Source organism: Palaemon carinicauda, chromosome 31 (genome assembly GCF_036898095.1).
Source record: "Palaemon carinicauda isolate YSFRI2023 chromosome 31, ASM3689809v2, whole genome shotgun sequence".
NCBI lineage: Eukaryota > Metazoa > Arthropoda > Malacostraca > Decapoda > Palaemonidae > Palaemon > Palaemon carinicauda.
Genome location: NC_090755.1, coordinates 78,166,086 through 78,284,643, shown reverse-complemented (window position 1 = coordinate 78,284,643; position 118,558 = coordinate 78,166,086). Strand labels below are relative to the sequence as shown.

The window sequence follows — 118,558 nt, the reverse complement described above, 5'->3', positions numbered from 1 at the left end:
CTCTTATTCATCAAATGAATCATTACAATGAGGAGTGCCTCAGGGGAGAGTACTAGGCCTAATCTTATGCTGTATTGGTCTGTGCAAAATATTGAAAAGGCATGGAGTGAAATCCAAACTATTTGCAGATGATACACAATTTTACTTCTCAATGAATGAAATAAATGACACTACTGAAACTCTAAACTGAATCCTTAATAGTGTTATGGAATAGATGACAATCAATCACCAAGTTTTAAATGAAAATAAAACAGAGTTTATGGTGGTTGGAAAGAAAAACAACCTAAGAAACTTGGTCGATATCCAAATAAACTGTCCAGATATCTAGTAAAGTTCGTGATCTAGGAGTATCTCTTGATTGTAACTTGGCTTTTAATGCCCCAATAAATAATGAAGTAAAAACTTTCGGATATCATCTAAGAAACATTGTTTTTTTTATAAAGAAGTACCTGAACGAACATTCTGTGAAGAAACTTGCGATAAACTTTGTTATTACCAGGACTGACTACTGCAACTCTATCTACTACAAATTACCAAAAGTTCAGCTAAAGCAATTACAAAACATGATAAGTCGAGGAGCAAGACTGATAGAAGGTTTCCCACCCGAGAAAGAATTCATCATCATTGTCAGCCGTTATTAGTTCACTGTAGGACAAAGGCCTCGGACATGTTCTTACACTCTTGTCTATGCCAGTCCATACTCGCAAACCTTCCCAGCTCGTCAATCCATTGTCTTCTCTTCTTTTCCATGCCTTTTTTAAATCTCTAGGGACATTCAGTTATTCTTAATGTCCATCTTTTATCCGTCATTCTCATTATATGTCCTGCCCATGGCAATTTCTTTTTACTTGCACGTTGTTAAAATAACCTCTACTTTACTTTGCTCTTGCGTCTATATTACTTTTTTCTGTCTCTTAGTATTATTCCCATGGTTACTCTTTCCATAGATCTTTGCATTGTGACTAGCTTATGTTTTAAGGTTTCACCTAGGCTCCAAATTTCTTATGCATAAGTTAACACTGGTAGATCCATCTGATTGAATACTTTTATTTTTTTTTTTAGAGGAAGTGGCATTTTGTTTTCATAATGTCATTTTGTTTACCAAAATATCTCCATCCTATGCGAATCATTCTTTCAATTTCGATCTTATGTCCTGGGAAAACACTTATTGTTTGTCTTAAGGACGTAACCTATACTCTAGAGGTTTGTCTATAACCCTTATTTGTTGTTTCTCTTCCATCTCATTGAATATTATCTTAGTTTTACTCCGACATTTCTGTTTTCTCTATGAAAATCTTACATCATCTTTTACATTTCCTCCGATGATTCACTAATCAGAACTATATCATCTGCAGATATTAAGTTGTTAAGGTATTCCCCAATTATGTTAATGTGTACATTTTCCCAATCTAATTTCTTAAAAACGTCTTCCAGGCACGTGAATATGGGGTCTCCCTGTCGAATTCCATTTTTAATCGAAATTTTTCTCCCTATCTTTATATAGTTTCAATATTGCTGTAGGCTTACACCCTGCAGATATTTTCAAATGTTCTAACATAAGATTTATCTATTCCTTGACTTTGAACAACTTTCATCTCCGCTGAAGTTTTGACAGAATCAAAAGCTTTCTCATAGTCTATAAATGTCGTAGATACTGCTTTGTCATTAGCTGGGTAATTACATGGATATGATAAGTTGTTGAATAGGCCTACCCACTTCTAGACCGTGCCTGCTCTCTGTCATTAGCTGATTAATTACATGGATATGTTAAGTTGTTGAATACCCACTTCTAAACCGTGCCTGCTCTCTTGGTTGATTAAAGTCTATCTGTCTTTCTATTCGAGCTAATATGATCTTTGTAAATATTACTGAGAGTAAACTTATTGGACGACAATTTCTATGCCTTTAATTGTGTCTCCCTATTTACGAATTAGTATAATGATAAAGTTTTTCCAAGTTGTATGTATAGAGCAATCCTGCAAACATTTTGTATAAAGTTAAGTGATTTTTTCTACTATGAAATCTCCCCCGTATTTTAATAAATCAAGTGTTAGGTCATCTTCTCTCGCTGTTTTGCATCTTTTCAGGCATTAAGCTTTACTTACTTCTCCAACTAATATATACGTTTGCCACCGACTCAGGTATTTCATTATTTCTATTGGCTGAGTTATTTTCATATCGTTATTCTATAGAAATTCTCAGCAGTTTTTTATAACTTCATCTCTTTTGTTGATAATGAATTATACTGGCTGTCTATTGAAGATGGTTTAGAGTATAATAACCCATTAAGTTATCAGAATCTGACGTCCAAAATACCTAACGAAGAGAAGCTCCACATCGTGCAGCCATAACGAATCGTGCAGACAAGAAAATAGTTACAGATGGTTTTAAATTACTTGGAGCCAAGATGTATGTCTATTGTAGGTTACAGAGCTTTCAAATATGCGGCCCCAAGACTATACAACTAGCTCCCACTGGACATCCGAAAGACTGAAGATAATAAGGCTTTCAAGAAGAAATGGAAAATATTCTTGTTCTCCAAGTGTTTCGATTATGTGGATTTGACAATACGCTGTATGATACACAAAATACCTAAGAGTGTATACAATAAACTGATAGGAATAGGAGAGCAGTTCTTAAATTTAAAAAAATATATATAATTTATATATCATAATCACGACAAACGTTACTACCTTATCTAAATCTGTGGTCCGAAACTTAAAAATCCCTAACATGATTTACATTATATGTATAAAATGGATGCTTTAACTGGCCAGATAGTACTAAATTGGATCCCCCTCTCTGGTTTCGGCTCATTCTGTCTTTGCTATATATACACCTAATAGTTTGACATTTTTTATACACCTGGCAACACTAAGATTACCAAACAAATCGCTTATGGGAATATATACTGCACTGTAATTGTTCATTGGTTACTCTCCTCTTGGTAAGGGTAGATGACTCCTTAGCTACGATAAGTAGCTCTTCCAGGAAAAGGACAATCCAAAGTCAAACTATTGTTCACTAGTCTTGGGTAGTGCCATAGCCTCTGTACCATGGCCTTCCACTATCTTGGAATATTCTCTTGCTCTAGGGTAACCCACACTTGGGCAAGCTGTTCTCTCTTATTTATCTTCCTCTTGTTTTCAAGTTTTTATCGTTCATGTATGAAAGATCTAATTCAATGTGGTTACGGTTCTTAATATATTCTATTTTGATTGTATTACTTCTCTTGTAATGTATTAATTTCCTTGTTTCTTTTCCCTGTTGGAGCCCTTGAGCTTATAGCATCTTGCTTTTCCAGCTAGGGTCGTAACTTAGTTAATAATAATAATAATAATAATAATAATAATAATAATAATAATAATAATAATAATAATAATAATAATAATAATAATAATAATAATAATAATTCTGGTATATGGATAACCTCCAAATCAATATTTATATATCATAATCAAGGCTCTATCGACATTAGGTATGCTATACATTATAACCACGGCGAACGTTCCTACCTCATTTAAATCCGTGGCTCGAACACGAAAAAAAACTTCCTAATATCTATATCATATTTACAATGTAGATACATTTTACAATTATATATGGAAAAAACTCCTTATCAGCTTCTATATATTATAATCCCGGCTCCTCCCAACATTTATCTATTATCAGATATATAATAATCCCGACGAACGTTCCTACCGTTAAATTTGAGGCTCAAAGATTTGATGGAACGCGAAAGGCGGAGGAATATCAACAGCTGGTGTGACGTCACGAAGTAAACATGGCTCTGCGAGTAGCGAGTGACCCGGCTATTCGCCTTGTGAAAAACTTTGGTTTTTCTTCAGTCCGGAGAATTAACAGTTCATTAGTAAGAAACTGCTCAATTGCTCATACTCTACAAGTTCGGGAAAACATCCAGAAAAAGCGTAGCGATGCTTTACTCGGAGGGGGACAAAAGAGAATCGAGGCTCAGCATAGAAAGGTGATTTATTTTTACTGTACACTATTATGTTAATATAGGTTATTATGTAACTGTAGGTCATGCTCTGTCAGGTTAGTTTAGGTCAAGGTCTATTTAGGTAAACTATGGCGGGTAAACAATTGACTGAGAAGTCATACTGATACCTTCCGGCATTATTTTTAAATCCATTTATGTAACACTTATGTAAACTCCTAATTGATATACTGTAGGACTGATTTGGTAAATATATACTTTAATTTCCAGCCAGATACATGAACTCTATATTTTCTAGCCTCTATAGTGAGTAATTCTATACAATAGCTCTGCCACTAATGATTTTTATTTTTTTTTCTGGTTACTTTCCTAGTGCTTTATCCAAAGCTGGCTTTTTTTTTTATTTTTTTTTTTTTTTTTTTTTTAGGAGGAACAGTATTTTTAAGCTTTTTGTTAACCTTTCAAATCTTGGGGGACCCCCAAAGGGAAACTGGGGATTTTAGGTGGTGAATGAATTAAAGAATCCGTTTTAACATACGAATAATGGCGCATGTAGAATTAGCAATAAAAAAGGCCACTGGCTAACCTAAACAAACTACCTAACCTAACCGCCATATCCTAACCTAGTGGGGGGACTTCGGCCCGTCTGCGACCCCCCCCTTACACAGCCATAATAAATATAAGACAGCCTAAAATCCTTTCTGTACTTAAGTTGGATGGTAAAGGTGAGCTGCAACTTTCCAACTAGATACCCAATGTACAATAACCTCACGAATGAATGAGCACCAATCATTTATAGTTTTGTGAGAAATTCTTAATTCATCTTCAACAAATTTATAATTGAATTTTAATACTAATATAATTTTAAACAAGTAATAAATTAGATTGTATATCTATATGTAAACCAAGTTCCCTTAAAATGGATGTGTAACAACTACACCTTATCTTCACTTTCCTCTTGTTTTTCAGTACAACATGCCTTCTGTCACACCGAAATGCTTTTTTGTTAATATAAAGTCGGCACTTAGAACCACAGCTTGGGCAAATAGTATCACTTTCACTTTTAATAACTCCATAATCTTGGCAGTACTTTATTATTCTTTCAATGTTACCACAAAAGGCAAAACAAAATCTTTATAGTTTAAAATGTTATTTTTATTAATAAAATAAATTTTTGAATATACTTACCCGATAATCATGTAGCTGTCAACTCCGTTGCCCGACAGAATTCTATGGAGGGATACGCCAGCTATCACAATACTAGAAGGGGGTGTACTTACCAGCGCCACCTGTGGCCAGGTACTCAATCATTTGTTGTTTACACCTCCTCAATTATTCCTCGGTCCACTGGTTCTCTCTGGGGAGGAAAGGGAGGGTCGATTAAATCATGATTATCGGGTAAGTATATTCAAAAATTTATTTTATTAATAAAAATAACATTTTTCAATATTAAACTTACCCGATAATCATGTAGCTGATTCACACCCAGGGAGGTGGGTGAAAACCAGTGTACATGATTAAAGGATAGCTAAGTATCCCCAAATTTCATATAACAGTTATCTCAAATAACAATGAAATAATAAGTACCTGGTAAGGAAGTCGAATAGAACCGTTACTCTGCCTTTTATTTAAAGTTCGTCTTCCTTACTGAGCGCAGCGTTCCTCTTGGAGGCTGAATCAACCCAAAGGTGCCAAAGTACAAGGGGTTGCAACCCTACTAAAGGACCTCTACCAAACCTTTAACCCAGGCGCTTCTCAAGAATGAATAGACCACCCGCCAAATCCAAGGATGCGGAAGGCTTCTTAGCCTACCGTAACAACCATAAAACAACAACAAAAGTATTCAAGAGAAAGGTTAAAAAGGTTATGGGATTATGGGAATGTAGTGGCTGAGCCCTCACCTACTACTGCACTCGCTGCTACGAATGGTCCCAGGGTGTAGCAGTTCTCGTAAAGAGACTGGACATCTTTCAGATAAAATGATGCAAACACTGACTTGCTCCTCCAATAGGTTGCATCCATAATGCTCTGCAGAGAACGGTTTTTATTAAAGGCCAACGAAGTAGCTACAGCTCTTACTTCGTGGGTCCTTACCTTCAGCAATGCAAGGTCTTCCTCCTTTAAGTGAGAATGTGCTTCTCTGATCAGAAGCCTTATATAGTACGAAAGCCCATTCTTGGACATGGGTCTCGAGGGTTTCTTGATGGCACACCATAAGGCTTCTGACTGTCCTCGAATAGGTTTAGACCTCTTCAGATAATATTTGAGAGCTCTGACAGGGCAAAGAACTCTCTCTAGTTCGTTACCTACCATGTTGGAGAGGCTAGGTATTTCGAACGATCTAGGCCAAGGACGTGAAGGAAGCTCGTTCTTTGCTAGGAATCCAAGCTGAAAAGAACATGTAGCTGATTCGGTTGTGAAACCAATGTTCTTGCTGAAGGCATGAACCTCACTGACTCTCTTAGCTGTTGCAAGGCAAACGAGAAAAGCAGTCTTGAGGGTAAGATCCTTGAAGGAAGCTGACTGGAGAGGTTCGAACCTAGATGTCATAAGGAACCTTAAGACTACGTCCAGATTCCAGCCTGGAGTGGAAAGACGACGTTCTTTAGACGTCTCAAAAGACTTGAGAATGTCTTGAAGGTCCTTGTTGGAAGACAGGTCCAAACCCCTGTGGCGGAGGACAGAGGCCAACATGCTCCTATACCCTTTAATCGTAGATGTTGAAAGGGATCTCTCATTCCTAAGATGAAGAAGGAAGTCAGCTATTTGGATCACAGAGGTATTGGTAGAGGATATTGAATTGGCTCTACACCAGCTTCGGAAGACCTCCCACTTAGACTGGTAGACTCTACGAGTGGAAATTCTTCTAGCTCTGGCAATCGCACTGGCTGCCTCCTTCGAAAAGCCTCTAGCTCTAGCGAATCTTTCGACAGTCTGAAGGCAGTCAGTCGAAGAGCGTGGAGGTTTGGGTGCAACCTGTCTACGTGTGGTTGACGTAGAAGGTCCACTCTTAGAGGTAGAGTCCTGGGGAAGTCGACTAGCCATTGACGTACCTCTGTGTACCATTCTCTTGCAGGCCAAAGGGGGGCAACCAGCGTCAGCCGTGTCCCTTCGTGCGAGACGAATTTCTGCAGAACTTTGTTTATAATCTTGAACGGAGGGAATGCGTACAGGTCGAGATGGGACCAGTTCAGAAGAAAAGCATCTACATGAACCGCTGCAGGGTCTGGAACAGGGGAACAATAAAGCGGAAGTCTCTTGGTGATGGAGGTGGCAAACAGGTCTATGGTAGGTTGACCCCACAACGTCCAAAGTCTGTTGCACACACTCTTGTGGAGGGTCCATTCCGTGGGAATGACCTGATTCCTTCTGCTGAGGCGATCCGCTGAAACATTCATATCGCCCTGGATGAACCTCGTGACCAGAGTGAGGTTTAGACCTCTTGACCAAATGAGGAGGTCCCTTGCGATCTTGTAAAGGCTCCTCGAATGGGTCCCTCCTTGCTTGGAGATGTAAGCCAAGGCTGTGGTGTTGTCTGAATTGACCTCCACCACTTTGCCTAGCAGGAGGGACTTGAAGTTCAACAGGGCAAGATGGACTGCTAACAGTTCCTTGCAATTGATGTGGAGTAATCCTTGTTCCTTGTTCCACACTCCTGAGCATTCCCGTCCGTCCAAGGTCGCACCCCAGCCCGAGTCCGATGCATCCGAGAAGAGATGAAGATGGGGGGTCTGGATGGCCAATGATAGACCCTCCTTGAGAAGAAGATTGTGCTTCCACCACCGGAGAGTGGTCTTCATCTCTTGGTTGATAGGGATAGAGACTGCTTCTAGAGTCGAGCCCTTGTCCCAATGAGCTGCAAGATGGAATTGAAGAGGGCGGAGGTGGAGTCTCCCCAGCTCGACAAACAGGGCCAGAGATGAGAGGGTCCCTGTGAGACTCATCCACTGTCTCACTGAGCAATTGCTCCTCTTCAGCATGCTCATGATGCACTGTAGGGCTTGGTTTATCCTGGGGGCCGATGGAAAAGCCCGAAAATCCCGACTCTGAATCTCCATTCCCAGGTACACAATGGATTGGGAGGGAATGAGTTGAGATTTCTCTAAATTGACTAATAGACCTAGGTCTCTGATTAGATCTAAAGTCCAAGAGAGGTTCTCCAGACAACGACGACTCGTGGAGGCTCTCAACAGCCAGTCGTCTAGGTAGAGGGAGGCTCTGATGTTCGATAAGTGCAGGAATTTCGCTACATTCCTCATCAGATGAGTAAAGACCATAGGAGCTGTGCTTAGGCCAAAACACAGGGCTTGGAACTGATAGACAACCTTTCCGAAAACGAATCTCAGGAAAGGTTGGGAGTCTGGATGAATGGGAACGTGAAAGTATGCATCTTTCAAGTCCAACGAGACCATCCAGTCCTCCTGTCTGACCGCTGCTAAGACCGACTTGGTCGTCTCCATAGTGAACGTCTGCTTGGTGACATACTCGTTGAGAGAGCTGACGTCCAGCACCGGTCTCCAACCTCCTGTCTTTTTGGCCACAAGAAAAAGACGGTTGTAGAAGCCCGGGGATTGATGATCCCGGACTATAACCACTGCCTTCTTCTGCACAAGTAGCGACACCTCCTGTTGCAATGCTAGCCTCTTGTCCTCTTCTTTGTAGTTGGGAGAGAGGTTGATGGGCGATGTGGTCAGAGGCGGTTTGAGGCAGAATGGAATCCTGTAACCGTACCTCAGCCAACTGACAGACTGTGCGTCTGCACCTCTCTTCTCCCAGGCTTGCCAGAAGATCTTGAGCCTGGCACCTACTGTTGTCTGGAGAATCTGAGAGTCAGTGCTTTCCCTTTGATGTCCTGGGTCCTTTCTTAGACTTGCCCCTGTGAGAGACTGGACGGGAGCTTCCTCGGCTGGGGGCTCTACCACGAAAGGGCGGTATGAACCTATTGGCCGGGGTATCAGCCACTGGAGAGCGATAAGTCTTGGGGACAGAGGTGGTAACCTTAGACTTACGAGCCGATGAAGCTACAAGATCGTGCGTGTCCTTCTGTATCAGGGCAGCCGACAAGTCCTTAACTAGCTCCTCGGGAAAGAGGAACTTTGAGAGTGGAGCAAAAAGGAGCTGTGACCGCTGGCACGGTGTAATGCTGGCTGAGAGGAAGGAACACAGTTGTTCTCTTTTCTTCAACACCCCTGATACAAATAACGACGCTAGCTCACCCGATCCATCCCTGATAGCCTTATCCATGCAGGACATAATCAACATGGCAGAGTCTTTGTCCGCAGAAGATATTTTCTTGCTGAGGGCTCCCAGGCACCAGTCGAGAAAATTGAACTTGTTCCGTAACCGAAATACAAACCACGCTATTTACAAAGGGTATTACTTTTAGCGTAGCTGAAATGGCGAGCCATTAGAATTTAACGAGGGTGTATTACCCCCGCGCTAGTTAGCGGGGGGGTAGGGGAGTGGTAGCTAGCTACCCCTCCTCCCCCTCACACACAGGTGAATACCCACTTTCACTTTTGGCTCGGACTGTGACAGACGTCTCTGTCTTGGTCCTCGCTTGGCAGCCATTGTCTGTTTTGTCTTTACTTAATCGCTTACTTTTCTTTTACTCAATATATATGTAAACATGTTTTCATGTTTGTATATATATTTGAGTATAGAAATAAGTAAGTTTCCTTTTCAGATGTGTGTGTGTAGTGTACGATATCTACGTGGAGGCCTCGGCAGTTAGGCCACCACGGCCTAATTTTATGGGTTGCGATCGAGTTTGACTTCGGTCTTTCTCTCTCTCTCTCTCTTGAGGTCGTTCACCCTTTTACTATGTTTTACTACGCCCTTGTAGCTTCCTTCCCGTGTGGGTGGGGTTGCTACGCCGTACATTTTGTCTCAATTAGTTTATGAATCTAATTGTAGTTGTTAATTTTTCAGCTTGTAGAACGATTCCTTTCGGGGTTTTCGTTTTTTTTTCTTTAGTGTTCATTCATTTTTAAATTACATAATTACATAGTTACATAATTATAATTGTTATAATTCTGTTTTGGTTACAGCTCTCCTTCCGCGAGTGTAAGTGGTTGTGAGGGCACGTGCCTGTTGTGTAATTCTTGTTCCTTTTCCTCGGGATTCCTCTTCGGAGCCTTCCCGGGGGAATGAATGTGTACTAATATTATTTGTTTTATTTTTTTACAGTTACCGATCTAGTTCGTTTCTGTAATATAGCAACGGTGTGAGCTGTCTGGTTGAGTCCTGGGGATTCGGCTGTTGCTGCCTCCCCCCTTGTATTGTCGTCAGGGGCGTGTCTCCTTCTACTGGTAGTACTCCCGTGTCGACGGACAGCTCTCCAGTTCATTTTAGAACAGTCAGGAGGCTTGCCTCCTTGGGCGGATAACTTTCCTTCCGAGGGAAGTTTTTCCTGTCCAGGCTTGAGCTTTTCCTCTTTTGGGGGGTTCTTCTCTTGCCTTTTCTTCGTGCGACTATGCTCTTGGTGCTGAGCGGTCGCACCTGCAGTTTCGCTCAAGGGGCTGGGCAACTGCAGGAGCTCCTCTTCGGAGGATTGCTCCTTTTAGGTCACTGGCTGACCAGTCTCTTCCACGAAGTGTTTCTCTTTCGTTCGCGAGAGAGTACACTCATAGAGACTCCTCTTCGGAGGTTTCTTCTGTTGCTGTTGCTGTTGGCCTCCCTCGCCGTAAGGCCCTCCGTCCGCCTCGTCGTAAGGGCCTCTCATCTCCCTATAAGGGTGCTTGAGGCGCCTTTTTGAATCTCCGTTTGCAGCCTACAACTTCTTTTTCTCGATCTTCCGTCTTGGTGCAGATGGACAGCAGTCTAATCTCGTCTTCCGACGGGCAACGGTCTTCCCGACGGACAACGGTCTTCCCGACGGACAGCGGTCTTCCGACGGACATCAGTCTCCCGGCGGACAACGATCCCTTCGGGGCAAAGGGTTGCCCCCACGGGGGTTCTTCCCTTGCGTGTCAGGGTTTCCCTGCGCGCCCTTCTGTTCGTCAGCGCTCTCCTGTTCGTCAGCGCTTTCAAGATGATCTTCCCTGCAGTTCCTGTTACGTGCCTTGTGCGCCCACGTTCGCCCTCGCGATCTAGAACTTAGGTTCAGGTCGGGGTCAAGGACTCTTCTTCTTTGCGCGGGCTTCCACGCGTAGCCTTCTGCTCGTCAGCGATCATCAGCTCGTCAGCGATCATCAGCTCGTCAGCGATCATCAGCTCGTCAGCGATCATCAGCTCGCCAGCGATCGTCAGCTCGTCAGCGATCATCAGCTCGCCAGCGATCGTCAGCTCGTCAGCGATCATCAGCTCGCCAGCGATCTCCGGATCGCCCACGTGTGTTACAGCTGGCACGCCAACGTTCTCCAACACTTCTGAAGGAACATGGTTCGCCAGCTACTAGCTCAACTGCGGATGCTGATCGCCATCGCGCGACCCTCAACTGCAGATGCTGATCGCCATCGCGCGACCCTCAACTGCGGATGCTGATCGCCATCGCGCGACCCTCAACTGCGGATGCTGATCGCCATTGCGCGACCCTCAACTGCGGATGCTGATCGCCATCGCGCGACCCTCAACTGCGGATGCTGATCGCCATCGCGCGACCCTCAACTGCGGATGCTGATCGCCATCGCGCGACCCTCAACTGCGGATGCTGATCGCCATCGCACAACCCTGAACGATTGCCCGCTTCGCATGCTGCTCCTCATCGCACAACCCTGAACGATCGCCCTCTTGCGGATGCTGATCACCATCGCACCCTTTCACGCGATCATTCACCTGCGCATGCTGCTCGCCATCGCACAACCCTGAACGATTGCCCGCTTCGCATGCTGCTCCTCATCGCACAACCCTGAACGATCGCCCTCTTGCGGATGCTGATCACCATCGCACCCTTTCACGCGATCATTCACCTGCGCATGCTGCTCGCCATCGCACAACCCTGAACGATTGCCCGCTTCGCATGCTGCTCCTCATCGCACAACCCTGAACGATCGCCCTCTTGCGGATGCTGATCACCATCGCACCCTTTCACGCGATCATTCACCTGCGCATGCTGCTCGCCATCGCACAACCCTGAACGATTGCCCGCTTCGCATGCTGCTCCTCATCGCACAACCCTGAACGATCGCCCTCTTGCGGATGCTGATCACCATCGCACTCTATCACGCGATCATTCACCTACACATGCTGCTCGCCATCGCTTACCGCCAGCGATCTTCTTCACCTACGCGGCAGCACGATCCCTCGCCGTCACGCCCATTCACCTGCGCGCCCGCGCGATCGCTCGCCTGCGCGCCCGCGCGATCGCTCGCCCGCGCGATCGCTCGCCTGCGCGCCCGCGCGATCGCTCGCCTGCGCGCCCTCGCGACCGCTCGCCTGCGCGCCCTCACGACCGCTCGCCTGCGCGCCCGCGCGACCACTCGCCTGTGCGCCCGCGCGACCACTCGCCTGTGCGCCCGCGCGACCATTCGCCCTCGCGCGACCATAGTTCGCGGCGAATTCCACAGCCGGTGGTAGCAGCAGGGACGCGTGCTCCTAGGCGGCACTCGGGATCACCTCCATCCAAGCACAGGTTGGTAGTGCAGGACGAAGACAGGTCAGTACAGCATTCTTCCCACCTTCTTTTCAGGCAGGAACCGTCGTGTCCTCTCCAAAGGATCGCCCGATCCCTTTCACCTTAGCGAGGATTTCGGACTCTGTGTCCTTGGAGCAGCAGACATGGTTTGATCCGCTGGCACGGGCGTTAATGAGGTTTATGAAACCAGCACTCACCGGCCAGGGTAACAAACCAGCGGCTGTCTCTCCTACGCTGAAGAGAAAGAGAGGAGTGGACTTCGTGGTGACTTCCCCCAGGGCGAAGTTGGTTCCCAAGAGGTCGGTCTCGAGGGTCCCCTCTCCTGCACGAGTACTCTCTCCTTCTCCCGCCCTGGAAGGATTTTTGGCGGGGGGGCTTTCCGTTGAAGATTTCTCCATCGGACAAGGGGTGACTGCTTACCTCTTCCTCTGGGAGCTTACCAGGTTCTTTCCCTCCTCGGTTACGGCCCGAGGTTTGGTTCAAGGAAGCTACAGGAAGATCAAGGGTACTTTCCTCCTCTCGAGCTCAGGCACCTTGGCCTTTCGTCGTTAAGTATCTACTTGCGGACAAGCTCGATGTGGTACCATCTGGACGCACTGACTGAAGGCTTCCTTCGGGTGTCTCATCTGTGGAGGTCAACGACCTCAGACACCCTTCCATCCTTGAGAAGAGTTTTGTCTTTGCCCAAGGACAGAGACTTAAACATCTGCTGTGCGGAGTAAATCGACTTCCGGTTTCACTCCTCCAAGGCGCTTTCTTCCAGACTCTGCAGGGCTCCAGCTCCCTTTTCTTTCAACCACGTCGGCCTAAGTTATCGGCTACGACAACTGGGACAAGGTGTCCAATTGCAGTTTCCTCCTGTCAGGAACAGATGGCACGGGAGACTCCCCCGGGGGGGCATAGTCCTAAAAGGAGTTCACGAACTCTAGGATTGCAGGTTTTTTCGCTGGGAGGATGCTTAAGGTTACTCATCCGAATGACAGCTTCCCGATGCCCATTCCCGCACAATCTCTGTGAGTAGCCAAGGATATCGCGCCTGCCGTCTCTGTCAGCGAATTCAGTGTCTCTGAACCTCTATGCCATAGCATCAGCAGAGTTGCCCGGTTGGGCAGAATGATCCATACCTTAGGCGAAGGTCTTCCTTAGGATCATCGACGGCTTCACCCCCGGCCCCCTCAGTCGATCCTTTCTTGTAAGGAAGGATCTGAGAGGGGACGTCCATAGTCGACCTCTCAGCCCTGATCAAGTTTGTCGAACAAACTTCGGCCAGCGTAGACCAGCAGAATCGATCAGACTGGTAACGAGGCGACAGGACTCCTTTAACCCTGGATCGGAAGGACGGGTACTTTCAGTTTCCATTCCATCCATCTTCCAGGGTGCTCGTCGAATTCAGCCTAAACTGCAAGTATTCCTGCTTATGATGCAGTGTGGCTATCCCGCCGTGGCATAGCAGGTTTGTTTCCCCAGAGAACTCTCCCTGCCTTCCTCTTGGCCGCTCAGGTGCAGACTTCCGCCTCCTCTGCTGTTTGGAGGGCTGGTCAACTCCGGTAGGCTCGGGTTTCGACCTGATTCAGCGCCGGGAAAAGCTTCCGAATGCTGACCATGAGTGTGGGCTCATGGTATTTTGCTTGGAGCCTTCTCTTCCTCTGCCTCAACATCTGGAGTATCTGGCCATGATATTGAGTCAACCGCCTTACCACGTTGGAAACCCCGCTTCTCGTCCGTCCAGCGAGGTTAAGCAACGTCGGTACTTGGATGGGTGACCACCTGGGGACGCCAGATTCTGTTACCACATCCTCCGAGCCTTCCTTTCGGTTCACCGTGGCAAGACTGAGGAGAGTCGCAGTACCTGTTCTCAGTCAAGCAGAGTTTTCAGCCCTACCTTGGAACGTTTCCTAGTTCTTCTTTCCTCATTGACCCGTTTATAGTCCGAACGGTCGCCTCAGGATAAGTTCCATGTGGGGCGATCCAAGTTCCGGTGGCTTCAGGCAATGTTTAACCGGACTCCCTGGCCCTATGGGACCAGCGGAACTATTAAACCTGCAATGGGTGTTGACCTATGGAGCCTCTTGATGGTAGTGGATATTCTCGTCCTTTCCCCACATTCTTGATGCGGTTCTCGGACTCGTCAAAGGAAAGGGGGGGGGGGGGGGGCATGTTCCGGTCCAGGCCTATGGTCAAGACCTGAAGGATACCTCTCCATCATTCAGGCAGGCTTAAGGGCCTTAGTCTGGCCCCTCTTCAGATCCTACCGCTCCTGCCAAGTCGCCCCGTTGCGTGTCGACTTCATGCTAACCAGCAGGGGACGCATTTTCACACCTTCACATCTTGCAGTAGAGATATCGGGATGATTGAGATTCTCTCAATTCCACCATCGGCTCTCTCATTCCAGGCAGGGGAATGTTTCTCTCAGACTATCCGAGCAGAGCCTCATAGAGAGAGTGTACCTAGGGGTCTTTGACCTTGGGTAACCAGCAAGTGCTGGTCTGGGGGACCTGATCGCGACAGCTTGGAACCTCAAGCTTCCGCTAGTTTTCCCCCCAGTCTCAGACCCCGAGACTCTGGCAAGATGCATTCCGGTGATGGTGGGACAACTTCGACGCCTGCGTCTTCCCTCCTTTTTGTCTGCGGACAATGGGTCTCAACAAAACCAGGTTGTCTGTCAACCTTTCAATGGGAGAGCTCCACTGGGACTATGTGCAGAACGGTTTCTGGACCCTCTGCTTCCCCTGACGGAACTCCCGGGAGAGCTTCTCCCACGGCGCAGACTACTCAAGCAACCACACTGCGACATCTCTCCCGAACCGGGGCGTCGCTTCGGCTTCATGCCTGGAGACACTACGCTTCCTCCTTTAGAAGAGACAACCCGCTACAGTCGCGGTACGGAGGTCGCGTCATCTGCGATAGTCATCCACAGGGGTCTCCCAGGCAAAGTGAAGAGTCTAAGGTGGTTGGTGCCGTGGGAGATATACTTCTTCCCGTGAGGCCTCTTCTCCAGCAATAACGGTCTTATTGCCTTTCGGCGGGAGGAAACTCCTTTCCGCTCTTGGCAATGAAGCCTGTCGCTCAGCCTTTCCCTGACCTTCAGGCTTAAAGGAATAACTTTTTCCTGCCCGCTGGATCTATCCTCGCTCATGCGAAGCTACGATCGTCCCTGCCCTAGTCGGAGGAAGACCTCCAACTTGGAGCATGGCTCGGACTTTTAGTCCTTTAAGAGATCTTCTCAAGACCCTTTTACGACAGGCCTCGGATTGTATTCCGCCCTGGGTCTTCTGCTCACTCTGGCCACGGCCAGTGTGTGAGCAATCTTCTTGGTCTCTTACTACTCCCCCCCTTTCTAAGGAAGAGGGGAAGGCAACATTCAGGCTCGCTCCTGAGTTGTTGGCTAGACTCAGAATCTGAGGGTCCCGACCCTTCGGTCCGATTCATTCAAGATTTTGAGTCTCCATTCTGTGTCTGATGTCCCAAGACCTTCTCTTTCTTGCCAGTACAGGAATCGAGAGGTTAGCGCTGGGAACAGCTGCAGTTTGGCCTCAGTTGCAGCCGATTTGGGAACACAAGGAGGACATGGGGGGAGAGTCACCAGTATACCTCTTCAGCCCGGACTCAAGGACATTCATCTCGACCTGTCTTCAGACCCTCCCCCGTCACGTCGCCCTACAGCACGATGTTGGATACATCGCAACGTCCCTCGCCTTCGAGTAATACTACTCTGTGACGCAGGTGCTACAAGCTGGAGTCTGGAAGCGTCTGATGACCTTCGCAGCCCGCTTCCTGCAGGGCGTGACCCACAGGAGTCTCGATACGTTTTCTATCGCTCTGTGGTGGCTACACAACAGCTGGTCTAACCTCAGGCTCCTTTTTGGACAGGTAGCAGAAGGTTGAGGGCATTGTTATCAGGTTTTAGTCTGCATGAACGAAAGAAGTATGTCTGGCCCTTACTTCTTTCTTCATCATCCCCTCTACGGGGAAGCAGCATCCTGGTCTCTGCATAGCTGACCTCGAACCTCTGCAGGTAAACCATGCTTCCTTGTGTTCCGAGTATTGAGTCAATACTGTCGCGTCCCCCATACCCTGACGAGGTGGTATTGGGAACGTCTTAACCCAGAGTTCCTTCTGGAACTCCAGGTCAACTGCCTAAGACGGGTCACACTTCTTCCTTCACACACAAGCTTACGTAGGCCACATGGTTCCTTGCGGTGCAAGGAACTTGTGAGGTGCAGGGACTCCTTTTCTCGAGTGCGACTCACTCGGATTCTGAGTCCCCGGGTAAAGCCAAAGCCAGTATGGCTGGGGACTTTCCACCCTTCCTAAGGGATAAGTCACCCTTTGTAAATAGCGTGGTTTGTATTTCGGTTACGGAACAAATGACAAATTCGAAGATAATTTGTATTTTTCCTAACCATACAAACCTTAGCTATTTACACATATTTGCCCGCCAGCCCTGTCCCCCAAGACAAGTCCTACCTCTAAGTGAAAGTGAGTATTCACCTGTGTGTGAGGGGGAGGAGGGGTAGCTAGCTACCACTCCCCTACCCCCCCGCTAACTAGCGCGGGGGTAATACACCCTCGTTAAATTCTAATGGCTCGCCATTTCAGCTACGCTAAAAGTAATACCCTTTGTAAATAGCTAAGGTTTGTATGGTTAGGAAAAATACAAATTATCTTCGAATTTGTCATATTTCGAACGCTCTGAACAACCCTTTCAGAAGATGATCCAGGTCTGAGAAGGTCCAACAAACCTTCGAGCGTCTCATCGCAGTCCTCCTAGGCGAGTCCACCAGACTTGAGAAGTCAGCCTGGGCAGAGGCAGGAACTCCCAAGCCTGGTGCTTCCCCTGTGGCATACCAAACGCAACCTTTCGATGCGAGCTTCGTTGGAGGGAACATGAAGGAAGTCTTGCCCAGGTGTTGTTTAGACTGAAGCCACTCCCCTAAGGTCCTTAAGGCCCTCTTGGAGGATCTAGCTAGGACAAGCTTAGTATAGCTCGACTTAGCTTGTTGCACGCCTAGCGAAAACTCAGATGGAGGAGAGCGGGGAACAGCAGAGACGAAGTGGTCAGGGTAAAGCTCCCTGAGTAGAGCCAAGACCTTTCTAAAATCAACAGACAATGGAGAAAGCTTAGACTCCTCCACGTCTGATGAGGGATCAAGATGTGCCTCCTCATCATCCGACACTTCATCAGCAGAAGGTAGCGAAGCAAAAGGACCAGAATGCTGAACCGCAGAGTCAGAACGGGAAGGAACAACAACAGAGGTTTCCTCAACTTGAGGGAGAACCTGAGGTTCAGACTGCATAGGTTGAACAACAGTCGGAGCAGAAGGCAGGTGCAAGGGTGAAGGAGGTTGACTCCTAGCAAGAGTTGCACCCAAGGATTGCACCAGCTGAGCGGAGGACGGAGGCGGAGTAGTCCGTTCCTGTTCCTGAGAGATGAGTGGAGCATGAGAAGGTTGAGGCTGCGCAGAACAAGGTAAAGTTCTAGCAAGCTGAGGCTCCTGAGGCGCAAGTGCATGGTGTAGATGAGCTTGCCTAGATGAGGGTTGAACTCGGTGCAGCGCTGGTGCAGCAGACAGACTCACGGAGGGGAGAGGTTGTTGTACCCCAACCGAGAGTTGCACCACTGGTGGAGCAACAAGGGGAGGAGGAGGAAGAGTGTAACTCTCCTGATCCCTAAGCAGAGATTGCCTTAAAGAAGGCTGAGGCTGAACAACACTGTGAACAGCAAACTCCGAAAGTGGTTCAATATCGTACGCCTGGCAGAAGGTGCTGCGACCAGGCGGAGCAGGTGCAGGCTGGGCGAGCACAGGCGGAGCAGGTGCAGGCTGGGCGAGCACAGGTGCAGCGAGAACAGGTGGAGGGAGTGCAGGCGGAGCAGGTGCAGGCTGGGAGAGCACAGGCGGAGCAGGTGCAGGCTGGGCGAGCACAGGTGCAGCGAGAACAGGTGGAGGGAGTGCAGGAGGTGCAACACTCTCAGCCCGACATTCACGCATTAAGTCCGAAAGCTGAACTTGCATGGACTGAAGCAGGGTCCACTTGGGGTCGGCAGAAGCGATAAAAGACTGAGGTAAAGTCACAGTCGGGGTCTGTATAGGCAGAACCTTACTCCTCTTGGGCGGAGTACTGTCGATCGATGACAGAGGCGAGTCGGAGCTGAGCCAATGACTGCAGCCTGGCTGAGCACTCGCTGACTGAACTCTACGTTTCAGCGGTCTCGAGACCTGAGACCAACGTTTCTTTGCATGAAGATCAGCGGACGAGAAGACGGGCTCAATCGTCTGCAGGTGGGAGTGACGGTCTAAGGAAGACACGCCCGCAACCACCGAGGATAATTCTGTGCGCCTAACAAGGCCTGTCGAACCCTTAAGCCCTTCGACATTGCTTCTCCCCTGGGCATGGGAGCTTGCAAGAGGTCCCGGACTGGGAGGACGACTGGCTCGCACAGAAAAATCCTCACGCACCACACTGGCACCACTAGCACTTGGCACTGCACAGACACTAGCACTCGTCACAGCACTGGCACTATTTCCACCCACTGCACTCTTGACCTTCAGTTCTTTAACCTCGGCCATCAGAGACTTATGGTCACTTACCACTGATTCTACTTTATCTCCTAAAGCCTGAATAGCACGCAAAACAGTTGACATATCAGGCGGAGGGCACACAGTAGGTTCGGGGGTAGCCACTACAGGGGTAGGAAAAGGTAGGGGATCATGAGGTGAGGAAAACATAGAAGAGTGAGAAGAACTTCTCCTAGCTCTAGTTCTCTCTAACTTGGATGAATATTTTAAAAGACGTACAAAATCCAATTCCGAAAGTCCGGCGCACTCCTCACACCGATTTTCTAATAGACAGGGCCTGTCCCTACAGTCAGAACAAGCGGTGTGAGGATCTACCGAGACCTTCGGAATACGCCTATTGCAAGACCTACATCGTCTATGGGAGGGAGCTTGCGAAACGTCAGACATCTTGTTTCAAAGAGTAAGTCAAAGGGTGATCCAAAAAACAAGCAAAAAATCATTAACCGTTAATCAGAGTTTATATAAAAGCTAACTAGCTAATATAAAAAGGATTCCAGTATGCGACAGCCGTTAATCTAAGAGAATACTTCACCAAATATCCATGAATAAACTCGAAGACCATGAGCGTATCCCAGAACGTCTAGCCGGAAGCACGACAGAGGAATAATTGAGGAGGTGTAAACAACAAATGATTGAGTACCTGGCCACAGGTGGCGCTGGTAAGTACACCCCCTTCTAGTATTGTGATAGCTGGCGTATCCCTCCATAGAATTCTGTCGGGCAACGGAGTTGACAGCTACATGATTATCGGGTAAGTTTAATATTGAAAATAACAATTATTGAGACATGAACTTGGGAGAGAATCTACAGAAATTGATGTCAAGTAGATGGTAAATGAGAAACCGTTCCAGAAGTTGTAGGTTCACACTCCGCTACGGCTCTCAAAAGACTGAAAAATTAGCCTTGGAAACTGTGTGAAAAGTGTTCAATTTCCCAGTAAAACTGTCACCTGATTGGGTATTCTAGTTTTGTTAAAATGCTAGTCCCAAGTAAAATGCAGACAATCATCATTGGTTAAAAACTATTACTTGTTCCGTAACTGGAATACAAACCACGCTATTTAATAGGGGTATTACTTTCGGCTTTACTACCCACACCGCTAGTTAGGGGGCGTAGGGAGGGTAGCTTGCTACCGTTCCCCTCACACACCTGTGATTGAGCTCACTTTGCTCTCGGCTCGGATGGTGGTCGGACGTGTTCGCTCTCATCTTCGCCGTCATATTGGTAGCCATTAACGCTTTTTGTTCTTTCTTTTTCTAGATTATTGTGTACGTGAAGTTGGCCAATGCGACCATGCGCACCTGCCCTGGTCTTCCCGACCGCCCCTGTGGAACGTTCATGTCGGCGGTCGAGACCGATCCTCACGCCCTTTGTCCTTCTTGTAGGGGACAACGGTGTGATAGTGTCAACAAGTGTAGGGAGTGGTCTGCTTCCCAGTGGGAGAGGTTTTCGCGTGATGTTTCTCCTCTGAAGGTTGCTTCGAAGGAAGAAAAACCCAAGGCTGCTTCTTCCGTCGCCCAAACCTCCTCCGAAGCTCCTACTCGGTCGGTGTTTTTCAAGAGACCGTTGAGTAGTAGCGTAGACTGAATTATTTCTAACCAATCTCGGGTCTCGAGAGATGACGCTGCTTCCCCTAGCGAAGCAGCTCCACCTCTCCCCCCAGGGGAGGCCATGTCACTAACTTCCCTCTTTCAGATTTGATCCTCCTCAGGGCTCATGGGTTCGCCCTCCAAGGAGGTTTTGCTTGATCATATCTGCCTGGGTGCTGCTGTCAAGCAATTGTCGTTAACGTCATAGGTAGATCCCCTGACTCTTGTCGACGTTGTGGTGTCAGAGGTATCCCATGCAGCTTCACTCATCTCCTCTGCCACTCCAAACTCTACGGTAGCTGACGGCTTAGTTCCCGTTCCCGACCATCCTATGAGGAGGAAACTAAGTTCATCATCAGTCTCTCCTGCTAGTGTATCCCTACCTTGGGGGAGTTCACTTTCAGAGACTCCTCATCGGAGGACTGCTGAAGGTCAGATTGCTGATCCAACGGCTCCCAGAGGGCGCATCCATCGGAAGGCGAGCCTCTTCGCCATAGAGGCTTTCCTTCACCTGCGGTGAGGCGGCTCCTCTTTGGTTCAACATCGTCTATGCAGTCCCCTGCAGAGGAGTCTCTAGACCGATCTTCCATCATTGTACCTGCATTGGTCTTGGACCTCTCTGTAGATCGTTCGTGATCTCCTTCGGTGGAAGATCATCCTTTTAAAGGACACGTCAACCTTCCACCCAACAGACTTGCCAACCTTTTTTTCCAAACCAGTCTTTTCTCACTTTTCACCATCCTAGTGTACTTTTTCTCGCAAGGCCGAGCACAACGCAAGATACAGGCTGTTCGTGAACCCTTGGTGTTCATGCGCTAGCGCGTGTAGCTCAGGCTTGTGTGCTCACTGTACACAAAACAGTAGCAAGCGTGTATGCGTCAGCGCGTGCAGTACAGGTTTGTGTGACCACCTCGCAATCACTGCAATCCGTTGACAAACGTTTCTGCTCCACTGGCACGTTTCGTTGTAATACCTTGTGCACGATCGGCGATCCATTAACTGGGGGAGGGGTTAACTAGCACATGCAAAACTCACGCATCTCAGTCAGAACCCCAGTCTTGGTTTGCCCAGTGGGGAGTTTGAGGTATTACTGAGAAAGGACTGCAGGTCCAAGAGGAGGATCCTGAAGAATACCAACTCTGCTTGGATTTGCAAGGTCATAGAATTTGCACTGAATCCTGATACTCCTCCAACTCGATGACCCAGAGCTCATGACATTAGGGTCATTACTACCGCCAGAGAGTTATGGGGTCCTTTGACTGGCCAGACAGTACTACGTTGGATCCTTCTCTTTGGTTACGGTTCTTTCTCTTTGCCTACACATACGCCGAATAGTCTGGCCTATTCTTAACAGATTCTCCTCTGTCCTCACACACCTGACAACACTGAGGTTACTAAACAATTCTTCTTCGCTCAAGGGGTTAACTACTGCACTGTATTTGTTCTGTGGCTACTTTCCTCTTAGTAAGGGTAGAAGAGACTCTTTAGCTATGGTAAGCAGCTCTTCTAGGAGAAGGACACTCCAAAATCAAACCATTGTTCTCTAGTCTTGGGTAGTGCCATAGCCTCTGTACCATGGTCTTCCACTGTCTTGGGTTAGAGTTCTCTTGCTTGAGGGTACAATCAGGCACACTATTCTATTTAATTTCTCTTCCTCTTGTTTTGTTAAAGTTTTCATAGTTTATATAGGAAATATTTATTTTAATGTTACTCTTCTTAAAATATTTTATTTTTCCTTCTTTCCTTTCCTTACTGGGCTATTTTCCCTGTTGGGGCCCCTGGGCTTATAGCATTTTGCTTTTCCAGCTAGGGTTGTAGCTTAGCAAATAATAATAATAATAATAATTAATATGTCAGAAACCACTCTGTGACGCAGGTTCCACAAGCAGGAGTGTAGAAGCATCAGTCGACCTTCACTGCCCACTACCTGCAAGACATGACCCACAGGAACATGGAGATGTTCCCCATTGGTCTTGTGGTGGATACACAACAAGGGGTTTAAATACCTCAGGCTCCTTGATGGACAAGTTGCAGATGGATGAGGCCATAGGTTACCCGCAATTAATCTGGGGTGAATGTGCAAGAATGACTGGCTCTTTATTTCATTCATCTTCCACTCTCTTGGGGAACAGCACCTATGGTCCTCTGCAAACTGGCATCGCTTATCTGCAGGTAAAACCGTTTCCCTTGTGTAATCTAGTATAGTAATAATACTTGGTACGTCCCTCATACCCCCTTGCGAGGTGGGGTTGGGAAATGTCTATGGTTGATTCTAAAGATTCCTATGATTTTCGAGAACTCTTGCCTATGCGAGGCACATTGCTAGTATCATCAATACCCAGTTGTTCCATAACTGGAATACAAACCTACGCTATTTATTGGGGTATTTCCTTTGACAAGGCTGAAAGGATGAACTGGTTAAATTTAGCGAGGATTAACCACACATCCCGCTGGTTAGCGGAAGGGTTGGGGTAGTGGCCTAACTACCCCTCTCACTCACACACCTGTGACTGTACTTCACTTTGCTTCTGGCTGGGATGGGAAATGGTTGTTACCGCACTTGCTCCTCTTGTGTTGGACTGCCATTTTTAATCTTTTTGAGCTTTTTCTTCCAGTTTGTGTGTGCACCCTTGCTTGCCGGTCATGTGTACTTGGCATGGACTCTAGGGCTGCTCCTGTAGTACTTTTATGTCTTCCGAAGCTACCGTTTTTGTCTAACTGTAGGGGGTAACGGTGTGATGTGGATAGTAAGAGTGTTGAGTGTCGAGAGTGGTCTGCCTCCCAGTGGGAAAAGTTTAGGCAACGGCAAAAGAAATAATCTAGAAGGGACTCTTCTCCTTCAAATGTTTCTTTGAAGCAGAAGAAACCCAAAGCTGCTTCTTCCGCCCCGACTTTCCTCTGACGCTTCTACTCCAGCAGTTCCTCCTGGGGTTCCTCTCGAGTAGTAGCGCAGGCCTTTTAACGTCTGGTCAACCTCGGGCCTCTCCCCCCAAGTTAGACCTTTTCTCTTTCTCGTGTTTCTCAGGTGTGACTATTCCTGGGATTGCCCGGTCTGCCTTCCAAAGAGGTGCTGTTGTAGCTGCTTCAGCGAGGTGTGGGATTGCAGTGCTCGTCAAAGTCAGAGGTGAACCCTTTGGCCCTGGTCGAAATGGTTGTCTCCGAAGCTTTGTCTGCTGCCCTGCCAGCTGACTCCGTTTCTGCCTTTTCCTCTGCTCTTTCAGCCTCCGCTGATCACTGCATTTCCCCTCCCGATCCTTGGGCCGTGGAGCAAAGTTCAAGGCATGTCTCCTGGTAGTTAACACCTCTATTGTTCGCGTGAAAGACCACTCATAGAGACTCCTCTTTGGAGGCCTGCTGCTAATCTTCTTGCTGCGCTGCCTGGTCCTGGGGAGGCTCGTCGTTTTGGTCCCTCTTAGCCTGAGTCGCGCTTCTTCGCGTCTCTTTGATGGAAAGTCAACTGTTTGGCTCGTCTGCCTCGTCTTTGCAGCGTTCCCCTTCGGAAGATCTTCCTGACTCGTAAGTTTTTCGACCCTCGCCCATTTCTTTGGATTCCCTGCTCATCAATGAACCTCGGTTCGTGACTTGCTGTCGAGGATTCGTTCGCTATCCTCTCCTGCTGGTGATAGTCCATCCAAGGATCTTCAATCGGCTGCTCGCTGATTGCCTACGTGTCGTTCTTCAATCTCTGGTTCAGTGATTGTTTACTTGCTGACCGCCAACCCATCGTTTTCCAACTTGCTGATCGCCTGTTCGCCATTCTGCAGCCAATCGGTCTCCTGCTCGTCAGGGCCCGGTAGCTGACATTCTTCCATTTTGTCAATCCTCGCCTGCTGACCTGCAACCTTCGCCAAGGTTTCTCACCGGCCCTCTCATCACTCGCCGACGACTAGTCACTCTCCTTTGGCGAAGAGTAAGGCTACGGCTCCCCTATCACCAACACGCTGTTCCCCGTCCCTGTGCTGTTCTCCAGCTCGCCTACCCCCGGCTCGTTGGTCACTGTCTCATCTCTCTCTGACTTGTTATTAGCCAACTCTTTCTCCAAAGAGACCGGATGAATGACAGTGTACCTCTCGTTAGGTGGTTGCACATGAACGTGCTCCCATAGAGCAACAGCGGTGCCATCAATCCCCTGTTCGCCAGCGCTCTGACGAACATCACAAGTCTTGAGGTAAGCAGCCTGCCAGACCATCGTCACCTCGAGCAGCGGCTCTTCCTCCGGGGAAGGACAATTTTCCTCCCCGTCGTTCGCCGTCACCCCATGCCCCTCTCCGCTAACTCAGAACATCGCATTCGCTGGGGAAGGCAGAAAAGGGCAGACTGGAGGGATATAGAATTCCTTAAGTTCCTGCTCCTCAGGAGGAGTCCACGGCGCAGCGACCTTGTCTGCAGTCAAGACTCCATTGCGGCGGTCCTCTTCGTTCTTCTCAGGGAAACTTTCAGATAGTGCCACCATCGGGGGGGGGGGGGGGGGGGGGGTGTTGGAGACCGGTGATAGGCCTGTCAGCTCACAACAAGGTTGTGCGAAAGACAGATTTCAAAATGGACACTCCGAAGTCAGTCTTGCTGTCCTTGAGGGAGAAAGACTACATGATGACCATAGACCTCAAGGACGCATACTTTCAAATCCCAGTCCATCCCTCAAGTCGGAAGTTTCTCCGGGGGAAATGGGGTACCCAGATCCTGCAATTCAAGACCCTCTGCTTCGGGTTGTCGACAGCTCCCCAGGTATTCACGAGAGTCTTCACGACAGTCTCGGTGTGGGCTCACAAGCGGGGCATTCGCCTCATCCGGTACCTGGACGACTGGTTGCTTCTTTCCTCCTCGGAGGACGTTTTGAAGGAGCAGGGTATAAAACTTCTCCGGTTTTTGCAAGGGTCTGGGTATCATGATCAACCCAGAAAAATCGAACCTATCTCCCTCCACCAGAATGACCTATTTGGGGATGACACTGGATTCCCTTCTAGTGAAAGCTTTCCCGTCGGAGGAGAGGATAAGCAATCTTATGAAGATCCTTCTTCCTTTCCTGTCGGGGCAACCCAGGAGGGCGAAGGACCGGCAAAGGCTAATAGGTCATCTGGTGTCGTTGGAGAAACTGGTTCCCCAGGGGAGACTCAGACTCAGAGCCGTCCAATGGAACCTGAAGAGCTTCTGGAACCAACTGGACTCTCCCCAGAAATTAATCCCAGTCCTACCAAACACATTACCCTCCCTGGAATGGTGGCATTGCCGGTCGAACTCGCTCAAGGGGATGCCCTTCGCGACCGACCCTCCCGAGTTGCTCCTATTCACAGACGCCTCCAACCAGGGATGGGGAGCTCATCTCCTCAACAGGACGGCGAGAGGAACCTGGATGGACGGGGAGAAAGGCCTACACATCAATGTCCTAGAGTTGAAGGCAGTCCAGAAAGCTTGGCTGCACTTCATCGATCTACTAAGGGGAAACACTGTGGCGTTGATGTGCGACAACGCCACAGTGGTAGCGTACATAAAGTCACCCATATTAAATAGCGTGGTTTGTATTTCACTTACGGAACAAATGACAAATTCGTAGGTAATTTGTATTTTTCCTAACTATACAAACCTTAGCTATTTAATCAAACTTGCCCGCCAGCCCTATCCCCCGTGAAGTCCTACCTCTAAGCAAAGTGAGCTCAGCATAGGTGTGTGTGAGTGGGGTGAGGTAGTAAGCTACCCTCCCTGCTCCCCGCTAACTAGCGGTGGGGTAGTAAACCCTCGTTAAGATTCTAATGGCTCGTCATTTCAGCTACGCCAAAAGTAATTACCCATATTAAATAGCTAAGGTTTGTATAGTTAGGAAAAATATAAATTACCCACGAATTTGTCATATTTGAAAGTATTTTGTATTTTTCCTAACGATGCAAACCTCTAGCTATTTATACAAATTGTCCTGCTATCACCTGTCCCCGGAGAAGTCCTGCTTGCAATCAAAAGTGAGAAGGCAACACCGGTGTGTGAATGGGGTGGGGGGGGGTTTAGCTATTTAACTCCGCTACCCCCTGCTAACTAGTGGGGCGGTGGTTGTACCTCACTTAAAAGTCTTATGACTAGTCTTCCAGCTTTGCTGAAAATATAATCCATGTAAATAGCTGCAGGTTTGTATCGTTAGAAAAAATACAAATTACTTCAAAATTCGTCATGTTACTTTAAAAAATTTATGATGTTCAGTAGTTATTGACTTTCTTTTGGCAGTCGTATGTTCTTTTGATCCTAATTCAATATATGAAAATGTTTATAGCTTATCATGTACCTATATTTAAGCCCATTTTAATTTTCAGGGAAAATTAACTGCACGAGAAAGGTTGGAACTTCTGTGCGATGAAGGTAGCTTTGTGGAATTTGACATGTTTGCTGAGCACACATGTACTGACTTTGGAATGGAAAATCAAAAAGTAAGGCTACAAGTAATTTTGAATGATTTTTTAGTTTTTGAAGTTCAGTATTGAATAAACAAATAAGAGTTTTTCATGACTAGACTGGCAATATAGTACTAATGCTTCATCTTCTTCACTATTCTCCCTACATTAAGGAGTTTGTTGCCTGATGCGTCATCTCCAATGCCATCTATCAAAGACATCCTCTTCCACCAAACCTCTTCTCTCCATATCATCCTTCACCTTATCTTGCCCTCTCATTCTTCACCTCCCTCTCAATCTTCTCCTCCTAACAGGTTCCTCCCGAGCTTTCCTCACTCCCTCCCCACCATCCATCCTCAAGACGTGCCCACACCATCTCTATTGTACTGTAACACTAATTTGTTCCTTAACCGAAATACATACCACGCTATTTAAATTAGGGTTTACTTTCGGCGTACTGTAGCTGAAATGACGAGCCATTAAGTTTTTAACGAGGGTTAACTACCCCCCGCTAGTTAGCAGGGGGTAGGGAAGGGGTAGCTTGCTACCTTGGAGGAAAAATAACTGGAGATGCCCTGACCCGGATTAAGGGAAGCCAGGTTTTTACCCTTCGAACTGTCAGTTCTTGATCCTTCAAGTTAATCTCTGTCACTGTATTGGAATTTGTAGTCTGTTCTATTCAGACCTTTGTTTAGAGACAACCCTTATTGTGCTTTCATTAGCGATGGCTCCTTCCTGTGCTGCTCTTGGTTGTACGAAAAAAATCAGTTGCCTGCCTTTAGGCAAAAATCAGTAACAACAGTTGTGAGATTATCACAAGCTGTGTTCAATGTCATCCAAAGACGGCTATAAAGGTCAACGACTTAACTGTAGTTCATTATTCCAAGGAGTTTGTAACTGATTCACCAATAAGTTGAGCAACAAGTTTAATATTTTTTTTTCTAATAAAGTATTACAGGAAGGGACCATCGGTAATAAAATAGCACAAGTAAATAGTTATCAGCTATAAATAAAGGTCTGAGTAAAACAGACTAAGTACCAGTACGCTGTCGGAGGATTAACTTGGGATCGAGATTTGACAGTTTGAAGGGGTGAATCTGGCCAAACCCCTGGCCTCACGGGTTCAGGAAAGAATTCTGAGTCAGGGCATCTCCAGTAGTATTAATCCTCCTAGCTTGCTACCCCTCCCCCCCACACACCTGTGAGTTGTCTCACTTCACTTTTTGGCTCGGACGAAGACAGACGTTGCTGTTTTTCGTCCTCGTTAATGACGGCCTTAATTTGTTTTTAGACCTTTTCTAGTTCTGTGTGCTTGGAAGTTGGCCTCAACCGTTGTCATCGTTATGCACAAGTGCCCTGGACTCGCTAGCCGCCCTTGTGGGACCTTCATGTCAGCGGAGGACACCGATCCTCACACCCTTTGCCCGCAGTGCCGAGGCCGACGGTGTGATAGAGAGAATACGTGCAGTGAGTGCAGGGAGTGGTCTGCCTCACAGTGGGAGAAGTTCGGCTGCCGGTGTAAGAAGAAGTCTAAGAGAGACGGTTCTCCTTCAGGGGCAACCTTGAAGAAGGAAGGCTCCAAGGACTCCTATTCCGCCGCCCGAACCTCCTCCGAAGCTCCCACTCGATCTGTCTCTCCTGAGAGGCTGCCGAGTGGTAGCGCAGGCCTTAGTGGTGTTTCCCGACCTCGGGGTGCGGGAAAGGGCTTTGCCTCCCTTAGCGTGGCAGCTCCCTCTTCTCCTCCGGGGGAGGATAATTTGGATTTTGAAGAATTTGATCAAACTGTTGCTAATAATGATTTGTTTCAGCTTTGGGCTTCCTTGGGGCTTAAGGGCACGCCCTCCAAGGAAGCCCTGTTTGACTTGATCCAGTTGGGGGCTGCGGTCAAACAGTCGCCGGTAATACCGGAGGTATTTCCTTCGGATTTTGTCGACACTGTTTTGGCCGAGCCTTCCGTCAGGTCTGGTCAAACCCTTGATACTGCTCCTGTTGCGGATGTTGCTGATGGCTCTCCTCCTCCCTCCGAAGATCCTCCGAGGGGGGAGGTGAGTCCCACGGTCTCTCCTGCGGGCGGTTCTTTCCCCTCAGGGGAGCGCGCTGACAGAGACTCCTCTTCGAAGGACTGATGACCCGGACGCCCTTCCTCGTGGTCGTATTCGACGTAAGGCCCGTAGGACTCTTCGCAGCAGAGGACTTCCTTCTCCCTATAAAGGAGTTAGGAGGCGCCTCTTTGGGTCGTCCTCTCCTGATCCTCCCTCTAAGGTGGAGACACCCCCCCCCCCCCCCCCCCCCCCCCCCCCCCCCCCGCCCGGTCAGGAGCAGCCTGTCACAGCAGCGCCCCTTGACCTCTCCGCGGATCGTTCGTGATCCCCTACACCTGCCAGACCTTCCGACCTGCCTTCTCCGTTCCTGGCCGCAGATGCAGTTGGGGCGCCTTCTAACCCTGTTATCCAACAGGCACAGATCCCTTCGGGGTTAAGGGACTCTACTCACGGTCTGGGTAAGTCCCTTGCGCGTTCGTGTGCAGTAGCGCTCAAGCGCTCCCCAGAGTTAAAGTCTTCGGACTTAACTCGCCAGCGCTCTCCTATTCAGCAGCGCTCCCCTGCACGGCAGCGATCACCTGCTCGCCAGTGCTCTCCTTCTCGCAGGTCTCCTGAGAAGCAGCGCCCTCATGTTCCTGATGTGCACATTGTGCGCCCACGTTCTCCTGAGCGCCATCGTTCTCCTGTGCACAGCCGCGCTATTGATCAACCTGTGCCTGATGTGCGCCTGATCTGGACTTAGGCAAGGGTACTAACCCATCGCCTCGCCCACGCGCCCCTGCGCGCCCTTCTGCTCCAGCGCAACAGCGAGCTAAAGCTCATGTTCGTGAGCGTTCGCCTGCGCGTTCGTCCACCTCTTCAGATGTGCGCAGTAATCTTACTGCGCGCCAACGTTCTCTTGCGCGTTCACGCGATCACTCGCCTGTGCGCAAGCGCTCTCCTGAGCGCCCTCGCCCTCTCCAGTCTGATTGCCCCAGGTCTCCGACTCGCCCGCGCGATAAATCGCCTGCGCGCAGTCGTTCGCCTGTTCGTGGTACGCGCCATCGTTCTCCTGAACGCACGCGACATTGCTCGCTATCGCGCCAGCGCTCCCCGCCTGGCAAACGCTCGCCAAGTCGCTCGCGACTTCTTTTGCGTTCTCCTACGTGCCGCCGTCGATCGCATAGTGCTCAGCGCACACCTTCACCGGTCTCGTGCTCCTTCACGTGCGCGCCAACGCGATCGCTCGCCATTGCGCCATCGTGTCCTTTCGCCTGCGCGCCCACGCGCCGTCTCGCCTGCGCGCCTACGCGCCCTCTCGCCCACGAGCGTACGCTCCCACGCGCATTCTTCCACACGCGGCAATGCGCCCGCGCTTCGGAAATTGCCCTCGCGCGATTCCTTGAATGCCTTCTCGCGTGAGAACCGCCGCGATTCCCATTCCCGCAGGGAACATCAGCGCGGCCAACCGACAGGAACATGGACTTCCAGATCAGCCTCTGGATCGCCTCCGCGCAAGCGTAGGTATACCCACCAGGACCAGGACCAGGAAGGATCTACGGAGAGGTCCATGCAACACTCTTTTTCCTCTTCTTTTCAGGCAGGCCCCGTGGTGTCCACTCCGAAGGATCAGGAGATCCCCTCCCTTCCAGCGGGAATAACTGACACTGCGTCAGTTACCCGTCAGCCTTGGTTCCGTCACATTATGAACGCAGTGGTTCAGGCTGTGAAGCCCGCCCTCGTTGATATGGGACTTAAACCAACGGCAGGCTCTCCCCCGCTGAAGAGAAGGAGAGGAGTGGACTTCGTGGTGACTTCTCCTTGGGAGAAGTTGGCTCCCAAGAGGTCGGTTAGGAGGACTCCTACGCCTTCTCCTACGCGTGCTGTTTCTCCTTCTCCTGTGGATGAGTTATCTCCTTCCTCAGGAGAGTCCAGCGAGGCAGGGTTATCTCCCACGGCACCAATCGGAGGAACCCCTCCTCTTCGGAGGGAAGCTGCTCGCGAGGATGCCCCCTTCCGGACCTCTTTGCTGGAGTCCTGTATTCCTCCTAGGAGGGAGCCCAAGGACTCCAAGACGATTCCTAAATCGTCATCCAGGATACATCCAGAGCCAACTAAACCCCGGCAGGACGTCCACGTATCTCCCCAAGATGAGCCTTTGGGGGACCGGAGACTTAGCTGCCAGTCCTCAAGGAGGAGACCAGTTCGAGTCGGAACACGCTTTCTGGCAGGTCCTAGGCTTGATGAGGCAGCTCAACAAGTTTAAGGACCCGGAGACTGCCCCTCGTGAGGGCAAGGACACGGTAGTATTGAAGGTGAATGGTCAGTGATGAAACAACACAGATGTGTGTGAGTGAGGTTGCTGGCTACCACTCCTACCCCTCCACTGCTAACTAGTTGTAGGATAGTTACACCTCGCTAAAAGTCTTATGGTTAAGACTCCATCTTTGCTGAAAGTATATTCCTTATAAATAGCAACAGATTTGTAACGTTAAGAAAAATACAAATAACTGTACTTTCAAATTTGTCATTTCTCATAAGTAATTAAGTTTAACTGTGTTTAAAGTACTTCTTATCTTAAGTAGTTGGCCACTTCCCTCTAGGTGAGAGTAGAAGAGACCCTTTAGCTATGTTAAGCAGCTCTTCTAGGAGAAAGACACTAAAATCAAACCATTGTTCTCTAGTCTTAGGTAGTGTCATAGCCTCTGTATCATGGTCTTCCTCTGCCTTGGTTAGAGTTCTCTTGCTTGAGGGAACACTCGGGCACATTATTCTATCTTTTTTCTCTTCCTCCTGTTTTGTTAAAGTTTTTATTGTTTATATAGGAGATATTTATTTTAATGTTACTATTCTTAAAATATTTTATTTTTCTTTGTTTCCTTTTCTCACTGGGCTATTTTCCCTGTTGGAGCCCCTGGGCTTAAAGCATTCTGCTTTTCCAACTAGGGTTGTAGCTTAGCAAGTAATAATGATGATATTAATAATTGGGAATTTTATCCTTTGTATAGGAGATTAATGTTTTATTTTGTATTTTTTATATACGCTATATGAAAATCTGTTTCCTATTAGAAAAATGTTCCTTTCCTTTTTATGTTTTGTTGTTAAGAATTTTATTGTATAACTTTCTTCATTTTAATTTACAAAGGTATTTGTATATAAGTGGTTAAATATTGGGAGTATTGAAATGTAGCTGAGGAAAAGGATTTTATATTTTTTAAGCAAAATTTTTGAATGAACCCTGTTATTTGAGATAATTTTAGAAATAAATTTGACACAAATCTACTATACCATACTGTATTTTTTAATGAATTTATCAGTAATTTAGGTCAGTTTTAAATGGCCTGAAAGAACATGTAATACTTGTATATGCAATTATGCAATGATTAATAAATATATACATGATTGTAGAGTATGTAAATCTTTAGTTTTCAGGCGATTCAGTTGTGACAGGACACGGGCTCATCCATGGACGTTTGGCATACATATTCAGTCAAGATTTCACTGTCTTTGGAGGGTCACTGTCATCCATTCATGCCAAGAAAATATGCAAAGTTAGTAGAGCTCTTATTTATGTTTCCAGTTGAGGTTTTAGCTAATCCTTTTAGGAATGTTTGCTATGAACAAACTCTGATATTAATGAAGTATCAGCAGTAGGGGAGTCAGCATTATGAAGCTTCATCTGTGGTGGAAATGTGGGAGGTTGGGCTGTGGCACCCTAGCAGTACCAGCTGAATTCGGTTGAGTCCCTGATTAGGCTGAAGGAACATAGAGAGTAGAAGTCCCCTTTTTGTTTTGTTTCATTGTTGGTGTTGGCTACCCCCCAAAATTGCCTTGGTATAAAGTGCTTTGGTATATAGATAGATAGATAGATAAAAATTAAAGAAAATGCCATACGTCATCCCCTACTCTATGTGAAAGCTACATTACAGGACTCCTTGTGAAAAGCGGGAAACCTATTTTTCACTATTTACGGGCATTTTAAGTCTTTATAAACCCTCCCCATACTGCTACAAACCTATCCAGCACACTTATAACACTTTCCCATATTCCTATGAACACAGTTTTACAATGTATGCTATACGTTCAAGTGCAATGCTGAATATGGTACACCTGAGATTAGGCTAGCCTAACATAGCTCACAGGTACAGCACTAGAGTCCATTGAGCTATACACGTTCAATACTATACTGTATAGCCTACATACAGCACTATATAGAATATTCTAAGACTACAGGACATAGAGAATTTCTCTGAAACTATTTTTATTTAGAAAAGACGTTTTACTACCCATGTACCTAATCATATTCCTAAATATTTTAAAGTCATTCTGTATGGGTACTTGTTAAAATATACACTACAATGTAAATTGAATGATGATGATGATAATGAATTAGCTCTGCAGTAGGGAATGAAGACAGTGATATTGCACAGTCAATTGTAGGCACTATTGTAGGGATTTGTCAAATGTAATGAATAAAAACTAACGAATTGGATCGCTAAACCAAAGTGGCCCGGGACATGGAGAGATGCTGCCTGGCCTAACATCATCCTCTTGGGAGACGCCGCGCTTCGCAGGCCAATCAGTGGCTAGGATACAGATTACCATGCCCTGATTGGCTGACTCATATGTCAGTCATTAGCGTGTCGTGTACGATCTTGTGTAAGGAGCACACACGATATACAGTCTCGGTGCATCATGCTCTTGTTCCACCGTACTTTCTTTGTTTGTGATTTATTTTTCAATGTTTTAATCTAGTTTTTATCATTTCTTATTGTTTTCTAAATTTGATAGGTAGAAAATTATTATTTTATTAAAATGATGAAAAACAATTAATTAAATAAATTTCTGTGAAATTTGGCATAATTTAAAGGTCTTAGTGAAATTCTGGACCATAGTTCGGCAGAAAAACTTGGCATAAAGTAAATTTGCAAAAAAGTGAGGATGACTGCTTTTAAATGTTAATTGTATGATGGTAGAATTAGTTTTTATTTTTGTGTAATTCTTGTTATCTGCATGTTTGTTATTTGCCAATTTCTTATGATGCATAAATGCTGAATTTGACACAAAATTTCTTAACTGCAAAAAATTGCCAAAGAACAAAAGTGAAAATGCAAAATTTAATTACAAATTGCCAAATACAGCATAATGTTATAAAGTGCTAGTCAAAACCTGAAATTTAGTATTGAAAATTGCCAAATAATACAGTATAAGTTAGATTATATCAACGATATAGTAGGGTAAGGAAATTTTGCACATAGGTCATTTTGGATAAATAAGGCAAAAATTGAACAGATGCAATATCTCCAAAACTATTTAATAATATTCAAAAACTATAATGCTGTTAGAATTTTCCCAACTTACTATATAAATTTAAGTATGTTTGATTTTGAAAAAAGTATAAAATACCACTAAAAAATTGTTGAATATAGGTGTCAAATAATTGCATCACCTTCATTTTAAGGCTTCTCAGAAGTAATACTAGAAATTATTGTTTCTAAAAAAATTAGTAAATGATACTAAACTCAGGTTTAAAATGGAAAAAAATAAAATAATGAAAAAATCTGGAATATCTAGTGTCCAATTTTGCCTCACCATGAAAAATGGTAAGGCAATTTTAGACACTTAATTAAAAAACAACCTTTGAATTCTGGCCACAATGATTTTGAGAAAGGGAAGAAAACACAGCCATTGGCAAACACACTACCACCACAAATGGGCCCCGTTGTCTGCTTGCAACATAACTTTTTTGACTTGCTTATTCCGACCCCTGGTGAGAGTGATTGCCCATTGGATGTCCTTTCAATGTATTTTTTAGTTACAACAGGGAACATATTAGAGGATTTGCAGCATCAGTGGACTCTGGTTTGGCTTTCTTCATTCTGGCATCAGACTCTCACATTGATTGTAGAATTGATTGTGATTGGGAATCATGACACACCCATCAAATCTGTCACATCATCAGATTCTCTTGGCTGTTTAACAAATTTCATAGCTGTAATATGCCCGTATTTCTCGCTCCTACTTTGTGCATGTTAGCTGATTTGTTTCAAAACATTCTTTTATGTAACTAAACCTAAAAGCGAGTACACCTTACTACACTTGAGAGTTATTAGTAATTTTTTCCAAAACCCTTAGTCTTTCTGAGTCTTGATCCCTGACAAATTAAAACTTCCTAGGGCTCTCCTTGATCCTTTAGCATCATGTTACTTGAATTTCCACCAATAGCAATTTAGCGATGTGTATGGTTGATTGGATTGTAGAAAGTAAAACAATTGTAAATTAAAACTTGTTTCATACACAATCCCACTTTCCTTCCCAACAGTTTTCAAAGAATATGTTCTGCCAGCACAAAATATAAAGTAGTTGGTTGATGTGATATTCTTGAGGCTCATGGGGATGCCAAAATCACAAGAGTGCTCTCTTCTTTGTTGAACAAAAGAATGTAGGTGGGAGGCTCATCGTGTACCGTAGTGAAGGCTTTTTATATGATGGGTTTGAATGAGGAACTAGTTTCATCTTACAGAATTGAATTCTTGAAAGAGATTTTACATCTTGGTGGGTGACATATCCTGCAATTTTGATTTCTGTAAATGAATGAAAATTATTGGAATCATTACCTTAATTCATTTCTATTCCTTATATATTATTAATTGAAGAAATAGCAATGAATTTTGGGTAAGTATTGAAATTATTTTATTTTGAAAATTAAATTATCCAAGGAGTATCAATTCATAGAAACTTTACTTATAATTGGCCTTGTGATTTCTCAGCAAAACTGTATTTTTGTTTTTTTTGTTATTACATTTAGATTATGGACCAAGCAATGATGGTGGGTGCTCCTGTTATTGGACTAAATGATTCTGGTGGTGCAAGGATTCAGGAAGGTGTCGAATCACTGGCTGGATACGCAGACATTTTCCAGCGAAATGTGCTGGCTTCAGGCGTAGTTCCCCAGGTAAGTAATGGTGTAGTTTGCTGTAACATTTGAATTATATTTAGCTTAAGGAGCGCGTCACATGACCTCTACTTGGAATTTTGGAAATTAAAACTATTACATTTTTAAGTTTAACCCTTTAACCCCCAGGCTCTTTGGAAATTTCCAACCCTTAACCCCCAATGGGTTATTTTTTCCCCAGCACATTTTGCAGTATATACTTTTTAAATTGCTCTAACAGCCTTAATTTTTGTCATAGTGAGGTCAGGTTGGTCTCATTCTCTTGGAAAATGCCTGAATTTTCTAAAAAAAATTATCAATAATATGAAAAAAAAAATTTTATAGCATTTTTTTGCAAGGACGTACCGGTACGTCCATGGGGGTAAAGGGATGAGTTTTGTGAAACGTACCAGTACGTCCATGGGGGTAAAGGGATGAGTTTTGTGAAACGTACCAGTACGTCCTTTGGGGGGTAAAAGGGTTAAGAATGTTTACATATGTTTCAAATAGTAGAAAACAATTTGTCTTATTGCTAAAAGGTTCTTTTTGGATATTTACACAAGCACATCCGGTCCTTTATGCAACACTTTTCTGACTTGGTTACCTATTTATTTACTTTTTCTTCAAGAATTCCAGGTAAAGATATTTTTTGTACAGTATCTCATATATAGTAACAATACCATTTTCTATGGTGTCCTTAAGAATAGATTATCAGTTTTCTTATTTTATCTAAGGTACTGTATGTAAGTAATATTTATCATGTTTCTTTGTCTTCTCATTTATATATTTACAATTTTTTTTATGGTCATTTTGAAAGATGCATAAAGTGTCAGGGATGATAGATAAATTTGTCAAAAGCATGAAATTTTCCCAGAAAAATTAGCTGACAAGAATACATTATGCTAGCCACGTCTTACTCATGTCTATACATTTGGCACATGGTGCATATATTTGATCCTACACGTAATGCAAACTATCAACTTATAATAAGAGTATGACATCGGTGAAGCTGAAACTGCCCTTAGACTTTTACCAAGGTAAGCATTGTTATTTACCGCTTGGCAGATAAGCCTTTCCCACCTGACAGGCAGAGCAACCTTCACTTTGACTTTGGCTGTAGCTAAGTACAGATGTACACTGTTGTGTTCCTTGACTTGGCTATTAGACTAATTATTTTCCTTCACTTTTCAAATTGTTTACGAGGTGTTTGTGATGCCCTTCCTTAAGCCAGACATGCGGCTCTGTCCCAAGTAAGAAGGCCGCATGTTTGACTGCTTTTTGTATTAGCTTTGTGGTTTTTGCAGTGGTCATGACTTCACAGTCATTGCCATGTGAGGTGTGTAGGGCAGAATTTGTAAAGTAGTAGTAGTCTTAGAGGGATTCTTTAACGTCAGAGGGTACTCCTAAACTGATGACGAGGCTCTTTAGCTCTTTTTTCTTTGGAATGGAAGCGAGGTGTTTCCCTTACAGTCTCTCCCAAGGCTCCACCCTTTGGGGAATCCATCAGAGGAAAGGAGACTCCTCTCAATAATCCAGATGTGGTTGTATATACATCCCTTCCTCTCTTCAAATCATCTCTCCCCGCTGTAATTACTTTTAATGACCCTGGTGAGAATTTGGATCTCTTATGTTGAAGCCTTCACCTGGTATTGCTGGTGCCCCGCTGGTTGAGAAACTTCTGGAGGTTCTTCCATCTGCTAGAGCCCAGAAGCCCACTGCTGCGGCTCCCCTGCTTTTTCCACCCGCTGAGGAGGTGCATAATGATTCCATTCCTGTTGCTGCTTTCCTTTTGAAGATGCTGTCTCCAGTTGTGAAACCCTCCACTTCTGGGAAGAAGAAGGATGTGAAATGTCCCCCGATGCCTTCGTCCTGCCACTCCGAAGATGAGGAGGTTACCAGAGCACAAGATGACCGTTTGGTCAGAGTCTCATGAGACACCAAACGATTCCCCTGCATGGTTTTGTTTAGGGAGTAATGTTACACCGAGCTCCAACCTTCGAGATTAAGTTCAGCGTTAGGTTCCCATGCTCATGCAAAGGTTCCAAAGGATTGGGATTGTAAGAGACTAAGGAGAAGCATTTATACTCAGGACTTTGGTCCCTTACCTGCCATGGGATGTACCCGAGAGGCTTTGATAGCCACCCGTCTAACAATCAAAGTTGCTAAATGGAAGGAAGTGTCTTTTGGTGCTTCTGACTTTTCCGATCCCCCAGGATCATCTGTTTAGTGGGAGGAGGCAAAGGAGAAGCGTCCTCTTGCTCATTTTCTTTGTGAGAAGTGATTATCACACACATGATCTCCATGTGCACAATCTCCACGTGTGCTATCTCCATAAGTATTATCATCACATACACGATCATCACGAGAGTGATCTTCATGTGCACGATTGCCATGCAGCTCGGTCAGGTTATCCATGAGCTTGATCGTCTCAGTCTTGTTCTCCATGAACAAGGAGACTCAGAGCTTCTCCAACTTATTCCAAAGACAGAAAATCTCACGTTTTCACCTTTCGTTCACCATGAGAGAAGAAGGCACGAGCACCTTGGTCACGATCTTTACGAGATAGTAAAGCTCTTGCTTCCAAACATCATAAGGAGCAATGATCAAGATCTCGCTGACCATGCCATGAGTTGCGGAAATGACGCTCCTCCTAGATGCAGCACCACAAACTTGGTCTCCCTGATTGGGCAACAAATGCTCTCGGGCCTCGCGGCTAAGAGCGTACAGTATTCTAACAGAACATTTCTTTGGTCATGCTCCCCACAAACCAGGGTTTGTAGGGAGGAAACTAGGTTGTTGGACTCGGGATTGCAGTTATCAAGGACCTAAAGTGACTGGTCTACTTGACAACACCCTTCTCCCACTGAGGAATCTCAGTCCAGTGGTGGCCAGACTCCTTTGGAAAAACTATCAACTCTTCGGATCCCCAGGTCCAAGACTACAAAGGCACCGGGAAAGACTTATCGTTTTGCAAAACGGAGAAGGGAAGACTCCTCACCCGAAACTTAATGTGCAGAAGTGGTGGGACCCAAAATGTCCTCCTTAGAGAGAATGTTCCACTCTTCTGGTTGCCTACCTCATCTCAGATTGGTCCACATTGAACCCTCAGTCCCAGCGTAAAGAGTTTAAGTCCATGCCTGAGCCTCTTGCTGAAAGGGGGAAAACCAAGAATTGTTTGATGCTTTGAAAGTCACCCTCTGAGGGGGAAGACTGTGTAAGATCTGCAGAAAGTGATTTCCTAAGTCATGCTTCCACTGCTAGGCTCGAGGATTACCGACTTGGATCAATTTTAGGTCCTGAGCAGAGCTGTCTGCTGGGAGGAAGAATTCTCAGGACCCTTCAAACTCTTCATTCCCTATTGGGTCCCGCTGCCCTTTGAAATGGATAACCCTTAGACAGAATCAACCTTTCTGAAGGTCATAATTAATTCATGAGCTGGATGAGCTTAGCGAAGCATAATCCGAGCCCATAGAGGGAGGTCTGCCATCTATAGACTTATGCTACGGAGTTCTGCAGGTTCTTGGATGAACCTTCAACTACCTTGGTCTCGGTTAGCAATTGCAGCCCTAAACAAGGTAGATCATCAAAACACGGGACCAAGGAATTTTGTACGGTCTAGCCTGTCGGGCAAAGTTCTCCCCAGCTCTGTCTAGGAAACAGAGATTCTACATCCCAGAAGATGCTCTACTTGCTCCTATGCCAGTTGTTGATGGAGTAGAAATGATAAAGGGGCCCTTGGAGGAGAGGCTGAAACTTGATGAGCATCTTTTTCAGCCTCTTGAATCCACAGTGATGGAGACAGCATCAGTGGCGAGCCTTCAGGCTACGTCCTATTCCTCTCCAGAGCTAAGACGGTTATCTTCTTGGCAAACCAGTCGGCCAACCAGTTGCTTCTCAAGCTGCATGGAGTTGCACAAGTTTATATACCTAACTCCGTTCAAAGTGGAGACCGCACCCACGATTAGACAGGCAATCAGACCATCAGATTTCATGATGATAAAGAGGCTAAATTAGTGGTGGTACAGAAAAAAATATACTTTTGTATTTAGGAATGGTTTTAATTAACAACTATATATTGATGTACCATACTGTATTTAGTTATTGTGTTGTTAGTTTTTTCACATACTATATATACTGTATTCATGTTTTTCTTTAGTAATTCTCTAGGTTATATTTTTTTTTTTATATTTTAGTTTATTTTTTCTTTTAATAATAAAAGTTTGGCCTACACCTCAACATTAAATAATTCAAAAAAGTATCACTTAGAATTTTATGTTAGTCTTGTGCTACTATAGTGTAATTCCTGCCATCAGGATTCTACTATAGTGTGATTCCTACCAAAGGAGGATAGATAAAACTTACTTCTTAATACTATTTTAACCTATAGGTTAGGTTAGGTTAGGTAAAATGGTCGTTTTGTTTACACTGTTTTCTTGTTTAGTTGGTTTGTTAATGCTTAATTGAGGTATTACTCTTGTAATAACACCTTGTAAGGGGAATATTACATTATTTGGTTGTTTGCTTGGTAGGAATCAATGTATAGTAGATTTGAATCCCCATATTGAGTTCGGAATAGAAAATGAATCATGCTATAGTAGTACCGCTAGTTATTTGAAAAACAAAATCTTACCTTGTAGTGGTTTGCGGACTGTGGCCAGAGGTAGTACTCGAACCGTCTAGTGTCCAAATGCCGACCACACCCCAACGTTCACTGCACAAAAAATATACAATGTTGGAATACCCAAAAATCTAGGTAACAGGTCAAGAGAACGGAGCTCTGGGCACCACCCCTTGATTTATACCGGCCAAGGGGACTCAGCTAGAACCTTAGTTGCTTCTTATTTTCCCCCGCCTTAATCTTGGTTGATAAACGCATAGCGTGACCACTGATTCATTTCTGGGAAAAATGAACAGTATAAGTGAATAGCTTGAATTGAAGGTTAGATAGGTTCAAGTTTAAGTAAGGGTCAGAACATTAGGTGAAGGTGAAAGAATTTTTTTATACTGACAACAGGACACAGTGTGGGAGGAAAAAATTATGATAAATGACATATTAGAAAGATTAAAAAACAGTGGCTGAGAAAAGGGACACAGTGATGTAAGGAACTGGAATAAATTTGTCATCATAAAAACAAAAAAGAAATATTTATTTGTAAAGGAAAAAAAACTGTTAGGATTACATTAACATTGGTTTGTCAATTCATATAAGCAATTAAAGACAAAATTAACATCCCTTTACACTCCAGCCTCAGATAAAGATAAAAAGGAAAAAAAAGATTTGAATAATAAAAAAAGAAAAACAAGAACTATTCACATGTGGGACACTCATAAGTGTTCCAATACGCTACAAGTATAAACAAAGGCACACCTAACCGTCTATCTATTTGGGATACATTCAAATACCTGTAGCTTGTCTCACAATCAAAGGGTTCATAAAACAAGGATTGCAATTCATGCGGCAAAACTAGAAGATCCCGGCAAACTTGCTTATAACTGTCTTCCCCTAGGCTGACTAGCAACATACTCAGGTGGATCATGCAGATTTATTCCTGACAATGACAGAAACAAACTTCAAGCTTAAAGGAGAACCCCGCAACATTGTGGATCAAAATCTACATGAACAATCCACTGTGTTTAGGAGTTGACAACACTTAAAAGTTTGGCTATCCCTGCAAAAATCTGTTCTATGCCACTTTATGTTCACTTGGTTCTGGGGCAAATATTTAAAAAAACTGTCCATAAACCCTCTGTGTCATCGAATGTTATTGGTCCAACCACAGTAGTGCCTAAATCTCTCATTCTTGGAAGGGGTTTTGGTAATTCTGGAACAATTCAGACTAAACTCGAACACAGTCCCATGCCATTTCAATCGCTACTGTAAACTATTAATGTCGATGACACACTCATATAACAACACAGTAGCATACTTCTAGTTAAAAGGCAAGGTAATATGAATACAGAGCAGCATCACAGACCACTAACATAATAGTAACAGACCATAAACCGCATTCATAATTTTATGTACAGTACTTGACGAATACTCTCAATTTCCCTTCTGGGTGAAGGGGGCTGCTGTCTATACCTAGAAAGGAATAATAACAGATTAAAGCACTTTTTAGGGGCACAGAGGGCTATAAACAAAATAACAAAAATTAATAGTGTGTTTCATAACATTCAACCCACTAAGCTTTCTTAGATACAAACCACTTTTTTTTTATTCCAACCTGTTTCAATATATGCTTAAATGAAAAAAATCTAATGTGAAAGAAAATGTAGCGTGGTTTATCTGTGGTCAGTATTTTGATTAGATACTTTGTGTGCTACACCTGGCCGCAGTCTGCTAACCACTACATTTATGCTCATACAAAGCTTTGAACAGGACAACCCTCCATTGGAGATGAGACCACTGCCCTGGGATGTTACCAAAGTTCTCCATTCTCTAAGAGGGGCCCCATATGAGCCATTAACCCCATCGCTACGATGATGTCATTATACGTCTAAAACTTTGGTTTTAGACAAAAGAGGTCGTGTGTGACAAATCTTTTGGAATTTGTCCACAACATATATATCATTAGTGACAAAAGCTGGGCAATTAACATTATATACCTAGACTTTCAAAAGGCTTTTGACAAAGTTCTTAAAAACATTAATGATCAAAATTAGAGGACTAGGCATCATTGATTAGCAAGCTGAATGGATCAAAGATTGGCTAACAAAGAGAAAACAGAGAGTTGTAATCAATGGAGAAGCTTCAGAGTGGGCAGCTGTTACAAGCAGAGTTCATCAAGTATTTTTCCTTGGACCATTTCTATTTCTGATCTACATTTGCGACATAGATTTAGGATTAACTAATAGGATAGCCAAATTTGCCGGCGATACTAAACGGCATAAATGCTGCAAACTCAGATGATATAGAAGCCTTAAGAGAAGATCTAATGAAGCTAGGCGAATGGTTCAGAAAATGGCAAATGCCTTTCAACTGTCAGAAATGGAAAGTCATGAACTTAGGTTATAGTAACCCACCATCAAATTTCTCACTGCTGAGTAATGAAATAGAAAGTGTGGACCAGGAGGAAGATCTTGGTAATATTATCAGCAGGGTTTTGAAATTTACCAAACAGAGCATGAAAGCTGAAAAGAAAGCACAAAAACTAATAGGTTACATGAAGAGAAAATTCAAATAAAAACAAAGACATTGTACTACAGCTGTACACATCACTAGTAAGACCCCATCTAGAATATGGAGTCCAATTCTGGGCTTCAAGTATTCAGAAGGATATAGATAGACGGGAAGCAGTGCAAGCTGGGGCCACCAAACTAGTTCCAACACTAAAGCAATTTGGATATAGACGGAGGATGGAACGTTTGAACTTATTTGATCTGCAAACACGACGACTAAGGGGACAGTTAATAAAAGCATTCAAAATTCTTAAAGAAATAACAAATTTAGATGACATCAATCTATTGACGCTCAGCACAAAGCAGTCCAGAGGTAACGGATACAAACTGGAATAAAAAAAAAAAAAAAAAACCACCACGTTGTGGTATTTTTTACATACAAAATAGCAAATACAGTATTTGGAATGGACTTATAGCTGATGTATTAAAGAATAAGTTAGACAAGATCATAAGAACTAAATTGCTCTACCAAAGAGCAAATGGAGTCTGCGGATGGACTAAAAAGTCCGAGTCATCCAAAATCCTTGTAAATCCTTTGAAAAAAAAAACACTCGCACACATACACACACACACACACACACTCTCTCTCTCTCTCTCTCTCTCTCTCTCTCTCTCTCTCTCTCTCTCTCTCTCTCTCTCTCTCTCTCTCTCTCTCTCTCTCTCTCTCTCTCTCTCTCTCTCTCTCTCTCTCATATGTTTCTTTAACTTTTCTCTGATATATACGTTAAGAAATATTAATAAATTATTTCTTTGTTTAATTTTACAGATCTCCATGATAATGGGACCATGTGCTGGTGGAGCAGTATATTCACCTGCCCTGACTGATTTTACTTTTATGGTACAAGATACTTCTTACCTCTTCATTACCGGGCCTGATGTAGTAAAGGCTGTGACCAATGAAGACGTCACTCAAGAAGAATTAGGAGGTGCACGAACCCACACCACTCTATCTGGAGTTGCTCATAAGGCTTTTGACAACGATGTAAATGCCCTGCTAAATCTACGAACCTTAATGAATTTTCTACCTCAAAGCAATCAGGACCCTTCACCTATCAGACAGTGTGAAGACCCTTGGTAAGTAATGTATAAGATTGTAAGTTAGCAAAATGTCTCATTCAAGGTCATTTGTCCCAATACACAAAGTGCTTATTCACTTTTGAAGTATATTGCATTTCTGCATTCAAGCAATTAAAAGATGCTGTATTTGTTATCTTCACTAAAGAAGTTTGAAGGAGGTTATGTTTTATTTCCTGTTTGTGTGTTTGTTTGGTTGTGAACAGCTTCCTGGTCATAATTTTAATTGTAAGTAATGAAACTTGCAGGGATTAACTATTATGTAAAAAAGTGGAAATGGTTCAGTTTTGGAAGGTCAAGTTCACGGTCAAGCGAAATGTCCAATTCACGTAATCAGCTATAAGTTTGGACATCATTGTCACAGAGACTTCAAACTTTGTTAATATTTTAGTGTATGAAAATCCACGCCAATCAATACCTATAAAGGTCAAGGTCGAGCAAAAGGTTGAGAAATAAGCTGCTGCAGCGGAGGTTTGCGCTCTGCCGAGTGCCCCTCTAGTATACTATGTATTGATGTGTATTTTTATGGAAAAGTAATGAATGTTATTTCATTATTTGAAAAACTTGGAAGAATCATATGTACAGTAGATTGTAATTAACAAAAAACCTGAATATTTCAGTGAGTAACTATGTTAGGGTAGGCTACCCTTTCAATTTTCTATTGCAGTGGAGTTTATAAAGAATATCATATTTATAGCATGCAGGGAAGATTCCCTACATAATCTTTTGTGGTTTAGCTTTGCTTACTGTATGATATTCATAGTTGCACCACATGAATATCTTACTTTATGGTTGCTTCATATGCACTGATCATAGGAATGTTTTTTTTTTATTCAAACTTTTTTTTTCTTACGTGCATACAAACCTTTTGTCCTTTAAGATAGGGAATACCTTCAGCAGAGCTTGAACAGCTGTTGAAACCGTTAGCAAGGTAGTTGATGACAGGTGATGAGCACATGGAAGTATTCCACCAACCCGCATGTCAAAGACTTCCCTTTTGCCTTTGGCTGCAGCATGTACAGACATATAGTACTGAAGTGTCCTATTCAAGTTTTTTTAATTTTTTTTTTCATACATTTTAGTTTGACTGGTTGATATCAGCTTCATGTTAAGGCCGCTCATGAATGGCTGAGATAAGGGACAGTGACAGTGCTGTAGAGACTGGCCATATATACATATGATCAGTGCCAAATCAATCTCTCCACCCAAGCTATGACTAGGGAGGGCCAGGTAATGGTTGCTGAGGATTCAGGAGGTAGACCTATAGGCTCCCCAAAATTCCCCACCCTCTCTGTTATCTCAGAAGGAGGGTAAGGTTGCATAGACTACAAGAAACTAATGAGTTTGACCTGATCTCGAACCCCAGTCTGGCGATCGCCATGCAGGGACGCTTCCAATATACCCCGACAACCCTAATTGAACAAAGCGGGAATGTCAGTGTAGGTGGACATTTTATCAATTTATAACTAAAACCCAACGATAGATCCAAACACTGTAATCAGGGGCATATTTGTTTTCAATCATCCTCCTTCACTGAGTGTGGATCGTCGCCTCCTGTTAGGCTGTCATATTCTTTGAGAAGCAAGAATTCTAAGTCTTCTCTGGCATCATTCTTGGCATTGCCTTTGACAGACTGGAAAAACTGGTTAGCACTTCCAAGATCCCCATCGAGTTTGCCATTTGCTGAGGCCTATGGGCATATGCCCCTGGCTTGCTTATGGAGTATGCTTCAGTAGGGAGAACTTCACATCACAAAATTTTTTACGGGTTGGTGGAGTGAGAGATGATTGCTACACTCCAATATGTTCTGGAAGCTCTTCCTTGCGATACATTTATGATGAATAACCCTTAGGTTTTGTTGGTAAGCCTTCGAGGTCATTTTGAGGGGGCAGATAGCTAAGGCTACCTCACCCCCCAGAGCCAATAACCCTAGTGGTAGCACCAGTGATTCAGCGGTGATTTCCCATGCCAGCAGTGTTAGTCTAGTCAAGGAGCAGCTAAGTAGGTTGCTGGAGGGAGCCAGAAGGGAGTAAGAAGGCTCCAGTGCTGGTAAACATGTACTTACAATCCTGATACCTGTCCCCTTTGATTAGCTTCAGTGCCATTCATGCCTGTCACCCTAGTGCATGGCTTCCTTGTGCCTGTCACCCCAGTGCATGGCATCCTTATGTCTGTTACCCTTGTACTGTACTTTTAAACCATGTGCCCATGGCTCCCTCCCTCTTTGTGCCTGTGATACCAGGCCCTGTATCTGGTTCCCTGTGAAAGTGTTCCTCTTTGTTGTGGTTTCTGTCGGAGCAACCTGTCTATTGGGAGAAGGTTGGTAAGAGGAAGAAGGGAGTTCATTCCTCTTCCTCTTCCAGATCTTCCTCCTTTTCTGATTTTGATTCAGACGGTTCTTCTTCTAAGAAGAAGATGAAGTGGGAAAAGTCTAGGAAGGTCAGTCATTACTGTAATTGCAAGAAGAAGGCTGTTGGTGACTCCTCCTTTCCTTTAGGGGGAGTTGGGGGGATGAAACCACCTCTTCTCTAGGGGGACAGACACCCTGGGACCACTACCACTGTCATGGCTGTGGCTCAGGTTCCTATGACTGGCTACCCAGTAACCAGGTGGGAGAGAGGCACACAGCCCTGTGCTGGCCTATATAGACCTTCTGTCAGCATGTGTTGGAAAAGCTTGGGCACTCTCCTTCATCTTTTCTACCTGGATGGTAGCATTTCTTAAGGTCATAATTTGTATACCCTGAAGTCATGGGCCTTTGGTTGAGGGGCTATATCTCCGTGCACATAGGCATGGGGTTAATGCTCCCTATCCACCTTGATTATCAGAGAGAAGAGTACGAGGTACTACTTCTATCTCTGCCTTGATTGGTGATAGAGGTCATTCCCTACCTGATGACTACCTGCCTGGTCTGGCGTCCATCCCTTATTACATCTTCATGAGTGCAGCACTTCATTTTCCCTCAGTTGTCGAGACCTTTTCTGGAGCTGCCGTGGTTGGATCTTGCTAGCTAGCTGACGATCAGATATGTAGATCTAAGAACTGTCTCGCTTCCAGTCAGTCAAGCAAGATCCTGTCACATAGACTCTCGAGACAGTGAAGGTTGTATATTACAGAGTTTGCTGTATCACTACCTCTTTAGAGATAGTAAAGTTTGTATATTCCAGAGTCTACTGCGTCATCACCTCTTTAGTGACAGTGAAGGCTGTATATTCCAGAGTCTGCTGAGTTATCACCTCTTTAGGTGGACCTGTCTGTTTTCACTGTTGAGGGGACTCCACTTCGGGAGACCCAAGTTAGGAGGCACTTCGTTCTCACCCTCAGAGTCTGTGGTCATAGAGTCTTCTGCCATGGCCACCCTCGAAACTGTCTTGGTGCTTGACAAGTGGTCAGGCATGGAATATACTTCCCAAGGAAAACATGTTTTTTTTTATCTCTGAATCCTTTGAGAAATATTGGAGTCCTGTGCTGTATCATAGAAAGGCATTGACCTTTTTGCTACACCAGTCAGCAAACCAATGATTTTGAGGAGGAGTAATGCTTAGTTTTCCCAACTCTCGAAACAAGTTGGTCCTGATGCCTATATCATTGCTTTCAAGGAGTTACATGGAGGTGGTAGTAGATAAGCGTAGGACTGTTTTGCAGGACCCCATGATCCATTGAGTAGTATCTTGCAAGGGCTCTGGCTCTTCAAAGCTGTCTGCTGTGAAACTTCCATGGGTGGCCATGCCTGTGTTATCTGGTGTAAGAAGACCTTTGCAACCTAATTTAGTCCCTGATTAGAACCACTTGTGACCGCTTCCTCTTAAGGGATTCTATTCTTGCACAGCCCTTTCGAGACCACCAACATGGTCAGATCAGGAAGGGGGAAGAGGAAAGGTTGTGGGGTATGTTGATGTCATAAGTGATGGGATGCTTTCATGTCCGTGGGCAACCTGACAGCACAAGGATAAGTGCTGGGTAGTAAGTGTCCTTTGGGAAGGGTACTTGCTACCGTTTCTGAACTGCAACCCCCTCCCCCCCCATGTTGGTGACCAACAGTGTTCATGAAAATCATCCTATCTTGGCACTGGCAAAGTCTTCTCGTCCACCTTCCTTGGTGGAGAAGCTCATTCCACTTGGGCACCTCCACCAGAGACTCGTTCAGTGGTATTTGCAGAATCACTGGTCAGCCACCAGGAAGTTTCCGAATCATCCAGTATTGGTGAGATAAGGAAGCATTGGCAGATCTTGCAGGTCACTGTACTAGGAAAACCTCATAAGGGAAGTTCCACCCAATTCCTAACCTCTGGACATGTAACTGTTCTCAGATGTGTCGAAAGAAGGGTGGGCTGTGCACCTGGACGACCTGGTTGCCTGAGGTTTGTGTTCAGTGTAAGAAAAGCTTTTACTCAACATTTTAGGAATGTTAGGAGCACTTCTAGTTCTGCAAGCATTCCATGGATGTTTGAGGAGGCACTCGGTAGTGTTGAGCAATAACACTACCGTAGTATCATAAGACAACTCTCATGGGGGCATGGTTTCGTTTCACTCCACCTTCCCTTTGCAAGTTAACAAAGAAAATGCCATTTGGCTGGTGTACCAGCAGTGTATAGCCAACAGCCTGATACATTCCTATCAAGAGGAATGTATTAGTGAAAATGTTCTGTTGCTAGGGGCAGGTTGTATGGTTGGAGTAGTCTCAACATCCTTGTGTAGTAGAGAGGCTTCTTGCCTTATGGAGATCACTGGGAACGGTCGTTTTTTTATATACTCAGCTAAGCAGGAAACTCATGGTGTTTAGTTCCCTCTTCCAGACCCATGGGCAGCGTACAAAGATGCTAACCAACACCCTTGGGATGACCTTGAAACATTCTGTTTTCTTTCATACAGTTTGTTTTGCTGGCCGAACAACCGATTGTCAATCATGTCAGACCTCAGGATTACTCGTGTTGCTCTTAGATGGCCACGTACCGAGTGGTATCCCGATATGTTTGTACTTTTAGTCAAAGAGAACTACCCTTTGGACCAACTTCATAGTCAGTGGCACCATCAGAGGTACCACCAATATGTGAAGTTGTTTGCATTTCCAGCTTCTCGAGATTCTGGATACCTGCTATAGTCCTCTTCAGCTGTCTACCAAAGAAAGGAATCCATTGTTTGAGATTGGTTTCCTAGAAAAGATACTTCTTCTGTTGAAGCTTCTCTAACATAGATCATGGACTTCCACGTCATCTGCTAAGAGAAGTACCTCTCGGTCGCAGCTTGAAAGGCTACCGCTCAACCTTCAGTTTGGCCTTATTTTCAGTGCTCTAAAGGATATGCCTTATAAGCATTAGAGAAAGTTGTTAGGCAGAGATCCACTCTCAAGACTATCTCGGGTAACCCTAGGTTTGCCGAAGAGAGTAGGCAAGTTACACAATATTTCATTGTATTTTTCCATCCGGAGGACCAAAAATCAGAACCTGTTGAGTCACGACCCCAGGTTTGAGACCTTCTTCTTCCCCCGTCTGTGGGAAACGTTGGGCAGTAATTGATAGATGTTTTTGTGTCCCATGAGGGATGTACTGTTTTATATAGAGGACTCTTATATCTCCTTCCCTGGTGTCAGTAACTCTTCTTAGCACTAGCAGAACCAAGAAAGTAGTGTTGTAGAACACTGTCTTTTTCTGACTTTATGAGACTTTAGAGCATACTCTTCGACCTTTGAAGGTCTAGGTACCAGCTTGAGCTAGAGCTCCCGAAGTTAAGTATTGATCCGACTTAGACTTTGAAGAATCTATATTTGATGAGGTGATAGGCTTTGCTAAAGTCAAACAACCCTCAGTTTTCTTTACAGAGTACAGTATACTCATAGCTAAAGTCAAACAACCTTCAGCTTTCTTTACTGAGTACAATATACTCATAGCTAAAGTCAAATTACTTTCAGCTTTCTTTACAGAGTACAGTATACTCATAGCTAAAGTCAAACAACCTTCAGCTTTCTTTACAGAGTACAATATACTCATAGCTAAAGTCAAACAGCCTTCAGCTTTCTTAACAGAGTACAATATACCCATAAGTCTTTGACACTTTTGTTCTTGACCATGTTGTGGCAGCAGTATTAGACAGGACTGCAAACATCTTGTCTTTGGTAATGGGTTTAATGTAAGTCTGGAAGAAAGGTAGAGTAACTGGTTCTTCTGCTTCCTCTTTCCTTTCCCTTACTAGGGGCGAAGCTTTCGTAACATTACATACTAGATCTGATGTTGATACTGGTAAGCTACATTTCTGAGCACCATTCTTATTAGACTAGGTTTAAGAAGTAGTTCTCACCTATTTTCCCTTTATGAGGGAAAGGATGGTGAAATGAATACCTATCCTCTGGCCATCATCATCTAGGTATTTCATTTCAGATTGCCTCTTCCATTTGGAGGCGGAACATTCTCTCATCGGCCAAGTACCAGGTACCAACTAAGTACTGGTCAGGCCCTATCAGCCTGCTTATCCCTATGATAGCGTAATAGTAGGTTTGCTAGAATCATCACATTTGTTCCCTTATGGGACAAGGGTGCCTGGCATTTTCTGGTGAAGAAAAAGAACCAATCAATGTGATTATAGAGGGATTTCTTACCCACCAATTAGTTTCCATATTTTAATGGACAAATTGTTTGTATAAGTGTAGGAAAAAAGAACATTTTTAAAGTAATTTGTATTTTTCTTAGCTATACAAACATGAGTACTTTAAAGTTATACTTCCCATCTCAACCATCCCTCTAATTCCTGATTCTATGGTCAAAAGTCAAGTCTTGAAAGGCGGGTAGAAGGGTTACTCCCCTGCGCTCACCACCTAATATTAAACTACCTCGATAACCATTTCAACAGCTATTCCGGCTGGGCTGAATATATTCCCTATTTTAATGATAGGTTTGTAAAGCTAGGAAAAATACCGGTTACTTTTACAATTTGTTATATTTTTTGATTATTCCCTATTGCCACTAGATTTTAAAGTGGAGTGCAATTGTCTACTGAAGATGAAAATTTTCAATAGTTTATTGTTGAGGACGAGTGCATAGTAATAGAATATTGATTTGTTTTTTATGCCTATCCAAGAATTGAATCCTTTTAAGAGTTTTATCGTAAAAAAACTGAAAGAAAGGTGTTCTCTGAGGAAGGTTTTAAGGTGGATGATTCCCATTGTGCATGAAAAATAACACAACATTTATGTGTGTGGAATACTTTACTTATCTAAACAGTCATTGTTACCAGTTGCTTCTGTACACAATGTTACAGGATTTTAATATTTATTTTACAGAAAGTTAGTATTACATTCAAGAGGAGTAAGCATGAAGGTAGATCTTTCATAGTGTAGTCCTTTTATATCCTCCATTTTGTTTTTTTAATTGAATATTTGATATGAAAACGCCTACTAACTAACCACCCATGTCAAACAGGGATCGCGATGTTCCGGGTCTTGATACAGTCGTGCCTTTGGAATCAACAGCTGCTTATAATATGCTCGATGTCATACAGGGTATAGTTGATGAGGCCGACTTTTTTGAAATTATGCCCAATTACGCTAAAAATATCATAGTAGGATTCGCTCGAATGAATGGACGAACGGTTGGTATCGTAGGCAATCAGCCTAAAGCTGCCGCAGGTAAGAATCTAATTATTATTATTATTATGATTATTATTATTACTACCAACTAAGCTACAACATGAGTTGAAAAAACAGGATGCTGTAAGCCCAAGGGCTCTAATAGGGAAAAATAACCTAGTGAGGAAAGGAAATAAGGAAATAAACTACATAAGAACTTTGATAAGTAATGAATAATGAATATGAAATTTCTTAAGATTAGTAACTGTTAAAACAGATCTATCATATATAAGCTATGAAGAGATACTGATGTCAGCATGTTGAAAATAAAGCATTCATGTAGGTTTAAAAAAGAAAAAAAAATCACACTTTTAGACAGTGAAAATAATGGGTAGGTTTGGGTGTTGAAAGATTATTTCAAAATTTTAGAAAAATATCCTTGAATGAGTTCTACAGTACTGTAAACCAATTTGTTAGTACGCGTAATGCTAACCTTCAACTTTTTGTATGAGTATGACTTTAGGGAATCTGGAACCAGCCGTTAAGCTTTTAACAAGGTAAACACAGTTGGCTGCCAGGGAGCAGGGAAGCGCTGGCCACTCACCAGGTAGCATAATCTTTCCTTTGATTCCGGCTGCTGAAGATTACTGAAATACTATTCGGTGTTCTCTTCTGGCTGTTTTAATGTTATGCTTTTTCTTTTAATCTTGCAGTCATGTCCGAGGGATTTTACGATGGAATTGCAGTGTTCCCTTATAACTCTAATTCAGTTACAATTTCTGTGCAACCTACCAGAGTTCCAGAGTCAACAGATGTTGCTGTCCTATCACCCTGGCAGTGGCAAATCTTCTGGAGGTCTTAGGTGGAGCTAGATTGCAGAAGTTTCTGCCCTGCTGGTGCTCCCAGCCAGCCTCCAGTGGAGAGTGGGGTAGTCGTGCCCTTAAGCATGTGGCATGTCCCTGGATATTGTTGATGAACCTTGCTGCTTAGGTCCTGTTGGCTGAGGATTCCTCGACCGAGGTGAAAGAGAAGTGTTGGTGCTCCTCTTCACCTTGTTCCTCCCCTCTGAGGAGCTTCCTGCCACCAGGAAAAAGAGATCGCTGATGTACAGGATTATTGACCTGAAGATTCTCTTGAGACCTTCCAGGCACCTCGGCAGGATTTTGGGGGAGGGGTAGCATTGTACCGAAACCTTTCCCTAGAGGAAGTGTTGAGGTGAGAGGTCCAAGGGCCAAGGCTTTTGCCTCAAGTAGTAATTTTCACAAGGAAATTACTACAGGCGCTACTGGTCGGGACAAAGAGTTTGTTTATTCTCTAGTCCTTCTTTTGCTCAGATCCTCCCTGCTACTGCAAGAATGAAAAAAAATCAATTGCTCAAGCCTTCACTACCCCTTAACTTATATAACAAAATGAAATTTAAAACAACAAACCTTCAATTATAACAGCACACTTTCTTGTTACAAACAATTTATCTCTCTCTCTCTCTCTCTCTCTCTCTCTCTCTCTCTCTCTCATAGAGAAAAACAATCTTCTGATAGACAGCCAGCATGGTTTTAGACTAAAGAGATCATGTGTGATAAATCTGCTTAAATTTTTCCACATGATTAGCATTTATGACAAAAGTATGGCAATAGACATCATATACCTAGACTTTCAAAAGGCTTTTGACAAGGTTCCTCATAGAAAATTAACGGTCATATTAGAGCACTGGGCATCATTGACGAGTCAGCTGGATTGTTCGAATCTTGGCTAAAAAACAGAAAATAGAGAGTTGTAATTAATGGAGAAGCTTCAGAGAGTGGAAGCTGTTACAAGCGAAGTACTCCATGGATCCGTAGTTGGCCCATTGCTATTTCTGATCTACATCAATGACATAGATTTGGGATTAACTAGTAGAATAGCCAAATTTGCCGACGATACTAAACTAGCCACAAATGCTGTGAACTTAGAAGATATAAAAGTCATAAGAGAGGATCTAATGAAGCTAGGAGAATGGTTCAGAAAATGGCAAATGCCTCTCAACTGTTGGAAATGGAAAGTCATGGACTTTACTTACTGCTAGGTAATGAAATAGAAAGTGTGGACCAGGAGGAAGGTCTCCGTATTATTATCAGCAAGGATTCGAAGTTCACCAAACAGAGCATGAAAGCTGAAAAGAAAGCACAAAAACTAATAGGTTACATAAAGAGACAATTCAAGTACATGAACAAAGACACTGTATTACCACTGTATATATCATTAATAAGACCCCGTCTAGATTACGGAGTCCATTTCTGGGCTCCAAGTATTCAGAACGATATAGATAGACTGGAAGTAGTACAAGCTAGGACCACCAAACTAGTTCCTACACTAAGGCAATTTGGATATAGATGGAGGATTCTCTCTCTCTCTCTCTCTCTCTCTCTCTCTCTCTCTCTCTGCATGTGTGCCGGCAGAGAGGTTTTTTTTTTCCAATCCAGTAGGTTTAACCTTGCAAGTTCTAGGCTAAGGTTAGTGTGAGTGTGAAGGTTATGCTATCTGGTGAGTTGGGGGGGGGGGGGGGGGGGTTGGTCCTTTCCTAGCAGCCAGCGGTATTTACTTCGTTATAAGCTTAACAGCTGTTTCCAGCTTCATTGAAGTAATTCTCCTATTAAATGTCTCAGGTTTGTTTTGTTAGGAAAAATAGAAATGTATTAATTTTTTTTTTTTTTTTATATTTCAATGTTCATTTACTAGGTTGCTTGGACATCAACTCATCTGTGAAGGGTGCAAGATTTGTAAGATTTTGCGATTGCTTCAACATCCCGTTAGTAACTTTTGTCGATGTCCCTGGTTTTCTTCCTGGTACTGCGCAAGAGTATGGTGGCATTATTCGTCATGGAGCCAAGCTGCTTTATGCTTTTGCTGAAGCTACTGTCCCCAAGATCACCATTATTACAAGAAAGGTAAGCTCTGATGATATGAAAATAAATATAAATTTTCCTCTCAAACCTTGGCTGTTATTTATATAGAGAAGTAGTTCATGTCATTGATTTGTAATCTTGTTAGGTATTCAAATTTGATGAAGTTTTCAATATTTCCCTAATTGAAAATTTTAAATAATTTGCATAAGCTCTCGGTAGTAGAAATAGAAGATTATAATACAGTAATTAGACAAAGATTAGTTGCTTCCTAAACTTGGTAGACCTTATTATTTCACGGATTTGATAATTCTGAATGTGGATCTACATAGTGCAACTTACTTTTTGGTGATGCAGCTCAAAAATTTTTTCCAGAATGAAAAGGAAAGTACTTACGTAAGAGGATTCAGGGCTACACCATTGTATTTGTTCCGACATGCATTCAAACCTTCATCCTTTTGAAAAGGGAATATTCTCAGCATCGCTTATCTGGCTAGGTAAACAAAAATTATCCTGTATGAGAGGTTATCAATGGGAGTGTAAGAGAGGGTTACCTCGTTCTCCCACTTGGACTGATTCCCCATTCTTTTCCCAGCCGTGGCCTAAGCCAGTTGAGCCACACCCACGACCAAAGCCAACCTTTTCGTTTTTCAACTGTGTTTTGTTTCTACATGAATATAAACCTTTGTCCCCTAATTAGGCGATTGATTATATAGTAGCTGTAACTTGGCCATTTAACTTTTAACGAGGTGTTGGCTTTGGCCGATAGTCACTGGCCGGTGGTGGGACCCGCCCCCTTGCCAGTACACTGTACAATCACTTGATTCTGGCAGCCGACTAACACTGAAATGCTATCGGTGCTCTATACACACATGGCTATACTGACTTTCCTTTATGAAGAGTAAATGTATTTGCCTGATGCCAAAGTTGGACATTCTGACCTCCCTGGGAGTGTTGGTACTTTCATGATTGGCAGAGGGGTGGATCCTCATACTTTATGCCCCTCATACAGGGGACATGTGCAGCTTTGATTCCCCTTTCAAGGAATGATTCTTCTCCCTCAGCCTCATCCTCGAGGTCGAAGAAAGCGACTAGATGTGTTATTTTTAACCCCCAATATTCTGCCGTCTGACCCTTCACCGTCGGTCTTTCGGAAGCAGTATAGGGAAGAAAAATGGCAATTTAACACTTAGGACAAGTGTTGAGGCCGGGAGACTTGCTTGTTTTCTTTCAAGTGACCCTCTCTCTCTGGAGGAGCCCCCAAATATTAATTTTTTTTACAGTTTATGTTGCTATGCTATGCTTTTGTGCTTGCGTAGGACTAAAAGGTACCCCATCCAAAGAGAGGCTAGCCCAAGCATTTAATCTCGCAAAGGGGATTGAGATGACATCTCTTGACTTTGACCTTCAGTCTGAACTCGAGCGGCTGGTTAACATTGTGCCCTTGAGTCGCACCTCACTTTTTGTACTACAGTACTCCCTATTGGGTCTATGGTCGACTCCGTATTGGAAGGAACAAGTTCTCCTTCACACAAGAGATGTAGTAGCCTTTCCAGTTATGATAAGAATGCTAGCTCTCAAGTCTTTTGAGAGGCACATGCCCTCGCCTGCACAAGCAGTATGTCTCCGCTTAAGCAAGATGTCGAGACTTGAACTCATTGTATACCGACAAATATGCTGCTTCCTGAGCGCTCTAGTGGTTAACAGAATGCGGTCAGATGTAACACGCAGACTGACTGTACGAGATGCCAACCCCACTCTCGCTGCACTACATTTAAGTAGAATGGCCCCAGAAAAATCAATGCTATATGAGCATTAGGCACCACCCCTTAATATGGTTCTGAGCAAGGGGACTCCAACATCATCTGAATTTCAGGCAAGATCTTATTTACTTATTTTCCAAAAATCACATTTTACTGGATAAAAACAAAGAAGCTGAGTGAGGGACAGGTCAGATTGTGGTAGGAAAAAAAAAGTATTTTAGTATACCAAAAATATTTTTTTCTTACTACGAAGTAAATAAAACTAAAGATAGAATCAAAAGAAAATAAAAGGTAACTAACCCATAGACAAAAGTAATTTATAAATTCTAAAGGGGCACACAAGACCCTTATCAGAACAAAAATGATACCAGAGTGCCTTCACTATTGCATTGTTGATAACTTCAGACACTTCATCAATGCAGAAATTTCATCATTAAGAAAGACTCATATCTAGGTAATAACAGTAAATTTCTCATTTTCTATTCATTAATGTTCTCACCTCTCCTCATACCTACCCATCATCACAATCCTTAAAAATAAGAAGTTCATGACTGGGTACAATGATCTACAATCACACAATACAAAACACCACAGTTAAGTTTAGAGTACTACTTTGCCGATAAAAGCACAAACTGGCCTATAGGTTTCTTTATGGTGAATATATACACAATCTTCAATCAATCTATGACTGAAGATTTATAAAGTGGTCCATATTGTTCTAGATGTAGTACCACACTAAGGCTTTCTATATCACATGCACTAGAAAACCAAATGTAAATGTCATTTCTCACACTTGCAGCCTACAGCACACCTGTTAAGATTTCCATTTGGAGTACAGCATGACATATAAAGATGAACTTGCTTAAGAGTGCTTAAGAAATGTTTTTTTAGACTTATCGCACCTGGTCCATCACTCAGAATCCTTGTTTCACAACCTTGACCATAAGAGAAATCTTGCCATTCGTAATTTCAACAACATAGTATTCAAAACGACAATTTTTTTTCCTGTAGCTCTAAATTACAATATCATGCCTGCCCCACTACGTACAGGCCGCTATTCCTACAGAAACAAAGATAAGGTATCGTGAGAAAATTAGGTTGCTAGATGAGTATAAGAAATTAATTAGAATAATTTTTAAAAATACTAATTTTAAAATATAATTTGTATTTTCCGAATTTGGAGTACAGGTAGTCGCCGACCTATGACCTTAGATAGGGACCGAGAGGTGCGTCCTAAGTCGATTTTGATGTATGTCGAACTAAAAAAGTGAAGATTCCGTAGATTTATTAAGCTGCGTTATGATTCGGGAATCATCCAAGTCATACTTACTTACTTACTTACTCTTACTGCGGGGGCCTCAGACCATGTTGATCCATTGCCGCTTTGACCGTTCGTCTCCAGAGAGCCTTATCCTCCGCAAGCTCCATCCACTCATTGAGGTCTATTTCCAGGATGTCCAAATCTTCAGTTAAGTTATCCATCCATCTCTTTCTAGGCTTTCCTCTTGGTCTGGTACCTATGGGTTTACCTAACATAACTCTTCTAGTCAGCCTTCTCTCCTTCATTCTAACAATATGTCCTGCATATCGAAGTCTCTGCGATCTAATAATATTGGAGATAGGTGGTAATCCTGAGAGAGTTATCATCCAAGTCATAGTATATCGTATGCTCTAATAAATCCTAATTGTATTCTATTTTTCAATTTTGGAAACATTTTTGCAGTCACAATTACCAACCTTTTTGTTTACCTTTGGGTGTGATCAGCTGTGCTGTTGATCTGAAGGTCCTGCTACGTATCGAGATAATGGGCACATACAAATGGCGTATTTATATAATTTCTTGATTTATTTTAATATATTCATGATGAATATTAAATCAGCACCTACGTTACGTACGTGATATCATAGTTTTCGTATACTGTACTTACTTTATAGCCATCATTATTAACCATACAAATATGTTCTCTCTCTTTTTCTGTATGTATGTTTGTACGGCTAGTTCATTTTTAAAGCTTCATACAGTATTTAAATTCTAGTTTAATATTAAGCCTTTATATTTCACTAGAAATTACTGTGTTTAATTGGGGTTATTAAAGCATGTTTGTATGCTATTTTTCAACTTCAGGAGCATTTCAACATTCAACAATTACTTTGGTTTTACTTTTGGTAGGCCATCAGCTGATCTCAAGGTCACGCTACTGTACTGTGATTATGTGCACATAGCGTTGTTTATGTAATTTTCTTATTCGAAATATCTTCATAATAAATATTTGATAAGCATTAGTTATCATATATTCTCTCTCTCTCTCTCTCTCTCTCTCTCTCTCTCTCTCTCTCTCTCTCTCTCTCTCTCTCTCTCTTCGTCTTCGTATTTTGATTTTTAATTCCCTGTTAAATCTTCACATTTCTTTGAACATTATCAGAAATTCTTTGTATCATTAGTCAATGTTTTGATTATGGGAATATTTGTAACATATCAAAAGGAAATCACTTGATTTGCCATTCGCCTTCCCCAAGAATATGACGTCATCAGACTATTTTTTCTTAAATTTACAGTAAGTAGTACTATTCTCGTAACCACTAAAACACTTGATATCGTTACTCGATTTTTCGATGATGGGAATACTGTAATAAGATTACTCGGTAACATGATGAAAGGATATAATTCGGTTTGCCCGGTCCCCTTCCACCAGAAATGTGACGTCATAAGACACATGACGTAAACTCGACAAAGAATGACTTGCAAAATGTATAAATCCGTTTTCTTTTTTCTTGCAAGTACTAACTACAGCAAAGAGCAATGTTTCTCTCTGAGGACCTTTTATTTTTATGGCTAAATGTGAAAGATTTATAACTTACAACCCTCCTAGATACCAGTCAGGTATGGTGGCTGCAGAGGAGGAAGACAAACAGTATGATTCCTCCCCAGAGAGAGGTGAACCTTTCCGAGATGGTTACTTTCCCGAGTCAGTCGATTGGCTACCTCAAGTGGCTGGTCCAATGGAGCAACTAGTATGTGGGATTAGGAAGTGCTCTGGTCATGACGAAACACAGCAGTAGAGACTGCCTTACCCATCCCTTCGTCTCTAGGCTCTTCTAACATGCATTTATCTCCCTCCCCTCCACAGCATCAGTAGAAGGATTGTGTAAGGATGCTGGCCCCTACACACCAGAATGTCGGGTACATAAGTTAGCCCATGGGTCTCCGTCAGTTGCTGGGGCCCCTCTTTGATCTCTGGTGATCCTTTCCATGTTTGTGATGAGTGAAGAGGTGCTCAAGGTAAGGCTGTCCTCGTTGGCCCTCAAAGGCTCCCCTATATCAAAGCTGTTTATGGACCTCATTGAGGCATCTGAACAAGAGACTAGAACTTTCTTCCTCTTTGGGTTCTCACTTGGACATTCTCAGGGCTAGGTCTCCTAGAAAGGGCACAAGGAAGGCCTTGTCTTTTGTGAAGAAGAGGAAAACGGATACAGTCTGAGTTGGGAGAGGAAGATGATTACGACCTAAGTTTCTCAGACGAACCAGATTGGCAGCACGATTTTCCTCGCTCCTTTAAAGACGTAATGCACAAAAGGAATAGTGCCAAGGTATTTTCCTCCCCAGGAGCAGAGTCAGCATGTGTACTCATCCCAGCCATTCCCGATGGGTCATCTTGGCAAGGATAGCACGCCAGGGTAGGCTACCCTTGCACTCTCCCAGGAATAGTGCTAAACAGCGGGTCAGAGAGCTGGATAGAGAAAGCCACCACTCCCTTCCTCAACGCACTTAGACCCTTCTCCCATTAGGAGGGAGCGCACTTCAGAGGGAGCATTGTGTGCGAGAAGGAATGCCAGAGTGGAGTGGGTCCCAGTACCTCTGCTAATCATTGAACTGAACATGACTGCTTCCTTTCCTTGCAAGTAGCTAACCGTGCATTAGGAGGAATGACGACCGGAAATGACTATTATTATTATTATTATTATTATTATTATTATTATTATTATTATTATTATTATTATTACTTGCTAAGCTACAACCCTAGTTGGAAAAGCAGGACATGCTATGATCCAATGGTCTCCAACAGGGAAAGTAACCCAGTGGAAACTTTAACAAAACACGAGGAAGAGAAATAAGATAGAATAGTGTGCCCGAGTGTACCCTCAAGCAAGAGAACTCTAATTCAAGACAGTGGAAGACCATGGTACAGAGACTATGGCACTACCCAAGACTAGAGAACAATAGTTTGATTTTGGAGTGTCCTTCTCCTAGAAGAGCTGCTTACCATAGCTAAAGTCTCTCTTCTACCCTTACCCAGAGGAAAGTAGCTACTGACCAATTAAAGTGCAGTAGTTAACCCCTTGAGAGAAGAAGAATTTTTTGGTAATCTCAGTGTGTCCGGTGTATGAGGACAGAGGAGAATATGTAAAGAATAGGCCAGACTATTCGTTGTATATGTAGGCAAAGGGAAAATGAACTGTAACCAGAGAGAAAGATCCAATGTAGTACTGTCTGGCCAGTCAAAGGACCCCATAACTCTCTAGCAGTAGTATCTCAATTGGTGGCTGATGCTCTGGCCAACCTACTACCTACTACTTACATTGCTGTCTTCAGTTGTCCCAATGGAGCATAGCCTACACCGTTTCTAGAATTGGTCCTGTACTTCACAAAAGATACATTTATGCCGTAGACTTTTGGAACTGAATTTTTGGAAGATAATTTATGCCATTACCATTAAGTGCCTGGGTATATGTGATGTGTGATCATTATGTGATTATGTGGGGATGTAGGAGAACTATCACCACTAACTGACAAGAGAAAAGTTGTTCTAGAGAAGAGATAACCCTAGGATAAGATAACAAATATGAATGATGATAACCTTTAAAGCTCAAGAGTTAGGCAATATGGCTTTTTAATGAATAACTAGAAAATTTTTGGACTGGTTAAAAGATCAAGGTATTGGGAAAGAGGAAGCTTGAATATTTTTATCATCCATAGGAAGGATTTACTTCTGTGACATACAAGACTTGAGCATTCTGTAAACTTGTGACAAATCAGGGACTGCACCTCCCGATGTATCCCAAGAGTATTGTTATCATTTGCAACTGGGATGAAGGTAAACTTAATGAGTAGTAATGATGTTGAAATTCTATCAAATCTTTCTATCAAACTGAAGGAATGTCGGGAGACCAATGACACTAGTAGGACCTGAGAATATTAAAGTTTGGTTTTTACTAAAAAGTAAGGACATTAGTACTTGGAATGTGTCTTGATAAAAAAAGTGATGTTGGCGAGTGTGAGGTACCACTGCTTAATAGGAGGACAGCTCTTAGCTAGTTTTTTTATATGACTATTTTTGGACTGTGGATATAGTGTTACTGTTCAAATTGAGGGAAATAGACTTTGTGAATAATGATTGGTTTATGATATAGGTTTTGAGGTAGTTTATAAGAATTTTTTTTTACCTATAAGATATATTAAATTGGATGTCCGTCACCATATACTGTATTTGCAGGCTTATGGGGGTGCCTATGATGTCATGTCTTCTAAGCACTTGAGAGGAGACGTAAACTACACTTGGCCCACTGCAGAGGTATTATTCTACTTTCTTGAGAAACCAGTGTTGATAAATTGTAAATACACTAATCAGTAGGTGTTTGTGTTTTCAAACTTTCTACCCTTGCTTATGTTGGTACTTGAACTTTTTATTATTTTCATAACTAGTGGGTAATGTAAATCACTGTTGTTTCATATAGATCTAAAATTTGTCTTTATCTCCATTTTATTCTTATTTATCAAAAGATGTTTTCCAGGTAGCAGTAATGGGAGCAAAAGGTGCAGTGTCTATACTATATCGTGGTAAAGATAATGTATCAAAGTATGAAGCAGAATACATGGAGAAGTTTGGCAACCCATTCCCAGCAGCTGTGAGAGGTAGGCTAATATTTGAGTTAGTACCCACCTTATTTATACTTTACATAGCCCTTAAAGACATATTATATTGTCATCAGTCAATAAGAATTCATCTGAAATTAGTGAATATCTAAAGAGTACTTGATAGTACAGGGTACTGTATAGGCTTAGCTAATCTATGATTAGAGGTTAGAAAGTCTTTCCTGTTACAGCTATTTTAAACATGAAAATTTGACACATTCATGAACCTACAATAGTGAATGTTTATAGGAAGACCAGGCTAGTCCTTGCTGCTTGGTTCTTGATAGGAAATTAATTGAAAGGAATGTAAAAAAGTGAATTGAGTTGTTTTATGAAGAGCATTAAAAAGGGTGTTAATTAGATTTGTTTAAATTTACGCTAACATGTTTTGAAATCAGGTAGCTCGAACAAACTCTTTTAGGCTATCAGAGTTCTTGCTTAGACTTGGTTCCTGATCAAAATTTTCTTTTTTTATTTTGTATTTTTATGGACCCCTGGCTTACATTGGCAATAAAGAAGGGATCTAGTAGATAACGGGGCATAATGATTGCTTTATGTATAGTAGGCACAGACAATTTGAGTAATAATTACCTATTCATTCTTTTTATCTTTAATTCAGTAAATTAAAAGTGGTGTGGTTAATTCTACGAATAATTAATTTTTGTTTTGACTTCTTCAAACTTTTAAGCACTATAACTAAGCTACTGTAATATTATATCAACAAGACTTGCGCTCCTCTTGTGTCCTGTCAGTGATGGTTCTTAACCACCCATGTTTGATAATCTTGTAAGGAAGGGCCATTCAAAAGACATAGCACTTCTCCAAAAATTCTAGACATTTACTTGAGCTTTTTTTGTACCTCTTCCCCCAATTTTTATTAACTAGTAGATAATTTTTGTTGTAAAGTTATTAATCATACACTTTATCTACTGTACATAGAGTGTATACAGTTTTCAGTAGTTTATGGTGCATTCTGCAAGGCTCAACGTAAGGAGTATCCCATAGAAAATGAGGGGATTTAGACTTCAGTTTTTTCTTGCTTATAATGGTAGGTAAATGATGTGTCATTGTCTAGGATGGCAATAAATTCTGTTTTTTCTTGTGTATAATGGTAGGTAAATGATGTGTCATTGTCTAGGATGGCAATAAATTCTCAGTTTTTTCTAGTTTATAATGCCAGGTAAATAATGTGTCAATGCCTAGGATGGCAATAAATCCTCAGTTCTTTCCTTGTTCATAATGGCAGATAAATGATGAGTCATTGCCTAGGATGGCAATAGATTCTCAGTTCTTTTCTTGTTTATAATGGTAGGTAAAAGATTTTTCAATGCCTAGGATGGCAATAAATTCTCAGTTCTTTTCTTGTTTATAATGGTAGGTAAAAAATGGGTCAATGCCTAGGATGGCAATAAATTTTCATTAGTTATATTATTACATCCATAGAAACTGAAAATTGTTTCTGATTTTGCACATTTTTAATTTCAGGTTTTGTCGATGATATAATCGAGCCTCGAGTAACCAGGCGAAGAATTTGTCAAGATCTAGACAAGCTGGCTACAAAAAAATTGAGTAATCCGTGGAAGAAGCATGCAAATATACCTCTGTAATTTCTGTCAATTTAAAAGTTAGTTTATTTCAATAGTTCAAATGTAGTCTTTTGTGATACTATACTGTAGTTTATTTATGTCTCGTATTAGTATTTTGTGATAGCATAAATACCTTTCATTTTTAAATGTACTGTAGTAGGGTCATAGAATATATATTATTTTAGAATAAAAGATTTTATATGAATAAAGGTAAAATGTCCATATTTTTAAGTTGAGCCATTTCTCCTCTTATAATTAATAATAAATTTTGACAACTTTTGAAAAGAAATAGCAAAATGAAATAGAATTTCATCAATGGTAAAGCCCACAAATTCCTCTTTAGTATGCTAAAAATAATCATGTGGGCATAAATGTGAGTCCCTCTTTGAATATTGGGGTTCCCTTTTAAGAGATTCTGTTTTGGGGGTTGAGTTTGTTGTAAGAGCCATCAGTGCACATCTCGCTGCTCACTGTAGGGATGACTTGAGGTCTCTGGAACATTCCTTTGGCCCTTAGCTGTACTCTCTTTCTAGCCTTTTTGCTTTCCCCTCATTCCAGATTTCTTTTGACCCCCTTGTTGTCCGACCTTTTTAACTTTTATTCCATGGTGCAACAGCAGGTTTTTCCCATAATTGCACTGCCTTGTCAAATGGCCTCCCCAGCTGTAGTGCTGGGCCCTAAATCCATTACTGTTGGGTGTCCTTCAGGAAGGCAGAGCAGTTGCAGTTGGTATACTGTGCTTGATACGATCATTGACCCCATGATCGCACTGCTTACTTTACCCCGTGTTATGGTGAGCTCTATCAAGATTTAGATGATATAAACTCTCAAATGTTTTTTAAATTTTAGAATAGAAAATAGCCAAACAGTGACAGTGAAAAAAATTAAGACATATAGCAATCATTACCTGTATATTTTAAAATTGATAAAATTATATTTACATTTTTTACAAGTTTTAACAAAAGTATTTATAATTCACCTATTGATAATGATTTACCTAAATTTATATAATGATACAGGCCAGAGTTTTAATGTCTCTATGATTCGAGCTCGGATGACGTCATGATGATGACAAAATCCAACAACGAAATTGAACGAGTTTCCAGAACAAATAATATAATGTCAGTGATGAAAATCAGCAACACAATTCAAATGTTATCAGTTCTTCCAAGATTTCCGATTTTTTTAGATCAGCAGTGATCCAAAAATGGCATGAAAATAAATCAAAACATGAAAAAATGTCTCCACATTATCATTGACTATAAATAGCAGTCTTCACAACAATACAGTGATGTTAATTCAGCTATGATATATGTAAGTCTCATGTAAAATGCCTGGAGTTCTTAATATACTTAACTGAGAGAAGTTTCTTTAGAAATCAAGAAAGTTACAGGTGATTCTTAAAATGTTTACAAATCTGGGGCAAACTGGTATGTATTGAGTACAATAGGAGATGTAATTAATTTCAAGAAACCACTAGAAACTCTTGTCTAGACTACAGTGACACCTATATTTACATACTACACCTGATATCATTGCAGTGAATTACTCTTAACATTATCATTTAGTACTTGGAAATATAAACCTTTCTCACAGGACTGACAGTATATAATATATTTATATTTAATCTACAAATAACATGAAACCAATAGCAGTTGTGGGAAAAATTTTGTCCTCAGAATACACATAAGACTGCTGTGTACTAAATCTTATGAAATCTCTAGAATGGCTCCACTGAGATTCTGGTAATATGATTAACGCACATAAGTGTGGTTTATAGATGTAGATCACTACTTCAACTTATCACAGTCAAACTGAAAATTACAAAATGAAATTAAAAGGGAGTCCTGAAACATGGATTTATAAGGTATGTCATAAAGACAGATAATGTAGGTATTTTGAAGAGATTTGAGCTGCTGATCTTAATTTCACTTGATTTTCAGCAATTTTTATCCCAATTTTCCTCTTTTTTTATCATATTTACCTCTTTTTCTCAAGAGAAAACTCAAAATTATCCTGTTAATGTGTCCATTGCTGTTTTATACTTTACTTGCTTTGACTTGTACAGTACTAGCATTTCTAATACTTTTGTAATAACGTATAAGAGGGAACTAAAGTCTTGTGAAGTTTAATGTTATTGTAATGAGGTTGAAACAGATTCCTTTCCTTACTGTTGGGAAGTTTCAAATTTTCAAGGTGTTGTAACATTTGTGGATCTCTTAATTTTTTCTTTAGTTAATTTGTGTAAAATCATCAAACAATCCTTAGTGCTTTAAAGCACTCACTGTGTGAATAGCAAACTACATTAGAATATAGTATAATGCAGGTATCCCTTCAACCTACAATCCCAGTGGCTATCTACTTTTAGCACTTAATTTTTCATAAAGGAAACTAGTATAAAAGAATAATCATAACTTGGATTCCGTAAGTTTCGACTTCATATGAAATTGCTTTCTCTTTTCCTCTGTTGTAATTAAAGTTGTTGACTCTAAGATGGTTAAAACCACCTTTCTTTCATCTCTTCAAGGGCTTATGGGCTGAGCTTCCTCCTTTTCAGATATAGGGGGAAAGTACTGCCTGTATTCGTCCTTACTAATTAATCTGATATGAGCCTGACAAATGAGAACTAATGGAAATACATTGACACTGTCCTTTCTCTGCCATTTTGAGAATGCTTAGGTCACACCTCCATGTCTCACCATAACTAAACAAGATCAAGGCACCTTGTTTGTTGCAAATCAATCACGAGAGAGCAAATCTTGAAAATGGCTACCAAATATAATGATAGGCCTTCCATGGGCGTGGAGTGAGTACACTTTTAACTCAGGAATATCGGAGAGAAAATTCCCTGTCTGGCACTCTCCCTGCTGAGTCATTTATTTCTTGTCTAATGCCATGAATCATGCTGTGCAATGTAGGAATTACAAGAGTCTTTGCAGCGCCCCACTTATGTGTCATAGCTGGACTTGCTTTATTTCCTTCTTCTTTACATCTGTTCATGCTTTGTTTTCATAAATCTAATTCATTGGTGCATGCTCCATCAGCAATGATTTTTGGTACTTATTTCCACTACCCACAAGATAGCACAATTGAGGTGTTTGTGGATAATATTTCCAAGACATCAAGCCAGCAACTCACATTTTTATGATAGAAGCTTGCCTTGTCTGACGGATAGTTGAACCACTACTGCTACTTCACACCTTTCTTGTTTTTAAAATTCTGAAACCATTCAGAGATTTACATATACCATAGAACATTATGATATGTAATGTTTTTGGAATTTATAGGAGCCGAACTCTACATCCTATTTACCATATTACAATTTTTGTAGTACTGTACTGTATTTTCAATTTACTTTTTATTGAATTTGGTTTTCTTCTGAGTTTCACACACCTCAAATTTTATTTTGCCCGATCATCAATGCTACTTAGTTTCTTTTCATTACCTCACAACAAAGAGTACATTCCCAACATTTCTGTTTTGGCGATATGTCTTTAATAATACTGTATGGGAAATATTAATGTAAATAATATAGCAAACTGTACTTGACAAGAAAATTTCATTCATTACTGGGACTACTATTTTTTCTTCTTAATTTTTAGTCTTCTTATTAGCCCATTGTAGCTGATGACATTTGAAATTCCCTAGAAAATGAGGGATAGAGTACTTGGCCAGCAAAATTATTAAGCAGAGATGAAGGCTTAAGCCAGCACATAGAGTATTATTTTATTATCATTATTATTATGAGCTAAGCTACAACACTAATTGGAAAAACAGAATGCTATGAGACCAAGCGCTCCAATGGGGAAAATTAAAGAAATAGGGAATAAACTATAAGAGAAGTAATGAATTAAGATAGAATACTTTATGAACAGTAGTATTAGATTAAATTTTTCAAATATAAACTATAAAAACTTGAAAAAAACAAGGGGAAGAGAATTAAGATAGAATAGTGTGCCCCAAGAAAACTCTACCCCAAGACAGTGGAAGGCCATGGGATAGAGGCTATGGCATTCAAGACTAGAGAACAATGGTTTGATTTTGGAGTGTCCTAGAAGAGCTGCATACCATAGCTAAAAAGTACCTTCTACCCTTACCAAGAGGAAAGTTACCACTGAACAATTACAGTGTAGTAGTTAACTGCTTGAGTGCAGGGAAGTTGTTTGATAATCTCAATTGTCAGGTGTATGAGGAAAGAGAAGAATGTGGAAAAAATAGGCCCGACTATTTATAAACTTATACATCAGAAACTTAGAGTCTTACTAAAGACATAGAACAAAAGTTAGTTACAACTCAAAGAACTATGAGAAGAATAATGATGGGAATAACACAAAATGAGCAACATGGGTATGCGTGAAAACTAAAATAGAGGATATTCCAGCAACAGGTAAGGAAACAGAGGGATTAGTGGAAAGAACCAGCAGATATGGTGTGTTGAAAGGAGAAAAGTAGTGGTGGAACAGACAGGTGCAGGACACTTAAAAGAAATTCAAAGGCAATTAGGAGCTCAAAAGTAAGGCATGCGCAGTGTGCAGAGAAATGGTACAGAGAAGAGAAAAGCAATTCAAGAGGAAAATAGGTATAATTATGGGAAGAAGGGTAGAACAATTGAATGAAAGACTTGCAAAAAGGGAAAGAGAAAACATATCTTCAGATTTCAAACTTGAGGAAAAGACTTTTGGGTAACTTGAGTCATCAAGGTTGCAGATGAAAATTTACATTGATGGAGATACAGAATACATAAGTGAAGCAGTGCATTAAATAAAATGATAAATGGTAAAATGCCAGTCTATCCAAGTTCCAGATTGAAAGGGTCAAGATAGTAGTTACTGTAGGGGAAGAATTGATGTGGAGTTTATTAAGAGCAATATGAGAAGATGAAATAATGTCTAAAGACGGGAAGGAAAATCTAATGGTATCTATATTCAAGCAGAAAGGTGACATCATGGAATGTGATAACTATAGGGAAATTAAGCTAACAGAGCATAGTTTGAATGTATTTAAGAGGGTACTAGATGAGAGATAGAGAGAGGTTATAAAGATTGGGAGACAGCAGTATGGATTCATTATGGGAAGAAGGACTGTGGATAATATTTTTATGATAAGGCAGCTACAGGGAGAGAGGCTAGACTGAAACCTGCTCTTTGTACTTTTGTAGATGTAGAGAAAGCTTATGATATAGTATTGTTATTATTATTATTATTACTTGCTAAGCTACAACCCTAGTTGGAAAAGCAGGATGCTATAAGCCCAGGAGCCTCCAACAGGGAGAATAGCTCAGTGAGGAAAGGAAAAAAGGAAAATTAAATATTTCAGGAAGAATAACAACAACAAAATAAATATATCCTATATAAACTATAAAAACTTTAACAAAACAATAGGAAGAGAATTAAAATAGAAGAGTGTGCTTGAGTGTACCCTCAAGCAAGAGAACTCTAAACCAAGGCAGTGGAAGACCATGGTACAGAGGTTATGGCACTATCCAAGACTAGAGAACAATGGTTTGATTTTGGAGTGACCTTCTCCTAGAAGAGCTGCTTACCATAGCTAAAGAGTCTCTATTACCCTTACCAAGAGGAAAGTGGCCACTGAACAATTACAGTGCAGTAACCCTTTGAGTGAAGAAGAATTATTTGGTAATCTGTGTAGTCAGGTGTATGATGACAGAAGAGAATATGCAAAGAATAGGCCAGACTATTCAGTGTGCGTGTAGGCAAAGGGAAAATGAACCGTAACCAGAGAGAAGAATCCAATGTAGTACTGTCTGGCCAGTCAAAAAGACCCCATAACACTCTAGCGGTAGTATCTCAACAGGTGGCTGGAGCCTTGGCCAACCTACTACCTACGAGAGAAATGATGTTTTGGTGCTTGAAGAGAAAAGTTCCTGAGAGGTTGGATAGAATTGTTAAGATCATGTACAAAAGAACAAGGACAAGTAATTACATCAGTTAGGGAAACAAAAACCTTGAAGTTAGTGTTGGATTACACCCGGGGGTTTGCATTAAGCCGATTTTTATTTGGGATGGTCATGGATGTGTTAAGTGAAGAGCACAGAAATGAAGAGTTGTGAGAGATGCTATATGTAGATGATTTTGTGAATACTGCTGAAAATGAAGAAGACTCACATAGAAGGGTTGTAGAGTGACTCGAGTCTTTGGAGAGGGGTGGTTTGAGGGTAAATGTGGATAAGACTGAATTTATGGTGAGCAGTAAGAAATGAAGGGACAGGAGAGTCATACATGAAAGTAGTGGCTTGGTCATAAAACAGATGGAACAATTTAGTTACTTGGGATCTACTGTAAGTGGGAAGAGATGATATAAGACTGAAATTAAGAATAGTTCAGATACAAGCACCCTGGTGGAAATTTAGGGAGGTAGCGGGAGAGGTATGTGATAAGAAAAAGCCAATCAAGCTAAAATTAAGATCTATAGCACAGTAATAAGAACAGTGTTACCCTATGTATTGAAAATGTGGACTCTGAAGATGAAAAGCAGAAGCAAAGCTTAAATGAACAAAGATGAAAAGTTGAGACATCTTAAGGGAATATTAGTGGTGGAAAGATTGCAAAATAATAGAATAAGAAAAATTGATGTCCTTTAGATTAGCCTATAGAGGTGAATAGTGTATCACAACTGAGATGGTGTTGGGGAGGGAGAGAGGAGGGCTTGGGAGAAACCTGTTGGGGCTGGGAAAGAAGATCGAGAGGGAGGCAAAGAATTAGATGGCAAGATAAGGAGAAGGTTTATCGGGAGAGAAGAGATTTGATGGAAGAGAATGCCTTTAGTAGAAGGCATTTTAGGGGGTGCATCAGGTAACCAACCCCTTTAATGTTGAGAGAACAGTGGGAAAGAATGTGTGTGTGTGTATATATATATATATATATATATATATATATATATATATATATATATATATATATATATATATATATATATATATATATATAATATATATATATATATATATATATATATATATTTATATATATATATATATATATGGGATAATAATTGATTTAATAATAGATGAAAAAGATTTCACAATAGTAAAACTTGTAGACCTTTACACAAAATGTTTGCAAGAATAAATTATATCATATTAATTCACATAAAGGGAAACACAAAAGGCCTGAAAAATCACCTCCCAATAAATGTACTCTCAGCAATATATAAAATATTTACAAAGATCATATTAGGTGAAAAAGAAAGGCAGTAAGACTTTAGCAACCAAGAGAGCAAGCAAGTTTTAGAAGTGGGTATTCAACAACTGATCATATCTATGTAATTAACTAGATAATGGAAAAATTGAGTATGGCAAAAACACTATGTAATGCATTTAAAGGCTATGAGAAAGCTTTTGATTCTGTCAAAACTTCAGCCTTAATGAAAGCCCTTCAAAGGCAGGGAATAAATGAATCTTATGTTAGAACACTTGAAGATATCCGTATGGGTAATGCAGCAGCCACAAAACTACACGAAGATAGGGAGAAAATTCTGATTGAGAAAGGAGTTAGACAGGGAGACCCCGTCATTCCCAAATTATTAACAGTGTGCATAGAAGTTTTAAAGAATTTTTATTTGGAATATATAGTAATTAACATTAATGGGGAATACCATAGCAACTTAAGATTTGGAGTTGACAAAGTTCTATTTAGTGAATTATGGGAGGAAGAAGAAATGTAGGACTGAAAATAATTGTTAGTAAAACTAAGATAATGTTCAATGAGAATGCAAAGACAACAAAGAAGGGTTATGGACGAACCTCTATAGATTTTTAATGAAGATATGTACTTAGGACAGACAGTAAATGATTCCCCAGGATGAGAGACAGAAATTGAAAGAAGGATAACCATGGGATGGAAAGCTTTTCGTAAACAGAATGAGATTATGAAAAGTGAAATGCCACTCTATAAAAAGAAAAGTATTTAATCAGATGGTCCTACCAGTATTAAATTCTTATAGGAAAATTTGAGCCTTACCAAAGCATTAGAATATAAACTATTTAAATTTATAAATCAAAGATCTATGGAAAGAAGAAAGATGAATTAACACTAATAGACAGAAAAGGAGCAACATGGATATGTAAGCAAACAAACGTAGAGGATATTCTAACAAGTAAGGAAAAGAAGTGAACGTGGGCAGGACATAATGAGTATGACAGATAAAAGTTGGACTGAAGAGAATATCTAGACTGTTCATTTGAAATTCATTTGATAGGACTCCACTAACATTAATTACATATATACGAGGAACGCTATAATAACGCAGTACTCCCCACAAACTTGGCTAGTGCGCACAATCAAATGCTTTTTTTGTAGTCCACAATTCCCATCTAAATTGGATTTCTAAATTCTACACATGTACATGTCTCAAAATGAAAATTTAGTCATTACAACTTCTACCCTTTCTAAATCCTGCTTGTTCATCTCTCACCTTTTCATTAGTCTTTTTCTCTAGTCTCTTTAGAATAAGCATACCATATATTTTCCTGACAACTGGCGGAAGTGTGATGCCTCTGTAATCATTGCATTCAGTCAGGTCTCCTTTTTGCCCTTTTCACCAACACTCCTACTTCCCATTCATCAGGAAGTGCCTCTTCACACTACATTCTACTAAATAATCTTGTAAGTATTCTGGCAGTCACTTCATTTTCACCCAATATCATCTCAGCAATTGTTCCATCATATCCAGGAGCTTTCCATTAAGCTGACAAAGCTTTGAATTCAGGGAGTTGCTGTAGTGCAAGAATCACTCAGAATTATTAATGAAATCCCTATGGGGGCAAAGAAGCGTATGCTCCACAAAAAAGACAGATCTGTTATAAAAACTGAAGATGAAGAAAGGCAACGATGGATGGAACACTTTAATGAGGTCATGAATGGAAGACATGAAGGGACTCATTTGATTGATATACCTGACGCTGATGAAGACCTTGATATGCCCATGAATGAATTTGGTGTGTTTGAAGTCGAAGCTATCATTAAAAACTCAGGAGATGGAAAGCTCCTGGATATGATGGAACAAGGCTAGGTAAACTTCAAGCAATAAAGGTGCAAATTATATCCATTCTCAATGAGAGAGAGAGAGAGAGAGAGAGAGAGAGAGAGAGAGAGTTCTACAGGTCACGTTGAACATTGACGAATATCAACACGTAATTATTTGACCTGGGTTAGCAAAGTTTCAAGAAATCAAAGGTTCTAGTATATAAGTTTCAGAGAGAGAGAGAGAGAGAGAGAGAGAGAGAGAGAGAGAGAGAGATAAACGGTATATATATATATATATATATATATATCCTATCACGCTCATAACTACCTGCCTGCGAGTAGTAGTAGTAGTAGTAGTAATAGTAGTAGGAGGAGGAGGAGGAGGAGGAGGAGGAGGAAAGGGAGTAGTCATACCCTTGTGAGAGGGGCTACGTGCATATCCATTAGCAGTCATTTTTAATGGGTCGTGTACACTAATACATAATAATTCTCAGAAAACCTTAATAACAAAACTTCACGTGTATTTATTTACTTGAGATGATATTGCAAAAAGCGTGAAGTAACATCTAAGAGAATAATTTCAATTCATTGAAATTTTTTGGGAAGAGAAATTTATTTTTTTTAACCTTTTAGTGTTACGTTGGACTTTAATATATTTACTTGGTTGTTATTTACGGATTTGTTTAATGTTTTCAGAGTATTACACAAAGTATTTTTATTGTTCCTTTACGTAATCAAGCATATACTTTTCTTATATATATATATATATATATACACACACACACACACACATATATATATATATATACACACACACACACACATATATATATATATATACACACACACACACATATATATATATATATATATCGAAAAATCCGAAAAAGTAAGGGGGAAAAAAGTCAGAAAAGTAGTTCATGGCATTTCCTGCTTTTTATCGTAAAATCAGCGGAGGTAAGTATGCATTTAGTACAGTATTTTTTATTCTATCTATATATCAAATTATTTAAGAGAGAGACACAATTAAATGGTAATTCAATAATAAAAAACACATTTTCATCAAAATTATAAAAATATTCCTGGAAAATGTATTGTTCCGCAGTCGGCGTGTGTCATTACTCATTACATTGACGGTAGTAGTTGAAAGAAGACACATTTCCGACATTTTCCTCAGTTAAAAATCTTCCGTTTCTCCAGAGGTTGGTACCGTTAATTTACTTTACAGGTCTGGTTTATTAATGTATCATTAGAGTTATTTTCGAATAAGAAATGGGTCGATATTTAATTTTGCAGTGTTGGTTGGCCTACTCCATTTTGAGCGGGAGTCCAAAGGCCAAGGCATTTTACCAGTGGCAGAACTTCGTAGGTCCAAATCCTATTTACTGCGCAAGTCCAAGTTTATGTGTAATGAATATTAGATGTAATAGGTCATAGAAGTTTTTTCAATAATTTTTTTCCCCCTTCTGAGTGAAAATATATTTTTATTTCGAATTGTAAAACAAAGTTGTGACTGTAAGCATACTGAAGTAGGGCTAAATCTCAGGTAAAATTATAGAACAACACGGAACTACATTTCCAATAGATAAAAATACTTTTCCTTCAGTAAATAATGTGGTTTAAATGAATTTGACCTTTATTGCCACCACAAATAAACCGTTCTCCCATTATCCCTCCCCTTTACCAACGGACACAGGACACCTGGGACTTTGGGGGAGAACGAAAATAGGAAAAACGTGATTATTTAACACTTTCGAGATTCGTAAACGGCTGCAGAACCTAACTAACCTACCTAACCTAACCTAATAATTCCCAGGTCACGGACCTAGGTGGGGGCAGGTCCCTCAGACCCCTCTTACCAGATCACAAACCTGCCTAGGTCACAGACCTAGCTGGGAACAACCTCTAGACCCTCCTTCCCAGGTTACAGACCTAGATGTAAACAAAAGGGAAATACACATTTCAGGGTAATAGAATGCCAATATTTTGAAATTTTATTTTGGATTTATTATGCATCCCAGAGAATAATGCATAGAGTAAAAAAGATTAGTAAACCATTATCGATTCACCAGTAAATTTTCCCCTCCCAAATTCCCCTGTTCACATTGGGTGCCCCCATTAACGTAGGATATATTACTGTACATCCTATTAACTACTTATTTCCGATGGAAATAAAGGTCATTTTCTAAAAAAAACAGCAAACAGGAGTTTTTCTATATGAAACTGCATTCCTTTATTAGTAATGCTTTTTCAGTGTTTTTCTGTATCAAATCACAAGTGTATGGTACCTATAATTGAGAAAAATCAACAAGATATTTTTACATTTTCTAAAATTTATTGGTGGTTACATACTTTAATTTGCTATGAGAATATTTGGTTCATGTATTCGTCTAGAATTTAAAGTATGTATTTACCCTTTTATCATATGACACTCAACTATTAGACGGAGGCCCACCTGTAGGTCTAGATATGAGTTTTTTTCTTGCTGATAACCATTTAAACTATGTAGGGGGTCAAATATTATTAATGGTGTGCTATGATTTATATTTTTAATTTTGAGAAATCTGGTAGTTTGGGTGATTGTGTACACCTAATTGTTCTAGGTTGGTTTATTCTGTAAATGCTTTGTTTAGTGTATTAGATCCTTTTTTTTATAAAAAGCAGAGCAGGAATCTCATCTTTTAGGTGGGCCTAAACCCCCCAGTAAGGCTTAATTATACATATCAGCTCCCAGATAATGGGCCCAGTTGGCAAGTCGGAATTTAAGGGCACGACTGAGCACACCTTGAAATGAACTGTAATGCACTAATCAAGAAAGTGGGATGTCCATAAATTTTGCCCTAATATTTACATCAAAATTAACTTTAATTCCCTAATATTGCAAAAGTCTACAATATAATACAGTATATGAATACACAGAACGATAAGAGATGTCTTAGCCTAGGGATCAGATCCTGACCTAGCTAACCTGAAATCCTCTCCCAACTAGCAAGACCTTAGACAGTGCAAATTGAATCAGGTTAGGTGGATGCAACCTGACAGGACCTTTTATAATCTAGCCTACAATGATATAGACTAAAACCAAAATCATGGTCCTGACCTATAATTTAAGGCAACCATTTTAAAGTATTACTACAAAATGCTGTCTATTATATAAAGTAAATATGGGGCTGCCTCATATGTTTAAACAAGATTTACTGCCTTTCCCTACCTTAACACTTATCTAGATTACAGGAATGTGTACTAACCTAGGATGCGGTCTCCTTACCTAGCCATACTGAGACCCCCCCTAACCTATGTGACTTATAATGTTGTAGATAGAATTAAATTGAGGATATACACTATCCCAACGTCAAATACAATGGTGTAGATTAAATCAATTATGGAGGTACTGTATATCCCAACTTAACCTACCGCATGACATATTCCTGTTTAAAACTTAACTCAAACAGTTATCAAACTTTTACTGTAGAGTTTTAAGCTTTGTAATATAGCTTGTGATACAGTTTGGCTCATCAAAACTTTACCTAAGGCACAAGTAACAAAAATTCACAGCATAGCACTTGGTAACCGTATACATAATAGTTGAATGCCTTGTCAAATCTGGATTTAGTTATAAGAAGTGGTAGATTTTTTACTTGTTAGACATATTTTGTTCTAAACTTGAAGAAAGAGAATAATAATGAATATAAAGCAACACGTGTATAGAACTTGATAATATATAATGCATTAATTGGTAATATATACTTATTTCTAGCAATAATGGAATTTTCTATAAGAAATGGACGAGTGCTGGCTATTTTGGCATATTTCTCTAAATAAGTAATTGGGACTGGGTCACAATTGTGTATTGTTCAATTGTTTACTTTTGAGAGACAGATTGTGAGTTACTGCACATGCATAGCTTTTCATTCGCTTTTGGTATCTTATGTTTTTTGTATGATGTAATCATTAGTTGGCGTTATGATTAAGAGCGGCTAGATATTTATGCGTAAGTTCCCTGATGTATTAAAAATGCATTAGTTCCGCCATGTCTACCGTTGGAAGAAAATGTCTTCCATGTGGGAATTCAATCTATTTTGAAATTTAGTGTAATTTCATTTATATTGGTCATTGATTGTTTAAAATGCTCAGTTCAGTATATAGCTATTGTTGCTCACGCGATAGTGAAACTATCCCCCGGTTAATACGTGATACTCGATTTTCCAGCAAAACTGGAATTTGCTGTAAAAAATCGATGTGTGCTAGCTACTTTGGCATTTTTCTCAGTATGATTAATGGGGGTCTATGACTTGAGTATCGTCCGATTCAAATGTGAACGCTATATCCAAGTCTGTCAGTTGTTTACCTTTGTGAACCTAATGGTGGGTTATTAGACATGCGTTAGTTTCAATTGGTCGGGGAACTGTGTGTTTTTTAATGACATATTCATCAGCTTGTTTTTTAACCAATATAGAGCTTTTTTGGGCTCAAGCCATGGCGTCCTGATGGAAGGTTCCTGTTTGGTAGCTTCCTTGGGTATAAGACTACTAAGATATTCCCAGAGAATTTAACCACAGGTTATCACAGAATTCTAACTTCTGGAGCGAGTATCTCAAAGGTTTCCCTTTAAGACATCGTAATACAACAGGGGACACGCATTTCTGAACGTGCCACATAGCTATCTTCACCCCGAACAGAGTTAATGCTTCGGTGTGTAAGGACTGAGAATAGCTGGGAGCCGTTCCACAGCTAATCTCACTCGTGGCTACTACTGATACTCGAGACGTAAACAAACGGACGCCATTGCTCTGATGACGTCACGCCCGTCTTCATCCTTTGTTTAGTAGCTGCCCTACTTAGACGGATTTTCCCTGTGTTATCTTTATCGCTTTGCATCTTCGCTATGTCGTTACCTTCAGCCTCGCCTTCTTCTGGAAAGTTGAGTACAAGGTTCCAGTATTGTTTAATTAAGCTCTGGCCGTAAAGTAAATATTACTTTTCGAAATAATTGATGTTTTGTGGCAGAGCTGTGCCTCTACCGGACCCGCCATTTTATGGCGTCGTTGTTGTTATGCATGTCTTATTTAGTTAGCCACAACAACGCTTCTGGCATTATATACTAATCGAATACATTAGTTTATTTAGTCTTCATAGCTAGGAACTTTTATATCGTGTTTAGACGCTTTTTATCGGTCATCGATTGACCTCATACCAGTCGGCTACTATAGCCCCCAGGCCAGGAGCCTACATACAAGTGTTCATGCATGATTTATTAGTGATCCTAGACTAAGTTATGAAGATAGTGGCATTATTATTTTACAATACTTTTGACAAGTGATGCAAATGTTTTCGCCTTCAGGGACCATATAGGGGATAGGCTAGTCAGTGATTCTTTCTAGCCTAACCTAATATTAGGACCCCTATATGCTTCCTTCATCCCCTGCCTTGGCATTCCCTCTATTTAGCCTTGATCCCTTTTCTGAGTAAAGGGATTAATTGTCTAATAGAGTATATATCGCCTCTCTGTCCTCCCTAAAGGAATGAACCCCCTTTAGGGCTGCGTCTGAGAGTGAGGTTAGGCTAGCCTACCTCTATGGCTAGGATAGTCTATGACTTTCCTGCGATAGCGATATGTCTTCTTCCTTGCCTAGTTCAGGACTTTTAGCCCTGTTCTAGGTCGGGTTAGGAAGGTTTCTCTGTTCCATGCTGAAACTGTACTCTTGCACCGTTTTAGCCGATCAGCCTGATCTTAGGTTAGGGAGTGTCCTCCCTTCCCTTAGTGGCCGCTCTGGTACAGAAACCCTTCCTGGGAAGACTTCTCTCTTCTCCCTCCCCACCTATCTCTTGTATAGCCTAGCCTATGCTTAGGTTAGTTTATACTCATCTGTCCCCTGTCCTACAACTCCTCCTTAGGGTGGAAGAGTAGGGCTACCCGAGCTTCCTTGTGCAGTCCACTCTGGTACATATACCTTCATAGTGTCCTATAAGGTTAGTTACTAGTATAGTTCTGCATATGGGAGTCTCCCCCCCCCCCCCTCTTGGGTGTTCCCTAGCCCTCCCTTGGGCTACCTAGCTCCCGGTCCCTAGTGACCCCTGCTTATGGATGTTAGAGCCTGCCTCTATCATGGGTACACCCCCTCAGGGAGGGGGAGGGATGTCTGGAACCCTGACGGTACTTCCTGCATCCCTTTCCCCCCTCCCCCTGTCTCTCTATCTATCCGGGTGCCGGTCTCTTGCCGCCTCTACTGTCGGCAATACCTGCCTCCTACTTGGTGACTTCCCTACCCTTGCCGCCAGCCCCCTGTGTACCGAGGGACTGCCGGCTGCCGCCGGCTACTACCGGCGGCTCTCCTACTCCTTTCCAATCGTCCGCTTGCCGGTCGATCACCGGAGTGCCGGCATATACTGCCGGCATATACTGCCGGCAACCCGATACTGCCTTACCATCCTTATCCCAGTCACCAACCTGGCATCCTCCGACTGCCGGAGCCGCCGCTTCCTGCCGGCGTGCCGCCGTTGTGCCGGCGGCCGCCATCCTGGTATTTAACTGACTTTTGAATATTGTCTGTTCTAATGCCAGAATCTATGCTGGAGCGAGCTCCGGCATGCCGGCGGCTTGCCGGATGCCCCGGAGGCGTCAAGAATACTTGCACCCCCTTACTGTAGCTATCATAAGACTAGGATAGCCCTATATCGCAGACAGATAAGCTGCTTCTGCTATTAAGATCAGTACCTAGTACTGCTCTATTAGTGATCATGCTGTCTCTTTGCATTCTTCTAATTCCAGCATGCTATGTGCATCTTAGCACGGCTGGTTGCCAGAAGCAGTTACCCTTTAATGAGGCCTTCTGGCTCTTAACTGGGATCCGAATGAATTCGATCCCAATCTTGTCCTTGGTTTTCCATGGAGTTCCAAAATACTGGGAATTCTAGGAAACTATATCCAATGATCTCGGTCATTTGGATTATCCAAGGACCAAGCTTATGGTAACCAGCCGGGCGAGATGCATGGAGCATGTTCTCCTTTACTGTTTTCATTCTCTATGCATCACACCTTCTTTAAGTTAAAATTAATGATTAATATTAACTTAATTTAAGAGCCATTCTTATGACTCCCCCATACTCATTTTCTCTTTCTTCCACAGGAGGAGCAGATGAAGTGTGACTTCGCCTTCTGCGCTGTGAAACGCCCGCAGTTTTACGGGCATACGGCTTGCAGGACTCACGCCCCTTGTGCAGACAAGAAAGGGGATTTGAAGTTTTGGAATCCACTGGATTGTACGGTCTGCCAGGCCCACCTAGTTGAGGCCTTCCATAACCCTCCCTCAGCGGAGGTTAGAGACATTTCTCGTGAAAAGCTGCGCAAGTGGGTGCGTGGCTTTCAGAAAAATGCTACTGGACCGTACCTGGCCACCGAAGAACTGAGGTCCCTGTTGTTCCCTAAGGCCTCCCCTGACTCAGTGGTACCAAAAGATGCGATCCCCACTGTCCAAATTACGGTGGAACCTGATGTGGTCATGGCTCAGTCCATGCACGAGTGTCGTTTAGATTCCGAGGATGATGAACAGATCTCAGACGTCTCGGAAGACACGGAGAAGACGCTTATGGCTCAAGGAGCCGAAGAGGACGAAGACAAGGTGGAGTACACCGAGTCGGAGCTTGGAGCTGCTCCCTCGTCCATCCCTCCTCCTACTCCTACACCGACGGAAATGTCCATTCCGTCTACCTCCTCGACTCCGGATCCTTCTTCTTCTACCCAAGAACTGATCCGGCTGATTAGAGCCGTCATGGACGACAGGCTGAAGGAGAACCAGGAGTCCATCAGGTCGATGATTGGATCCAGAGAACCGAAGAAGATTTCGGTCAAGGATCTCCCCGCTTGCTCTCATGCCAACCCGTGGAGGTATGCAGAGCATATGGTTATTGCGACCGGCAGGATCTTCGTTAGTGACAAGATCGGCACGGTCCCGTTGGAAGATGTGGAGTTCTTCCCAAGCTTTGAGGCCTACCCGGACTGTTACGTCCGGCTTCGTTCCGAACCTGCCTCGAAGGAAGAGACCGAACCTAAAGAAGAGATAGTGTTCGATCTCACAAAGGCCCAGGCTATGCTAGCCTCCGCATTTAAGAGTAGGGGCTTTACCTGCTCTAAGCTTCCGGCTTTGAGCAAGAAGCATCCTACGTACGTTGCACCTGACACTGCGGTTCTTCCTTTCTTGGAAAAGGCCTTAGCTGCATGCCTTAAAGCGGCGGAAGAAGGGAAACCCTGCCCTGCACTGGAGGAGTGCAGACCCTTCTCCATCGTGACCCCCCCTGACGCTCGACACTGGAAAGATGTTCAGCATACTTTCGTCGTGGGAAGGCTCGATCCTGACGTCGCCGGACGTCAGTTTAATGAAGACCTCCCTAAGCTCAACGATCACCTCCTTCGCCGGGAACAAGACACGAAGGAGAGGCTTGCGGCATCTCTTTCTCATCAAGTCCAACTGGAAGTGATGGCCTGTGACACTAGAGTACCAGATCACTACATGGTACTATCCAAATCCCACCTACTGACAGTAATGAAGGACTTGTACCACTTCATAAAGGCTCGAAGAGCCTGTCGTGAATTCGTGTTTGCCGGTGCCACCGTGAAACACGAACCCCGGAGGCTGATTTCCTCCAACATCTGGGGAAAGCACCTGTTTCCTTCTGACCTTGTCAAGGAAATAACTGACAGAGCCGCCACGGAGAATAGGAACCTTCTCCACAAGTGGGGCATGTCCAGAAAAAGGAAACCCTCTCAGGACGATGGACCTCAGCCTAAGAGGAAACCTCAAAAGCCAAAACCCCAGCAACGTCAGCAACGACGTCAGTTTCCGGGACCCGCTACCTCCCAAGTGGTTGCCCAACCACAACAGACCTTTCAATTGGTCCCCCAACCGGTGTTGTCACAGTCACCGGTCTTCACCCCTGCCTTTGAGCAACCATCCACTACCTTTCATGCCAAAGGTAGAGGCTCGTTCAGGGGTGCAAGCAGAGACGCATCTCGCCGTCCCTCCAGAGGTAGAGGAGGAAAGGGAGCTAGCGGCCGATGGTGGGTTATTAGACATGCGTTAGTTTCAATTGGTCGGGGAACTGTGTGTTTTTTAATGACATATTCATCAGCTTGTTTTTTAACCAATATAGAGCTTATAGGTACTGTACTTAAGCTCAAGTCCCCGAATGTACTTATACTTCTCCCATCCCCACCCCCATTTTTCTTTAGTTCCATCATGACTAGTGTATGCTCTTGGTATTATTTAATAGAGTGGGATGTAACATGAGTATGTTTTAGGAAAAAATGACCTGGCATATGAGTTTTTACACAAATGTGGAGTCATCTCTTCATCCGTATAATGCCCTACATGTGGTCATCCGCATGCCTTTAGACCTCAGTTGAATCTGTGGGCTTATAATCAATCAGTCAAGGTTGCTAAGAAAGAGAAAGCTTCATGCATGCAGGTTTTTTTAACCACATTTAAGGGCACTTTTATTTTTTTTAAAGCCTACGTTCAAGTGTGACATAACTCCTGATCTTGAATATTTTTCCTTTAAAAGACCTTTCTGCATGGCACTATTGTCCAGAACTCACAGGCTATTGGTGGGCCTGGCATAGTCGGTGAATTAGATGACTCAAAGTTTGGAGTGTCCAAATACAACAAAGGTGGGTATTTGGTGGCATAGAGCTGGAGAGCAAAAAAACTTTGGTTGATCAACCAAAAAATGGATACTCACTTGTGCCCTTGATAAAACGTTTTATTAAGTGTGGGTATTTAATCCAGAGTGATTCATGGAAAAGCTATAAAGGTCTTGCCACTTAAGGATATACAAACCTCTGTGTTAATCATTCAGAATGTTTTATGGATACAGACAGGTGCAGATGCCCAAAACATTGAGAGGTTTTAGGGAGATGTCAAAAGTTACTTCTTGGTGGTGGAATGCAAAAGGAATATTTAGTTCAATATATATCTTATGCTTTATCCACCAAATAAAATTAATTTTTATAAATTTTTAAACTTTTTTTTTTTCGTTTTTCATGAACTATCATACTGTGTTTATTTTACCACCACAGGAGGTCCGAGCATTTACATCATTTACTGCTTCATGCTACCAACTTGTATCCTGACCCAGTGCTCCCACCATCTATAGAGGATCCTCAACCATCTACCTCATAAATTTGAGGTAAGGATTACTGTATGACTACAGTACTTATGATACTTTAGTAGTGACTCCGTGGATAGCATGTGCAGCGTAACCATGTAATGCTTGCCTGGACAGAGAAGCTGTGGGATAATCTTTATTTCTTAGCAGTGACTCTCGGTGGTGCAAAAACTATTTGAGGGACAAATGAGTCATAGGTAATTACGATTTAGTTTCACTCCACTTATACTAGGGTCTCCATAATTTTTATTATAGGGAGGGGGTAGAAAATCTTGTGAACAGGTGTTGTCCCGTAATGATCATGGTAAAAAAATGAGTGAGTAGGGAAAATATATGGTTCATGTACTGCGCAAGCGAGCCAAAGTGGAGCAGAGCCATTTGAGGTACATGATATAAATTATAGATAATTATGATATTTTGATAGCACAGCACATCCATGTACTGCGTGCAAAGAACTTGCGTCATTGAGATAATGTTGATTTGTTAGCAAAGTGAGTCATAAGATTACAGAAACCAGTTGAGGGACGTGTGAATCATATGAATTTATAATTTTACGCCACTTACAATGGAGTCTCTCATAATGTTTATGATAGGGGAGAGGGTAGGAAACTTATGAACAGCAGTTTTCCCCTAATAATCATTGTTAAAAATTGATAAATCACAACATAATGAGTAGGTAAAATATATGGTTCATGTATTTGGCCAGAAGGTAAAATATTATATATTTGCTGTTCAATTTATAGCAATATAGGAATACACTACAAGAAATGGTTGAGTGCTGACTATTTTGTCATTCTTCTCTGTATGGCCAATGAGCCTTGGGCATAATAACTTGGGTATCGATTGACTAAAATGTGAAAGCCACTTTTCTAAGTCCATTCTATACTTTTGAGACTGATTGTGGGCTGCTATACTTGGGTAGTTGCTCACGAGGAGGGATTGTGCAGCGCATCATTGTACCACTTGCCAGAACAGAAGAGCAGTAAGATAATGTTTATGGGAGTGAAGCGAGTGACGTAATGTGAATCATAGATAATTCAGATTCTTTATCTTCATGCCATTTACACGAACCATATAATTTTGCAACTCGTTATCTTGTGTTTATTATACATTTCTTATCATTCCTATTGCTGAAAATCTTTATTTTTTTTTTCCAAAACCCTGGTTTCCCACAGGGATCCCATAGGGTGGTTATTGTATGGGGGAGGGTTTTGACACTATAATCATGTGGTTTGCTCCCTATATTCATTTTCAAAGTGGATAAATCACAAAATAACAATTAGGAAAAATATATGGTTCACGTATTTAGCTATAAATTAAAGTAACATATATTTACCAAAGAACGGTTGTCTCAATTTTTTTGCTGCTTTACAAATCAATGGTGAATAATTATGCTCATGCTATTGTCCTATGAATTTAGGACTTTTTCATATCTGATGTATTTACTAACTGACCTTTTGAACCAAATGAAACTTCCAAAAGTTTTATGCTCAAAGTTTTATGTGACAGCAATTTCTTAAACCCTATGGAGTTACCTAATAGCTGGTGTGTTTATTGAAAATGCTTGTGTGGGAACAAAATATATAATGTCATCTTCATTCACTCTCTGGCTGCCACTTGTGTAATAAGTACTTTAGGGAGAATACAGTCTTTTTATACTGGCATTTGATCAAAGTAAGTGATGTATATAAGAAGCTCTGAGTAATGTACGTAAGAAGATCTGTTTTAAGGTTTACCAAGTGATATAGCGTCATTATTTATCAAATGGAATACTTACAGCGGATGAAGACTACAATCCATGAGGAATAGCACCTGAGGCTATGGCAGGTGGCGATGTTTAGATGTGATACCGTACAATTATCTTTCACTGTTTTCCCCACCCTAATCCCAGGTTTCCTGTGACGCACTTGGTACGTGTATTTTTCTAGCTGAGTTTGGTGTGATTTATGCTCGTCTCATTCGTTCACTGTGTAATTCAATTATTATGGTATCCCCACCTGTAATACGTCATTTCCCACTGAGAATCCACGATAATTGTGTCATTTAAGGGGTAGAGAAAAGTAAAAACTAATGGTTGGAAATGCTGGACACATTAATATATGGTTCACTTATAAGAGAAGAAAATTAGTATCATACTTCTAACAAACTATATTATCTATAAACAGACTATGTATCACAAAATATTTGAACAGCAATGAATGCTATATCTTCAACTTGAATGGGATAAATCAGGTTAACTGCAAGCGAAAATAAGTAGTCTGCAATATTAATCTTAATTAAATGCAATTTACACTGTTTCAAAAGATCAGTTATCAAAAGAACCTTCATTTTTTTGAGATGAAAGAACACTTCTAAAGATAACGTTGCTATGAGGAAATAGTGGGAAAAAACGACTTTTTTTATGGTATGAGACCACTGAAAATAAGTAAAATATGATGATAAATGAGGAATATGACAAGATATTTCCCCAGCTGAATTTCACTTGATTTGTTGTCTTTTAATTTATAAATGAAAACAATGATTTTTGTATTGTGCACATATGATACTCATAATAACCACCCAAATATTGATGACAATGTAATTACATTCCCCACTCTATCCTACAATTATGACGACCTCATTGAGAAATCATTTGATCCTACATTAACATAATTATTCCTTTTGTCCTATAAATAAGCAATAACTTGTGCTAGCTGAAACGATAGATACAGTAGTAACAATGGGTAGGTGAGGATGAGCCACCTACCTGCCTCCCTGAGCCAAGCCACTTTTGTCTTTGGTTGCATGGTTACAGAATGTGTTGCTACCAGGGTCCTAATTTTAAACCATCATGGTTGGAACTCTCTCTTACTTTGGCTTGTTATAATAGTTAATTTTTGTCAAGTGCACTTTTACTTTTGATCAGTGGAGGAAGAGGTCTGAAAGATATAACAAAAGAAAGTTTTCCTTTTTAGAGAATCTTAATTTTGTGTAGCTTTGTAAGGTTAACTGGAGCATGAGCCTAGTGTAACAATTCATCATCATATCTTATCTCGCCAACATTGTACCCACTGTGTAGCAGCCCGATTACATTCATAGAGCTTCAAATTTGTACAGATTGGCTGCTCTTAACACCCACAAAGTATGTGGTTCATTGTCTGTATGTGAGGCCCACATGGGGCCTCAGCAAAGGGGGTGAGACCCCTCTATGAAGACTGTCTGCAGTCTTCCAACTCTAGCCCTTACTCTATCAAGAGTAACCCAATCCTTTCTATAGAGATTTGATCCATGGGGAAAAAAAAACTGACATGGGCTCTGAATGGCTTTGCCTGGTGGGCTGTGGTCTGTTTCTCTCCAGCATTCTAGATGGCAAGTTGATGACTCCATGGGGTCTAGGCTAGTGGTGATTATGAAGTTTTTTAAGGATTTCGATCTTTGTCTAACCATTCAGTGATCATAGCATGGGTGCTTTTCATCATTCTCTTGTTTATATTTTTGGGTCTTTGAAGGGGCTATTCAGCAGATATTTGGTGGTGTAATGCCTGCCAATCTATAGGGTACTGGGAGTGGCGTTGGTCTTAGGGCACCAGTAATTATGTGACATGCTTGATTGAGGTTGGCGTTAACTGTATGGGGATGACATGACCTTTCCCAGACTGGTGAGCAGTATTTGGCAGTGGAGTAGTTGAGTGCCACAGGGGTTTTTGTCTTAAGATTGAGGATTTATTTCCCATTTTGAATTAGCAAATTTGCCAGAGAGGTTATTTCTGTTAGCTACCTTCTCCTTTACTTTCCATACATGCCCCCTAAAAGATAACGTAATAGGTGCTTCTGATATACCGGAGGCAAGTGACCAGTCCCTGTGGGATCAAGCACCTGCACCTTCCTGTGGGTAACTCAGGACTATTAATCCTTATGACATTGGGCTGTTAACCTGGTATTTCTTCACAAGTCTAGGCCATATGAAATGATGGCTAATCTCCATTTGTGGCAGTTATATCAAGTTATACCCACCTTTACCCTTGCTATGTTTAGGGTTACCCAGTCCTTCCTGGTGATGGATGTTTCACTGGGCATCCCTTCGTTTAGGCTAGGCAGCTCCTCATTGGATGGCCATCAGTTGCTTTCCCACCGCTTTTCTAGCCTGGAGAGTAGCTGCCCGTAAAGGTTCTAGTCCGTTCACTGTTGCGAAGCTTTTGCGGGTTTTCAGTCTTGGCCTTGCTTCCTGATGATTGTGGAATGGATGCAAGGGGTCATTGATTTGTGAATTTTTTCAGTTCTTGCTAGCATTTCTCGTCTTATATTGGGTGGTGGGATACTGTCTACTTTGTATGAAGATGGTAGAGGTGTTGGTTTTAGAATGCCAGTAATAATCCAACATGACTTATTTAGCACTGAGTCTACCTCATGTGCATGGCTTAGATTTATACAAAGGGGTACTAAAATCTAGGAGCTTGCAGTTGTGTGAGTCATGCCGACGCTTTCTAAAGATTTGGTGATGTAAGCACATTATATTAGTCAAAACAATATTTAGTTCGTTATTTGATGTTAAATAAAATTAGTAATTCGATAAGACAATGATTGGTCGGTCAAGGGACAAAGGCAGGATAGGGCAGCCAATGGTGGATAAAGGCAGGATTATATTAAAGAATAAGGTTGGATAGATATTTCATTGATTTAAGGTAACATTGGTTAATCATTGGCAAAAGTCATATTGCTGTTGTGTTAATAGTTTTGGATAGGTTAGTTAAAGTATACCCAGTAAGTAAAAAACAAAATCGAATGAGCTTGCCAGTGAACTAGTCGAGATTAGGTTAGTGAGTCAAAGAGTGTGTGATAAAGTTATCCATATGTAGTTAAAATGGTGAAGATTGATAGAATAAGCTGGTTCATTGATTGAAGGTTAACCAGAAAATTCACTTAAATGTATTAAGTGAGTCAAAGATTGTGTGATAAGGTTTACTATAGTTAAACTAGATAAGTAAGATGGTGAAGATTGTTGGAATAAGCTGGTTCATTGATTGAAGGTTAACCAGAAAATTCACTTAGAAGTATCAAGTTAGTCATAGATTGTGTGATAAGGTTTACTATAGTTAAACTAGATAAGTAAGATGTGAAGATTGTTGGAATAAGCTGGTTCATTGATTGAAGGTTAACCAGAAAATTCACTTGAATAAATTGATTGATATGATAGGATAGCTGGAGTTTTTTTGTGGAGGATCCATGCTATATATAATGAATGTTTAGAATGCCATTTTAATTATGAGAGGGAAATATTTCCTTGATAAATTTAGGAAGTTGCAGGTCTTATTTTAGGTGAGGGGGAACAATAATTATTCATTTGCACAGCACTATACTCTTGTATACTAAGCAATAGTCTACCCCTGAAACTGTTACTGTGTCAGTAAATCTTGTTTTTGCTCAGAATTTATAAACATCGTTTTTATATGAATGTTTTTATGAGTAGTTTGTGTTTTTGACCAGGTATCCTCTGTGGTGTAAGGTAGAATATTTTATTCAGGGAATTTATGGTTTATTGAATATCTCTGGAAGAAAACAGTGGAATAGCAGAAGTCAGTCATTCGATTTGTGAAGTATTTCCTTGTTAGGATTCAGGAATTAATACTTTTTTGCTTTACATGATATACTTTGGGTTGTAATGGTTGCTATAATGAATATCGTGGACATGTCTCATTATTTCCAATATTTTAGAATATTTTTTTATTTTTAGTTTATCATGTAGAATGTTTTACCAAAAGTGTTGTCATGATATTGAAGTGCACAGTAAAATATTCTATTAAGAAAGATATATCTGTAAAATTAACGTCTATTATTTATTTTTCAGACTAGAATCATCAAAAGGAAATGAAATTATAGTCTCCTGCTCAAGCTAGAAAATTAAACTGCTGTAAGACATTCCTAATGACATCAAAATGAAGATCTGCCACAAATATTCTGGGATTTACTACAGAAAAAAAATTCCAGGAGGTTTCAGAAGACAAAATTTTGAAGTTCAAAAGGAGTAGCAAATAGTCTTGACTGAAGTGGCCATACTATCATCAAACATTTTATTGTTACTATTATCACTAGCCAAATTACAATCTAGTTGGAAACCCTAGTGAAAACCCTTATGATAAATATAATTATAGTCCTTCAAATATTTTAAATGCTCAATTTATTAGTTACAAAGGTCACTCCATTTATATCACATTAGTTCAATAGTAGTCACTAACTGAGAATTGAAGAACAGAAGTCGAGTTAAAGTAAATAAGTCATTTACAATATCACCAGATTATTTGAAGTTTATCAGTCTTTATTTTTGGAATTTGATTATAAAAGACATTAATTTTTACTCAGTTTAGTAGCAATTATTCTATTGGCTCCTAATCATTACAGAGTCAGTGCATATAAAGCTATTTTAGTTAATTTTGAATTTTCTGTATCTTTCCCTTAATAAATACAAGTGAAGCTATTTTTTCTAGTAAATTCTAAACGTCTAAAATTTAACTTGAAAATCAGGTCCAAATCTACATTTATGAGCGTTGACTTCTAATTAAAACTCAGATTGTAATTTCTTAATTTTTATTTGATATTAAACAGTCACAATCATTTCAATAGTTAGCTGGTTCCAAGTACCTCTTGAAATAATTAGCCAAAATGATTATATATAGTTCATGTTAAATGGAGTGGCCTTATGTATTATAAATGTTTTTTTGAAAAGGTAAATTTAACAATAACAATCGGGTAAGACTAACAAATGTAAATGAGGAAGGACTTCTGCCTTACAAATTTGCTGTTCATGTTTTCAATTTTTATTAACTATTGCTAAATCAAATGTCAATTTCCTCTGGACCTCTTAAAATCAAGGTCGCATAATTTTCAGCATTGTGTGAAATACTGTAAACAAGTTATCTAAATGTGTGACTGAAGGGAAATTTGTATTAATCATCTTTTTAACAATTAATTTGAGTTCAAGTACATTAATTGCATGTGGATATAACCTCCAGCTACTTATTTTAACTATGAATATTTTTTTCATCTCTATGTATACCTTTTCATCTCTGCCTTTCGAGATTGTCATCCAATTAGTAGCAACTCACATTGAAATTTTCTCCTACACAACGTCGAATCTATGGAAGGCCTATGTTCTCTTAAAAAAGTATAAGCATATATGCTTAAGATCTTAGCTACTATATGAAAAAAAGTCTGGTTTTCTAATTAGCCACAGTTTGTCACAGTTCAGTAACTTTTTTTCATTGAGCGGGGAGGGGATAGCTTATCATAATCCAGGAATATACACGTGTATAAGTTTTGCTATTTTGAATATACTAGAGAAGTAAAATAAATGCTAATTGGTGATTTTTGCTAATATATTTCAAAATATACGAGAGAAATAAAAAATGAATATCGATGATTTTTTGTCTTATATATTTCAAAATATACTAGATAAATAAAAAATGCTAATTGAAGATTTTCGCTTATATATTTCGGAATATGCTCAAGTAAAAAATGCTTATTGCTGATTTAGCTTATATATTTCAAAATAACCGTCCTATTTCCTTTCCTCTAGTAATGACATACATTGTTCTTATTTGAAGACTATATAAATCCCCAGTACTAGAATTATTTCCGTATGTTTCACTTGAAGAGAGAGAGAACCAAGTATGCTCTGTAAAGTATTCGTTTTTTATTTATTGAATAAATTTATTGTGCGAGTAACTGGTCCATTCATGATTAGAATAATTTTGAATGTTTATGAAATGAATCCCTGTACTTAAGGTCTTATATAGTATTGCTAAGTATTAGAAGGCTAATATTTCTCTCTCTCTCTCTCTCTCTCTCTCTCTCTCTCTCTCTCTCTCTCTCTCTCTCTCTCTCTCTCTCCCCTCCCCATATGTTGGACCCATTCAAGAGCAATTCATAAATTTTAAATATTAAACTTAGCCGGTGAATATATAATAGCTGACCTCTCCGACGGCTCGACAGATTCCAAAAACTCGCGAGCGATCGCCGTGAAGGTTGCGGGTGTGCCCACCAGCGCCGACTATCGGCCAGATACCGCATATACTTGTAAACAGCTCCAGTTCTTCTCTGTCGGTTTCATCGACAAGTTGATTCCACTCGCTTTATGACCGAGTTTTCTACCGAATTGGTGAAGTACTTGGTTTTGGTTTTATTGCTTTCGCCGTGTTGGATTATTCAATACTATCTTCAAAAGAAATGCTTTTGAAAGGAGAGGAAAAGTGTTTTGCCCTTGCTTTTTTATCTCTGGTTTTTCCATAGAGTAAAGATGGCCGACCCTTCCCTCAGTGTACGGAAGTGTGTTTAAGGCTTTTAGTAATTATTTTATCACGTTATAAATTATTGTTGATAACTATAGATTTTCCTCTATATATTTTATATCTCACCCGCCTTTATTAGGCCTCTTCGATTAGGTTTCCATTTATACTAAACATCAAGATAAATTTTGTTTTATTTATATGCGGCCTTTACCTATTCCTCCCCTAGTCCGAGATGTAGGCGGTCCTAACTTGGAAACCGAAGTTAAACAACGTTGAGCCCATTCAACTTTTATTTTCGTTAAGTTTAAATCATTTGCTCTGTAAGAGTTATGAAATGAATATTTTTTAAAAAATATTTTAAGAAATATATTCTTTGAATAGTCTTCGTGCTGTTTTTTTTTTTTCAAAGATGAACTAACGTTTGGTTTATTTATGCTACGCAGTTTGCGCTCTATCGTTACGATAGAGAAAGAGAGAATCACGGTTTCACTTTGCAGAAAGAGTAAATCGATTTTGACGTTTTGTTCATTCTTCTTTTAAACTGAAGTGTTTTAAATACTAATTTAAAGGAACTTGTTAATTTTCAATTTCTTAGTCCTTTCAATTTTTTCCTTTGGTCAAATTACTTGTTTATTGACGAAGGGTGAGTGGGCAATTCTCTTGTGTGTGACAAGAGAGAGAGAGAGAGAGAGACGGAGAGAAAGAGAGAACGATCCGATCTTTATTCTCGTCCCAAGTAAGGAGTTTGGGAGCGAGTAACGTTGTTCTCGATTCAGTTTTTTACTCTCGTCCCAAGTCTCTGTACGGGGAGAGAGGATAAAACTTTTTTAGTTTTTATTCGCGTCCCAAGGCACTGTACGGTGAGAGATTGAAAACGTAGTCTTTAGTGAACTAGTTTTTAGTCTCCTCCCCAGTCACTGATCCTTTTTAACTTTATATATTTCCGTTTTATTCGATATATATGTATATGTTTTTTGATTTTTGCATGTGTGTTTCATTTTGTACTAATGTGCTTACATTGTACGACTCATTTCGCAATTATAACCTTTTGATGTAAGGGAGAATTGCGTGCTTCAGGTAGATATCAGTTTTATTCATGCCTAATGTGAAATTATTGAAAAATACGATATCAGTGAAGTGAGTGCAAGAAAACATGTTCTGTGTTGCGGAGGGTTCGTTTGTTCGTGCTTGTCGCTCCCCTAGTCCGAGACCTCTTTCAGGCTCCCCTGCACCAGGGAGAAGTAATGTCATAGGACTTAAGGGGACGAGAGGCTTTAACCAACGTACAGACGTTCCTTCTTTGGTATCGGACGTTTCTCGTCAAGATCGCCCTTACCATAAGATGGGTGAGACTGTGTTCTCCTCGTCATCCGAAGACTTTTCGCAAAAGAAACTTTGGCGCAAGGTTTCTAGACCCTTTAAGCAAAAGTCAGTCCCTTCAGGACAGGTCCAGCGTCCTGGCTGTAGCCATGGGGACAGCTCTGACCCTTTGCAGTCGTCGGAAGACTGTTCGCCTATTAAACGCAAGCGTAACACGGGGTCCGAGGGTCGCGGTAAAGGCAATGTTTTGCCAACACAGACGTTACTGTCGTCTCGGCCCGTTCCGACTCCCGTTGATCCTAAATGGGTTGTTCTGCAGGACATGCAGACTAAGCTTGCCTCCCTTATGGAGAAGTATGACGTTGAGCAGGTTCACGATGAACCTTCGCTTTCGAGTCGCCGTTACGCTAAACGAGACTCTGGCCGTCAGCTGCCCAAACGAGCATTTACTCGTCCGTTTGACGTTAGTGCTGACGTTTCTTGTACTTTGAAACGTGATGTCAGGAGTTTTTCATGTCAGTCACGTGACATGGATCCTCCCTCGCTGCAGTATCGTGTTGACTTTCAGCCGCTGCCGCAGTCTCGTGTTGACGTTCAGCCGCTGCCGCAGTCTCGTGTTGACGTTCAGGACGTTCGCCAACCAGCTCAGTTGCCTCGACTTGACGTTGAGCGTCAATCACCGCAGTCGAAGGTTGTTTTGACTGCTCAGTCTAGGCAGTCAATGCAGTTCCGACGTGACGTCGAGCGTCCATCAACTCCTGTTGTTGTTGTTGGACAGTCACAAGGTTTTCAGTCCTTTCAGCAGCGACCTGAAGTCGCTTCCTCTACTGCTACTGCTGCTCCTTTGCTTGTTGACATTGCCTGTCAAGCATTGCCGCCGCGGCAGGTCTCTCCTTTTTATGAGACTAGACAATTGTCGGACGAGGTTCCTTCGGATGAGGAAGTTGCTGATCCTCCTCCTACTGATATTCCTTTGGGGACTTTGTCAGACGGAGAGGAGCCTAAAGCTGCTCGGACCTCTATGGACTTTGAAAATATCATGCTGATTTTTAAGGATCTTTTTCTGGTCCATTTTGTAACTGCTGCTCCTCGTTCGCCTTCGTCAGAGTTTACGCTAGGCCTAGCTACTTCGAAGCCGTCATTTTCTAAGCTAGTGCTCTCTCGCTCTTCTAAGAGAGCTTTACGTTTGCTAGGCGACTGGTTGATCACCAGGAGGAGTTTCCTTTGGGGACTTTGTCAGACGGAGAGGAGCCTAAAGCTGCTCGGACCTCTATGGACTTTGAAAATATCATGCTGATTTTTAAGGATCTTTTTCTGGTCCATTTTGTAACTGCTGCTCCTCGTTCGCCTTCGTCAGAGTTTACGCTAGGCCTAGCTACTTCGAAGCCGTCATTTTCTAAGCTAGTGCTCTCTCGCTCTTCTAAGAGAGCTTTACGTTTGCTAGGCGACTGGTTGATCACCAGGAGGAGTTTGGGGGAGAAAGCCTTTGCTTTCCCTCCTTTTAAACTGGCTTCTAGAGCGAGCGTCTGGTATGACACGGGAGAAGTTCTCGGCTTGGGAGTTCCTGCCTCTGCCCAGGGAGACTTCTCAAGCCTCATAGACTCTCCCCGTCGCCTGGCCATGAGACGCTCCAAGATTTTATGGTCGGCTTCAGAGCTAGACCATCTCCTGTTAGGAGTTTTTTCGAGCGTTTGAAGTTTTTATTGGTTGGTTGGTCCCTGGGAGCCTTAAGTCAGAAGGTCTCTCCAGCTGTCAATGTTTTGCTATACAATTATGTCATGCATGAACAAGGCTATCAGGGATGGCTCCAATGATCTGACAGCCACGTTCACTGCAGGAACAAGGCTATCAGGGATGGCTCCAATGATCTGGCAGCCACGTTCACTGCAGGAGTTCTTAAGATGTAAGTGCGCTCAATGTGTTCATTGTCAAGACAAACTTCACGATGAAGACTACCAAATCTGTCTTGGCAGCAGTAAGGGAAGGCGACTGGATGGTCTCTCTCGACCTTCAGGATGCATACTTCCACATCCCGATTCATCCAAACTTTCAACAACATCTGAGGTTTGTGGACGGGAAAGTAATGTACCAATGTCGAGCACTGTACTTCGGCCTCATTCCTGCTCCTCTTGTTTTTACAAGGCCCTTGCAAAATGTGGCAAGCTTTCTACATTTTTTGAGGATTCAGAGCCTCCCTTTATATGACGACTGGCTAATCAGGGCGTCGTCATTATATCACTGTCTGGAGAGCCTCTAATGGACATTAGACCTAACCAAGGAGCTAGGTCTCATAGTGAACGTAGAGAAGTCGTAACTTACAGTACCCCATCCCAGACTATTCTTTATTTGGGAATGGAGATACAGTGTCTGATTTTTTCGGGCCTTTTCGTCTCCCACAAGAATGGAACAAACTCTGTTAAATGTCCTTCACTTGCAAGAGGAAAACAGTTGCTCTGTAAGAGTTTGAACTAGCCTCGTGGGAACTCTTTCATCGCTGGAGTAGTTTATCTCTCTGAGGAGAGTCAACCTATGCCCTCTCCAATTTCACCTAAACCATTGGAACAAGGAGAAGGGCTTAGAGAGTATCTCTTTCCCAATCTCCAACCCAGTCTAGACATGTCTGACTTGGTGGGACAGCAACATCAGACTTCGAGAAGGTCTTTCTCTTGCGATCAAGAACCCAAACCATGTGTTGTATTCAGATGCTTCGGTTTGGGGTTAGGGAGCTCCACTGGACAGTCTGGAATGCTCGGGTCTTTGATCCACGGATCAGAAGGAACTCCATTTAAGGCAAGTAACATCTCTCCTTTGGCGAGATTTGTGCAAGGAAAAATGAATGTCTTGGCGGACTGCCTCAGCAGAAGAGGACAAGTCGTCTCCATGGAGTGGACGTTGCATAAGACTGTGTGCGAGAAGCTATGGATGACATGGGGTCAACCCACCATAGATCTTTATGCGACTTCTCTGACAAAGAGGCTCTCGACTTACTGCTTTCCAGTTCCTGATCCAGAGGCAGCCCACATAGACGCTTTCCTGCTGGACTGGTCTCAACTGGACGTTTATGCCTTTCCACCTTTCAAGATCCTATACAAGGTGCTGCAGAAGTTCACCTCTCACGAAGGGACCAGGTTGACATTGGTTGCTCCACTCTGGCCCGCGAGAGAGTGGTTCACAGAGGTACTTCTATGGCTGGTAGACGTTCCAAGGAGTCTGCCTTTAAGGATGGATCTCTTACGACAGCCCCACGTAAGGAGTCTTCATCAAAGCCTCCCCGCGCTTCGTCTGACTGCCTTCAGACTATCGAAAGACTCTCAAGAGCTCGAGGATTTTCGAAGGAGGCAGCCAGAGCGATTTCGAGAGCCAGGAGAGCATCTACCATCAAGGTCTACCAGTCGAAGTGGGAAGTCTTTAGAGACTGGTGCAAGTCATCATCCATTTCCTCTTCCAGTACCTCTGTAGCCCAAATTGCAGACTTTCTCCTGCATCTGAGAAATGTTCGCTCCCTCTCTGCTCCCACTATTAAGGGCTACAGGAGCATGTTGGCTTCGGTCTTTCGTCATAGAGGCTTAGATCTGTCCAATAATAAAGATCTCCAAGATCTCCTTAAGTCCTTCAAGACCTCTAAGGAGCGTCGTATGGCAACTCCTGGATGGAACTTAGACGTGGTCCTAAGGTTCCTTATGTCCGACAGGTTTGAGCCATTACATTCAGCCTCCCTGAAGGATCTCACCCTCAAGACGCTTTTTTTGGTGTGCTTGGCTTCGGCTAAAAGGGTCAGTGAGATCCATGCCTTTAGTAAAAACATCGGCTTTTCTACAGATAAAGCCACCTGTTTGCTTTAGCTTGATTTCTTGGCCAAAAATGAACTGCCTTCTCGTCCTTGGCCTAAATCTTTTGATATACCTTGCCTATCAGAGATCGTAGGCAACGAGCTTGAAAGAGTACTGTGCCCAGTTAGAGCTCTTAAGTTTTATTTAGCTCGTACCAGATCTTTACGAGGTGGATCTGAGGCCTTATGGTGCTCCGTTAAGAAGCCCTCATTGCCTATGTCTAAAAATTCTTTATCGTATTTTATTAGATTTTTAATCCGAGAGGCTCCTTCTCACTTAAGTGAAAAAGATCGTTGTTTACTTAAGGTCAAGACGCACGAAGTAAGAGCGATAGCAACTTCCGTGGCCTTTAAGCAAAACAGATCTCTGCGTAGTATTATGGACGCGACCTTTTGGAGGAGCAAGTCGGTGTTCGCTTCATTTTACTTAAAAAACGTCCAGACTATGAGGACTGCTACACACTGGGTCCATTCGTTGCAGCGAGTGCAGTAGTAGGTGAGGGTTCTACCACTACATTCCCTTAATTCCAATATCCTTTTAATCTTCTCTTGAAATGTTTCTAGTCTTGTTTTGGGTTGTACGGAAGGCTGAGAAGTCTTTCGCATCCTTTTTGATTTGGCGGGTGGTCAAATGTCGTTTCTTGAGAGCGCCCAGATTAAGGGTTTTGATGAGGTCCTGTTGTATGGGTGGTCACCCTGGATATAACAGCTCCTGGGAGTCTTTCAGCATCCTGAGAGGATGGCTGGGCTTCGTGAGGAAAGCGGACTAATAAGGCAAAGTAATCATCAGAGTCAGCTTCCTTACCAGGTACCTATATTTAATTAGGTTTTGTTATGATATAATTGTCAAAAACTCTAAGCATATACGCCTTTATTGTATTAATACTGGTCTCTACCCACCACCACGGGTGTGAATCGGCTATTATATATTCACCGGCTAAGTTTAATATTTAAAAATATTTTGATTATAAAATAAATTTTTGAATATACTTACCCGGTAAATATATAAATTAAAGGCCCTCCCTTCCTCCCCGATAGAGACCCAGCGGGATGAGAAGAACTGGAGCTGTTTACAAGTATATGCAGTATCTGGCCGATAGTCGGCGCTGGTGGGCACCCCCGCAACCTTCACGGCGATTGCTCGCGAGTTTTTGGAATCTGTCGAGCCGTCGGAGACGTCAGCTATTATATATTCACCGGGTAAGTATATTCAAAAATTTATTTTATAATCAAAATATCATATTTCTAATGTAGTGGTAATTACCACTTCATTCTCTCCGTCCATTCATGGAAATGAAAATGTATTTACTAGGGTGAATTAAAGTATCCTTTGTAACTGCGTTCTCTCTCTCTCTCTCTCTCTCTCTCTCTCTCTCTCTCTCTCTCTCTCTCTCTCTCTCTCTCTCTCTCTCTCTCTCTCTCTCTCTCTCTCTCTCTCTAATGCGCTGCCAGCTCATCTAAGAAACATATCAGGAGTGAGCGTAGATGTGTTTAAGAATAAGCTCGATAAATACCCAAGATGCATCCCAGACCATCCAAGACTGGAAGATGCAAAATACACCGGAAGATGCATAAGCAAATCTCTGGTGGATATACGAGGTGCCTCACACTGAGTGACCTGGGTGAACCCAAACATAGAATAAGGGGCTCTCTCTCTCTCTCTCTCTCTCTCTCTCTCTCTCTCTCTCTCTCTCTCTCTCTCTCTCTCTCTCTCTCTCTCTCTCTCTTTCTTTTGGAATCAAGGTTATATCCACAACATAAGACACTGTACTTGTTTATAAATAAGTTTAGATTGATTTGAAACTTTTTTTTTTTTTCTTCCAGTGTTTGTAAGCTTAATCTCAAAACTTGATATCAAATGTTTTAATTTTCATTAAATTGATATTTTTCCAAAAATATCCCTATTTTAATTATTGTAAAAGCTTGTTTACAGTAAAGATCCTATTTAATTTTCTTCAATCTAGTGAATGTTAATTTGTTTAATGATATTAGAATGAAAAAATTGCTATCAAAAGGATAAAATCTCTCATCTAATGGTTTTAAGCTTTTCATGTTCTTTATATACAATAGATGGCATTAGCTGCCTTGTGTTCTAGTTCAGAATATGGTCTATATAGTTAATAACAATTGTAGTTTGGAACATTTTACAAATTAGGTTAATATTAAAATGTTTTATGAAGGGAATAGTAATTTGAGTTATGGCAGTCTTAAAAACCATCAGTAAAATTAAGTTTAAATTAATATTCACAAAATAAATCTTGCTTATAGTAGATGCTCTGAGAGTGGATTTGATGTAAACTTTCAGGATTAATCCGAAAAGGCTTAATCAAGGAGTCGTTATATCCAAGGAAAGGGTCAAGATTATTATTTTGTAGAGAAAATGCTCATATACATCTAGTTTTTGATACGTAGGCTAAACTTGAAAGGGTTTAGGAATTGCAAGTAGACAGTGCTTCTGAGGAAAGAAAAATAATCAGTTATGATACGTTCAATAATTTAGGACTATTGGGGTAATAATTACTTTGTGAAGCTCAAATAATTGGTTTTAAAGTAAACTTTCAAGATTCCTAAAAGGCTTAATTAAAGTAGTTAAACTTAATGAAAGGGTCAATATATTTGTAAAGAGAATGCTCAGGTACATCTGGTTCTTGATACGTAGGCTAAACCTGAAAGGGTTTAGGAATTGCACTTGGCACTGCTTCTGAGAAAAGAAAAGTAATCCAGTCGTGATCAGTTATTTAGGACAATGGGAGGAATAATTACTTTTAGGGAAGCTCAAAGAAAAACAAAGGTTTCATGAAACAATTTGGTGAATACCTGTGCGATTCCTTCCAATGTAACATTTTGTAATATCTTAAAAATAGTACTTTCATTACATTTACACATTTAGAGGGTAGTGGATTTGGAAAATTTTAGTTGGCATAGAAATGTAGATTTTATCCCTTAAAATTTTAAAAGGGGTTTTATAGGTAGAATAGATTTGCAAATCTAAAAGGTAACTTCATATAAATAAGACACTCTAAAGTGATTAGGCAGATATCTTTTTGAAATTGTATCTTAAAGGTTGGTACTTTTGAAATAATATTCACAGATTCACAGGGTATTGTTATAGTTTAAATTTTCTTGTGGATTAAAAGAGTAGATTTTATACAATTAAAAATGGGTTTATAGGTAAAATTACTTTGAAAAAAAAAAAAAAAAAGTGGGTGAAATTTTCAATTTGATTAGGTTACATTTTAAACTATTGAAAGTGAGTTTATAGGTAGAATTAGTATGCAAACAAGAAAGTGGTTGAAATTATTAATTTGATTAGAAGCGTAGATTTTAAACCTAAAAGTGGGTATATATATGTAGAATTACTTTAAAATTTTTGAAATCATCAATTTGATTAGAAGTGTAGATTTTAAACTATTACAAGTGGGTTTATAGGTAGAATTGCTTTTCAAGAAAAATTGTGGTTGAAATTTTCACATTAATTAGGTGTAGAATTTCAAATATTAAAAGTGAGTTATTAGGTAGAATTGCTAAGCAAATAAAAAAAATATCATATAAATGGGATGTTGAAAAAATAATGTAATTAGGCAGATATCAAAAGCTTAAAACCAGTTGATGTTAAAAATACTGTGTTTTGCCATTTACGATTTTATCAGATACAAATATTAATCCTTAAAACTTGAGATGGGAGATGCTTGTATAATTGATAACTGTATATTGGTTAAATTTTTGTATTTCAAATATTTCTTGCAAATAATTGTTGTTACTCAATAATGTCAATTGCATAAGAAAAATTGGTATGGACGAAAATACTTGAAGGTACAAGAGCTTAAGTCTTGAATGGTAATTTATGCAAAAAAAGTGACTTACCTCTGTTAATAGTATAACTACATCTATTGAATACGTAAAGGTAGATGGTCCAGCATTTTGATGTCGGTAATATTGGTCATTATTGACTACTTTAGTTATATCCTAGGTTCATTATAGTCTGATCTTGAAAGGGTTCATTCGTAAGATTTGAGTACAATATAGTTGAATAGCTAATTGAATAAATTTCTTCATTCATAACATAAATAATACGTATAAGTTTAGCAATACTGGGGTTTAGCAAAGGAGTTAATTCTTAATATCCTCAGTCACCACTAATAGCGATGTTAAGAATTTACTCCAAGGGCTTAAACCCCGAGATTGTCCAACTTCAGGTATCTCATATCTGTTATGAATGAAGAAATTTACCCTAATTATCTATTCAAATATCTTGTACCCAATCTCATGAATGAACCTTTTCCAGCTGTCTAAAATGAACCTAGGATATCACTCAAGTATTCAGTAATGTCCATATCACCGACATGAAAATGCTAGGCCATCTACCTTTACTTATTCAGTATATGTAGTTATACTATTAGCAGAGGTGTCACTTTTTTTTTGCCATAAATTATCATTAACGATTCAAGCTCTTGTATTTTAAAGTATTTTCATCTATACCAAATTTTCTTATGCAACTGACATTATTAAGTATGCCATAAAAAAGACATTACATTTCATCAAGCTGTTAAGATATGTTTACCATATTCAAACATTCACTAATAAGGAATTCAAAAATAAAATGCATAAGAAAAGTATTATAATTTTTTATTTAGTTTCCCATGGTACATAAAAAGAAAATGGGATGAAAAAATCAAAAAAAAATCTAACTATCCAGAGTGTTCTCCTTAAACGCCCCCCCTTCCCCCCTTTTAGCACCAGTAAATGCCTTATTCCCCACGAAAAATGGGCCAAAAAGCTCATGAAATAGTCCTTTCTCCTAACTAGTCACTTGCCCTTTTGGACTGTTATTGATCCCCCATGTACAGAATTTGTTCACCCCCCAACTGGGGTATGAGAGCAGCAGTACCAATGTTTTATGGTTGAATATATTCAGTCAAGATGGCCGAACTGTTTAGTACTTCATTTTGGACTAAAGTCCACTTCTTAATCCAGCTGGTTGTCAAATAGGTTTTTACCTGACTAAAATAATGAGAAATACTGGTCTTGTTATTTCCATTAGATAATATTGCTCAAAAGCCTCTTTAACATGGCTATAAAAGGTACAAAAGTATACCTAAATATGGGAACCTTTAACACAATATGGATGAAGTAAAACTTAGAAATTTGTTATAAAGACTTTTATTGTAGAAGATTGAATGCCAAACAGGACACAGGTTTCAGTGTAATTAGTTTAGTTATATGATGAAAATACAAACACTATAAAGTCAATGACAAATACATCAAATTCATGAAACCCCCTTTTCTGAAAGCTTTAAATGCTTTAGATTCAAAGAAAACTTAATGTCTGTCTTTCATTGAGCTCATGATTCAACAAAGAAAATCTCATAAGTGAGTCTTCCTTCATCCAATATGGCGCCCGGAATGACAAACAATCCCGTTTTCTTTGTTTTCCCAGTCAGTGTCCGTTTTCTTTTACTAAACAACTGTGGGTGCATTTGAAGGTCAGCATTTGAGGTTACATATTTTATGATTGTGTAAGTAAGCAGTGCATTATCAAATATAATAAAATTATTAATAAAAAAAGAAGGAAAAGGAAAGCCCACCAAGGCCATCCCCTGTCCCACCTAGTAACTAGTGACTTAATGCAAAGTTTTCTTCTGATGAAGCAATGTTACTAGGCCCTTGAATGCTTTCCTTTTCCTTCTTTTTTTTTTATAATAATTTTACAAACAATGACATCAGGATTGTAATTCAACTGCTTCAGGAATAGTTTAGAGCTCACAAGAAGTTGAATGGTAAAACATTTGTCATAATCTACATTACTATAAGGCAGATTCCAGCTATTATAGCTATGTTAATTCTTAAATGAAAACATGAAATTATACACTTCAACAAGACAACATTTCTAAAATGGAAAACAAATTAAACATCTAATAAGTAAAAGGGTAATTTTCAGGCCTTCTGTGCAATTTCAGAACGTTCCATTACTACAGACACCTGAAGCTCTCTCAAAAGCAGACAAGATTCACAAATGCCAAGATGCCTCCTGGTCTCGCCCCATTCCATACACATGATTGAGTCAGGTAAAAGAGAAGAAGACGTGCAAGACTACTGCCCTGACCATCCTTGCTACTCCTCCCAGCAGACAGTCAGATCGGACCGAAGTACACATTCGTCCTACACGTGGACACCCAAATCACTTTAGCTGTGTAATAAAGTTTTCAAATACTTACCCTACAAAAACCTCGCTTGAAAGCGCGTTTAACCTGGAACTCCCTATACAGCTAATATATTTAAAAACGAAATAGTAAACTTATTAAAATTATCTGAAACGTATGACTAATAGAATATTTAACTACAGTTTGGGTAGATTAAGTTTTGATTCCAACTTTATATAACAATTAATAAACTTAGGCTTACAACCAATACCCCAAAAATATACAATATTCCTGCAATTATTGGCATTTCTTATCCACCCATAGGATTAAAAGTCATCCTCACTAAATATTATCCTCAACTCATACTACCCTCCTTGCTATAGTATACTATCCTCAACTCATACTACCCTCCTTGCTATAGTATACTATCCCCAGCACATAAGCCCTTGACATACTATCGTCTTCTATTTACTTATAATACACCCCTTATCATCTCTTATTGTACTATCCTCTGCCCAATTCCTTTCTATACCATCACGTGCATATATTCCCTTATTAAAATATCCTCAGGCAAGTATCAAAGGAGACTACTTATTATTATTTATAATGTATTTTACACAGGTCCTGTGTTGCTCAATATATCACTACGAGTTACGGTAAAAATAGTAATGATCAAGCTATTTTCAGGGATTAAAATAATTTGGTCATTTTTTTATTTTTGTCTTTAAAAAGAATTTTGATTAACCAAACCTAAAATGAAGTTTGAAATGCTTTTTTTTAAAGTTACTAGAATGAGCCGAGTCACAAAAAGACAGATAGAGACGGAGATCATGTTTGTCGAGTATGAAATTTTCTACTGAAAAATCGCACAAGAACAGATATTAAATTAGATATTAAATAAATATTAAATATATATCAAATTAGATATTAAATAAAATATTAAAGATATTAAATTGAATATTAAATTGAATATTAAATTAGATATTAAATTGAATATTAAATTAGATATTAAATAGATATTAAATTAGATATTAAATTGAATATTAAATTAGATATTAAATAGATATTAAATTAGATATTAAATGAATATTAAATAGATTTTAGATAAATATTAAATAGATATTAAATTAGATATTAAATAGTTTTCTTCGGAGCACGAGTGTCTCTAAGCTCCCAAATACCTTTCAATGTAAGGTAGTTGAAAAATTATAAACGAGAGGAAATTTATCTTTAGATTATTAAATAATTACCTACATAATGACATTTAATAACTATGAATTGATTGCGTGTTTTAATTTGAATTATACAAAAAACCATGAATAGCTTTCGTATAGAGAAACACAGGACCAGGAATTATAACTTCTATAAAAAGTTAATTAATTAAGAAAATTAATGATAAAGAACAAAACATCAAACTCAAATCTCTCTGGACAAAATGACAAATTATAATCTGATATTTATTTCTAGATGACTTTATGAAGACTGAAATTTACTATTTAGATAATTCATATCTCGTAATTAGTATTTAAAAACTCTAAAATTAAGATAATAATTTAGTCTTAAAAGAATTTCAAGTTGAACTCACAGTTCTCTCGGAAAATTTACAGTAATTAAGCTTTTACTAAAATTTCGTGATTTCTCTGTGACTTTATGAAGACTAAAATTTTCTATTAAAAATAATTCAAATCCGCAATTAATAATTCAAAATTCTATAATGGAAATAATTTGGTCTTTAAAGAATTTTTATATGAATTTATATAACTTTAAAGTTAAATTTCATAGTCATCAGGAAAAATTATATTTAGGCATATACTCAAACTTTGTGATTTCTTTACTCTAATAGGCCTACATTTTTTAATATTGGTCTATTTCAAAATCTTAAAATGACAAATTTTTGTTCATATGTTCTGCTTACTGAAAGCTGTGGGTTCTACAGTCTAGGAAAATACATTTTTTCAAGCAAATCTAGATTGAAACTTGCCAATGGACTGACTGGATGTTGAACTTGCTAAATGGATAAGGGGGATATTTTTCACCTTTTCACAGTTAAATAAGATTTCTTTTAAAGCTACGTTACGTAAATTACAATGCAAAATCTACCCTAATTCTGCGTGAAAAACCTAATTTCTACCCAGCTACATAAAAAAAAAAGTTTTAACTAAAATCCTTTCAATCTAACTTCTTTAATTAACACTGACAAAAGCTGACTTGCCATGTCCACCTTGGGACATGATCTATTCAAGTTGAATAGGCTAAGTAACTACCTAACTTCTTCATAAGAATCTCACACCAATCATTCGATACTAGCACAACAATCCCTCATTCCTTGCAGTGGAATTCATAACACTTTCATAGCACAAAGTCCCAATATTTAATATTTGCAAATTTTTATCAAGATTAAACTAGATACTTTTCAAAGATAAAAATCTACTGGGTTTTACTAATTTTATTTATACTGATGTGCAATGACAGTAAATGTGGCTTGAAAACTATTCATCTTATTATCAATAAGAAATTAAAAAAAATATTCTAAGGATATCCAGCGATTAACGTCTTTTTAAGAGGGAAATTGGATTGAATGAATTTAGGAATTTAGCCCAGTGCATGAAGGCTATTAAGCTAGCGCAACTACAGTAGGGTTAAGATCGGTTTTGAGAGAGAGAAAGAGAGAAGAGAGAAGAGAGAAGAGAGAAAGAGAGAAGAGAGAAAGAGAAAGAGAAAGAGAAAGAGAAAGAGAAAGAGAGAGAGAGAGAGAGAGAGAGAGAGAGAGAGAGAGAGAGAGAGAGAGAGAGAGAGTTACCCCATTTTACTGTAATTGAACAAAAAATTAACAGTAAGGTAGCTAGATTATGCAATATCCAATTTCGCATATTTCATTTTCATTAATTTTGCTTTTCCATCAATCATTTTTAATCTAATCTTATAAATCTCAAAACTACTTTAGGCCGGATTACTTCTGACGACCCCTTAATGGCAAACAACTAAACCAGAGGTGTCCTTGAAGGGTGTAGGCACAGAAATAATTACTTACAAAGTCAGTAGTCGGTACTTTGTTTTTTGTCTAGATTTAAACCTTAAGTGATATAGAAAGACAACTTTTAATATTGTACTCTAACATTTTAAACTGTGCCCTCTTTCATTAAGACAATTTATAAATTTCTCATTTTAAATAATGAATAAACTTTATAATTACTTTTATATTGTACTGTAACATTTTAAACTGTACCCTCCTTCAATATGACAATTTATAAATTTCTCATTTTAAATAATGAGTAAAATTTGTAATTACTTTGTTATTATACTTTATTTTAAACTGTACCCTCTTTCAATATGACAATTTGTAAATAATGAGCAAAGTTTGTTATTACTATATTTTTCAATATGACAATTCCTATATTTCTCATAATAAATAATGAGCAAAGTTTGTTATTACTTTGATAACCACCCATATTCTAAATGTGACCACCCATGTTCTAAGTGTGAATTATTCAAATCATTACAATTCTAATAAAAGTTCACGCCAGTTTCAAATGGAATAAATTGATACCAATTATCTAATGAATTAAAATAAAAACTGGCCAAGGGGTCAGGCAATCTAACAAACAAACAAAAAAAAAAAAAAAAAAAAAAAAAAAGCTAAATTGGCTAAAAAAAAAAAAATGCCAGGTATGAACCTGACAATGATCCACTGTATTATTGAACAATCTTATAGTTTCTGCTCATTATAAAGATATCTCATCATAAACATGGTTAAAATATTAAGAAAGGAGCAAAGCGGATTATGAATGATCTATATTTAAGAGTGTTAACGAAGTTTTGAGCACGATATTCCAATTATTGTGAATTGCGTAGGTGTAAAATACCTAATAACTCTGTGTTTTATGAATTTTCTTCTGGGAAGGATACTGTTTGAAGACGGAATATTTCTGCACATCAGTATTGCATTAAAAAAAAAAAACTACCCAGAAATCTATGCATCTATGGAAACACAGGTTATGAGGATTCGTAAAGGAAATGGAACTTTGAACTATGTAAAGAAATAAAAAAAAAAACCTTGTCATAAATCCAGAAAACTTTTCACTTAAAGCCCACAAACCTGATGAGATTTTTTGCCCACGATTTATAAACCTATTTTTCATACCATATCAGTTCTTCCATCCTTTAAACAACACAATCACACACAAACTAACCTGGACAGCCTTTGCGTCAGCGGCAAGATATTCAAAAACTTATTACACAATTTATCTAAAAATTATTAAAGTGTTATTTATCCCTTCTTTATGTCATGGGTACAAATGACACGAGCCAAGAAACAAAATGGAGTATATGAACCGAGCTGTGCACCTTTTCAGAAAGCCCAGATGTCTCGCTATAATGAAAAGTTCTGAAATGCAAGACTTAAAAATAACCCTCTTACCCAAGTCCTTGAAACACTTACGTTAAGTACACTTATCATTAATCTTTAAGATTTAAATTATACCTGAAATTGAGGTTTTTATGAAAAAAAAATTAATAACAATTACCACTGATTACACATTAACTTCAAAAAGAGCATAAACATGTCTTGAGCACATTGAATCACAATCCTTTTACATTAGATAGATATTTCACTACTTACATTACACAATTCATAACAAATTTGATGTTTTTTGTCATTGACACAAGTGCATACAATTTTACTTGAAATGAAAATGATAGTACCAAAACCTGTACATTTGACATTATAACCTCCTACAATATTCAAATAAGATAATTTATAAAAAATTCTAAAATCTGATAAACCATTACAAGCAAAGAATTTGAGACTTTTGAGCAAGTTAATAATGGCATAACACAGGACATCATTTTTCATGACTTTGGCAGTTAAGATAAAACCTGCACATACAAGACAGCTGGATCAATAAGCAGACTTAAGTCCAAAATATTTACCAGTACAGACTGTCGCCTTTGACAAGTACAATATATTCAAGCCAACACATTGACCTACAGCTCTCAATACACCAGTAAAAGATTGAACAAATTCTGTACATGGGGAATAAAATAACAGTCAAAAAGAACAAGTGATTACTCTAGTTAAGATCAGGATCTACCTCATGGACTCTTCAGCCCTTTTTGTGGCGAGGAATAAATTGGCAAATGCTGATGATCAAAGAGGAGGGGGGGGGGGGGCAGTGGGAGACTCATCAGCCATATGAGGCGAGTGTCTTTTTTTTATAACATTTTCAAATTTGGGATAAGGAAGGATCAAGGATGAGGAGGGGGAGATCTGAAATTGGAGGTGAGCATCAGTTTAATATATTAGAGAATTTGGAAAATGTGATCAAAATTCTCCCTTTACTTTTAACAATTAGCATGTTATTCTTCAAGCTATATTCATGCAGCTCCAAAAAAAGAGAGAGAGAGAGAGAGAGAGAGAGAGAGAGAGAGAGAGAGAGAGAGAGAGAGATTACTTAAAGTACTTGGAAATTAAAGGAACTTCCTTAGATTGGAGAGGCCATTAAAATCCATCTAGTTTATATCCCATCCATGTTATACATATCACAAATCCACTTATATTTACACAACTTCGTGATTTCAAATTCTTCTCCCTCCCTTTACCTAAACAAAACATTTCACACTAAGGTCTTATTGATCCCAGAAATTAACATTTTCATCCAACTATGCAATTTGCTGAAAAAGGTTTTCAATAATCGGTTGCTGCTTGCTGAGGTTGCATTCTAAAACTCCTATTAATGAGAGATCCTTTCTAATATCAGTGACATTACGGTCGGAAGGAACGTGGAATTGCAGGTGGGGTCAAAAGGAACGTGTTAAGGCAGGTAGGGTCAGAAGGATGGTGTTAATGCAGGTAGGGTCAGAAGAAATGTATTGATGCAGGTAGGGTTAGAAGAAATGCCTTAATGCAGATAGGGTCAGAAGGAACGTGCAAGAGCAAATAGGGTCAGAAGGAACGTGTTAATGCAGGTAGGGTCAGAAGGAACATGGAAGTGTAAGTATGATCAAAAGGAGTGTGTAAGTGTAGGTAGGCCAGAAGGAACGTGTAAAATGCATGTAGGGTCTAAAGGAACGTACAAGTATAGGTAGGGTCAGAAAGAACATGGAATTACAGGTACTGTATGGTCAAAAAGAGTGTGGAATTACAGGTGGGGTCAGAAAGAACATGGAATTACAGGTAGGGTCAAAAGTGTGTGGAATTACAGGTACGGTCAAAAAGAACATGGAATTACAGGTAGGGTCAAAAAGAACATGGAATTACAGGTAGGGTCAGAAGTAACGTGCATGAGCAGCTAGGATCAAAAGAAATGTTGCAAAGACCATTAAGTAATGCCTACAATGGACCATTGGAGGCCCACTGTTGGCACTACACCCCTACAGAGATAATATATTTGATTTCATATCTAGCTTTTCAGTAACAAGTAACATAATCCTGTAACCTTTAGTTTCCCCAACTGATGTTTCATAATCTTCTAGATAAATTGACCTATATTTCATTACTTTCTTTACCATATAATCTTCCAGGTTTCATTGGCTAGCCTCTCCAGAGAGAGAGAGAGAGAGAGAGAGAGAGAGAGAGAGAGAGAGAGAGAGAGAGAGAGAGAGAGAGAGAGATATGCCAACTGTTGTAAAGCATCACAAGATGTCAAAAGGATGGGTAAACTTGACTAATATTCAAGAAATGTTCACCAATGGTATTGGGACGAAATTTTAGTTATATTTAAGAACTATTCACCCTTGGTATTGAGAGGAAATTTTACTAAGAATTATGAATTATTCACCCATGGTATTGGGACGAAATTTTAGTTATATCTAAGAATTATTCACCCTTGGTATTGAGAGGAAATTTTACTAAGAATTAAGAATTAATCACACATGGTATTGTGACGAAAGTTTACTAATATTTAAGAAATATTCACTCATGATATTGGGACGAAATTTTACTAACGTTTAAGAATTATTTACCCATGGTATTGGGACGAAATTTTACTATTAAAAAATTAATCACACATGGTATTGAGACAAAATTTTACTAATATTTAAGAAATATTCACTCATGGTATTGGGATGAAATATGACTAAAATTAAAGTATTATTCACCCATGGTATTGGGACAAAATTTTAGTTATATTTAAGAATGATTCACCCATGGTATTAGGAAGAAATTTGACTAATATTCAAGTATTATTCACCCATGGTATTGGGACGAAAGTTTAGTTATATCTAAAAACTATTCACTCATGGTATTGGGACGAAATTTTAGTTATATCTAAGAATTATTCACTCATGGTATTGGGGCGCAATTTTATGATCGTTTAGTACATAGCATAGGAAGAAAAACTTGAGGTGCTACATGTGAACATACCTTGAATTCCACTGATAGAGAATTCCTTTTTAAAGATATCCCCCCAAAACATTAAGCAAATTATTAGAAATATGTATGAATCCTGAATCCACCCAATTTCAAAGATTTTGTCAATCAGATCTTAATTCACAGAGCAATGCAATGTAACTCTGAAGCCTAAAGATTGTCAAGCAAACTGGAACTCTTGAAAACAAGAGTGATAGAAAAAATGAAACAAGGAATTACTTGAATTGGAACAAGAAAACACCCAACGACAGGAAATAACAAATCTAAAGAGCACACAAAACAGCTCCTTAGATCAAGTTGTGCAGTGGATAACTCCATACACAAGGGATTTCTCTTAATAATTGCATAGGTAATATAGTGCTCTAAAAATAACTCCATGGATCACTTCATTATCCAATGGGTACCAAAGACAAGTGTTCTGAATAACACCAAAGACGAAAGTGTCCAGAATAACTTCCAAGAACAAGGGTCGTGATTAACTGAATGGACAAAGGAATAAGGCCCAAAAATCTCTATAGACAAAGGAATAAGGCCCAAAAATCTCTATAGACAAAGTAATGTCCCGAACCACTGTGCGCTACAAAAAAAACTCTGCGAACAAGGGAGTACTCAAAATGATATTTACATAAAATGAATTTTTGAACATACTTCCCCGCTGGTTGTATATAGAAGCTTTATTCTTCTGTCCGACAGAAATTCAAAACTCGACACAATCGCACAGATATGCCAGGTATACACTACCGCCACCACGGAGTTAGGTCGAACCATCCCTCCTAGTATCAGATTTTCTATGCCCATAGGTCTCTAGAGGGGAGGAAGGGGGTGAATTTAAGTTATATAACCAGCAGGTAAGTATGTTCAAAAATTGATTTTATTATGAAAATATCATTTTCAAACATTTAAATTTACCCGCTGGTTATATATAATAGCTGATTAACACCCTTGGTGGTGGGTCAGAGACAGTAACATTAATGGAATTTCACTTAAGAGTTTAAAACAAAACTAGCTTAAGGGTTCGTACCTATTAAGGAAGCTGACTTCAATGGTTTTCTGCATTAATAAGTCTGCAGTCCTTTGAGAACCAGCGATCCACTCAGGGGGGCTGAAGAACTTTAGGAGCTGTCAAACGGTGAATAACCTCTATGCTGACAGGACCTCAACTAATATCCTTGTTCCGGCCGCTCTCAAGGAACAAATGACTTACCTGACTAAGTCAAAGATTGTGGAAGATTGTGTAACAATTTCTTCCAATCATAAAAATATATACAAGTTCCAAGAGGGGAAAAGGGTACTAGGGATTAAGGGAGTGTAGTGGTAGATCCTTCACCTACTACTGCATTCGTTGCTACGAATGGACCCAAAGTGTAGCAGTCCTCATAAAGAGTCTGGACACGTTTTAAATAAAGTGATGCGAATCCAGATTACTTGTCCAAAACGTTGTATTCATCATACTTTGCAGAGAACGATTTTGTTTAAAAGCCATAGAAGTTGCCACAGCTCTAACTTTATGAGTCTTAACTTTCAGGAGCTTAGGATCTGCCTCACCACAGTGTGTGAGAGCTTCTTTAATTGAAAGTCTATGAAATATGATAAGGTGTTTTTAGACATAGGGAAAGCAGGCTTTTTGACTGTACACCAAAGAGCTTCTGAACTGCCTCTTAAACATTTAGTCCTGTGTAAATAGAACCTTAGTGCTCTAACAGGACAAAGAACCTTTTCCAGCTCCTCACACACCAAATCAGAGAGGTTAGCAATTTCGAAAGATTTTGGTCATGGGTGAAAAGGACGTTCGTTTTTGGCTAGAAAATCAAGCTGCAGGGAGCATAAAGCTTTGCCGTTTCTAAAGCCAAAGTTTTTGCTAAAAGAATGAACTTTACTGACCCTTTTAGCTGTTGTTAAGCTTATTAAAAATAGTCTTTAAAGTCAGACCTTTAAAAGAAGCAGAGTTCAAAGGTTCGAATCTGTCACTCAAAATAAATTCTAAAACCACGTCTAAATCCAGGATGGTGAATCCTGTTGACAATTCTTAGAGGTTTCAAGGGAACTAAGGAGATCCTGAAGGTCCTTGTTATTCGAAAGGTCTAAATGTCTATGCCTGAAGACAGCTGCTAACATACTCCTGTACCCTTTAATGGTTGAGGAGAAATTGTGCCTTCTTCTGAGCTCTAAAAAGAAATCGGCAAATATGAGCTATAGAGGTACTGGATGAAGAAACTAAGTTTGTTTTACACCATGCTCTAAAAACTTCCAACTTGGATTGGAACATCCTGATAGTAGAAGTTCTTCTTGCTCTACAATAGCCTTGGCCGCTTCCTTCGAAAATACTCTAGATCTTGCAAGTTTTTCGATAGTCTGAAGGCAGTCAGACGTAGAGCTGGGAGGTTTAGATGGTTTCTTGCCAAGTGGGGTTGTCTGAGATCTATTCTCAATAGCAAGCTTCTTGGAACATCCACCAACCATTCCAGTACCTCTGTGAACCAACCTCTTGACGTCCAGAAGGGGGCTATTAACGTCAATCTGGTTCCCTCGTGAGCCACAAACTTTTGTAGTACTCTGTGCAGCACTTTGAATGGAGAGAAAAACATATATATCTAGGTGTGAGCAGTCCATCAGGAATGCATCTATGTGTGACGCTTCAAGATCCGGAACTGGGGAGCAATAATTCTCTAGTCTTTTGGTTTTTGAGGTTGCGAATTGATCTATAAGGAGGCGGCCCCAAAACCGCCAAAGTTTCTTGCATACATCTAGATGCAGTGTCCACTCTGTGGGGAGAACTTGATTTCTCCTGCTGAGGCTGTCTGCCCTCATATTCTTTTTCCCTTGAATGAATCTTGTCAACAGGGATATCTTTCTTTGATGTGCCTAAACGAGAAGAGGTTTACTAACTCATAAAGAGACATTGAATGCTTTCCCCCTTGTTTCGCTATGTAGGCCAAAGCTGTGGTATTGTCTGCATTGATTTGTATTACTTTGTTCAGTACTAGCTTCTCGGCCTTGAGAGCCAACAGGACTGCTAATAACTCCTTTTGATGGATGTGGATACTTAGCTGTTGTTTTGTCCACAGACACGAAATCTCTGACTTTCCTAGTGTTGCTCCCCACCCCGAGTCAGAGGCATCGGAAAACAACACAAGGTCTGGGCTCTTTTGTTCAAAAGAGAGACCTTCCTGGAGCCTGTTTATGTTGTTCCACTAACGAAGGCACTCTTTTATGGTTCCGTAAGAGGAATGCTCTCCTTGTCGATGCTGTCCTCTTTGCTCCAATGGCAACTGAGATGGAACCAAAGGGGTCGTAAATTTAGTTTCCCCATAAATACAAATTGTTCTAGTAAAGAGAGGGTTCCCAGGAGACTCATCCACTCCCTCACTAAACAAAACTCCTTCTTTAGAAAGGCGCAAAGCCTTATGAAAGTTAGCTGTATTCTTGCAGGTGATGGAAAAACCTGAAAGTCAGACTGTGAATCTCCATCTCCAAATAAAGGATCTTCTGGGAAGGGATCAAATGAGACTCCTCCTTGTTCACCAGAAGTCCTAGCTCCTCCGACAGACTCACTGTCAGACGCAAATTCTCCAGACAGCGATTGAGTGAGGGGGCTCTTAGTAGCCAATCGTCCAAGTACAAGGAGGCTCTGATGCCTCTTGAGTGGAGCATGCTTGCCACATTCATCATGATCTTTGTGAAGACTCGAGGGACGGTGGTGAGGCCGCAGCCTAAGGCCCAAAACTAGAATACTTCCTTCTAGAGGTCTAAGAATAGGACACAACGATATGTCCTCACAGACGCGCCCTTTATTTGAGGGGTGGTGCTTAGCCCTAAACAAAGAACTCAAAACTGGACAACTTCCTCCCATACACGAACCTTCCTGTAGCTTGAAGTTCGGATGGATGAGGAAGTAGAAGTAAGCATCCTGGAGATCTAAAGAGATCATCCAGTGGACCTTCTTTACTGCTGCAAGCATAGTCTTAGGAGTCTCCATAGAGAAGTTTTGCCCTCTGGACGTAGCCTGAATATTATGTGACTGACGTTGGACGTCACGATTTGTTTGACGTTCGACGTCAAGAGCTTGTTGCTTGATGTCATGTTCAGCTTGACGCCCGACGTCACGTTCAGCTTGACGCCCTATGTCGCGTTCAGCTGCCTAGCGATTGACGCCGCACTTAGAAGGTAAACGCTCGATGACACGCTTGGCCGTTTGATGTCTGGTATCAAGAGAAGACACTCAATGGGATATAGAAGCCTTATCATGCTGTTCAAAATTAGATTGCTGGTAGGCCACCTGCGCGACAACGCATCTCTTTGCTAACAGCAGGCTGATAAGACTGCATTACAGATGAGAGCCGTTGCTTCATGCCAGCAGCATAGACCAACTAAGATCAACATTAGGTGACACCGGTGTAGAAAAACCTTGATCGCAACCCGCTTTCCTCACGCTCCGCATTTCAGCAGACGGAAAACAGTCTGGCGGAAGAGGCGGTGCCTGTACCGTAACACCAGACTCAGGAACAAGATCCTTATTAGTCTGTACTAAAGCTTTGACAACTTCTGAAATCCTGACAGGCCGTATACAGCAAAAAAAGGGGGAACTGCCTTCCCTTACAAAAGCTTTAATGTACTTCCTGCTGTTGCAGCTGAACGTGCTGCTGCACCAATATCTGCAGTTAAGTTCTTATTGCTGCAAGAGGACACGCTAAGGCACTACCCTATCAGCACTGTCTTTTTGACTTTGCTACTTTTCTCAGAATGATTTATTGTTAATTTATTCTCATCATTTATTTATTTCCTTATTTCCTCTTCTTACTGACCCATCTTTCCCTATTGGAGCCCTTAGGCTTATAGCATCTTGCTTTTCCAACTAGGGTTGTAGCTTGGCTAGTAATAATAATAAAATAATAAACAGACTCCTTTGCCGTCTTCCTTAGCGAAAAACTCTGAAGGCGGAACGAGGAGCAGCAGGTATAAAAATAAAATGGAAACTTCAGAAAACTCACGAGTTTCTGAAAGTCACTCCCTTCCTCCTACTAGCCTCTAACCTAGGTAGGGATGTCTTGTTTCCTAGGAGTCAACTTCTTATGGTTCTGAATTCTGACCTCAATGCTTTAGAGGTTTAATTCTAGCTCTCCCAACCAAGAATTAGTTCAAGCAGGACTTGGTCTGAGAACATATCATCTTTCTAGTTAATACTTTTTCTTAATATAGCGCCTGGCGTAACAAAGTTTCAACGGCAGACGCTCATGGTCATGTAGACATCAAGTTTTACTTGATGTTATGCAAGCTCTTAACGCTCAGCGCCACGTGACTTTCAGAACATTAATGCTTGCAATTAAACAACGCTCACGATCCAGACACTCTGAGCTATGCCGATCGCGTCCATTGAAAGCTAGATGACCAACACTCTGTTGTTGTCACGCTCAGCTTAGCGTGAGGCGTCAAGTTAAGCTTGGTGCGAGGCGACATGCTCAGCTTAGCGCAAGGCGTCACGTTCAGCTTGATGAGAGGCGCCATACTCAGCCACCTGGCGAGCGCCATCATGCTCAGCTGCTTGGCATGCGCCATCATGTTCAGCTCTTTTTAAGAGGTAAGAACATTGAATGCTCATTACCTGTCAAGAAAGATTTTAATTTGGTTTTCAGCTTCGCGCCTGATGCGCGCAATCATTTAAAGTTAGAAAAAACACTTTTACCTCGCCTTACCTACGGCGAGGGTGAGCGTTCTGGGGATCGTCAACAGAAAAAACGCTCGAGGGGACTTCTGCTCGGGTCTTACAAGACGATAAGCGCCAAGCTACGCCTCTCGCTTCCCTTCGCCGCTCGACTTAACTTCTCCCATGGGTCCGGGAGCTTGAAAGAGGTCTAAGGCTAGGATAACGACAGGTCTGAACAGAAGCACCCTCCACTGTATTGAATGAAATTCACTGCACTAATCTAGCACTAAAAATTTTCATTTTGACTCTGGTATAAAACCAAAAGTATACACACCTGTAGAGGGAGAACTTACTATTCTGTCAAGGGCTTGAATGAGAATGCAATAGTCACTGAATCCCAAATAAAATGTAACAAAATATTTAATATAAAAGATTAACATACTGTATTACATATAAAGAATATATCTATATATTCAAACCAACCCTTAATATTAAGGGGTTCCAATATAAGACAAATAGTCACATTTAAAAATTGGAACATTTATAAATATTATACGAGAAAATTTAGTATTCCAAAAACCAACAAGTAAACAATACAAAGAATCATGTGACTATATCGATTGTCATGAATACTACGTCAAGTAAAAATTAACTGAACGCTAATTCTCTTTAATCTTTGTAAACAGATAAGCTAAAGAAAAAATACTAAAAGGACCAATATAATTGGAAAATGGCATACTCCTTTTATCTAATATAATTCAAAAACTTAGTTTTTAAAGAAAATGATATTTTGATTATAAAATAAATTTTTTAATATACTTACCCGGTGAATATATAATAGCTGACGTCTCGGACGGCTTGACAGAAACCCAAAAACTCGTGAGCGATCGCCGTGAAAGTTGCGGGTGTGACCACCAGCGCCGACTATCGGCCAGATACCGCATATACTTGTAAACAGCTCCAGTTCTTCTCATTCCGCTGGGTCTCTAACGGGGAGGAAGGGAGGGCCTTTAATTTATATATTCACCGGGTAAGTATTTTCAAAAATTTATTTTATAATCAAAATATCATTTTTAAATATTAAACTTAGCCGGTGAATATATAATAGCTGATTCACACCCATGGTGGTGGGTAGAGACCAGTATTAATACAATAAAGGCGTATATGCTTAGAGTTTTTGACAATTATATCATAACAAAACCCAATTAAATATAGGTACCTGGTAAGGAAGCTGACTCTGACGATTACTCTGCCTTATTAGTCCGCTTTCCTCATGAAGCCCAGCCATCCTCTCAGGATGCTGAAAGACTCCCAGGAGCTGTTATATCCAGGGCGACCACCCATACAACAGGACCTCATCAAAACCCTTAATCTGGGCGCTCTCAAGAAACGACATTTGACCACCCGCCAAATCAAAAAGGATGCGAAAGACTTTTCAGCCTTCCGTACAACCCAAGACAAGATTAAAAACATTTCAAGAGAAGATTAAAAGGATATTGGGATTAAGGGAATGTAGTGGTAGAACCCTCACCCACTACTGCACTCGCTGCAACGAATGGACCCAGTGTGTAGCAGTGCTCATAAAGAGTCTGGACGTCTTTTAAGTAAAATGAAGCGAACACCGACTTGCTCCTCCAAAAGGTCGCGTCCATAATACTTCGCAGAGATCTGTTTTGCTTAAAAGCCACGGAAGTTGCTATCGCTCTTACTTCGTGCGTCTTGACCTTAAGTAAACAACGATCTATTTCACTTAGGTGAGAATGAGCCTCTCGGATTAAAAATCTAATAAAATACGATAAAGCATTTTTAGACAGGCAATGAGGGCTTCTTAACGGAGCACCATAAGGCCTCAGATCCACCTCGTAAAGATCTGGTACGAGCTAAATAGAACTTAAGAGCTCTAACTGGACACAGTACTCTTTCAACCTCGTTGCCTACGATCTCTGATAGGCAAGGTATATCAAAAGATTTAGGCCAAGGACGAGAAGGCAGTTCATTTTTGGCCAAGAAACCAAGCTGAAGTGAACATGTGGCTTTATCTGTAGAGAAGCCGATGTTTTTACTAAAGGCATGGATCTCACTGACCCTTTTAGCCGAAGCCAAGCACACCAAAAAAAGCGTCTTGAGGGTGAGATCCTTCAGGGAGGCTGAATGTAATGGCTCAAACCTGTCGGACATTAGGAACCTTAGGACCACGTCTAAGTTCCACCCAGGAGTTGCCATACGACGCTCCTTAGAGGTCTCGAAGGACTTAAGGAGATCTTGGAGATCTTTATTATTGGACAGATCTAAGCCTCTATGTCTGAACACAGAAGCCAACATGCTCCTGTAGCCCTTAATAGTGGGAGCAGAGAGGGAGCGAACATTTCTCAGATGCAGGAGAAAGTCTGCAATTTGGGCTACAGAGGTACTGGAAGAGGAAATGGATGATGACTTGCACCTGTCTCTAAAGACCTCCCACTTCGACTGGTAGACCTTGATGGTAGATGCTCTCCTAGCCCTCGCAATCGCTCTGGCTGCCTCCTTCGAAAATCCTCGAGCTCTTGAGAGTCTTTCGATAGTCTGAAGGCAGTCAGACGAAGCGCGGGGAGGCTTTGATGAAGACTCCTTACGAGGGGCTGTCGTAAGAGATCCATCCTTAAAGGCAGACTCCTTGGAACGTCTAGCAGCCATTGAAGTACCTCTGTGAACCACTCTCTCGCGGGCCAGAGGGGAGCAACCAACGTCAACCTTGTCCCTTCGTGAGAGGCGAACTTCTGCAGTACCTTGTTGATGATCTTGAACGGCGAGAATGCGTACGCGTCCAGGTGAGACCAGTCCAGCAGAAAAGCATCTATGTGGGCCGCCTCTGGATCTGGGACTGGAGAGCAATAGGTC

General features: G+C 40.9%; 1 protein-coding gene and 1 long non-coding RNA gene across 2 annotated transcripts; both read left to right on the top strand.

Moving 5' to 3' along the window:
* The first annotated feature begins 3,747 nt into the window (after positions 1-3,747).
* On the top strand, positions 3,748-64,199 carry LOC137624554 (propionyl-CoA carboxylase beta chain, mitochondrial-like). The gene is made up of 10 exons (XM_068355455.1): positions 3,748-3,985; positions 26,997-27,110; positions 32,521-32,646; positions 35,904-36,050; positions 43,975-44,282; positions 51,695-51,900; positions 54,556-54,764; positions 61,975-62,052; positions 62,273-62,393; positions 63,879-64,199. Exons 1-10 carry the CDS (start codon positions 3,785-3,787, stop codon positions 63,998-64,000), a joined length of 1,632 nt encoding a protein of 543 aa, XP_068211556.1. The 5' UTR covers positions 3,748-3,784; the 3' UTR covers positions 64,001-64,199.
* Positions 64,200-74,085: 9,886 nt separating this feature from the next.
* Positions 74,086-89,743, top strand: LOC137625023 (uncharacterized). The gene is made up of 3 exons (XR_011040803.1): positions 74,086-74,165; positions 83,036-83,145; positions 88,949-89,743. It is a non-coding gene; the product is annotated as an uncharacterized lncRNA (long non-coding RNA).
* The last annotated feature ends 28,815 nt before the right edge of the window (positions 89,744-118,558 follow it).

Bases quoted from the DNA above. Each gene is read 5' to 3' on its own strand.
- LOC137624554 (XM_068355455.1), top strand. From the start codon at position 3,785: ATGGCTCTGCGAGTAGCGAGTGACCCGGCTATTCGCCTTGTGAAAAAC. The intron at 36,051-43,974 runs GTAAGTAATGGT...TTAATTTTACAG, and splicing joins CTTCAGGCGTAGTTCCCCAG to ATCTCCATGATAATGGGACC. The intron at 51,901-54,555 runs GTAAGAATCTAA...TTCATTTACTAG, and splicing joins TCAGCCTAAAGCTGCCGCAG to GTTGCTTGGACATCAACTCA.